The 144,179-nt window shown below is 32.2% G+C and overlaps 3 protein-coding genes and 1 long non-coding RNA gene across 11 annotated transcripts; 2 read left to right on the top strand and 2 right to left on the bottom strand.

Moving 5' to 3' along the window:
- Positions 1-8,235: 8,235 nt before the first annotated feature.
- LOC143082149 (SPRY domain-containing protein 3-like) lies at positions 8,236-26,419 on the top strand. The gene is made up of 11 exons (XM_076257707.1): positions 8,236-8,339; positions 11,079-11,272; positions 14,002-14,117; positions 15,349-15,436; positions 16,511-16,658; positions 18,353-18,538; positions 20,106-20,255; positions 21,421-21,478; positions 23,830-23,892; positions 24,953-25,155; positions 26,235-26,419. The coding sequence occupies exons 1-11, from the start codon at positions 8,307-8,309 to the stop codon at positions 26,367-26,369; spliced, it is 1,374 nt and encodes a 457-aa protein (XP_076113822.1). The 5' UTR covers positions 8,236-8,306; the 3' UTR covers positions 26,370-26,419.
- A 14,898-nt stretch (positions 26,420-41,317) lies between these two features.
- Positions 41,318-85,103, bottom strand: LOC143082151 (syndetin-like). Of its 6 annotated transcripts, none has more exons than XM_076257713.1 (28): positions 84,947-85,103; positions 78,951-79,031; positions 77,783-77,881; positions 77,218-77,289; positions 75,665-75,789; positions 74,989-75,106; positions 73,787-73,822; positions 73,260-73,342; positions 70,751-70,892; positions 69,812-69,856; positions 64,309-64,449; positions 63,631-63,760; positions 62,667-62,847; positions 61,764-61,862; positions 60,913-61,003; positions 59,920-60,093; positions 59,149-59,246; positions 58,688-58,776; positions 56,932-57,023; positions 56,164-56,313; positions 53,702-53,799; positions 52,735-52,831; positions 51,324-51,482; positions 50,145-50,266; positions 49,414-49,512; positions 48,970-48,998; positions 44,359-44,420; positions 41,318-42,863 (listed from the first exon to the last, which is right to left on the bottom strand). In XM_076257713.1, the coding sequence occupies exons 1-28, from the start codon at positions 85,001-85,003 to the stop codon at positions 42,750-42,752; spliced, it is 2,883 nt and encodes a 960-aa protein (XP_076113828.1). In that variant the 5' UTR covers positions 85,004-85,103; the 3' UTR covers positions 41,318-42,749. The 6 variants fall into 6 exon arrangements, with proteins under 6 accessions (XP_076113828.1, XP_076113829.1, XP_076113830.1 ...); XM_076257714.1 differs by lacking the exon at positions 44,359-44,420 and adding an exon at positions 45,638-45,699; XM_076257715.1 differs by lacking the exon at positions 44,359-44,420 and adding an exon at positions 46,236-46,297.
- Positions 80,807-83,356, bottom strand: LOC143082148 (uncharacterized). Its single transcript, XR_012980296.1, has 2 exons — positions 81,974-83,356; positions 80,807-81,533 (listed from the first exon to the last, which is right to left on the bottom strand). It is a non-coding gene; the product is annotated as an uncharacterized LOC143082148 (long non-coding RNA).
- Positions 85,104-85,108: 5 nt separating the features above from the next.
- On the top strand, positions 85,109-113,768 carry LOC143082150 (chromodomain-helicase-DNA-binding protein 1-like). 3 transcript variants are annotated; one of them, XM_076257710.1, is made up of 25 exons: positions 85,109-85,284; positions 89,834-89,949; positions 90,221-90,327; positions 90,850-90,967; positions 91,450-91,563; positions 92,047-92,200; positions 92,833-92,991; positions 93,574-93,678; positions 93,910-94,080; positions 94,909-95,022; positions 96,605-96,719; positions 97,135-97,294; positions 100,064-100,231; positions 101,237-101,342; positions 101,739-101,881; positions 103,228-103,307; positions 103,544-103,755; positions 104,315-104,366; positions 105,104-105,150; positions 106,341-106,411; positions 108,544-108,658; positions 109,208-109,316; positions 109,528-109,598; positions 111,053-111,279; positions 111,635-113,768. In XM_076257710.1, exons 1-25 carry the CDS (start codon positions 85,200-85,202, stop codon positions 111,740-111,742), a joined length of 3,027 nt encoding a protein of 1,008 aa, XP_076113825.1. In that variant the 5' UTR covers positions 85,109-85,199; the 3' UTR covers positions 111,743-113,768. The 3 variants fall into 3 exon arrangements, with proteins under 3 accessions (XP_076113825.1, XP_076113824.1, XP_076113823.1); XM_076257709.1 differs by lacking the exon at positions 105,104-105,150 and adding an exon at positions 105,289-105,335; XM_076257708.1 differs by lacking the exon at positions 105,104-105,150 and having other exon boundaries at positions 104,315-104,413.
- The last annotated feature ends 30,411 nt before the right edge of the window (positions 113,769-144,179 follow it).

Genomic DNA, 144,179 nt, shown 5'->3' on the forward strand with positions numbered 1-144,179 from the left:
TTGTTGTGTTCTTTAAATTGTCCTCGTGTTTTTAAATAAATAAGAACCAACATGCTGAACTTGGTCATAAAAGCGGTAGTTCACAGAGAGGCATGTAATCTTATGTACTGATTTTTACGACTTGCGGCAACCAAATCTTCATACTTAGCGAAAAAAACAAAAAAACACCAATACCAATTTTTCATTTGTTTTTATTTTATTTTTTTTTTTTAACCGGACAGGGTTGATACACGTATACATGATTCGTGTATAATGTAAAGATACTTATATCTCCCGTTCGTATCCCTCTAAATTTCAAAATCCAGCTTTTTGTTATTGATTTTCGTGACACAAATTATGTTTTGTCTCTACTGTTACCACTTTGTCCTTCCTGTTGCTGCCTTTGTTCGTTCCTGTTACCCCCAAAAATGTGTAAAATAATTTTTACAATCAACATAACTGATCTATTGACTAAGTTTCCAGTTAGTATAATTGAAAAGGGACAAAATAGTAAATTTTCAATGCCACTGTCTCCTCAATAATTTTTTAAGAGTGTTTAAAAAATAAGAAATGTGATGATTTTCCTGAACGTACCGACTATCTGCAGATATTTTTTGGGTAATCTATATAAATGATGAATGTAAATGTGAGTTCAAATGAACACTGCTATGCAAATGTGAGCCACACTTTTCATTGGATATTTTCTTTTCTATTGTTACTTTTGCTATCAGTTAAAAAAAGTAACAGGATGGACAAAATCTGACACAAGCTGTCACACAATTTTAAAATAAAATTTTCTCAAGTGTTGGTAAGATTGCATATTTTGAAAAAATATTAACAAATCAATAAGCTATTGGTTTTTTAAATTAATTTGCATTTATTATACCTTTTTTTTTGAAAAAGTTCAGATTCCGAATTTGTACTTTATTTTGAAATGACTGATATATGTTACATCAATGAACGAAATATATATGTATTAAAGTTTAAATATATCTATTAAAAGTTAAATACAGAATATCTGCCAAATTTATATTAATCAAATAAAATTCTTGGCTCAGTGCATTGTTACACTTTATTTTATAATTACTTTTAATTACTGTTGATTGAATTTTGATTGCTGATTAGGTGTCATTTGATACCTTTGATATCACTGATTGTTATATAAATTGTCTTTGGTGGATTAATAATGAGAATACATCATAAATAAATATTCGGTGAATGTAAACTTCAACATATTCAATTACATACAAATAATTTAGTCTTCAGTTGTTTTACATTTAAAAATACAATGTAGTGCTGAAATTCACAGAAACTTATATTTCCTAGTAACGTAATTACATACAGATACAAACTTAGTCCTCAATACCTTGAAGTCACATTATCTTGTAGTCCAGAAATGTACTGAAACTTATAACCTAGTATAGCAGCTAGCTTTAGACAAGTTAACATGATACATCGTAAATATTCGGCGAAATTGTAGACTGACTTCAACACATTCAATTATATACACACAACGCAACACTATACTAAAAATAAAATCAGGGCGAACGGACTCGGGGCAAACAGGTATTAGGGCGAACAGAAACTAGGGCGAACCAGAATCCGGGCGGACGGACCCGGATTCTAAAAAAAGGGGGGTGCACGGACAAAGACGAAATTAAATCGTCATTTCAGAAACAAGAAAAATAAATTCGCGTAGCTCTTTATCAATTCCAGAAAACTTGGTGAATAATGATCTTCAAGCACGAAAACTGATAAAGAAAAAAATGTAAAAACGTCGTACGAAAATAAGTTTCAACACACGTGTTAAAAACCTAATAGACTCGTCCACTGGAAAACGAGATTATCGGGTTAATCTGTTGTCTCGCATTCCCGTTTTTTATCCAAATGGACGATAATTTTTTTATTATCTATGAAACAAGAAAATTCCAAATGATTTGTTAATATTCAGTACTTCAACTTGATGCCTTTACCCTGTCCACATTTGGACAAGTCGAATTCTATGAGATGATGCATCTTACGGACTGGTGACAAATAAGGGAAACGAACTTAATGTGTAATTGGTTTTAAACACAAGTTTCGTTCCGCAATATTATTTGCGCAAACGACATTTCAAGGTCAGTTATAATTGATTTGTCTATTTTTAGAAATGTAAACTGGAAGTTTTATTTTTTCACAACAGAAAGTGTTATCAATTTTGTTAGTGATTAATGCATTTCATTTCATAAAAAAAAATTATTTAATTATTTTTCAGGGATAATGCATTTGTTAGGGTCGGCGGGAATAAAAAAGCATGAAAAGTCAATTTTATTTTTATTCTGGAAATCGGAAAAATCGGGTCGGCGGATCCGTAAACCAACAAATTAAAAAATCCTGGCCCTACTAAAATTGTTGTCAAAAAGATGTTTTTTAAAAGAATATAGACCATAAAAAAAGTCTAGGGTACGGCAACTTGCTCGTGTTGACTAATTTACTGTATGTCAACTTTTAAAATTGTTTCAACTGTATGGCAACATGCTAATTTTAAAATATTTATTTGCCGTCCTTTTACAGAAAACATATTAGCAAAACGTCCAAAATATGCGTGTCAGACGTAACAGACTATACGAATAATTATACTTTAGCAGGGGTGTTTGTGTTCTTCAAAACACTGTTATATCCACGAAAATTTCAATGAATGATATATATTGATAATATAATACTTCCATCGTTTGACAAATAGCTGATGCATTTATGACTGGTTTAACCGCATCACACATAAATACGGACATCTGATTAGTTTCAGATACTTATGATATAATCAAGCAAGTGAAAATATTTAATCTGAATTTCTCACCTTTTGCATATATCATGGAGCATGAAATAGTGACCAATTCCAGCGGCTCATCCCTACCACTCATTACATAGTATTAAAGTGCCCCCCCCCTCCCGAGAGGATAGGATACTAATTTTCGCGTTGATAGAGACTCTCTATATATAATATTATAGCAGTGATCGCCGTGGAGAAGAGACTTGGAATTGATAGTTAATAGCAAATACACTTCATTTATAATATACCTTATGTTTATAGTATACAGAAACGCAAAAATAATGGAATTTAACAGAGAAAAAAAAACGGACTTTGGAAAAAAGGGAGAGGGCTTTAAAAATTTGTCCTGTCTCCAAGTATCTATGAACTTTGATACCTTTTCTGAAATCCTCCAGACATAAAATCTTTTACAAAAATTCTCCCTACAACAGTTTACATATATACTTTCAACTAAGCTCTAAATGTGGTGTGTTCTAGTATAATATAACTCTGATTGATGGCATTCGTCTCAACTCGGCCGATTCCATACCCTCATCTAAGGATAGAAGGAGAGTAGGGATTCTACCAAGGATTGCAGAATGTGATTGATGGTTGTCTTATTGGCATCTTACACTATCTCCTGATTAATATTTTGAATAAGTGGTCACTGCCAGTGGTCATGCATATAATACATAATGATATTGATGAACTAATGATTCTATTTACGTAAAAAAAATTATCAAAGAGTAACTGATTCACAATAATACCAAACTCTGAGGAAAATTCAAAGCTAAAAAAGTCCCTAATCCAATGGCAAAATCAGAAACTCAAACACATCAAACAAATGGATAACAACTGACTAGGTACAGGCATTTTCACATATAGAAAATGGTGGATGTACTCCTCTGATAAGTAGTCTGAAATATAATATAATTATATAATAAAATGGAGAATGGAAATGGAGAATGTGTCAAAGTGACTACAATAAAATTGAGAATGGAAATGGGGAATGTGTCAAAGAGACAACAATAAAATTGAGAATGGTCAAAGCATTTTATTTATAAGAAAATGTTTAAATCGTCAACTGAAATATATTTCACGTTGACTTCCATATACCGAATTCATAGATAAAACCTATGTCCAGTGACGCATGCGCATGCGCATTACGGACCGGACTGATTCTTGACAATGATATATTTGATCAAATGAATAATATTAAGCATGAAAAGAAATTTTATATTAAAAACAGATGCTCCGCAGGGCGCAGCTTTATAGGACCGCAGAGGTTGAACCCTGAACGGTTGGGGCAAGTATGGACACAACATTCAAGCTGGATTCAGCTCTAAATTTGGATTGTGATTAAATAGTTGACACAGCATAGGTTTCTGACACAGAATGAATGTGGTCTAATGAACTTAAAACTTTTGTTTTGCCTTTGAGCAATTCACTATGCTGTTGAATATTAATCCTCTCAAAAAAATGTTTGAAGAAATTTTCTTTCTATTTTTGAAATCTGAAATGAGAAAAATTGAACCCCCCCCCCCCCATTTTTTTTCACATCCCCCTTTCCTTTATTCCAAAACCAATCTCAATTCAAATTTCTAATGGAGTTTGCAACTATAACTACTCATTTAAATACATCATAAAATATTAAAATATAAAAAAGTGCTTGTTATCACTGAATGGTAAAGATTGTTTTAATTTATCAGTTGGTAGTAAAAGTGAATATACATTGTATATTGTATAAAACAATGATTTAAGTTGATTTAACTACTATTCTGGACAAAGAAAGATAACTCCAATTGAAATTTCTTGCTATTGCACAATATTGTGCAATTAGATATTTCTTGCTATTGCGCAATACTGTGCAATTGAAAATACTTGCTATTGCACAATACTGTGCAATTGAAGATTTCTTGCTATTGCGCAATACTGTGCAATTGAAAATTTCTTGCTATTGCACAATACTGTGCAATTGAAGATTTCTTGCTATTGCTGAGTACTGTGCAATTGCAAATTTCTTGCTATTGCACAATACTTAATATAATAATTTTGGATTCTGATTTGGACCAACTTGAAAACTGGGCCCATAATCAAAAATATAAGTACCTGTTTAGATTCAGCATATCAAAGAAGCCCAAGAATTCAATTTTTGTTAAAAATTGCCGAAAATCATATTCACATTTTACGAAGTATAGAAAATATCTTCCATTTCTGCACGTCGGAGCCATTAAAAATATGCCTTTTTTCATAAAAAGTAGACGATCTTTTTCAACTGCTTTTTAAGTCAATTTGAGCCGCATGCCCCTATATATTTTTTTGGTTTTAATGCAACACTGGCATTTCTAGTAACGGGAACTGCTACCCGTTTTTCCCTAGTTTGTGTAGTCTTCGAGAAAAAAAATACGGAACACTAGTGGTTCCCTATGGAAAATGCATTACGAATAATTGCGCTCTTGTAACCTGTTTTTCTGTTTTTTTGGCGGCCGTTGGCTTGGCGGCTAGCTCGTATGTTTATTCGATCTGTTTGGATGATTATATTTAATATTTATAATGGCTAGACGCTATATTTGCTCATTAACATTAACTTTACATGTTAAATGTAACTGTCAGTGGTATAGTCGAGTGTTTATCCTGTTCTATGAAATATTTTGTTTGTCTTGTGTATATATTGTGCCGTAATAAAATTGAGTAACTTTGATTTCTTTTGTGAGAAGCCTGGTAACTACACAAACAGACATGATAGTCCTGGACTTTGCAAAGGCATTTGATAAAGTCAGCCATCCACGCCTGCTACACAAGCTCAGACACTATGGGATAAGAGGGGAAAATCACAAATGGATCACATCATTTTTAGATAACAGAACACAGGCAATTGTACTGGAACATAAGTATTCAGACAAAGTGGGAGTAACATCTGGAGTACCCCAAGGCAGTGTACTTGGACCTGTCCTTTTCCTTATCTTCATCAATGACATCACTGATGATATACAGTCAACAATCCGTCTGTTTGCTGATGATTGCACCATCTACCGGCCAATTAGAACAACCAAAGATCAAACCATTCTTCAAAAAGATCTGACTACACTGACGAAATGGGAACAGAAATGGAAAATGGAATTAAGTATCAGCAAATGCAACGTGATGCATCTAACAAGATCTAAACCCCCCATAAAAGAACCTTATTACATGAATGGGAAACAACTAGAAGCAGTCACAGACACGAAATACTTGGGAATTACCATCAAAGATTACCTTAGCTGGAACCTACACATAAACAACATTGTAGCCAGTGCAAACCAAGCACAAGGGATGCTCAGCGGAAACATAAAAAAGCTCCACAACAAACAAAAACCAATGCTGTCAACGCACTTATAAGACCAAGAGTGTAATATAGCGCAGCCATATGGGATCCCTATACGCAAAAAAATATTGACAAAATAGAGCGGGTACAAAGAAGAGCTCGCTATATTTTCAACGACTACAGTAACGATTCGAGTGTCACAAGCATGATAAGCAAGCTTAACTGCATACCTTTCTACCAACGAGGAGTGAACATCAGATTTTGCCTATTTTACAAAATTGTAAATGGACTAGTAGCAATTCCAACAGATACTTACCTCATTCCACTAAATAGAACATCAAGACACTACAATACCATGGCATACGCCATCTTCAGCCCAAGACATGATTACTACAAATTCTCATTCTTTCCAAGAACAGTAATAGCCTGGAATAAATTACCGGAATCGACAGTGAAAGCTCTCACTATCGAAGCTTTCATGACACTGGTTTCCTAGATGATGGAATGTTTTTATCCTGCACCAACTGTACAGCATGCACCGTATTTTCTTTTTTGATCATTGATCTTTTATTGTAAACATACATTACCAACACCTACGTAACGCACAAGTATTGAGTACTCATTATTGAGTTTAACTACTATATCTAAGAAGAAGAAGAACGCTTCAAAGCTAAACATGTTTACAGCCTCTAAACTCTTTTAGCTAAACATGTTTCTAGTCTAAACGCTTTAGTTACAGATACTCATGTTTACAGTCTAAGCACTTTATAGCTTGGCATGTTTAGCCTGTACGCACATTAACTATTAAACATGTTTAGATTTAAAACGTCAAAAATCGGTTTCATAAATGTGTTTAGGCAAGTGTTTAGGCTCTAAACACAATTTCAGTTAGAGTGTTATTTTGTCGGCTTGAATTAAAATATTACGATCAGAGCAACTTTGCCCGTGTGCCGGTGCCCGCAAAATAGCCACTGTCTTTGAAAAAAATATATATAGATCTATGACATACTGACTGAGCAAAGTATGCGAACCTAAGGACTTTCTATACTTAATAGCATAGAAAGTCCGCCGCGGCAAACCCAAATAAAAAATCGACATCTTGATTAAAACTTTAAATATAAATAGCCTATAAGTTTTGAAATTAAAAAAAAATGACATTCAACAACCCTCAAACTGCTTTACAAGCGTTTACTGACAAGCCTGACTGCCAATTTGTTACCGTTTCTGTCCCACGTGTTCTGTCCGTTTACCGGAGTTCAGTAAGCTGTTGAGTTATGGGTTAGCCATACACAAATTATATAGCGATGTTCTACCACTTTGATTTTTTTTAAATGTGAAGATGTTAATGTGTGTAATCATGGTAATCATGTATGCTAGATACCCTGTATATTATGAACTAAATACAGGGGGATCCCGCTTACTCAGTGTTTTGTCAGATTCCCGTATCCCGCTTACACTATGTACGTAAGCAATTCTCTCATTTTTTTGTCATTTCCCGGGTACCGCAAGACCTCATTTCCCGTTTTCACGCCACCATAATTTGACTTTCACGTGTCTCGCTTACAAAAAAATCGGCAATCCCGCGTCACGCTTAGACCCATGAGATCCACAATGGGCCATTCCAGTTAATATCTGCTAAAGGGGATGGATGGTCTTTTCTGAGGGGTGTAAAATTTATACATCTTAGTGGTTAAATTTTGGGTTTTTTCATCTGACACGTACACTTATACGCAAAAATTTCTGAGGGTCTTGCAGCAGTAAATAATTAAAAATAATTACATCTTAGAGGTTACAAAAAATACCTATTTCAGATCTTAGGGGTGCTTTGGAATGTAGACAGTTTCGTATCATGCATTATCAAGAAACTGAACTGAACTGGTATTGTATTTTTAATTCTGATGGGTACAATCCTAGCAGTAAAAAATTCTGATAGGTCATTTTTCCCATGAAAGCCCATCCACCCAATATGAACAGAAACTCTACATCTGACAGGTCTTAATTTATAGTTCTGATAGTTAGTTTTTCATGATGTTTTTTCTGATAGGTATGAAAAAAAATCTTCCATCCATCCCCACCTGTCAGAAATTAACTGGAATGGCCCAATACACATGTGAATATGATAAAAAAACGGAACTGATCTCTACATTACCGTGTCCGATCAGAATTTTATTGTGCTTCCTGTTTTCACAAGCGCCACCTAACAAAAATTAAGTATGGAAAGTGTGAAGAAAAGAAATGAACTTTGAAAATGATGTAGGGTCACTACAGGTAATACTGACAGTCATGTTACAAAATAGGGTATAAAAGCTACAACACATGTCACAAAGACAAATGAGAATTCATCAAAAATGGAAAAATATGTCCTTGTTCCAGGTTTAGTAACAACATAATAATTTTTCCTATCATCTCATCTGATCATTGTATCAAATATTTGAGGTGTGGTAACACATTTTGTAAGAATCTATATTAAAAAAAATGCTATTTTATGTTATACATACGATGAAAGTTAATACTAAATGAGTTAGGGAAATGCTTTGTATATCCCATATATACATACATGTATATGCAGGTGGACTGGTATATGTAACAGCTACTATGTCAGTTATTTTGTTCCGGTGGAACTTTTCAACTAGTTATTACGTTCCGATGGAACTTTCCAACTAGTTGTTTTCCGATTGCAGTCGAAAAGTTCCGTTAAACAGTCAGGGGACTTACTGAAATAAGTGATTTTTAAATCACTTATTTGAGTAGCAAAATTGAAGTTTTGTCACAAAATGTGATTTTGTAGTTTTACCAAAATTTTAAACACATAGGTTGTAATAATATCTTTTCATTAATAAAATTGGAAAAAATGAACTTTTTGCTTCTTTTATGTAGCATGTGTAGCAAGGTTTATGCCTTTGATGCTATCATTTATCTGCAAATTCTATTTTAGTTGAAAATATGCTATAATATTGGCTTTACATAATAAACTCATACTTTCTTTACAGATTTTTCCCAGCAGTGGGAGTATTTTTTCTGTAAAGTTCAAGGTTTCATCTTTCAGACTATGTAATAAAATTCTACTGTTCGCGATAAAAATTTCACTGTTCGGGGGTGTTGAAATTAATGGGGGTTATTAACCCTTTCAACGCTATACACGGCATATGCCGCGATGACGTACGCCGTTCGCCACTGCTATTCGCGGCATATGCCGCGATGAAAAAGGATTTTTCATAAGGACTCTTAAACCATTCGGTTTTCATTCGGGTTCTTTCTAATTTTTCCTCGTTTGAATCTAGGATATGCAAGGTCTCATTTGCGCTTGAAATCCCGACAATTTTTATAGTAAAATCATGCAGTAGAAGAAAAATAGAAGGAAAATAAAAACAAATATTTTGACAAATGCAAATGGCGGAAATCGGAAACGAAGCTGTAAATATGGAAAAATTTCAGCATTTCCTTGGCGAAACTAACAACGAGGATTAGTTAAAAGATTTCTTGTTATCTCAATGTGTTTATTACATTAAATTCGTGTGGGAAATATGATTTGATCGATCATTACGAGACGTAGAAAAAGGGGGGAAAACGGAGGTTGACTGAAATTTTTTAGGACGGAGCTATTTATTTGTGCCACGATTACATAAAACGTTATATATGGTACAATACGCTACGGAATCGGGCAACTGGTGTCTTCTTTACAATATGGCAGATAAAACAACAAAATAAATGAAGACTAAAAGTAGTTTTTATTCAAAATTCAACACAAATGTAATAAATTACACCTTTTACCTGTTAATTACCTGAAAACGCAGGTAACCTGATAAAAATTTCAGTAAAATAATTGCCTAACATTACAGTTCATGCTCTCCTGAGCATTTTTCATGCAATCACTTTCTCTGTATCTCATATAATAAAAAAGATACAGCAGTCTGAAAAGGAAAATACTGTTCTAATGAATGAACTAAAAAAAAATGCAGCAGCAGCAGCCATTTTTCTATTTTTTTGTGTAGCGTTGAAGGGTTAAAATAATGATACTTAAATAAGTGATTTTAGGGAAGGAAATTGAAGTATGATACTGTAACAAGTGATTTTTATGTCATTATCCTAGATTCAGTACAAGGTCATCACCTGAAATGACCTGGTCATCCTAGACTACACAGATGTTGGTTCTGATAAGTTTAGAAACATAATTAGTCCCTGGATCATTAGTATTCTATATTTAAAGCTGTAATAAAATTCATTCACTTTTTCAAGTGATTAATTTGTACTACTTAAATAGGTGATTATTAAAGAAAGACAACTCTTACTTCCAATCTATATGGAAATAATGTTACTTAAATCAGTGATTTAGAAAATCACTCATTTAAGTAAGTCCCCTGACTGTTAAAAAGACGCTAGTTGAAAAGTCCGGGAACAATGTAGCTAGTTCAGTAGTTGAAAAGTTCTGGCGGAACTTTTATTTTTAATGTTCTAACATTGTTCAAGGTTTTTTTTTATCAAAATTGTGGGGAACTTTCTGACTACTTGAAAAATTCCATTTTATAAACTACTATCTAAAAATGAGATTCTGATTCAACATTATTATAAAACATACAGTTTGTAAGTTATGAAAATCAGGTTATGGTATTTTAGTTTTGTTATTACTTGGAACAACAACTATATATTGTGACTATAGGATTAAGCCATGAGATTATAAAGAATACTTTGTTTTTATTTACAGCATATTGTGGCTATGGAATGAAGTTATCAGAACCTAATGAATACTTTGTTTTTATTCACAGCATATTGAGGCTATGGAATTACCCTATCAGAATAAAATGAATTCTTTGTTCTTATTCACAGCATATTGCTGCTATGGAATTACGCTATCAGAATAAAATGAATTCTTTGTTCCTATTCACAGCATATTGAGGCTATGGGATTTAGCGATGAGATTATAAGGCATACTTTGTTTTTATTCACAGCATATTGCTGCTATGGAATAAAGTTATCAGAATCTAATGAATACTTTGTTCTTATTTACAGCATATTGCGGCTATGGAATTACGCTATCAGAATATAATGAATTTTATAAGAAGACCAGGTGCTTTAGGAAACCAAGATTTCAGGAATTTTCAAGATTTGAGAAGACTACGAGAATTAATAAATCGACAAGAGGTCGGCCAACAGGTCAATCAACCTCGGAATGAGAGGATTAATATTGATAGTGATATTTTAAGGTATATAATAAATATAAGGCTAAAAAAAATATGTGTTTCCTAACTAATTTTTTGGCTTAAAAAATAGGGAGGGTAGGGTAGTTTTATTTGGCCTAGCAATGTGTTTGTGGTAGGAGTTCAAGTACATGTAGTTATATCAACCCCACTATTTGTAAAAAATGAAATAAAAATAAAGTTACAGCTGATTTTGTGTCAAAATTAGGTTCTCTTGTCCTCATTCAAAACATGTACATGTGCCATGACACAGGTTATGTTCTCATATATTTTATGATAGTATGATACTTAACCCCTAACGGGAGGGATTGTGCCTCGGATATTCATATTATGAAGACATAATCTTTCAATCAGTTTAATTGAGGTCTTGAGCTGGCATGTCAGTTAACTGCTAGTAGTCTGTTGTTACAATGTATTTATGTATTATTGTCATTTTATTTATTTTCTTTTGTCATGTTTGTTACATCTTCTGACATCGGACTGGGACTTCTCTTGAACTGAATTTTAATGTGTGTATTGTTATGCGTTTACTTTTCTATATTGGCTAGAGGTATAGGGGGAGGGTTGAGATCTCATAAACATGTTTAACCCAGCTGCAATTTTGCGTCTGTCCCAAGTCAGGAGCCTCTGGCCTTTGTTAGTCTTGTATGATTATTAATTTTAGTTTCTTGTGTATAATTTGGAGTTTAGTATGATGTCCATTATCACTGTACTAGTATACATATTTTTTAAGGGGCCAGCTGAAGGACGCCTACGGTGCGGGAGTTTCTCGCTACATTGAAGCCCATTGATGGCCTTCGGCTGTTGTCTGCTCTATGGTCGGGTTGTTGTCGCTTTCACACATTCCCCATTTCCTTTCTCAATTTTATATACATGATATAGTAATAAAAAAAGTGGTACGATTGCCAATGAGACATCTTTATTAACGGTTTAAATTTATCCCTGTCCCAAATCAGGAAACATGGGCCATTGTTAGTCGAAATAGCAAACATTTTTTTGCCAGTTTGTTGCCTGTTTGACACAATCCCTATTTGCATTCTCAATTGTATGACTGAAATCATCAGTAAGCTTTAATATTGTTATTCCCCTTTAGTTTAATGACAATTGTATGACTGAAATCATCAGTAAGCTTTAATATTGTTATTCCCCTTTAGTTTAATGACAATTGTATGACTGAAATCATCAGTAAGCTTTAATATTGTTATTCCCCTTTAGTTTAATGACAATTGTATGACTGAAATCATCAGTAAGCTTTAATATTGTTATTCCGCTTTAGTTTAATGACAATTGTATGACTGAAATCATCAGTAAGCTTTAATATTGTTATTCCCCTTTAGTTTAATGACAATTTTTACCAAAAAATGTTAGTTGTTGAACATACATGTACAGGTAAGGGACATGGCCTTCTACAGCTCTAGTGATACATTGTAAACTGAAATTATCAGAACTGGCCTGGTATGTTGCAAAGATTAAACAAGAGAATGTACTACATGTACTTAAGGTAGTTCGAGGGTATACATCGATTTTGAATAGTATAATCACAGTTAATAATTGGTCTAAGTTCTTTGCCCAAATCTGCAAAGGAGTATGTCCGGTAAGACCCCTTTTTGGCCCCAAAATATAACAGTTTTACAAAATTGTTAAAATGTAAACTTTTAGTTATTTATTGGACAGTTGAAAGCTTCTGCTACATTAATATGGGCTGTTTTTGACAATACAATGCACATATATCGGGTTGTGGCACCATTAAGTCATGCTAAATTACTGAAATCATCAAAATTCTATCATTTTAGTTAAATTTTAGACGGTTTCCTTGTAAAACGAAAGTGGCCGCATTCGTGTTCATCCTTAATATTGAAATGTAAGTTGTATTTTATGATAATACATAACATATATAAAGGTTGTGGCTGAACACGGATGCGGCCACTTTCATTTTTGACAAAAACCATCTGAAAAGTGACGTTTTTTGGCATATTTGAGAGATTTTTCATATTTGAGCTCGAATCGGATCATTTTTAATGACTAAATCAGTTAAAATCTTTCACTTATACTAATTAAATCAAGTGAAATAGACACTTAAGTCTTTAAAAAGTGGTCAAAATCTTTCGTCAGATGAAACTGAAATTTGAGGCCAAAATGAGTCCTTACCGGACCTACTCCTTTGGAGACAGATTTGCAATTTGTTGGTTACCAAATATTTGTGCTTTTAGAATGTTTTTTTTTTATTTTAAATAAGCCACCTAAAGCCATTTAAGTGGAGATAACTCTTTTAGTACAAAATTTATAATGAACGTATATTTAAGGAAATTTCACTTGTAGCAAGAAAACAAGGCTTTTTAAAAAAAAAAAAAGCATGGTAAAATCTTCATTTTGGCAAAGAGTAAGAAAATTCTGTCATTTTTTTTCTATAACCCTGAACTATCTTAAATGATAAAGCAATGTTTTTCGTTATTTGATTATTGAAAATAGTTCCAATCCTTCCAAAGAAACATAAAACCTTTTGTTGTTTATTGATACACTTTAAACGGAATATTTCTTTTTATTTCACAATCACATGAAAAAGTGGCAAGTACTCTGTTTAACTCGGTGTACAAATTATTAATATTAATGGGTATGATTTTATAACACAAATTGTATGCAAACAAAAATGTGAAAATTAAATAACCTGGTGAATGATCTTCTTTTACATTTTATCACATGACCGTCACATGTTAAGAGTTTCTTTTCTTTTTCAGTTACCAAGTAAATGAACACAACAAAGTGGGCCTCTATGTGACTGCTGATCCTCTTACATCCGATAATTATTATTTTGAAATAGAAATATTAGATTTAGGTCAAATTGGTGCAATAGGTAAGATTAATCAGATGCTGTTGCTGTTTGTATATCATTTTCAACCTTCTATATAAGTGTACTTAGTTACTAAATCAGTCTTTATGCTTCTACAAGTCCTACAGCCGTTGCTGTTTGTATATCATTTTCAACATTCTATATTAGTGTACTAAGTGACTAACCCAGTCGTCATGCTTCTTCAAGTCCTACAGCCATGGCTTATAAAATTGCTGTCTAGCTTGTGAAATTCTTCTCTACAAGCCAACAGAATCCAACTACATGTATAAAATTTGTAAAATTAAGCTTTGGGGTAGTGAAGTCAAATGTGTAGGGTGAAGACTGCTAACCTGCTATTAACCAGGTTTATAGAGAAAAAGAGAAATATATTTTGAAACCGTAACACGCAAAGACTGTGTTGTGACCTATAGCAAACATTTAGGTCATTTGGTCTCTGATAGATTGGCAGTCATACCACATCTCAGTGATCATGGTAATTGTATTCATTGACAAAATTCAACAAATTGTAAATAAAAAATGATTCAACATGAAATGTAGTTTTATCCAAAATGTTCATTTTTAAGCCCCATTTATGGGCATTATGTTTTCTGGTCTGTCCGTCCGTCTGTTGTACTGTCCATTCGTTATTCCGACTATCTGTCCCACTTCAGGTTAAAGTTTTTGGTTGAGGTAGTTTTTGATGAAGTTGAAGTCCAATCTACTTGAAACTTAGTACACATGTTCCCAGTGATATGATCTTTCTAAAAAAAAGAGTGACTAATTTTAATGCCAAATTAAAGATTTTTCCACATTTTCACGGTCCATTGAACATATAGAAAATGATAGTGCGGATGGGGCATCTGTGTACTTTGGACACATTCTTGTTTTAAAATTCAGATACATAGCTTAAATAATCATGATAATAAAGCTATTGATTTTGTTTCATTGAAAGAAAGGAATGTAGTATTATTGTGATTTATTAAAAGTAGTGTAACACTGCATCTGAACATCATGAACATGTGGTCCCATCAAAAAGAATTTTTGAAAACCATACAAAAGACCAGTCAAACTATATATTAGACAGTGTTATCTTTTAAAACAAGGTGACAATTTACAAAATTATATCTTGGCAGAAAATCTATTAATATGGAAAATATTTTTGATTTAAAAACATTTGTTTTACTATTTTAACAGTTTTCTTTATTTTTGTATGTTTGATCAGGAATATATATAATTTTTTTGTTGTACCTTTCAGGTGTTGGACTTGTTCCCAGAGGTTATCATTTAGATGCTCAGCCAGGATGGAGAGCAATGTCAGTAGGCTATCATGCTGATGATGGAAAGTAAGTAGTCATGGATTATCTACCCTTGAAAAATACCTTTAGATGTTTCTGAGGCTTGGTCGCTTTTTTAAATTGCTAACAGCAGTAGTTTGTATAATAAAAACAAGATATGTCAGACTAGATTAAAATAAATTCAGGTCTTCTTTAAGAGTGACATTTCAATCTCAGTATTACAAAATGAAGAGCAGTTGATATATACAATATATTAAAATAAGAAAATGTGGTTTGCTAATTGGACAACTATACAAAACTATGTTAATAAATAATAATAATAATGAAAATTTATAAAGCACCCTATATAAAAAAAAATAAAAGTTACTCTACATGCTCTAAGCGCTGTACATTCAACATGGTAATTAAAACAAATCAATGACAAAAACATACATCGTAACAGATTCAAATACTGAAATAAAAAAATACAACAAAAATGCCTACCATAAAACAAAAGTTGAACATGTTGAAACAAAAATTAAAAAAAATTGTTAATACATGCTAAAAGCATGCAAAACAAGCAAAAACTCTAAAAAGGAATGCAAAAAGTTGCATTAAAAGTTGTTACAAAAAATTTACTTAATTGTTGATGAGGCTTATTTAAGTTTAAGTTTTGCTGGAAACATTGCTTCAAATGCTATATACAATGTAGTATCCTTGATTGTTTAGTCAGATGTTTATAGCAATAATAATATTTATCAGAATAAGAAGATGGGGTACAATTCATGATTGCCAATGAGACAACTTTCCACTAGACACCACATTACATAGAAGCTAGTCACTATATGTCTCTGAATGGCTTTCAACAATGAGTAAAACCCATTTGACCTAGCAAGTTAAAAAAGGGCAGACACAACAAATATGAAACAATTTGGAATGAGAAAACTAAAAGCTTGATTTGTGTAAAAAACAAACTAGAAAAACAAATATAATAAACAAAGTTACTTTACCTTTTATTTATACATACGCACCCATGATTTCATTTGAAATATTTTATAAATGTTTAAGCTAGTCTTGTCGTTAAGACACAGTGTATATATTTCAGAAAAGAGAGGTCCCTCAATGTTATGAAACTTTTTTCAGATTATTTAAATCAGAGGGATTTGGCAAACCATTTGGTCCCGTCTCACAAGTTGGAGATAAGTTAGGTTGTGGTATCAAGTTCACTAAAGATGACGACGGAGAAACACCACAGCAAGTCAAAGTTTTCTTCACACACAATAGGAAAGAGGTAGACCATATCATCAATTAGTCACTCTATAAATTTGGGATGAGGCAAACTTTGTAATTGTAAATAACCTATGTTTGATTTTGTGGAAAGACAGTTAAATAAAACTTAACGATGTTATTGTGCTTGATTAGTTTTTTGTCGAGCCTGCAACTTTTGTTGCAGAAAGCTCGACATAGGGATAGTGATCCGGCGGCGGCGGCAGCATTAGCTAACTTAAAAGCTTTATATTTTAGAAGGTAGAAGACCTGGATGCTTCATACTTTGTATATAGATGCATCATGTTACGAACTTTCCATCAGTCACATGTCCAATGTCCTTGACCTCATCTTCATGGTTCAGATACTACTTGAAAAAAAAGTTAATATCTTTTGTAATGTTAAATTCTCTCTTATTATAAGTAATTGGATAACTATATTTGGTATGTTTGTACCTTGCAAGGTCCTCATGCCCGTCAGACAGTTTTCACTTGACCTCGACCTCATTTCATGGATCAGTGAACAAGGTTAAGTTTTGGTGGTCAAGTCCATATCTCAGATACTATAAGCAATAGGTCTAGTATATTCGGTGTATGGAAGGACTGTAAGGTGTACATGTTCAACTGACAGGTGTCATCTGACCTTGACCTCATTTTCATGTTTCAGTGGTTATAGTTAAGTTTTTATGTTTTGGTCTGTTTTTCTTATACTATATGCAATAGGTCTACTATATTTGGTGTATGGAATGATTGTAAGGTGTACATGTCTAGCTGACAGGTGTCATCTGACCTTGACCTCATTTTCATGGTTCAGTGGTCAAAGTTAAGTTTTTGAGTTTTGGTCTATTTTTCTAATACGTTATGCATTAGGTGAACTATATTTGGTGCATGGAAATATTTTATGATCTATATGTCTGTTACACAGGTTTTATTTGACCTTGACCTCATTTTCACGGTCCATTGCTAAGTGTTAAGTGTTTGTGTTTTGGTCTGTTTTTCTTTAATTTATAAGCAATAAGTCAACTATATTTGTTGTATTGAAGAATTGTTAGCTGTACATGTCTGCGTGGCATGGTTCATCTGACCTTGACCTCATTTTCATTGTTCATTGATCCATGTTTCATTTTCTTGGTTAATGTTGAGTTTATGTGACAGTTGTAATAAAGCTTTATATTTAGGACTATCAACATAATATCAATGATTAGTAAAGAAGGCGAGACATTTCAGCGTGTGCACTCTTGTTTAATGAAAATATGGTTCTTGTACATGTACAATGTAATTTTTAATTCTTTTCATTTCAACATAGTATCCTCATTGTACATATCAAAATATATGCTGAATAGTTAGTAAATGAAGGAAATATGATTTTAATTAAGGAATGACTGTAATATTTTTTCTGTCTTTGAAGAAATACCATAAAAATGAGGTGCACACTGAATAACCTGTTTCGCGTGTTATTTAAAAGTGTGCACCATTTATGTTATTTCGAATAGACAGAAAAAATATCAAAGTCATTCCTTATAACCTAATTCTATAAAGGAGTAAATAATGATGAAAATGTTGAGCATATAGTGTTCACATGTTAAATTATGTCTATAAACTGATAGACAAAATTCTTTCAGCCAATCAGAAGACAAGTTAAATCCAAAATTAAATTATTAGAACATATTTGAAATGATTCACTGACAGAATTTTAACCAATGAATTTCGTTGATTTTAGGTTGGTATAGTGATGGTACAATATCCTCCAGGTGGATTATTTCCTGCTGTGGGGATGCATTCAGAAGGTGAAGAGGTCAAACTGAACTTAGATGCCGAATGGCATTACAACGAATTAGTTTTAATGGCAGTTGATAGTGGTGAAGATGAGTGGTCACGGTTACACGATGTCAAATTAAATGGATCAGTGAGTTTAAATGTTTACTGTTTTTCACAGAGTTATTCTAAAACTAATTGATTTTTATGCCCCATTTATGGGCATTATGTGTTCTGGTGTGTGCGTCCGTCTGTTCGTCCATCTGTCCCGTTTCAGGTTTAGTTTTTGGTTGAGGTAGTTTTTGATGAAGTTGAAGTCCAATCAATTTGAAACTTAGTATACATGTTCCCTATGATATGATCTTTTTTAATGCCAATTTAGAGATTTCCCCCCATTTTCACGGTCCACTGAACATAGAAAATGATAGTGCAGATGGGGCAGCCGTGTACTGGGGACACATTCTTTTTGTTGTTCTTTTTTCAAACGCTGATTAAAATACTCCCCTCAATCACACAATCATTTTCATGTGCATATTTAACAGATACTGTTTATTATTGAAAATATCTTCTTATATCTACTTCTTTGGTCTTATGAAAGAACAGAAAGTAATAGATGCACTGAAAGGGTATGCAATTATTTTGTTAGAGCAACAAGTGAAAAAGCTGTGTAAAATAAGCATATATATTTATGCATAGAATTGATTATAGTGCATACATGATATAACACAATATATGAAACTCGAGCAGAATTTCATTTATACTGAAGTGAAAAATGCTGAATCAAAGATTATTTTTATGCCCCATTTATTGGCATTATGTTTTCTGGTCAGTGCGTCTGTCCGTCCATCCGTCCTGCTTCAGGTTAAAGTTTTGGTTAAAGTTTTTGGACGAGGTAGTTTTTGGTGAAGTTGACGTCCAATCAACTTGAAACATAGTACACATGTTCCCTATGATATGATCTTTCTAATTTTAATGCCAAATTAGAGATTTTCCCCCATTTTCACGGTCCACTTTACATAGAAAATGATAGTGCGGATGGGGCATCCCATCCGTGTACTGGGGACACAATCTTGTTATACCTAAATTTCTGAAATTGTATATAGAAAAAGCTACAAAAAATTAAGATTTTGTCAAGCTTAGATTATTCTCTGTAGTTATATATATGGGAAACTACAAACATTGAACAGTTTGCTTTAATTAGATCTATTTTATTTCAGTTGTTGGAATATAATGGTCAATATTATAAAAAAGAAGATGTGGTATGATTGCCAATGAGACAACTGTCCACAAGAGACCAAAATGTTACAGACATTAACAACTATAGGTCACTGTACGGCCTTCAACAATGAGCAAAGCCCATACCGCATAGTCAGGTATAGAAGGCCCCAATAAGACAATGTAAAACAATTCAAACGAGAAAACTAACGACCTTATTTATATAAAAAAATGAACGAAAAACAAATATGTAACACATTTAAACAAACGACAACCAGTGAATGACAGGCTCCTGACTTGGGACAGGCACATACATAAATAATGTGGCAGGTTAAACATGTTAGTGGGATCCCAACCCTCCCCCTAACCTGGGACAGTGGTATAATAGTACAACATAAGAACAAACGATGATTGCATTATAAAGATCTATTTTATTTTAGTTATTGGAATATAATGGTTGAGGATTACTTTATAAACGATGATAAAGATCTATTTTATTTCAGTTGTTGGAGTATAATGGTCGTGGAAAGAGTATACACGATGTTGGTCTTGCTCAAGCTAGATTTCCACTAGATACAACAAATCATTACTTTGAAATAGAAATTGTAGACCCAGGAGAAAACTGTTATATAGCAATAGGTGTAGCTAAGAAGGTAAAATTGTATTAAGAAATAAGAAGATGTGGTATGAGTGCCAATGAAACAACTCTCCATTTAAGTCACAATTTATAAAAAGTTAACAATTATAGGTCAAAGTATGGCCTTCAACACAGAGCTTTGGCCCACAATGAACAGCAAGCTTAAAAGGGCCCTGAAATGACAATTCAAACTGGAAAACCAACTGTCTAATCTATGTAAAAACAAGAAACAATAAACACATATGAACCACATCAACAAACAACAACCACTGAAGAACAGTGTCCTGACTTTGGACAAGGGCAAATAAATGCAGCAGGTTTAAACTTTTAACAGGTGCCAACCTTCACCCTAACCTGAAACAGTAGTGTAACATTACAACATAGAAAGACACACTATAAATTATCAGTTGAGGTGTCTTAAATCGATCAAAAAGACATATTAACAAAGCAAGAAAACTTAGACTGAACAAACAAATTTGATATATGACACAATATAAATACGATATTAATAATACCTTTGCATACAATTAGATAGATCCTTGATTGAAACAATTAGATAGATCCTTGATTGAAATAAGTCGGGATATAAGATCACAAACCTTTACTAACATGACTAAAAGTGAGAAAGAATTGTAGTGGTTTTTAGGGGAAAGATAATAATGATTGCATTCAATTGTAGTTGAACCAATTCATAGTATTACTTTACAATACAGATGTTGAATTTTAGCTCTACTACAAAATGAATGCAAGCTTTCCCCGCAGTGTTGACAAGCACTTTGATTTTATATTGGCTGTGGTCAAGGGTTTCTATTAGTGTTTCAAATTTTGCAAAGCTTGAAACAAATATTTGTGACTTTAAAATCTCAGATCGATGTCTGCCTGTATTAAAAAATATATTTACATGGCTTTTCCTTTTTAAATGCATCTACTAAATCTGACTTTAATATAAACAAATAAAAGTAACCTGCAATTGTACACAACACACTTAAAACCATTCTGTGATATTGACTTAGAAAAGAAATTTGACTATAAAATATAAATTTTAGAAAAATAAAGTTAACTTGTCAAAAGTATGGCTAATAAGTATTGCTTTGAGTGTTAAGAGTTTTATGGGCAAGCAGGCTGAACATTCATTGGTTTGTACAACTGAAGGGCTTAAATCAATTTATCATATTTTGTAGACATATCCAAAGAATCGCCATCCAGGTTGGAATAAAGGCTCAATAGCATATCATGCAGGTGATATAGATTTGTGAATTATGAAAGAATTTACTAAAAAATTACCATATTTATTACATGGCCACCTTATTGTTGTTTGAAGACTTATCAATGTATAATAAATTAACAAAGATATAACAAAACAGTATTTGAAAGTTGATAAAATACAATTCACTCAAAATGTTAAGCAAAGAAATATGATTGACTTCATGCAGATATTAGAAATGATTTTGTTGCAGTTTGATATCTATTTATAGATTTTACTGTAGTTTGATATCTATTTATAGATTTTACTGTAGTTTGATATCTATTTATAGATTTTACTGCAGTTTGATATCTATTTATAAATTTTACTGTTTAATATCTATTTTAAATTTTAGCATACATTGATATATAATACATGCTTCGTACACCTGTAAACATTTGATGTGCAGAAATATTGTATCACTGTAAGATGCAGATGTAGAATTGTTTATCCATGAGTTGTTTCATTTTGTAAGGGCTATTCCATTAATTGAATGAGGGAGGATAGGTAGGAACCTAAAAAAATCCCACTATACAACAAAATTATTTGAGAAATTGTGTATATTGTATGAACATTCAGCCATAATTTACTCATGACTAAGAAACTTTTTCTTTTTCTACATTGAACTCAATGTAACATGATGGAATAACCCTAACAATTCTTTGATGAAAGTAGACAAAACAATGAGATATTATACATTTATTTCCCATGCCTGAGGGAGATATGAAGATTTGTTCACCCAAGAATATTCATATTTTACAAGGGCTCTGCTCGAGGGAAATAGGATTTATTCGAGGATGATCAAATCTTCATATTTCCCAAGGTCAAGGGAAATAAAAGTTTTATTCCACTGCCTATGCTTTGTTTTCTATCTGAACATAAAATGTTAGTTTGCATATATTTCTTTTCTTATCCTCTATTTTTTTGTCGAGCCTTCAACTTTTGTTGCAGAAAGCTAGACATAGGGATAGTGATCCGGCAGCGGTGGCGGGCGTTAGCTTACTTCTTAAAAGCTTTATATTTAAGAAGGTGGAAGACCTGGATGCTTCATACTTTGTATATGGATGCCTCATGTTACTAAGTTTCCGTCAGTCACATGTCCAATGTCCTTGACCTCATTTTCATGGTTCAGTGACTACTTGAAAAAAAAGTTAAGATTTTTTGTAATTTTAAATTCTCTCTTATTATAAGTAAAATGATAACTATATTTGGTATGTGCGTACCTTGCAAGGTCCTCATGCCCGTCAGATAGTTTTCACTTGACCTTGACCTCATTTTATGGATCAGTGAACAAGGTTAAGTTTTGGTGGTCAAGTCCATATCTCAGATACTATAAGCAATAGGTCTAATATATTCGGTGTATGGAAGGACTGTAAGGTGTACATGTCCAACTGGCAGGTGTCATCTGACCTTGACCTCATTTTCATGGTTCAGTGGTTATAGTTAAGATTTTGTGTTTTGGTCTGTTTTTCTTATACTGTTTGCAATAGTTCTACTATATTTGGTGTATGGAATGATTGTAAGGTGTACATGTCTAGCTGGCAGGTGTAATCTTGACTTGACCTCATTTTCATGGTTCAGTGGTCAAAGTTAAGTTTTTGAGTTTTGGTCTTTTTTTCTAATACTAAATGCAATAGGTCAACTATATTTGGTGTATAGAAATATTTTATGATCTATATGTCAGTCACTCAGATTTTATTTGACCCTGACCTCATTTTCATGGTTCATTGCTCAGAGTGAAGTTTTTGTGTTTTGGTCTGTTTTTCTTAAACTATAAGCAATAGGTCAACTATATATATTTGTTGTATGGAAGAATTATTAGTTGTACATGTCTGCCTGGCATGGTTCATCTGACCTTGACCTCATTTTCATCGTTCATTGGTCAATGTTTAGTTTTCTTTGTTAAGATTATGTGACAGTTGTAATAAAGCTTTATATTTAGGACTATCAACATAATATCAATGATTAGTAAAGAAGGCGAGAAATTTCATTCTCATTGATAAGCAGTATGGATGAAAATAGTTAATTATTAGTCTATCTGCTTAAATGTCCGAAATAAATTTGAACATGATAATAATTTTTTGCTATCGCTAATTTTTATAAAAGATAAGAAGGCCATAATGTCACATTAAACGTGAGTAACATCACATGATGTAGTCCCAACATTTCAGAGGGGAATATGTCACATTAAACGTGAGTAACATCGCATGATGTAGTCCCAACATTTCAGAGGGGAATATGTAGATTTGTTCAATGACACATTGGATTGTCTCAACTCATCAAATGTTGTTCAAACTATCAATATGTATAAACAGTTGAATAATAATAGAATATCATTGTATCATAGATGATGGGAAGATTTTCAATGGTTCAGGAATAGGTGATCACTTTGGTCCAAGATGTAATAAAGGTAATTATTATATAATTAGAAGTAAATACAGGTAAATTGTATGTGTAATACAATAGACGTATTTACACTGGTATGCAAATTTGTATGCATTACATAAATCACACAGACTCCTGTAAACTCTGACATTATAATTCACAAATATTTGATGCCACTATTAAAAAGTGATTGTTGCTTGATGTCAGAAGGTTATTTGGAGACGATCTAATGTCGTTCAGAGACAAAATACAGCTAAATTCCATAAGTGTAAATATGTTTATTGATGACAATCCTTATCATGTCGTATCAGCCAGATGAATTGATAAAAGTCACAATTTCAAAGGCTTTATCAAACCTGCTATATGTATTACGTCATATATCGTGAAAAATATGTAACAGAGATTAGTGGTGTTTGAGGATTATGTAAATAATAAAGTGTATATAATTATGGCTTTTTTAATATAACACATCATATCAACCCTCAATTAACATAAACCTCTAGAGCAGAGCTCTTGTGATTATATTACTGTCTCTGGTTGATAAAGGTGGGATAATGAAAAAGCCATATGATATTTTTCTATTTATAAAAAAAAAACTAATAACTTAGAGACAATTGTTTAGAAAACAAATCAAACACACAATACTGATTACTGTTCACATGACTAATTCCTCTTGGAAAGTCTTTACTGTGGAATCATTATTAGTCATTAGATACCAATATTCTTGGATTTCATAAGTACAGGTTAACCAAGAAATAAAAAGTTTCACAAATGGCAAATTTTCTTTATGCTTTTATGCAGACTGTTGCAAAACTATGAAATCAATGGACCTACACTCTTGTCATAACCCATGAAAATTTGTCATTCTTGTCTCAACCCATGAAAATTTGTCATTCTTTTCTCAAACCATGAAAATTTGTCTTTTCTCAAACCATGAAAATTTGTCATTTCTCAACCCATGAAAATTTGTCATTTCTCAACCCATGAAAATTTGTCATTTCTCAACCCATGAAAATTGGACATTCTTGTCTCAACCCAATTCCTACCTTTTACACATAAAAACATAAAGTAATTGTTGCTTTCAGGAGATATTATGGGCTGTGGAATCCTATTTCCCCCCGACTACGATAGTGAGGCTGACAGTGACCTCTCACCTGATGACCCAGATGTATATAATGATGTCCTAGCAGATGAGAATTATTCTGATGATGACGATGATGACCTCTATGATGAAGTTGAAGGTCGTCCTGTCAATGGACAAGCACCTGAGGATGGGACACTTGTTTGTGTAAGTTACCATTATGCAGCTTTCTGAAAATGTGATGTAATTGACATGTCTTATCAATGCTTTAAAATGAAAAGAATTTTTCTAGAATGCTTTTGTTTTTTTAATGAAACCTTAAAGCTTATTTTCGAATGATTGCTTTTGGCTAAAATTTTATAGTAATGACTTTCATATTATAGATAATTATTACTTTGGTGGCAATACATTTCTGTAATTTCCCAGTGAAATAAACACCCATATTTTTACATATATGCAATAAACTTGATATTTTCATAATTTCTTGCCACTGACATCTTACAATAATAGTTTTTCTCAATTATGGTGCTTCAAAACAGATTGTGAATGTGTGGAAAATGACAAAGTTCCTTGTATTTTTATGCCCCACCTACGATAGTAGAGGGGCATTATGTTTTCTGGTCTGTGGCTCCGTTCGTCCATCCGTCTGTTCGTCCGTCCGTCTGTGCTTCCGTTCGTCCGTCCGTTCAGGTTAAAGTTTTTGGTCAAGGTAGTTTTCGATGAAGCTGAAGTCCAATCAACTTGAAACTTAGTACACTTGTTGCTTATGATATGATCTTTTTAATTTTAAAGCCAAATTAGACTTTTGACCCCAATTTCACGGTCCACTAAACATAGAAAATGAAAGTGGGAGTTTCAGGTTAAAGTTTTTGGTCAAGGTAGTTTTTGATAAAATTGAAGTCCAATCAACTTGAAACTTAGTACATATAATTGCATATGTTCCCTATAGTATAATCTTTCTAATTTTAATACCAAATTAGATTATTACCCAATTTCACGGTCCATGGAACATGGTAAAGGATAGTGCGAGTGGGGCATCTGTGTTCTTTGGACACATTCTTGTTTACTTTATTTTTACTAAAAATCCCAAAACCAATGTAAAAAAAGAATAGCTAACCAAATAAGTTGAATATAAAAAATATTGATCTGGTGACTGAACAATTATGATTAACTCATGCACTACACCCATTTGCGAATTAATTGTTCGGTCACTCCTTAAAGATTTTTTTATATCTAAATTCTCAATTTGTAACTAATTATTATGATGTTTTATTTGTTTTTTACAGGTTTTCTTTACATGTAATGGAAAAATAATTGGCAAGAAACCAGTTTGTATACCAAAGGGAGGATTTTATCCAACTGTAGGAATGTTGAGTAACTGTGAAAAGGTGGCAGTAGATTTTAGACCACTTACTGGTTGATATCTTGTATATTTTTATTAGGATTTAAAAAAAGAATTGAAGTGACTCCTGTAAAATTTTGAAATCTACATTTTGTTGATCATGGAATGTGATTTAACACAAATTCGTTACATTGTGTAAATGTTACTAGTATGAAAGTGTTTTTGATAATGAATCAATGATTTGTAAAGTGTAATGAGAGAGATTTATTCGTGTGTTAAGATTATTTTATGTGTATTTGTATTAGTGTGCATTGATTATCTAATTGACAATACACATTGTATTTAAAAGAAAGTCCCACCACCCATTTACCATTGTTTAGAAATTAATTAGTAGATTTCCTCAATTTTGGTACTGCTTTCCTGCTCTAAATCTTTTATCATTTATCGTTTAATTGTCAATTTTTTAGCATTGATTTATATATATTAATGAATTTCAATGGCTATCAATTTGGAAACAATTTTCTCAGTACCCAATATTTTTGTGTGTTTTGAAAGTTATTATTTCCTTTTCAATATTTCTACATTTTAGATTTTATCAGTTTTAATCTAAAAATAATTTTCAAGTGTATAGTCTTTTCAATCGAACTAAATTATTGTTTGTTTTTTTTTGCTTCAGATTCTTTTTTATATTTGTAAAAAGAATCTGAAGGGAAAAAACACAAATATATGTGTATATTTATAACTTTGTTTATTAATACACAATCATTTTACCACTTCATATTACAAAGAACAAAACTTAATTCCATATCCATTAAAAAAACATCTCAGATAAAGCTCACACATCTTACTCATAGATCAATATAACTTCTAAGTAAATTAGACGACTTTTTATGCCCCACCTACGATAGTAGAGGGGCATTATGTTTTCTGGTCTGTGCGTCCGTTCGTTCGTTCGTCCGTCCGTCTGTTCGTTCGTTCGTTCGTTCGTCTGTTCGTTCGTCCGTCTGTCCCGCTTCAGGTTAAAGTTTTTGGTCAAGGTAGTTTTTGATGAAGTTGAAGTCCAATCAACTTGAAACTTAGTACATATGTTCCTTATGATATGATCTTTCTAATTTTAAAGCCAAATTAAACTTTTGACCCCAATTTCACGGTCCACTGAACATAGAAAATGAAAGTGCATGTTTCAGGTTAAAGTTTTTCAGGTTAAAGTTTTTGGTCAAGGTAGTTTTTGATGAAGTTGAAGTCCAATCAACTTGAAACTTAGTACACATGTTCCTTATGATATGATCTTTCTAATTTTAAAGCCAAATTAAACTTTTGACCCCAATTTCACGGTCCACTGAACATAGAAAATGAAAGTGCATGTTTCAGGTTAAAGTTTTTGGTCAAGGTAGTTTTTGATGAAGTTGAAGTCCAATCAACTTGAAACTTAGTACACATGTTCCTTATGATATGATCTTTCTAATTTTAAAGCCAAATTAAACTTTTGACCCCAATTTCAGGGTCCACTGAACATAGAAAATGAAAGTGCATGTTTCAGGTTAAAGTTTTTGGTCAAGGTAGTTTTTGATGAAGTTGAAGTCCAATCAACTTGATACTTAGTACACATGTTCCCTATGATATTATCTTTCTAATTTTAATGCCTAATTATATTTTTTATCCAATTTCATGGTCCATTGAACATGGAAAATGATAGTGTGAGTGGGGCATCCGTGTACTTTGGACACATTCTAGTTTTAATGAGAACTTGTTTTTGGTATTGAACAATAAAAATATGAATAAACTGTATACATACCATTAATAGATTTGAAACAAAAATGTGAAAGCCAAGAATTATACTATTATCTTTAATTGTAAATCTTTTTTTTATTCCCCTACTGACTAAGTTGAAGGGGACTTAAGGTTTGCACTCTGTCCGTCTGTCTGTCCATCTGTCAGCCTGGCAAATCAGTTTTCCACACTTTTTCGTCATGCTTGAAGATATTGTCTTAATATTTGTTATATAGTTTAATACCATGACAAGCTATGGATAATGTTAGCATTTTTATGCCCCATCTACGATAGTAGAGGGGCATTATGTTTTCTGGTCTGTGCGTCCGTTCGTCCGTGCGTCCGTTCGTCTGTCCGTCTGTCCCGCTCCAGGTTAAGTTTTTGGTCAAGGTAGTTTTTGATGAAGTTGAAGTCCAATCCACTTCAAACTTTGTACACATGTTCCCTATGATATGATCTTTCTAATTTTAATGCCAAATTAGAGTTTTTACCCCAATTTCACGGTCCACTGAACATCGAAAATGATAGTGCGAGTGGGGCATTCGTGTACTGAGGACACATTCTTGTTGGATAATGTTAGCATTTTGTTCCAGTATATTGAATTTTTAACCAGTTTGTAACTATGTATTACCATGCAATACTCTTATAATGCTTGTTAATTTATTTTTTTTCAGAATTTTTGAATAATACCTAGTATACAATAAGCATACTTGACTTAATTGTTCATGTTGAACAGGCAGTGAATTATATTGGTAAATGTACTGTCTTATTGTAATGACTAGTAGAAAGACCTGTTTTAATTGTTACTTATTAGTGCTTTATATAAATGTATATAAATGTATGCTGTTTATATACCTGTATATAAGATATTTACACCCCCTTGCAATGTCTTCATGTCAAATTGTAACAGGTAATGTACGTCTGAATGATTCATCTCAAACTTGAAATAAAATATCTCTAACATTGGAGATATTATAACATTACTATTGATATCAACCATAACATAATTTATGTAACATCTAATGGTATCATATCCTCATCATTATAATTGACAATAATCACATGTAACATCCTTTTTACAAAGGTAGAACATGTCCAATGTTACACCTTCCCCCTTATAAAATTACTATGCCCTCATTAGAAGTTTATATCAATCTTATTACCCCCCTATAATGGTAGAATTAAATAAAATGTATATGCCCAATGCTGTAATTTGAATAAATCTCTCCCTCCTTTATAATGGTAGACTGTATTAAAGTACACAATGTATATACCTAATGTTTCAGTTGATATATATCTCATGTTATATCCCCCCACCCTTATATTGTATATGACCTTGTTGATAAAGTTTCAAAAATTCTTATGTAGCAGCTCCCTTTTACGTATATACATTGAATTGATGGTATAAGACCTATGTAACAGTTGATATAAATCTTGTGTTACATTTCCCCCCTTCTAATGTTATTATGACCTCGTTGTTATAGTTGACATACATCATATGTAACATTCCCTTGTAATGGTAGCATGTTCCCAATGTTACAGTTAACATCTTATGTAACATCTCCCCCTCGTAATATGATTATGACCTTGTTGTTACAGTTTGAATAAATCTTGTGTAGCCACCCTTTTACAATGATGGTATATGACCAATGTAACAGTTGATATAAATCTTGTGTTACATTTCCCCCCTTCTAATGTGATTATGACCTTGTTGTTACAGTTTACATACATCTCCTTGTAATGGTAGCATGTTCCCATTGTTGAATTTATTATATATCTCTATTTTGTATGGTTGATTTATGTTAATGTTTATGTTATAAAAGTTTAAAATTAAATGTTTTTTGACTTGTTAGGTTTTTCTTATTACCAAAATATTTAAACAGTGCAGTTTCCTATTTGTTTGGATATTTTGCTGCACACACACTTACTGCATACAAAATTAAATAACAGCAATGAAAAAATGCAAATTTTTCATATTTAATAAAATTTTGGTATTGTTTTCTAATGTTAATTTTATAATCATGCAGTAAATTAGATACTTTTTCAAATACCATGTTTAAAAGCAACAATATTTTGTCGGTAAGTTCAAAAGAACTCAACTTATTGTTTTGGGACAAAATAACTTTGAATAAACCTTTTAATTTGAAAACTTATCAAAGTGTTTAGGTATTGAATAAGAGTGAAGATATGCTCAACAAAAAATACTTTTGTATCAGAGTGCAAAACTTTGTAAAAACCTTGATTGGGTTTTAAGCGGCAGCTGAGAGGTCTAAGACTCTTCTTTAGTGAGAAATTTATACTCTGCATGGCTTTTATTAACATAGTGTAATCCAATTGGACAATAATATTTGTTTGAAGTATCATTGTTTATGTTTTTTTAGAACTGGAAATAAACTAGTGCTATTCTGTTTGAGAGCCATTGTGTTGCTCTAAATGTAATTTCAATGTTTTTGCAGTAGAAAATTGTCGAATTTTATTTGGAAGTGTAAATTGAACGTCTTTGTGTAACGTCACAACATATCAATCAAATATTGCATGGTATTTTCTGACTATTTGTAACTATAATGCTATTTTTCATCTGCTTGTATTTATACAGCATATTTATTTTAGTTATAATGGTATTAATGTAATACACAACTGTTTATTGTTTTATGCTTTTTTCATTAAATGATTTTAAATAAACTAAGTATTATAGTTTGCCTTACTTGTGACATACAGAAGTTTGGGGAAGTACATAGCCAAACATGCATTATATGTCTGAAAAAATTGAGGTACATCTATGTTAGAACTATTAATTGGTTTTAATGTTTATTTTATTTAGATAAGTGAATGAAGGGAGGTGTGGTATATCGGTCAATGAGACTACAACCCAATTATACAAAAATCATTTTTATACGACCGCAAAATTTGAAAAATTTTTCGTCGTATATTGCTATCACGTTGGCGTCGTCGTACTTTTAGTTTTCGCACTCTAACTTAAGTAAAAGTGAATAGAAATCTATGAAATTTTAACACAAGGTTTATGACCACAAAAGGAAGGTTGGGATTGATTTTGGGAGTTTTAGTCCCAACATTTTAGGAATTAGGGGCCAAAAAGGGCCCAAATAAGCATTTTCTTGGTTTTCGCACTATAACTTTAGTTTAAGTAAATAGAAATCTATGAAATTTTGACATAAGGTTTATGACCACAAAAGAAAGGTTGGGATTGATTTTGGGAGTTTTGGTTCCAACAGTTTAGGAATTAGGGGCCAAAAAAGGGCCCAAATAAGCATTATTCTTGGTTTTCGCACAATAACTTTAGTTTAAGTAAATAGAAATCAATGAAATTTAAACACAATGTTTATGACCACAAAAGGAAGGTTGGTATTGATTTTGGGAGTTTAGGTCCCAACAGTTTAGGAATTAGGGGCCAAAAAGGGACCCAAATAAGCATTTTTTTTTGTTTTCGCACAATAACTTTAGTATAAGTAAATAGAAATCTATGAAATTTAAACACACGGTTTATGACCATAAAAGGAAGGTTGGTATTGATTTTGGGAGTTTTGGTCCCAACAGTTTAGGAATAAAGGGCCCAAAGGGTCCAGATTTAAACTTTGTTTGATTTTATCAAAAATTGAAAAATTAGGGTTCTTTGATATGCCGAATCTAACTGTGTATGTAGATTCTTAATTTTTGGTCCCGTTTTCAAATTGGTCTACATTAAGGTCCAAAGGGTCCAAAATTAAACTTAGTTTGATTTTAACAAAAATTGAATCCTTGGGGTTCTTTGATATGCTGAATCTAAAAATGTACTTAGATTTTTTATTATTGGCCCAGTTTTCAAGTTGGTCCAAATCGGGGTCCAAAATTAAACTTTGTTTGATTTCATCAAAAATTGAATAATTGGGGTTCTTTGATATGCCAAATCTAACTGTGTATGTAGATTCTTAATTTTTGGTCCCGTTTTAAAATTGGTTTACATTAACGTCCAAAGGGTCCAAAATTAAACTAAGTTTGATTTTAACAAAAATTGAGTTATTGGGCCTCTGAATCTAAACATGTACTTAGATTTTTGATTATGGGCCCAGTTTTCAAGTTGGTCCAAATCAGGATCCAAAATTATTGTATTAAGTATTGTGCAATAGCAAGAAATTTTCAATTGCACAGTATTCAGCAATAGCAAGAAATCTTCAATTGCACAGTATTGTGCAATAGCAAGAAATCTTCAATTGCACAGTATTGTGCAATAGCAAATATTTTCAATTGCACAGTATTCCACAATAGCAAGAAATATCTAATTGCACAATATTGTGCAATAGCAAGAAATTCCAATTGGATTTCAATTGGAGTTATCTTTCTTTGTCCAGAATAGTAGTTGAATCAACTTAAATCATTGTTTTATACAATATACAATGTATATTCACTTTTACTACCAACTGATAGATTAAAACAATCTTTACCATTCAGTGATAACAAGCACTTTTTTTACATTTTAATATTTTATGATGTATTTAAATGAGTAGTTATTGTTGCAAACTTCATTAGAAATTTGAATTGAGATCAGTTTTGAAATAAGGGAAAGGGGGATGTGAAAAAAAAAATTGGAGGGTCAATTTTTTTCATTTCAGATTTCATAAATAAAAAGAAAATTTCTTCAAACATTTTTTTGAGAGGATTAATATTCAACAGCATAGTGAATTGCTCAAAGGCAAACATTTTTTTTTAAGTTCATTAGACCACATTCATTCTGTGTCAGAAACCTATGCTGTGTCAACTATTTAATCACAATCCAAATTTAGAGCTGAATCCAGCTTGAATGTTGTGTCCATACTTGCCCCAACCGTTCAGGGTTCAACCTCTGCGGTCGTATAAAGCTGCGCCCTGCGGAGCATCTGGTTAGAGAGTTAAACCCCAGTACTGTCCCCTTCATGCACAGGACATATTGCTTAGCATGGTGTAACTGCATTTGTTTGCAGTTTAAGCTCATCTGACTACAGCTCAAGGAAACTCTTGCTATATTGTGTCAAGCAGCTGTCTGAGCTTTTCACATTTCTATCTTAGTGTTCCAAATGGCAACATCCATTTCCATTTTAAATTTGATTGGCTGAATTTCAAGTATAGAAAAACTATACAGGGTATCACTTTATGACACAAAATAAGAACATGCACATCAATAAAAACATCAAAAGCCAAGAAATAGCACTTTTATTGCTGTTCTTCATCTCAAAGTTACAGTGATACCTACAACACTGAGCAACAGAACTTAAACCTCTTCAAGATGGCTGAACCAACTGAAACCACACTGACAGGTAAATTCATGTGAGGGTCCTTTAAAAGTGTTGTTACATTAATTTTAATATGAAATTGAAAAATGCCTCCACAGTAAATATGAGTGAACACATAAAGAAAATATTTTAAAAGACAAAATCAGTCTTCTAATATAAACACAGAATGAAATGTAATAGGTTAACTTTATTTAGAATATCGAATCATTGCAAATTCTAAGGTTGGTATGAGAACAAGTATATAGTTTAGGCAAGAACAAGTATATAGTTTAGGCAATTGAGATTTATTCAATTTTATTTCAGATTTCACTTGATATAACAATATCTATTATGGGCATACTTTAAGAATGCCTGAAACCAGTCAATTCTCAATTAGTTCGGGAAACGTACATGAGTGCATGTGCTCATTGTACATCTGTTGACTTATTGGATGATTTGCGGATCCTCATTTTAGCCCCAATTCATATTTAAATATAGTGTTTTTCAAGTGTGAATCTGGAATAGAAAATGAAATTTATCTGGATTGGAATAAATATTGATCGAAAATGTCAATTTATATATCTCCAAATGATGATAGTTTTGGCATTTACTATATGTGTTATAAACATTGATAAGTTTAGATTAAAGTTGAAGCATATCCAAATTACTCAAAAACTTATTTGTATGTAAAATAAAAAACAAATATTAAATCATTGTACCAGAGACATATACAATATAATAGATCTATCATTTGTCTCTGATTGTACGAATATATCAGGTGAATGTATGCAATATCAAAATTCATTTTTACGTGTATTCCAAGAAATAAAAACGGTACAATATGTGTCATATTCAATTCAAAGTAATTATAGATTTTCAATAGTAAGAAATTGAATATCTTTATAGTTATATATAAATAAACATATTTTAAGGATAAGTATTGTACATAGTGGTTTGGAGAATCTTGCATGCAAGGTACTGTAATTTGTTTCATTAAGTGTATAATTCTATCTGATATATGAATTTCATTTTGAGCATGTTATATGCATTTTAATTTGAGCAAGTTAAATACATATCATTTTGAGCATATATGGCTATATGTATTTCATTTTGAGCATGTTATACCCTGCCGTTCTTTTTTGAGCAAGTTATATGCATTTCATTTTAAGCATGTTATATGCATTTTATTTTGAGCATATATATGCACTTCGTTTTGAGCATGATATATGCATTTCATTTTGAGCAAATGACTGTCATCTTGGGGTTGTGATGATGTACACTCTATACAATGTAATATATATTTAAACACAATTCACAAATATTTAGAAACATTCATTGATACTCCTTTTATCAATTCACTTGTATTTGATGCAAAAACAAAATAATTGTCACTTCAGGGCAATAAACCAAAAAGGTCGGCCAATAGATATTGTCAGTCAAGTCTCTTTTAAAAAGATCTTGCTGATAATTTTCTATCCATCGATCTATATGTCAAATCAGGTAACTAATCAGGTTCAAACGTAGAACTGACAGTCTGTTCTGAAATTGATATGGTATTTTTAGGTCAGACTTGCTAGGACTGTTCAGATGGTTCATGTTTTTATAATCTGTGTGGTTATCAATTTTATACAAAGTGGGTTCAGAGCTTGTCTTATGACACTTTTCTATCATTGATGACTGTACATAGCATTTTTAGACCGATAGTTTTCTAGTTGGGATTGTGGACATTTGTCATATCAGGGCCTTTTATAGCTGACTATGCAGTATGGGTTTTTCTCATTGTTGATGGCCTTACTGTGACCTGTAGTTGTTAATTTCAGGTCATTTGATCTCACATGAAATATTGTCTCATTGGCAATCATATCATATCTTCTTTTTATATTTTGAACCAGTTACCACAGGCACTATAGTTGTTTCTTTCAAAGAAATATATATCAATAGGAAAATTTTGCTTTCATTCAAGTTTAAAAAAAAAAAATAATATAAGTAAAGCATAATGATTTAGATTGCATTTTGATTTATAGATTATAGTGGTACACATTTTACCCCAAATTTAAATATTTCAGAATGAATATCCACTGGTTTTGTTCCTTCTTCCTTATATTGGCATTGACTGATGTACTTGCTGCTGATAACAAATGTTCAGAAGCAGAGTATGATCTTGTGAGATATATAAAATGGCAGATGGAGATTTCTAAAGGTGGACCCGACGGTCCCACACCACAAGAATGTCATTGTAAAACAAAAGGTATGGTCATCTTTATGCCATGTGGATGTTTTATTCTTGTTTAATCAGAAATAAATGTGCACCAGCTGTTGATAATTTGGAGATAAAACACCTGGTTCCAGACTAGTAAAATTGAGAAAGGAAATGGGTAATGTGTCAAAGCGACAACAACCCGACCATAGAGCAGACAACAGCAGAAGGCCACCAATGGGTCTTCAATGTAGCGAGAAACTAGTAAATTTGTTTACATCATTTCAAATTGGTTCCAATAGAAAGGACATTTATTGTGGATTCATATATTGTTGTGGGTTGACAAATAATTGCATATTCATGGATATTTGATTCGGTAGTTTTGCCGATTTCTGCATACAAAGCATATAGAAAATATACAATTCCTTGAACATTTTATTTCATGTTAAACCTATACCAACGAAATCAACAAAAATTGGTATCCAACGAATATTAATGAATCCGCGGTATTCAAAGTATCTGGACATTGAAAAAAACACAAATGTTGTATTTCTATACAGAAGGATCTATGTGGAAATTCTAAATCTAAATTGTTCTATAATTGAAAAAAAAACTCATTTTTGAGAATTTGCTGTTTTTCACCTTGACTAAAATTAATTTGGCTCGTTTAAGTTGCATAAAAATATTCACTTTGACCCTTTGTAAAAAATACAAAAATTTCAAAAAACTTGAACCAATCACTTTCTCGGAAAAATTGGTTGGATATATAGCAGTTTGACAAACACTAATTTTGATCATTGAGAAGCTTAATATTTACTTAACAATACAATGTGATTAAATCTTTTAGCTGATTTTACAGAGTTATCTCCCTGTAGTGTTAGGTACCACCTTAAGAAGCATATAACTTACACAATTGCTTACTTTATTTGGTTTTTGATGGGGAGATACCTCACTAGCAATCATACCACACTGTTATTGTTATATACATCTATTCTAATTACAATATTATAAAAAACATTAAAAGAATGACTGTAATATTTTTTCTGTCTATGAAGAAATAACATAAAAAATGTGGTGCACACTAAATAACCCGCTTTTTATGTTATTTCGAATAGACAGAAAAAATATTACAGTCATTTCTTATAATTTAATTCTAAATTCCATTTTAAACCATAGAAAACCATGAAAAAACGTTGATGACGTCACGGTCACATGACTAAAATATGTCTATGGGCTCATAACAAAATAATGTCAGCCAATCAGAAGATGCGTTACATCCAAAATTAAATTATTCATTTTTATTTGTATACTCTCATTCCATTGCATATTTTATTTGCAGAGAGAAGAACTATAGCTTTCCAAATTATGTCTAGTACAGGTTTGAAAAACCTTCCAAAGCATGCTGTAGTAAAGTTTGACAAAGTGGTTACTAACATAGGTGGCGCTTACAGTCCTTCTACTGGTATATTTACATGCCCAGAAGATGGAGTCTACAGTTTTGCCTGGACAACTCAGACAACATCTGGAAGCCGATTCAATTCTGAATTTGTAGTTGATAGTTCCATAATAGCCTACAACTATAATATGCCTGGAAGCAATAGCCAGTCTTCATCACAAACAGCTGTTGTGGATCTAAAGAAAGGCAATAAAGCATGGATACGAACATATTCCAATCACGGTTACTTTTTAAATAATGCCTGGTCATCGTTTACAGGATTTAAGATTTGAGAAATAATTAATCAAATACTCATATAAGTTTATGATTCAAATAAATATGCTTACTTTATAGTATTTGTTTTGGTGACCACTGGCCAATACACCCACTGCCTTAGATCTTTAGTGGATAGTTGTCTCATTGGCAATTATACCTCATTTTTACAACCGTCAAACAACTGAGAGGTTTACCTAACTAGCTATAAAACCAGGTTTATATGCCTGGAATATGACAGTTGTTGTCTATTCGTTTGAAGAGTTTGAGCTTTTGATTTTGCCATTTGATTAGGATCTTTCCATTTTTAATCTTCCTCGGAGTTCAGTATTTTTGTGATTTTACTCCATATATATTCTTATTCATTTACAACATATACAAGAAACAAAAAGATATATAATATTTTTATTAATTTTTGGCTCAACAGTATAAATAAAACAGTGGTACAGATTACAACCATTTTACATTTACAATTCAATACATTGTTTGAACAAATCTGATCATGACTTCTACACTAATGTATGATCATACTAAAGATATTATGCCATACTAATGAGTATAGTTTACATTACAAATGCATATACTTTCATAGCTTGTGTAAACTGAAGGCTTGTTATAATATCTTGAAACTTGTTTCAGGGGTCTTGACAATATGTTTTTGGAAAATGACGCAGTCATTGTTCCATAACTGCCGACCTGATTTCTCTGCCTACCGCGCTTGGTTTCGTATTTACTAATTTCAATACAAACTGGAATGTGCTTGTGTTTTTTTCATTATGCATGAGCATTGTGTAGTAATCAGCCAGGAACCAGTTTACAAACTAACTGGTTTCTGTTTGTATTCCACTACATTCGAACAAAGTGTTGTAGTTTGACAGGAACCAGTCCAGAATTTTGTAAACTACAAAACGTAATCGGTTATTATCATTCCGTTTTGGTGTTTCATACCGACTTATATGGTTTGAATAAGCTTAAGACCCTTCAAACATTAATGTGATAGGTATATTAAAGACTGTTTTACAAAAGGATGAAACTGTTTTGCTTTAAAAGTCGTACTATAGTGATATATGTTATGTACGGATTTCCACTCTCACCGGTTAATTTCTTCTTTTACACGTGCTTTTGAAACTTCCTGTTTAAACATCGCAAGTTTTAAAATTGTTTTTTGAGTGAATTAAACTTATTTTAACAATCACGAAGCGTTCGGGAATCATTTCAAGCAGTTTCTTCTTCTCTTTGATGATGGAAAATAGGTTTTCTCAAGAAAATACCGCAAACGATCGCAGAGGAATTGAAACGTACAAGTCAAGTCGGCACCTGGTTAAATTGGCATCTAGTCAAATCGGCACCTATTTGACGTCAATTCGGCTTCAAATAATATTTATTATAATATTTTCTATTCAATTAATTAATAACTGTTACCAAGTACATAGTGAATATTAGGTAAACAACGAAACCAAAGTGAATATGTTGTTGTGTATAAAAGTAAACAACGAAGCTATTGTTTTAACCATTAGACAATTATTAAAATTAAATGGAAAACTATGAGTCCCTTTCAATAAATCAAACTTTCATGCCAAATAATTAGCAAATTTAAGGTGGTTTTTTTTTCAGTAATGTTTAAACAGCATTAAACAAACAATCCTGTAAAAGACTCAACTGGTTAAATAATGCATAAAAATATCCAATATCTCATGTATTAGTCCAAATAATAATGACGTCTGACAAGGCTATTTTATTTTTTTCTGGGACGCCTTCCTAAGACGTTCGTAGGAAGGCCTCCTAAGAAGGCGTCCCAGAAAAAAATTAACATAGCCTTGTGGTCATAGGAAGGTGTCCCAGAATAAATTTTAAAAAGCCTTGCCAGACGTAATAATTATTTGGACTACTCATATATATCATTAAAAATACACCAAAAAATTCATGTAGTTGAGAAAAATAAATACATACAAAATGTACATGAACATCCAAAAAAGTGAAAGTTAGTATTAACTCTTTTTGCTTTAAAAATTTACAACTGCATTTAAGTATTGAATGCTGTTTTTTTTGTAAATTCATTGAGGTGTAAAAGCGTTGACCGAAGTCCTTTTTGTATGAAGCGCATAAGCGCTTCATTCTAAAAATGTGCACACGGTCAACGCTTTTGCAAGCCTATGAGGTTACAAAAAGAAACATTCAATACTTATAATTACTTTTTTTAGCTAGGATCATGAAAACACGAATTTTATAACTTTTTTATTCAATTCATCTGTGCACTTTATGTGGGACCACGTGTTATCATGAATGAAAAGTTTTATTGAGTGATGCAATTGCTTGAGGAATAACATGTGATGTGCAGTTAGCCAATCAGAATAAAGTATTATAATGAAACATATATAACAAAATACATTACGTTGTAAGAGTTATCTCCCCAAACACTGTTTTTCTTGTGGCCACCTCTCCTTCGTAACCGTAAAAGATTTTATTTTACCAAATTGCTCGTTACATATTTAGGATAAGAATATTCGTTTGAACCATAGCTCTATGGGGACTCCATATGAGAGTTATTCCCCCTTTTTCATTTGATTCAAGCGATGTGCATTTTCAACTGGTAAACCATAACTGATAGAGACCTAGGGTCTTCATGAGGTCATTGGCACTAAAAATGAAAATGAGGTCAATGTCAAAGGTCAAGGTCATATTATAAATTTTGATTTTGGCTTATTTTCACTTCTTTTCAAATACTGTATGACATTTTGACAAATAATTTTTCATAAATTATTAGTTGCGACATGTCCTTACTTGTATATTTTGGTTGAAAGGCTGCGCATACAATAAAAGGGAGTTTTTGTCCATCTTACATTTAAAATTACGCGTCAAGTGGTAGTACTCATTAACCAAACATATTAAAGACCTAGGATATTTTGATTCAAGGTCCATGGTTTGTGACCTTGAAATTGAGGTCAAGGTCATAGGTTAATAGGACGTCATAAAGCCATAGGAACTAACATTTTAAACTGATTTTTCATATTTCAATATAAAAATAGATCTTTTCTAGTGGAAAGACTTCAATTGTTCTCTGAACAATTTGTTTTTGATTTACTTCATATTTTGTGGGAGAAGGGGGTTCAGACTATGTGGTATCAGGTCTGTTTGCGCCCAATACACTTTCGCACCTCGCACGTTCACACCCAAGGTCCGTTGCACTCTACTCATTCGCGCCCAATTTTAATTCAAATTCAAGTTGAATAATTGGAAAATCATGATTGTTGTTTTAAATTGCTTTGGTGTAAATACTGAATGTATTTATAGCTTGGTATGAGTAAAACATTGAAGATTTTAAAGGAAAAACACAAAAGATAATTGTTTTTAAGCCCTTTGATCTGAAACAACGAAACAATAAAATATAGGAACCAAAATATAGCAATCCACTATTATAACCAAAACATGATAAAATTTATTCAACACACAGAAAAAAAAATAGTCAGAATCTCACTTCATTATGAAAGAGGTCAATGAAACAAAGTATAGCAATACACTAACCAAAACATGATTAAGAGTTATTCAACGCTAAATAAAACGTTGACAAAATACCACTTTATTTAGAAAGGATTATTATTATCTTTAACAATACGCTATCCAAAACATGATTAAGATTTATTCAACACAAAAAAAAAATGCTGTCTCACTTTATTTTGAGACAATGACAACAATTATACTTATAAGAAAACACTTGCTTACAGAGTTATTAAACACAAAACCAATTAAGATTAGTTGCGAACATGTAGGGTGTGAAAGTGAAAGGGGGCGAACATGAGTTGGCGCAAACGTGAATGGGCGCGAATGGACCCGGATTCAGCCTATGTACCAGTGAGAAATATAGAAGCCTTTCCACGGGATTTATTTGTACAATTCAGGTAGTCTTGACCTATTCATTTGTCTTAAAAAAAAAACCAGCCAGTTGGCACCTTCACTTCACACACACACATATACGAATATCAATTATATGCTTACGAGACATGTTGCATTGTTAAACTAATTACGGTATGTGAAAATCAAGACTTGCATAAAAACTATCCCAATATTAGAGACAGTGGCGTCATTTTTCTTCAGAGCTTTCAGCTCTTTGATTTTTCCAAACTTTTTAGGTGATTCTATGGCAATTTAAGAAAGAACATTCATACTCATCATATGGTTATACAACTAATTCATTTTATTGCACTTTAGATTTTTCTATCCTATTTATCTATAGTTGCCATTGTGGATATAAATCAATATATTCCATACTACACTACATTACATCTGTCAGGTGCTAATAACTACATACTTTGACAATTCTACATGATTTTTATATAAATAATAATTTTAACAAAATGAGTTACTTCCCTTAATAGAGAAATAGTTCTCTGTTTATCAAAGAGATTACGATACTGAACGAATTTAGCATATCATTTCCTCAGTAAAGTTGGGAAAAAAATGTAAAGAGAACTGTATGTTAAATAGATTGAAATGTATTTTCTTGATAGTTCCCTGGTCTTAATGTTAAAAAAGAAAAAGGATCTTCGCTGAGATAGTTTATCCAGTGATATAGCAATCTTATCAGCATGTACCATATTGTTGTACGGTGATAAAAAATATATTCAAATATAAGAGCAGAGAAAAATTAAAAGCTGAAAAGACATTCAAGAATTACAATAGACAGAACAAAAGTATCCAAAACAAATCTGAGTTTGCTCTTTTAAGCAAAGAGCCTGTTGGTCACTTAAAATAAATATTGTACATCAATATCATGACTAACACATACCTGCTAACCCTCTCAAATAGACAGGAGATTCCAACTCTGGCACTGACCCTCCCCATAAATCTATCAAGGGAGGAAAATGTATCAAACATTAACACCCATATTATCTCCCCTCTATACCAATAGTTTTGGCATTACTGTCTATTCAATTATTTTACCAATTTTTGTGGAAGAAGAAACATTGTATTTTTGTTAAAATTAGTTTGGTGGTTAACAAAAGTCTGTAGAAAAAGTGCATATGGTTGAATTATGAATAGTTGAATAAGTGCTTCACCTGTAATGTCAACAGTCATGTAAATGGGTATGCCACTACTCATGAAACCAGCATAATAAGTTCCTGAAATATAATACGTTCAATGCTATGTATATTTGATAAAAATGCTGTTGATATGGAAATATCATCTAAAGCCATGGTAAATAAAATTGTTGCTAATTTTACATATGTCTAATGATATTTATAAATGTCTTATACACAATTTTAACAAATATAATATAATAAAGATATGTAGCAGGTCCTGACACTAATCTACTTCAGATAAGAGTTATTTAGGAGAGTGTGTGAGTGGTGGGGGTGGGTCAGAATGAGAGGGTCAGTACAGGTATTTTCCACCTAGTAGTCACATCCAGGATGTTAACAGGTCTATTGGTGAAATTGTTTAAATTCTAATGTTAAAAAAAAAAAATCAGATATAAAGAAGAAATTTGTTTGTACAGTCATGTATAAGAAATTAAACAGTATATCCTAAATGACTAGTTATGTGCTATCTTCTTGTCCTCTCCATATCTTCTATAACAGTTATTAGTCTCTGTCTGGCTTTCTTGTTTAAATGGTCTACAGAGTTAATTAGAGCTATCAGCTGTTTAGGAGAATATTCCTGGAAAGAGATAAACAAAATATATCATTATAATTAACTGCCATGGTGTTGTCAGTTTATCTTACACTTCTCATTATGTTTTTGATGTATAACTTTATAAAATTTATGATAGTATTGAAATTTTATCACAAAAAAATCTCATAACTATCTATACATGACAGCTGCCACACGTGGAGTAGGATCTGCTTACCCTTCCAGAGCACCTGAGATCACGTCCTGTTTTTGGTGGGGTTTGTGTTGTTGAGTCTGTAGTTTTCTATCTTGTTTTTGGTGTACTATTTTTTGTTAGTTTGTCTTTTTAATTTTTACTCTATAGCGTTGTCAGTTTATTTTGGACTTGTAAGTTTGAATGACCCTTTGGTATCCTTAGTCTCTTTTTTATGATGCTCTGCTGAAAAACTAGGCTTGGAAAACAAGCATCTACAGAATAAATGTAGAATATTGTATGAAGCATGTGATCAAACAAATGTCAAACTGATTCTGAAGACAGTTAAATGATGTGATCTTAAAACAAGGAGTCATATGGACTATTAGAACAAAAGCATACCTAAATGAATCTTTTTACAGAATAAAAAGGGTGGGTTGGGAGAGTGTAGTACAAACCTTGTGATCTAACAACCAGGAATCAAACTGACTCTCATGAAGATAGTATGCCTTTATATATCCTTCTACAGAATAAAAAGGGGGGAGTGTAGTACAAACCTTGTGATCTAACAACCAGGAATCAAACTGACTCTCATGAAGATAGTATGCCTTAAGATAACCTTCTACAGAATAAAGAGGGGAGTGTAGTACAAACCTTGTGATCTAACAACCAGGAATCAAACTGACTCTCAGGAAGTTAGTATGCCTTAAGATAACCTTCTACAGAATAAAGGGGGGAGTGTAGTACAAACCTTGTGATCTAACAACCAGGAATCAAACTGACTCTCATGAAGATAGTATGCCTTTATATAACCTTCTACAGAATAAAAGGGGGGAGTGTAGTACAAACCTTGTGATCTAACAACCAGGAATCAAACTGACTCTCAGGAAGTTAGTATGCCTTTATATAACCTTCTACAGAATAAAGGGGGAGGTGGGTAGTACAAACCTTGTGATCTAACAACCAGGAATCAAACTGACTCTCATGAAGATAGTATGCCTTTATATAACCTTCTACAGAATAAAAGGGGGGAGTGTAGTACAAACCTTGTGATCTAATAACCAGGAATCAAACTGACTCTCATGAAGATAGTATGCCTTTATATAACCTTCTACAGAATAAAGGGGGAGGTGGGTAGTACAAACCTTGTGATCTAATAACCAGGAATCAAACTGACTCTCATGAAGATAGTATGCCTTTATATAACCTTCTACAGAATAAAGGGGGGGGGGGGGGGGAGTGTAGGACAAACCTTGTGATCTAACAACCAGGAATCAAACTGACTCTCATGAAGATAGTATGCCTTTATATAACCTTCTACAGAATAAAAGGGGGGAGTGTAGTACAAACCTTGTGATCTAATAACCAGGAATCAAACTGACTCTCATGAAGATAGTATGCCTTTATATAACCTTCTACAGAATAAAAGGGGGGGAAGTGTAGTACAAACCTTGTGATCTAACAACCAGGAATCAAACTGACTCTCATGAAGATAGTATGCCTTTATATAACCTTCTACAGAATAAAAGGGGGGTGTGTAGTACAAACCTTGTGATCTAACAACCAGGAATCAAACTGACTCTCATGAAGATAGTATGCCTTTATATAACCTTCTACAGAATAAAGCGGGGTGTGTAGTACAAACCTTGTGATCTAATAACCAGGAATCAAACTGACTCTCATGAAGATAGTATGCCTTAAGATAACCTTCTACAGAATAAAAGGGGGGGGAGTGAAGTACAAACCTTGTGATCTAACAACCAGGAATCAAACTGACTTTCATGAAGATAGTATGCCTTTATATAACCTTCTACAGAATAAAGGGGGGGAGGGTGTAGTACAAACCTTGTGATCTAACAACCAGGAATCAAACTGACTCTCAGGAAGATAGTATGCCTTTATATAACCTTCTACAGAATAAAGGGGGGAGTGTAGTACAAACCTTGTGATCTAATAACCAGGAATCAAACTGACTCTCATGAAGATAGTATGCCTTAAGATAACCTTCTACAGAATAAAAGGGGGGGGAGTGAAGTACAAACCTTGTGATCTAACAACCAGGAATCAAACTGACTCTCATGAAGATAGTATGCCTTTATATATCCTTCTACAGAATAAAAAGGGGGGAGTGTAGTACAAACCTTGTGATCTAACAACCAGGAATCAAACTGACTCTCATGAAGATAGTATGCCTTAAGATAACCTTCTACAGAATAAAGGGGGGAGTGTAGTACAAACCTTGTGATCTAACAACCAGGAATCAAACTGACTCTCAGGAAGTTAGTATGCCTTAAGATAACCTTCTACAGAATAAAGGGGGGAGTGTAGTACAAACCTTGTGATCTAACAACCAGGAATCAAACTGACTCTCATGAAGATAGTATGCCTTTATATAACCTTCTACAGAATAAAAGGGGGGAGTGTAGTACAAACCTTGTGATCTAACAACCAGGAATCAAACTGACTCTCAGGAAGTTAGTATGCCTTTATATAACCTTCTACAGAATAAAGGGGGAGGTGGGTAGTACAAACCTTGTGATCTAACAACCAGGAATCAAACTGACTCTCATGAAGATAGTATGCCTTTATATAACCTTCTACAGAATAAAGGGGGGAGTGTAGTACAAACCTTGTGATCTAATAACCAGGAATCAAACTGACTCTCATGAAGATAGTATGCCTTTATATAACCTTCTACAGAATAAAGGGGGAGGTGGGTAGTACAAACCTTGTGATCTAATAACCAGGAATCAAACTGACTCTCATGAAGATAGTATGCCTTTATATAACCTTCTACAGAATAAAGGGGGGGGGGGGAGTGTAGTACAAACCTTGTGATCTAACAACCAGGAATCAAACTGACTCTCATGAAGATAGTATGCCTTTATATAACCTTCTACAGAATAAAAGGGGGGGAAGTGTAGTACAAACCTTGTGATCTAACAACCAGGAATCAAACTGACTCTCATGAAGATAGTATGCCTTTATATAACCTTCTACAGAATAAAAGGGGGGAGTGTAGTACAAACCTTGTGATCTAACAACCAGGAATCAAACTGACTCTCATGAAGATAGTATGCCTTTATATAACCTTCTACAGAATAAAGGGGGGGGGAGTGTAGTACAAACCTTGTGATCTAACAACCAGGAATCAAACTGACTCTCATGAAGATAGTATGCCTTAAGATAACCTTCTACAGAATAAAAGGGGGGTGTGTAGTACAAACCTTGTGATCTAACAACCAGGAATCAAACTGACTCTCAGGAAGATAGTATGCCTTTATATAACCTTCTACAGAATAAAGGGGGGGGGGAGTGTAGTACAAACCTTGTGATCTAACAACCAGGAATCAAACTGACTCTCATGAAGATAGTATGCCTTTATATAACCTTCTACAGAATAAAAGGGGGGAGTGTAGTACAAACCTTGTGATCTAACAACCAGGAATCAAACTGACTCTCAGGAAGTTAGTATGCCTTTATATAACCTTCTACAGAATAAAGGGGGAGGTGGGTAGTACAAACCTTGTGATCTAACAACCAGGAATCAAACTGACTCTCATGAAGATAGTATGCCTTTATATAACCTTCTACAGAATAAAAGGGGGGTGTGTAGTACAAACCTTGTGATCTAATAACCAGGAATCAAACTGACTCTCATGAAGATAGTATGCCTTAAGATAACCTTCTACAGAATAAAAGGGGGGGGAGTGAAGTACAAACCTTGTGATCTAACAACCAGGAATCAAACTGACTTTCATGAAGATAGTATGCCTTTATATAACCTTCTACAGAATAAAGGGGGGGAGGGTGTAGTACAAACCTTGTGATCTAACAACCAGGAATCAAACTGACTCTCAGGAAGATAGTATGCCTTTATATAACCTTCTACAGAATAAAGGGGGGAGTGTAGTACAAACCTTGTGATCTAATAACCAGGAATCAAACTGACTCTCATGAAGATAGTATGCCTTAAGATAACCTTCTACAGAATAAAAGGGGGGGGGAGTGAAGTACAAACCTTGTGATCTAACAACCAGGAATCAAACTGACTCTCATGAAGATAGTATGCCTTTATATATCCTTCTACAGAATAAAAAGGGGGGAGTGTAGTACAAACCTTGTGATCTAACAACCAGGAATCAAACTGACTCTCATGAAGATAGTATGCCTTAAGATAACCTTCTACAGAATAAAGGGGGGAGTGTAGTACAAACCTTGTGATCTAACAACCAGGAATCAAACTGACTCTCAGGAAGTTAGTATGCCTTAAGATAACCTTCTACAGAATAAAGGGGGGAGTGTAGTACAAACCTTGTGATCTAACAACCAGGAATCAAACTGACTCTCATGAAGATAGTATGCCTTTATATAACCTTCTACAGAATAAAAGGGGGGAGTGTAGTACAAACCTTGTGATCTAACAACCAGGAATCAAACTGACTCTCAGGAAGTTAGTATGCCTTTATATAACCTTCTACAGAATAAAGGGGGAGGTGGGTAGTACAAACCTTGTGATCTAACAACCAGGAATCAAACTGACTCTCATGAAGATAGTATGCCTTTATATAACCTTCTACAGAATAAAAGGGGGGAGTGTAGTACAAACCTTGTGATCTAATAACCAGGAATCAAACTGACTCTCATGAAGATAGTATGCCTTTATATAACCTTCTACAGAATAAAGGGGGAGGTGGGTAGTACAAACCTTGTGATCTAATAACCAGGAATCAAACTGACTCTCATGAAGATAGTATGCCTTTATATAACCTTCTACAGAATAAAGGGGGGGGAGTGTAGTACAAACCTTGTGATCTAACAACCAGGAATCAAACTGACTCTCATGAAGATAGTATGCCTTTATATAACCTTCTACAGAATAAAAGGGGGGGAAGTGTAGTACAAACCTTGTGATCTAACAACCAGGAATCAAACTGACTCTCATGAAGATAGTATGCCTTTATATAACCTTCTACAGAATAAAAGGGGGGTGTGTAGTACAAACCTTGTGATCTAACAACCAGGAATCAAACTGACTCTCATGAAGATAGTATGCCTTTATATAACCTTCTACAGAATAAAGCGGGGTGTGTAGTACAAACCTTGTGATCTAATAACCAGGAATCAAACTGACTCTCATGAAGATAGTATGCCTTAAGATAACCTTCTACAGAATAAAAGGGGGGGGAGTGAAGTACAAACCTTGTGATCTAACAACCAGGAATCAAACTGACTTTCATGAAGATAGTATGCCTTTATATAACCTTCTACAGAATAAAGGGGGGGAGGGTGTAGTACAAACCTTGTGATCTAACAACCAGGAATCAAACTGACTCTCAGGAAGATAGTATGCCTTTATATAACCTTCTACAGAATAAAGGGGGGAGTGTAGTACAAACCTTGTGATCTAATAACCAGGAATCAAACTGACTCTCATGAAGATAGTATGCCTTAAGATAACCTTCTACAGAATAAAAGGGGGGGGGAGTGAAGTACAAACCTTGTGATCTAACAACCAGGAATCAAACTGACTTTCATGAAGATAGTATGCCTTTATATAACCTTCTACAGAATAAAGGGGGGGAGGGTGTAGTACAAACCTTGTGATCTAACAACCAGGAATCAAACTGACTCTCAGGAAGATAGTATGCCTTTATATAACCTTCTACAAAATAAAAGGGGGGGGGGAGTGAAGTACAAACCTTGTGATCTAACAACCAGGAATCAAACTGACTTTCATGAAGATAGTATGCCTTTATATAACCTTCTACAGAATAAAGGGGGGGGGAGTGTAGTACAAACCTTGTGATCTAACAACCAGGAATCAAACTGACTCTCATGAAGATAGTATGCCTTTATATAACCTTCTACAGAATAAAGGGGGGAGTGTAGTACAAACCTTGTGATCTAACAACCAGGAATCAAACTGACTCTCAGGAAGGTAGTATGCCTTTATATAACCTTCTACAAACTCCTTCTCTGGTATTGGTCTGTAAATATAAATAAAATATGGATTAACAAATGCAGAAATCTTCACTTAGCAGCAGATTTTGTTCCTTTAAAAATTTGACTTTGACCAATGTATTAAAAAACAGAAGAACAAATCATAGAAATGAGCTATTCCCTTCCAAAGTTTGCTGTGCTAAGGGGATAATTATAGAAATGAGCTACCCCCTTCCAAAGTTTGCTGTGCTAAGGGGATAATTATAATTGCAAAATTAAAGACAATGTTTTAATATGTCAGTATAAAGATAACAGAAAATCTATACATTTGAGAATGACAAGAAATACTTTGATAATCATATATGCTATGGAAGTCCATAGAGGAATTACTTTTCAATAAATTTCAAAATATATGTCATTTTACAGAAATCTTACGAAAAAGATTCCTAAAGAGGTACTAACCTTAAATCTATCATTTTCTCTAAATTTGACAATAATTGTTGAAAATCTAACTGCATGAATGCTCTCCCTTCATTACTACATTTCTTGGCATTAGAGTATCTGTAAGCAAAATCAAATAAATTTATTAGCAACCTGTGAGATTGCAATTCTGTAAATATAGATCATAAAAATTCCCATAGGAACACCTTTTACAGCTTTAACTATACCACTTTGACTATAAGTTTCGTAAAAAATTATATCCTAGAATGGAAAGCTCATATGACCTTATATTGTTTTCGGTGGGCAACATATAGGGCTGTGTGGCATATTTTCAATATTTACATGCCCCGAACATCAAAGAATTAAAACTTATACTAAAATTGTGCCCTTCTAAAAGAGCATATTAGAGTCACAACTCAATCATTCTGCTCAAACCAGTGCTAGGGACAGTCTTAAACTTGCAGTAAGGTGAGAGCTTTTAGCTGTATGTTGAAGACCTCACTGTGACTTTAAGATCTAGGGACAGTCTTAAACTTGCAGTCAGGTGAGAGCTTTTAGCTGCATGTTGAAGACCTCACTGTGACTTTGAGATAAAGAACAGCACTGTTCCTCTGCTTTTTGAGTTTTTTACTGTGAAAATAACCAAAAATAGAGCCAAACCAGCTCCTATGTAGGGGAGATAATTCAATAATTAGGACTTCCTTGGAAATATCTTAACCTTTTATTCTTAAAAGATTTGTCTTTAAGCTTACCCTTCTACAAGTATTCTATTAGTTAATCTGACACAATGTTCCCAAACACTTGTATAAACAACTCTAGGAATAGGTAATCGCCTGCTAATATCACTTAGCTTTCTGTTTAAATTCTCAAATTTCTGGAAAAAAATAATTATAACAATTTTATAAACATGAAGCTTTGTTGTGTTAGTTTTAAAATACATCTTATACAACAAATATCAGAAGTTTTAAGCAAAGGCAAAAAACAATTTGAAGATTATACATGAACACTACTTTTAAGTGTTGTCCTTTTTTTCTTAAAAAAAAACCAAAACAGTCCAGATAACCACTTGCCAAGGAGATTGAGGACTTTTACTGTCGTGTACCTGCATACGGGGTATATATCTCCCAATTGATACGATATTCCCGTGCTTGCATTTCCTATCATGATTTTCTTGATAGAGGGTTGCTGCTCACAAGGAAGCTATTAAACCAAGAGTTCCAAATGGTGAAGTTGAAATCATCCCTTCGTAAATTTTACGGACGCCATCACGAGTTGGTTGACCGTTATGGAATAACCGTATCACAAATGATATCGGATATGTTCCTTACGTCGTAACTACAATCCCCTTCCCTTTCCTGAATGTGACCTACCGAATTAGACTATTTACCGGATTTGTTATCACATAAGCAACACGACGGGTGCCGCATGCGGAGCAGGATCTGCTTACCCTACCGGAGCACCTGAGATCACCCCTAGTTTTTGGTGGGGTTTGTGTTGTTTATTCTTTAGTTTTCTATGTTGTGTCGTGTGTGCTGTTGTTTGTTTGTCTTTTTCATTTTTAGCCATGGCGTTGTCAGTTTGTTTTAGATTTATGAGTTTGACTGTCCCTTTGGTATCTTTCGTCCCTCTTTTACCAAAATCGTTAAATTGTTGTAGTTAAAATAACATTATAGATTGTCTATAGTTTTTCAAAGAAGGTGTATCTCAGCCACAATATCATCCTATGGCAATAGCCCTGGTATAAAAAGCATCCCAAAAACATCCTTGGATCTATATATCTAAAATGTTTTGTTATGCAACGTCAATGACACAGGTTTAGATGTTTTATGTTCTCTTTCCTCTCGACTGAAAAAAAACCCATATCACCAGAGTACCGGTATGATATGAAAAAATAGTATATTAGACATCTTAGATATCTGACAACTACTTACTTTCAGGATATCATCAACGTAAGCATTATGTTGTGACATGATATCTTTGATATCCCATCGGACATTAGCCATTAGGTTTATAACACCATTATAATCTATAGCATGGACTGACACGGCCCAGTACACAGGTTTTCGTAATTCAGCAGCTATTGATATTGTCTAAAATGTAAGAAAATATGTATCAGGACAAAGTTTTATACTTTGGATTTATTATTATTTGTTGGAAACCAATTTTTCATGGACTTTGTGGGTGCAGATGAACCACAAAATTAAATGTTCAAACAATGACAATTTTCTGTAGGTGTGTAAAGACTATCATAGGTGGGGCATAAAAATAGCAAGGTGTAATAATGAACTTCAAAGTCTTCATTTATCTTCAGTGTACATTAATGTACATATATCTGACTACCAAACAGTACAGTTGTTTAATAAACTGTTGTTTAATACTTAGAGTATAGAGTATACATGTACATTTACAAAGATCTGACTATCAAACAGTTGTTTAACTGTTGTTCTTACATTATATAGTATATACATTTAAACGTCAATATAACTAGAATAGGTTTAATTGGACTATAATCAATGAGGAAGTACCCTCTAACCTGTACTATACTCAGGGATCTCTAGAACCGGTTTTCTGATGGTGTACATGACCTCTGTCGTAGTAAAATTATGTTCCGCCATTGTCAAATGATCCCAGCTATTGTCAAAATTTATTTTGGGTTTTTCTAACTGCCGCCATTTTTCTTAGCAACTATAATCAATAGCATGTAATTGCAGAATACTTAGGCCTTTTGTTTTATAATCTAAAGGGTCCTCCTTGTTACAGTTTTAAAAACCTCGGGGATATCCAGCTATAGATGGCTAATCACTTGTACAAGTAGATCAACACAACTGACAGGAGTACACTTAATCAAGATAGACGATTGACTGTATTATTTAATTAAGTTTCAAAAAATGCTTATAGAAATTTAGATTAAAAAAATGTTTAATCAACTTATAAAGAAAAAAGTTTAAAAAGTCGAATACATGCTTTCATATTGACTTACGCAATCTGCATCCCCTTTTTTTACGACGACAAAATAATACATAAAACAGAACATAATCAATTATTGATTAAAATGAATCACTTTACAGTTCTCAAAGTAAAAAGTTTGGGGCCATGCAGGCATAGTATTGGAATTGTTACTAATGACAATTAATGAAAATACTGGTTATTTTATAAGGAAATAAATGTTATAAGCTAAATATATCAGCCTCTTCACCATTCCTTACAAGGAAATGAAGGAATGAAAGACTTTCGAACACGCCACTGGGTTTTGTCATGGTGACAGTTCCTCCATTGTTCAATTTTCATCCATGGAGATCCCTGAGTACACTAATTATATATTTGTAGAACTGACATATTTACCTGACTATAAAACTGCTGTAGGAATGCTTTTTTATTAGTTGGAATCATAGTTTCAAAGTGAGGCTGTAACTGCTCAAACTGGTTGGCAAGAAAAACACTGAAAATTACAAACAAAGGTATAATAGTCTATGATAAAACTCAGACTTATTGAAAAAAAATTAAATAAATGTATCGCAAAAATAGCTTTTTTTAAACTATCAAAAAGTAAAACAATAAATTTTCATTGTCTTCCACAGTAAAATATGTGAAAAGGAACCAAATGTGATGAGCAAGTATCTGAGAAATAAACATTAAGTTCTTGACCAATCTACTACTTGTGTAATATGGGGACGAAGTCCCTATTACAGTAGAAAATTCAATAAAAAAAAAAAAAAAAAAATCGGGAAAATTTCCTGATTTTTTCATAGGAATAATGAACTCAAAATCGTTCAATTTTTTTTTTTGTCGCGTTTTTGAATTTCCGGATCTGCGCAGAAATCTACTTCCGTTTCCGGTCTTGCTTGCATGAGACCTTGAATAAAATATATATTTATCAGTCTAAGAAAGGAACTTAATACTAATTCATTTTTAAAAATTGTTTGTTATAAAAAAAAAACTTTACCTGACGACAGCGTTTCTTTGTTTACATTGAATATGACGTCATATTGCTAAAAATCTGTCCTAGTGACCTAACTTTTACAGGAGGCTTTTATACTCTCTAATTCATGACTTTATTATTGTAACTCATAAAATATCTAGAAAGAGCATTGCTTAGACGTTCAAGATTTTTTAAAGTCATTCAATAAAAAAATTAATCCTTTAACCATTCTATCATATTAGTATACAATCATTCTCAAAGATATATATATGCATACAATATAATATGGCCATAATACCTTATGAGTTTTTGGATGTGCCTTTACATGTTAGAAGTTTTCATCCAAATTCAGTTTAGTACTATATTAAGTTACATAACATATCTACTTACAGTGATTCTGCTGCTACAACTCTCTCTGACAACCCAAACAATTTATCTGCTGCAGTGAGGTCCACCACAGGGGAAAGATGGGGCTGAGGAACTCTATCCTAAATACAGTTCAATGTTTCAATGAATTTAACACAGTATCATTATGTGATGTAGTTTTATAATTAGTATTAATGTTATGTATCTTAAATGTAACAATGGTGCCAAATTTAAATGTGGACTCATTAATTTTTGTGAGAACCAATTTCCTACACTGAAGGAAACGTTCATATTTTGTAGATGTAGATATTTGATTTCATGGTTTTTCATTAACATGTTATCACCCTTAATAAGCATGTAATATGTTTCCATTTATCAATCAATAAATCAAGAATTGCTTCTTATATTATTATATTGCAAGTAGCCATAGAACTTCACCAAATTTACTTCAACGTTATTAGATGGCAATCCAAATATGCATTCTTCTCCAATACCTTCAGTGTTCTCCCCAGGATTTTTGGATAGCGCTGTGGTAAGCGCGTGATTTTCGACAATTCTCAGTAACTTTGTCGCGGCGCGCGGTTGGTTTGTAATTGATTTGTTATGTGTTTTTCTTATATAATGCTATTGATGTTTTCTCTTGTAATGATGTCCTCATCATGCTCATGGAAGTTACCCCTTTGTTTGCTAATGTTATTGTCTGGATATAGACATGATAGAAGAAAAGTCTTTTTGTCTCCATTGTAAATACATATAATCCTCATATCATCTGTCTATAAAACCCAAGGAGAAGTCTTTTCCATGGTGGGTCTATACCAGACTGCCTAGATGTGAAGATTTCTTATCACTAACAGGTGATGTTGCAGAACATGTAGGACCAACAATAAAGTCATTGTCAGCTTCTGTGAGAAAGTTTTCAATGACAAGATTGGTATTTTTTACATTTACTTTTATTAACATTTCTAGCAAAGTACAACTTTTCAATAAAAATGAGTATAGTATTTCAAAGGAAGAAATGAAATTGCCCTTTTAATAATATTCAAATCTTATCAAAGACTTGCTTAAAAAAAAGGCTAAAATATTCCAATTATGAATATGAAAGAAATCCTTTAAAAATATTTTAAAGAGATTTTTTTATTTCAAAGGTGAATTACCAATCAAATACATTATGTATGCCAATTGAAACAACTACCACCTTTAACGGTTTTGTTTGATAATTTTATAAACATTTGAATACATGCCACCAGATAAGTTTGTCAAGATTTGACAATACTTCTTTTAGGTCTTTCCCTCCCAAATTATCTCCCTTACTGGCTGACATAACTTCCTGTTTGCACCTGTGTCTTTTATTAGCATTAAATACTATTCCTTATCCAAGCCATCCTCTGTTTACATTAAATTTAAAGCAATATTAAATTAAGATATATTGATGATTGGTTGACAAATATCGATATTTTATATATATTTACACAAAATTTTCGTTTTGTTTTATTCCCTTATCCATTTGAAAAAGAGCCATGTATGGTCAAGTAATCGTAAAATACGGGCTTATAATGAATCCCTTGATAACAGGGATGCTTCTTTCAAGCAATACAGGTTCGACAGTTCGGTTGTAAACGCAAAAAAAGTAATGATATAATCGTAGATGGTTCAAAAAATGGTCGAGACAAAGTTGTCAGAGAAGGGGGTAAAACTTCCCTTATATAATTTAGAAATGAACTTTTCAGCACCCGAGACATGTATTATATGTCTCTGTTAGCACTGTCCATTCCTTTCATACGTTTCGGCATCTTTATAAAGCAAAAAAATGTAGCAGTGTTCTGTTAACCTTACGACGTTTAACTTGGCTTCACCCAAGCTGGACATCGAGAAAGTGAATTTCTCAAGTCTAGTATCAGCTTGGGGTTTGCTTTTCTAATCATATCCTCTTAATTGTTTTCAAAGGGTAAAATTCATTACTGTAGAATTGCTGATTAAACAGGTATTAGTTCGATTGGGTGATAATTAATACTTCAAAGACTAGCTCATTGAAGCCAATTTGATCGTTGTTAAAATCAGTGTTTGTTCAAAGTTCGTTAAACAAGTTTGTGAATGTCGTTGGGAAATGCGGTCAATTTATTTCTTCTCATTTCATTCATATATGCCTCTATATATTCATTAAATAGATGTCAATGTTGAAATCTTTGTTTATTTTGATCCCTCAACGACGCCATTTTGTAAAATTTATTAGACTGGTCCCGCGGAGTTACTTTAATACAAAGGAAATAATTCTTTCAAAAATCGTTAACCAGTCAATCACGTGATCCGAAAAGAAAAATAAGCGGGAAATTTTAAAAAATACGAAAAAAAATATAGCGACGCGGTTGAACGGGATAGCGACGCGGTCAGTGCAATAGGACAGCGGGAAATTGAAATAGCGCTGAAAATCGCGGCGCTAAAACGGCCTGGGGAGAACACTGACCTTAGTTTTATTCACAACAGTTTACCTGATTCTCTTCACTGTCAACAGGTGGCGCTCCAGGCGTTACTTCCTCTGCTATCACATTACTATGTATCCTCTGTAAGGTGAGGTGAAGTCGTTGATTTATGGCTCGCTCATTTCTTACAGAATCGTGAGAACCAAAGAAACTATAAACCTGAAAGTTTTCATCAAAACAAATAAATATGTGTTTATATCTAAACTTTTTAATGCAGCTGATTTCACAATTCAATTTTAGTTAGGGTCACTTTTTTTGGGGTAAGATTTTATGATTTACTGTTTCAATATTCTCTATTGTTCATAGTCTTGTTAGTTCTATGCACATCAATAAAGTTCTGGATATAGGGAACAAACATATGAAATTCAAAGTGGTTGTGAGAGCTGCAGAGTAAAGATTGCTTTTATTTTGCTGTGTTTTGTTCAGTCTTTGGTTTTCTATGTGGTGTTTTGTGTACTGTTGTTTTGTCTGTTTGTTTTTTTCGTTTTGAAACAAGGCGTTGTCAGTTTATTTAAACTGATGAGTTTAAATGTTCTTTTGGTATCTTTCGCCTCTCATTTAAATAAACATTGAATTGCAATGGGCTATTTTAAGACAATATTTTGAATTTGAGTTATATATCGTCTATAACTGTAGTTTAACTTGAACAATTTAAAAATTTGTAACACAATGATAAGACATTGTTTTTTCATGAACCTGATAAAACAATTCAAAACGAATGAAAAAGAAAACAATCGGTGAAACACAAAACATAACACTGAAGACTTAAGTACTTACTGTATAAAGATAATAGTCAAAGAGTTGTGATATACAATATATAACATCAAAGGCTATCGGCTTTAATACTGTTATCATCTTCATATATTTACCTATAAAATAAATAATACAAAAGTATAAACAAAAGTATAAACAAAAATATCAAATTCCAAGGAAATTTAAAAAAGTGGAAAGTTCATAAAAACTGACAAATTCAACCATAGTTAGACTACATCAAACAATAGAAGGAAAAGAGAACAGGATTTCAATGTATTTACCTATGAAATAAAATCATACTATCATATGGCAACTCTAGGGGAAATGATGGTGTTGTCTCCCTTGATGTCAGTAGTTTGTCAAAAAATAATTATTCTCTACAGATTGCACTTTGTGAATACAGCTGTTTCACAAGCCACACCTCTTTTGGGGAGATATATAATATTCATAAATATTTTGTTTTGTTTACGTACTGGTTCCTAGATATAATCTCTATGTTCATCTCATATAGACATACCTTAAGAAATATTACCATTATAAAAACACATGGCAGTGGCAAATATTGAATTATGAAATAGGCCCAAAGTGAAGGTAGGGATAGTACAGAATTCAAGCATATGTTTACACAAACTTCAGGGAATATAAATGTTGAAAATAATAGTATGTTGCACAGCCCTATGTTTTGACCTTAGAATAAAATATAAGTACATATTAACTTTCCATTAGGATATAATTCTTTATGAATCGGCATGGTAAAAGTGGCAGTTTTATACACAAAGGGAGTTCCTAAGGGAAATTGCATGGTCTATATTAACATAAGTGCAACCAACTTACTTATAACTCATAATTTATTGTGGTATTAGTCACTATTGAAATTATTTGATCTTGCTTAAAAACAAATTTCAAATAAATTCAGTTATTCATTACAATATGAATTATGAGGTCTAACCTTAATTAACTAATTATGGTCTTTAAAGGGGCACTAGCTACGAGATATATAAAAAATCTAAAGTTTGATTTTTTTCTGTTCAATCAATAATGAAAGTGAAATAGTGAAATAACAATTCGCTTTTTGCAGCCAAAAAGGTTCAATTTTGTCAAATTACACTAAGAAACATTGATAATTAGTAATTCACTTGCAAGTGAATGAGTCGACCTCTTTAAATCCGTATTTATGTGAACTTCAATTCAACCCCTAGCTAGAGATTGACAACGCATGCATTGTACGTGTACTGGTTATTTAAAGAAAAAGAATGTCAACAATGAAAGTGAAACTACACAAATCATTTGATTACCAATTCGATGCACATAAAATCATTCTTATATGGTTAAAAACAATGAGAAACATCTATTTTTAATCTATGAAATAAAATCAAACAGACCTATAAAAATCCAATGGCACATGTTGGTTTAATCTATTCATATCTTTATTTATGTTTACATCGCTTATATGGTCATCTGAGGTCAAATCGGTAGTTAATTAGATGGCGTCTGGACTAAAATACACACGAAACGAACCTATATATTATCTATCCATGCTCTGTAAACTGTTTATTTTAGACTTTTGATAGTTTTGATAAATGTTTTACATTGTTATAAATCAAATATGAGAATTTGAGTCAAATCGGTGACCATGAATTTGACAGCTAGTGCCCCTTTAAGAGAATATCTAAATGATTGAGATCTTACCTTTATTGTCACTATGGGAATTTTAAATTCTTAACCAGAATTCATATTAATTGTGGACCTGGTCACTGTTGGAATTTTTATAAGATCTTACCTATAACTCTTAATAAATTAATTGTTGTATTGGTTACTATGGGAACATTTTTTCTGCTTCTGTTATGAGATATCCTTCTCTTGTATTGTCTGAAAAATATAATGTGTGGTATAAGCAAAACAATCTTAAAGAATTTACATTTTTGAATGTTTCCTAGTTATAAAAGATTTTCTTTTTTGTACAGAATTATTTTTCCAAAACAAATATGATCTTTCTAAAGAAGATAACTATGTATACATGATGATGCATGGATGTCATGAACTTATAAATGATTGATTTTTGTGTTTATGCTACATGCAGCACTATCAGCTATTTCATGGCATGTTATGTTTTGGTGTTTTTCATTTTTATTGTTTGTACATTACATTTGTATATTTGTAAGCTCACAACATGTCAATGCATATTATAAAGCCAACAATCCATGAATTATAGCATATCCTATATGATTTATTGTGACTAACCTATGAGAGCGAGCCTCCCCCGTTATTTCATCAATATAATCTTGTTTTAATTCATCTGGAATGTCTGAGTCACTGTCACTATCATTACCTTCACTATCCTGATAAAACATAAAACATAAAACATTTCAAAGATTATGATCAGTTATACATCTTAATACCTTATTCTGTGTCTCTGTATATCTTGAAGCGTCACTGACACTGTTGCATTTCCATGTTGAGTGAACCATGAAATCTAGATTCAAACCGTAATTCAAGGAAAGCATGTTCTCCCAAACCTTCCAGAGCACTTGAGATCACCTCCAGATTTTTGGTGGGGTGCATGTTGCTCAGTCTGTATGTTGTGTTTTGTGGGTTTTTGTTTGTTACTTCACCATTTTTATTTTTTCCCATGGTGTTGTCAGTTTGTCTTTCACATATAAGTTTGATTGTCCCTTTTGGGATCTCCCACCTCTCTTGAGCATACATTTTAAAAATCGCACATCATAATCATATACTAACTTTAGTGTTGATGTGCCCATAACTTCATGGTCAACTCCATTAAACTCTAAACTGATATGGGGTAAAGAAAAGATCATACACATGGCAACTAATAAATTTCTCAACAATTTCTCCTTATCAATAGACATATTTGATTTGATATATTGTATACCGGTACTTGTTCTTGTTTTATATATGTATTAAATATTTGCTGCAGGACACAAATTAAACAATAACTTATAGTACTACTCCAGCAGTAACAAGCATTTATCTTATTATAAGTCTTTTACTTACAAAACTGTATGAGAATACATCTTCATTTTCATCATCCTCAGGATGAACGTCAAATGGAGTGGCGCCATCTGTAAAGTCTTTGAAGTAAACAACTTTATTATCTGTTGTCAGGGAAGAATCACCTCTAGGAGAGAGTTCTGGTGATTTGTTCCAATGTTTCATAAACTTAAATTCCTAAAATACGTGAAAGTTTAAATATATCTATTCATCTATGGTATAGACACCTATTTGATATTGTTTATTTTTATAAACAAATACGGATTCATGTAATTCATTTTTCATTGGTTCTATTCAAAAGTCTTGCTTTTACTGTCTTTTTTATCCAGGATATGAATTTTTGCAAATTTTAGTTATAATCTTAAATTGAAATTATATCATAAAAATTTAAGAGTAGACAGCTATGAAAAGTTCCACTCCCCTGCTCGTCTTCAAAGGATAGACATTTATAAACTTATATACATAGTATTTTGATTCATGTTGTTTGCAAATCTTTTCTTACAATTCTAAGAATTCATCTTTGTAAATAGGTTGTGTGTCTGTTTTAAGTGATATGAGACTGAAATTTTGACTATTTTGTTTTGCAGTGATAAGACTGTGTGTGAACTGATGCTTTATGAGGTGAAGAGACATGTGTGAGGTCAAGTTATCTTAGGTTTTGTTTGATTAAAATAAAATTGCATGACTTTTTAATATCACTTTTCATAGATGTACAGAGGTTAACCACTATATTTCAAGAGCAGGGGTGTTACTATCTTCAATATCCTACAAGGCAATGAGAATTTTAATTCAACTATTGCTTTTATAGACAGTTTTTTTAACTTATTTGAGAAATATTTTTTTTACACAATGATTTTCTGATTAAGTACATATACTTACCAACAGACGCGAGTTATTGAGTACATGTACTTACCAACAGACGTGAGTTATTGAGTACATATACTTACCAACAGACTTGAGTATGTAAAATTAGTTTTATTGAGTACATGTACTTACCAACAGACGTGAGTATGTAAAATTAGTTTTCACTGGACAAAGCTCCCAACCTTCATTCTCCAAGAACATTCTTAGTTCATCCATTCTGTATCTGAACAAAAGATTACCAATATTAAAATAGACTCAAACTAAAAAAAACAATGAGAAAAGAAAAGGAAAATCCATGCTGACTAAATGATACTTTACAAAAAAATCCTGTTTGTGTAGTCTTTGTGTATAGTAATCTAGAATGTATTCATGCATTATACACAAACTCCTTTATGGTGCCATAAATTCAAATTTGAATTTCTTGTGAAATGATGAATTTAAAAATAAATGAGAAACGTGTCCATCAAACACAGATAATGCTTATGTCCTTCTATAATATAACGTTTCAAAGTGACACTGCCCTTTGTACTCTGCATTTTATGGTTATAAGCACTGTCTATAAATTTTGGTTGAGTTAGAGAACAGAAATGAAAAATTCAGTAATTTTTTTCCATTTGTAAAGGGACATAACTCTAGAACAGTTAATCTTGGATTTCAAATGTTTGGCTTTGAGTGTTCCTGATGAAGGTAAATCTAGAAAAGCGCTTCGGACGCATTGAAATTATTAAACGTGTTGTTCTCAATTTTTAAAAGTGATGCCACCAAAAATTAAACTTTGAACTGTATTTTGTGGTAATAAGTATATTGTATAGGTTTCCTTAACATTTAGTTGATGCAAACTTAAGTCAAAACCAGAAAACAACTTATCCAGACATATGTACTCACAAAGGGACGGACAGGCGTACAAGGGTAGAATTTCATACCCCTAGGCTAAGGTGGGGGCATAAAAAATCCTTACCTAGAAACATTGATAAGTTTATTACCTATGATGATTTTTAAAATAATTAAGACTTTGCTGTTTGAGAGAATCTTGTAAGCCATCGGATTTGCTCCCACAGAATTCTTCACCAATCTCAATCATTCTGAAAATACATAATAAAATTGAGAATAGAAATGGGGAATGCGTCAAAGAGACAACAACCCGTCCAAACAACAGAAAACTTGTTAGCTTTGTCTTCCATTATATCATCCAAACAAATATTTTTTTCATTATCAGGCTAATTTATATAGCTTACTATGTGGTATCAGTTTTGCTCATTGTTGAAGGCTATAAGTTGATCTATAGTTCTAAGTCATTTGTTCTCTAGTGTACAATTGTCACATTGTCAATCATACCACATCTGTTTATCTTTATATTCTGAGCAAGTTTTTCAAGTAGCTGATATTAAAGAAAGGATAGAGTTAATTTGCTTCCATAAAGTTTTTTTCTTTTAGTGAAAACTTCCAACCAAAGAAATTCCAACAGTATTTCCCCAATCCCAATCGACCCTGCAAAAATTGTCCTACTCATAAAATTTATTGTCAAAACTAAGTCAAATATAATTTCATTCATTTCAAATTTTCTGGCTTGCCAGATTGACCGATATTGTTCAAGATTTTTGGAAAAATAAAATTATTTCCCTACCTACCTACCTACCTAAATGTACCTACCTACACCTGGCTTGGCAGGGTCAGGATTGGGGAAACAAACAATATATTAATTTAGGCCTTAGTGACTCTGTTGTCAAAGTTTACAAATGGTTCAAATCACTTTTCCTCTACCTGTATTAACAAAACGACATTATGATCACATATATACAATACTATACAGGGGGAAATGAAATATAAGTTTAACACACAATTTCATATTAGGTAAAAACTACATTACAAATCTTTTTTTAGCTTACCTATGAATGATATCTAAAACTCTAATGAACTCTTCTAACTTAAAATGTGAGAGATCAGTGCCAAGGACAAATAGTTTGACCTTCTGTTGGACGTCCATCCATATTCTGGTCAGCCCATGGTCCAGTTTCTGTTTGATGTATTTCTTATTGAATGCTATTTCTTCTGTTCCTTCCTCCGTTTCTACATAATGTAAATTCAAAGATTGAAGGAAACTTTAGAAAAGAGTTTTAAACAAACCAAATTTACAAGTGTGATTTTCATTTCAAAATCAGTTTTGAGCTTAGAAAGCAATTTTCTTCATAGCTGTCTGAGTTTAAAATATCCTATTTCAACCAAATTCTTTCTTTCTTATTTAACATTAAATTTAGAAAAGAAATATGTAGTGATAAATTTTTCCAGTAAGACTGGTTTCGGCTTTTTCCCATGAATATCAAGACATGCTCATTGTTGAAGGTGACTTATAGTTTTTCTGTGTCATTTGGTCTCTTGTGAAGAGTTATCTCATTTGCAATCATACCACATCTTCTTTTTTTATATAAGAGAACACAGACTTTTCTACATTGAACTGAATTTCAGTGGATGTTGTCCTCCTTCACATGAAACAAAACATCTATGGATTCATTTAAAAATATTATGAGTAAAAAAATTTATGAACCTTACTTATGAAATCACTACCCACCTATTGATATTGAATCCAGAGTATCTATGTTGAAAATATTTTGTCCTCCTTCACAGAAAACAAATATAAATCTATATGGATTCATTGAAAATATTTGTGGATCATATTTCCGTGCTTTGCCGGACTAATTTTTTAGTGGCTAGTTGATTTCATTATTTTGACAAATTGCATATAGCAGAATATAGAAATTTATAGTACACCAATACCCCATAGAATCCATCAATATCACTACATAATTAATCATAAAATCCACAGTATTATTTTAGAGAAGCTATTAAACCTACCATCTTTATCTTGTACATTGATATCATTCTGTTCATGCCACTGCATTGTCTTAAAATAACTTTTCATCACTTCCCATAATGCTTTGCATAAGTCAATCAAACATGGCGTAAAACTGTCCTGAGTTACATTCTGTGGAGGAAAAAAAGGCATTTTCACACTGTTTCCTTGAATGATCTTTGGGGACACATACATACTTGTAACCAAAAGAAAAGATTGGTCAAAAGCTTTTAACATTGTAAAGATCAAGTTTCTGAGACTAAACTAATTAATAAAGTAAGAAAATATTTCATTTTGAACTTTATACCCTATAAATAGTCTTAAGAGTAAAATATATACTGGTACTTTACCTTACATAAATCTGTATACTGCCTCTTATGGAAGTTAGAATTAGTGGTCCCAGAACACAGTTCTGATATAACATACTGATACTTTACCTTACATAAATCTGTATACTGCCTCTTATGGAAGTTAGAATTAGTGGTCCCAGAACACAGTTCTACATACTGGTACTTTACCTTACATAAATCTGTATACTGTCTCTTATGGAAGTTAGAATTAGTGGTCCCAGAACACAGTTCTACATACTGATACTTTACCTTACATAAATCTGTATACTGCCTCTTATGGAAGTTAGAATTAGTGGTCCCAGAACACAGTTCTACATACTGGTACTTTACCTTACATAAATCTGTATACTGTCTCTTATGGAAGTTAGAATTAGTGGTCCCAGAACACAGTTCTACATAGCCTAACACTATAGTAAAGGCTGTATTATGTATAGCACTGGTAAAGTGCATATGAAGTTGGTCCATGGCTGTCTGTAAAAGAAATTCAGAGTTGAATTTTATACCAGATCATGTTTACAACACTTATTCCTTTTTTTAATCTGACATGTAATTTTTAAATGTTAGCTGTAGATTTAAAATGACTTTGAAGCTAATTAAATAGCTTTATTTTTTGTTTATTTTATTTGATGCATATATTTTTTATTGTGCAAACTTTATTGTGAGATACTTGAAGATCTTTTCTGAAAAAATATTCCTTCTTCACACATACAATATATTATTCTTCTAGTCAAATATAGAAAATATGAGTTCCAAGATATATATATAATAAAGAAAGCATTTTAATTGGCAACTAATTCAGATCATCATTAGAATGTAAATTTAACATTACTAATTATGTAAATATAGTAAATATTTTCTGTTTTTTTTTTTTTTAATGTCCACTTGTTTGTAAAATCAAAAGTTACTTATTGTAATACCATAGTTTCAAAATCATATGCAAATATCCTTCACAAAATACAAATAAGAACCAGACAGGTTCACCAGCACAGTTTCAGGAAAAGCATACTACATTTTTTCTATTTCTTAATTGACTTTCTAAACAGAATTTAAATAGAGCACATTTTCTTGAATAGTTATGCCTTATATTCAAATATTCATTGGTGGATATGGGAGGGGGGCAAACAGTAGAAAGGAAATGCAGAATATTATAAACCATTCTAATACAAATAAATGGAAATAGATATATAAAAGATACCATGATGGTCAGTTTCTAATAGATTATAGTAAGGCTTCTGGTTTAAGATTGAACAAATTCAAAAATACATGTATGTCTTTCTGTTTAACTTTTGCAGAATGTAAACTCTAAACAGAGTATATATAGGAAGTATATCCAGAATAACAGCATATGTAAACTCTAAACAGAGTATATATAGGAAATATATCCAGAATAACAGCAATCAATTCAACCTGAGATTAGATCAAAGTCGTTTTAATCCTTTGTCAACAGCTATACTTTGAATGTCAATCTTGATATGTCTAGAATGAAGGCATGCCTACATAATAATGAACATTATCTTAAAAGTCATCACCAGATCAAAGAATTTCAAGTTATATTGATAAAACATGGCTGAGACACATGCCATAACAACTTACTTACTTTGCCAGATAATTTTTTACACTGGAAAATTTATAATCATATCAATTATTTACAACATTAGACAGCATACTGATCACCCTTGCCACATCTCATCAATAAATATACATGTGATAATAAATGTCAAGATACACACTATATTTCTTTTCCTTGATAGTGAATAAGTGAGTTAAAATATATATAAATTCATAGTAGAATAGTAAAGCTATGTCATTTTTGAGCTAGATGTTGTCAGGAAAATATTTGTATTTGTTCAGATTATTAAACTGTAAATAAAAGTTTGGTTGTTTATAGATCAAAGATGATTATAAAGACTTCTATTTCTACTCAGAAAAAAAACCCATATCACTCCTAAATTTCTAATCAAAGTACTTCCAAGTTCGTATTGGGTGCTAGTCACCTATATACAACACGAGACATCTGTTGGAATGGAGGCAACTTAATTTATATAAGAATACTGAATTATGTAAATAAAAAGTCATTTTATTTAACTGAAAAAATTCAACATATGTTAGTATGCTCTTATCATTCAATGGTAAAACTCAAAATATACCAGTAGAATCTATTAATCATTGAAAAGGAGAGTAGCTTTTGTCATCCAACTAGAAAACTCAAAATATACCAGTAGAATCTATTAATCATTGAAAAGGAGAGTAGCTTTTGTCATCCAACTAGAAAACTCAAAATATACCAGTAGAATCTATTAATCATTGAAAAGAAAAGTAGCTTTTGTCATCCAACTAGAAAACTCAAAATATACCAGTAGAATCTATTAATCATTGAAAAGGAGAGTAGCTTTTGTCATCCAACTAGAAAACTCAAAATATACCAGTAGAATCTATTAATCATTGAAAAGGAAAGTAGCTTTTGTCATCCAACTAGAAAACTCAAAATATACCAGTAGAATCTATTAATCATTGAAAAGGAGAGTAGCTTTTGTCATCCAACTAGAAATCTCAAAATATACCAGTAGAATCTATTAATCATTGAAAAGGAGAGTAGCTTTTGTCATCCAACTAGAAAACTCAAAATATACCAGTAGAATCTATTAATCATTGAAAAGGAGAGTAGCTTTTGTCATCCAACTAGAAAACTCAAAATATACCAGTAGAATCTATTAATCATTGAAAAGGAAAGTAGCTTTTGTCATCCAACTAGAAAACTCAAAATATACCAGTAGAATCTATTAATCATTGAAAAGGAGAGTAGCTTTTGTCATCCAACTAGAAAACTCAAAATATACCAGTAGAATCTATTAATCATTGAAAAGGAAAGTAGCTTTTGTCATCCAACTAGAAAACTCAAAATATACCAGTAGAATCTATTAATCATTGAAAAGGAGAGTAGCTTTTGTCATCCAACTAGAAAACTCAAAATATACCAGTAGAATCTATTAATCATTGAAAAGGAGATTAGCTTTTGTCATCCAACTAGAAAACTCAAAATATACCAGTAGAATCTATTAATCATTGAAAAGGAGAGTAGCTTTTGTCATCCAACTAGAAAACTCAAAATATACCAGTAGAATCTATTAATCATTGAAAAGGAGAGTAGCTTTTGTCATCCAACTAGAAAACTCAAAATATACCAGTAGAATCTATTAATCATTGAAAAGGAGAGTAGCTTTTGTCATCCAACTAGAAAACTCAAAATATACCAGTAGAATCTATTAATCATTGAAAAGGAGAGTAGCTTTTGTCATCCAACTAGAAAACTCAAAATATACCAGTAGAATCTATTAATCAATGAAAAGGAGAGTAGCTTTTGTCATCCAACTAGAAAACTCAAAATATACCAGTAGAATCTATTAATCATTGAAAAGGAGAGTAGCTTTTGTCATCCAACTAGAAAACTCAAAATATACCAGTAGAATCTATTAATCATTGAAAAGAAAAGTAGCTTTTGTCATCCAACTAGAAAACTCAAAATATACCAGTAGAATCTATTAATCATTGAAAAGGAGAGTAGCTTTTGTCATCCAACTAGAAAACTCAAAATATACCAGTAGAATCTATTAATCATTGAAAAGGAAAGTAGCTTTTGTCATCCAACTAGAAAACTCAAAATATACCAGTAGAATCTATCAATCATTGAAAAGGAGAGTAGCTTTTGTCATCCAACTAGAAAACTCAAAATATACCAGTAGAATCTATTAATCATTGAAAAGGAGAGTAGCTTTTGTCATCCAACTAGAAAACTCAAAATATACCAGTAGAATCTATTAATCATTGAAAAGGAGAGTAGCTTTTGTCATCCAACTAGAAAACTCAAAATATATCAGTAGAATCTATTAATCATTGAAAAGGAAAGTAGCTTTTGTCATCCAACTAGAAAACTCAAAATATACCAATAGAATCTATTAATCCTTGAAAAGGAGAGTAGCTTTTGTCATCCAACTAGAAAACTCAAAATATACCAGTAGAATCTATTAATCATTGAAAAGGAAAGTAGCTTTTGTCATCCAACTAGAAAACTCAAAATATACCAGTAGAATCTATTAATCATTGAAAAGGAGAGTAGCTTTTGTCATCCAACTAGAAAACTCAAAATATACCAGTAGAATCTATTAATCATTGAAAAGGAGATTAGCTTTTGTCATCCAACTAGAAAACTCAAAATATACCAGTAGAATCTATTAATCATTGAAAAGGAGAGTAGCTTTTGTCATCCAACTAGAAAACTCAAAATATACCAGTAGAATCTATTAATCATTGAAAAGGAGAGTAGCTTTTGTCATCCAACTAGAAAACTCAAAATATACCAGTAGAATCTATTTATCATTGAAAAGGAGAGTAGCTTTTGTCATCCAACTAGAAAACTCAAAATATACCAGTAGAATCTATTAATCATTGAAAAGGAGAGTAGCTTTTGTCATCCAACTAGAAAACTCAAAATATACCAGTAGAATCTATTAATCATTGAAAAGGAGAGTAGCTTTTGTCATCCAACTAGAAAACTCAAAATATACCAGTAGAATCTATTAATCATTGAAAAGGAGAGTAGCTTTTGTCATCCAACTAGAAAACTCAAAATATACCAGTAGAATCTATTAATCATTGAAAAGGAGAGTAGCTTTTGTCATCCAACTAGAAAACTCAAAATATACCAGTAGAATCTATTAATCATTGAAAAGGAGAGTAGCTTTTGTCATCCAACTAGAAAACTCAAAATATACCAGTAGAATCTATTAATCATTGAAAAGGAGAGTAGCTTTTGTCATCCAACTAGAAAACTCAAAATATACCAGTAGAATCTATTAATCATTGAAAAGGAGAGTAGCTTTTGTCATCCAACTAGAAAACTCAAAATATACCAGTAGAATCTATTAATCATTGAAAAGGAGAGTAGCTTTTGTCATCCAACTAGAAAACTCAAAATATACCAGTAGAATCTATTAATCATTGAAAAGGAGAGTAGCTTTTGTCATCCAACTAGAAAACTCAAAATATACCAGTAGAATCTATTAATCATTGAAAAGGAGAGTAGCTTTTGTCATCCAACTAGAAAACTCAAAATATACCAGTAGAATCTATTAATCATTGAAAAGGAGAGTAGCTTTTGTCATCCAACTAGAAAACTCAAAATATACCAGTAGAATATATTAATCAATGAAAAGGAGAGTAGCTTTTGTCATCCAACTAGAAAACTCAAAATATACCAGTAGAATCTATTAATCAATGAAAAGGAGAGTAGCTTTTGTCATCCAACTAGAAAACTCAAAATATATGAGAAGACTCTACAAGTATAGGTAGAAAAATAAAAAATATGCCAGTAAACTATACCACATAACAAGAAAAGTCAAATAAGGATAGCACTCTAACATGAAAACTCAAAGTATGCGAATACACTGACTATACCATAGGAAAACTCATATCATGTGAGTACAGGAAAATGTATAGTATGTGAGTACACTGTACTATATAACATGAAAGTATGTCAGTACACTATACCATTAAACAAGAAAACTCAAAGGAGGTTAGAACTCTGTACTATATCACACTAAAACTCAAAGTATGTGAGTAAACTGTGCCATACCATAGGAAAATTCAAAGTATGTGAGTATAGAAAAAACGTATAATATGTGAGTACACTGTATTATACCATAGGAAAACTCAAAGTATGTGAGTACATAGTGTTATGTAACAGAATAGATATTTCTGATTAGTTAATATCAGTTATGTGAGTGAAAGCAACTCAGATTAATTATGTAACACATGTTTATAAATACAGAGGTCATACTTGCAAACTGACTTGAGTTACTCGGATATAAGTATACTCATAGAGCTGAAGGAAGAAATTAACATGTGCATGCAGCAAACATTCAATAAGTTCACAAAGACTGATGTCTTATGCAATATATCAAAAACACATTTATAAATATATATATCACTACAAAAACATTTATTATATCCCATGTCTTGAACATTTTAATATATGAGCTTCGTCGATTTTAAATAGTCTGTATGCAAATAAATATCAATTTATCTATTAACCTATTTTGGGTTCAGAAAATCTCTATGAAGTCTGTAACTGTTTGAAAATGAGTTGTTAAAAGGGACCTTCAAAAAAGTGTCAAATTAGTCTTTCGTTTCGTGCTTGAATGTTCCATAATTAATCCCAGTCTTATACATACATTGTACATACTCTTGTATAAGGTAGATTTATATCAAACACAGCTCATATGTATTATTTTCATGCAGACATATGTAGGCTTTTCACAGATCATATGGCCTTAGACTAATGTGCTTGTTTTGGTCATGAATTTGCATGCTATATTTACAGCTGGACATTACACACCTATCAATCAACCATTCATTTTAAAATATCAAATGCAAATTAATTTTCAACCATGCCTTCACATTTATTTTCCTTTTCATGTTGATCCTATTCTTTAGTGATGTTCTTAACTTATGCATCCTTAAACTTGGGAGTCCACTATGCCATGTTTGATGTAGACAAATTATAAGATTCCTAATTAACTACAACTGTAAAGAAGTTTAAGAATTACAGACCCTTTATCATGTTTATATTAACCTCCTATCTATTTATAAAAAGACATCACACTTTTCTTAGCAGATAAACCAAACATTTATTTACCGGCAGTTTCCAGATCAGACCCTGAAGGTCATTGTACAAACAAGGTAATTGTAAGAAACCTCTGTAGTATCAGTAAGTTACCTGAGTTTTATTAAGAAGTCTGTAAGCTTTCTGTACTTTCTCATAATGTACGACATCAAAGTTACTACATGTTTTAGACAGAGCTACATCTAACTGTTCCTCTATCATAACTAAGGTATCCTGTAACTTGGAATTTAGTTCACTGAAATAATTCATACATTTTTATGCTGTTTTCATTTGCATTGCCTGTAGCAACAATTATTTGAAAATTAAAAATTCAATGATTTTTAACCCCCTTTGAATTTCCTAATCTACAAAAAACAACAGTGAATTTACAAAATTCATCTGTTTTTAACTTGCTCTTTTAAAACTTTCTTTTTATCGTGTTCATGATACCACTTTGTTTAGAAAAAAAACAAGTACCAAATCAGCTGATAATATTTCATTTCAAATACTGGTCTTTATTATCTCATCAATATTTACACTGAAGGTGTAATACCACGAAATCATGGTATGTCACACCTGGTTGTTTACGAAAATAGGTTGAAAAAATATACCTTTGAATTAGACAGTTGTAGGTAATTAATCCTACATTTTATTGCAGTTAAAACATTTCTGGGTCATAAACACATGTCTTGGGTATTTCAAGGCACCATTATTTTTTTATTTGGGGTTTCTATAGAATGTTTTGGAAACTTGAGGTTACATGGTTACTAAATCTTATACACAGGTTAAATAAGGGGGGACATTTGATTGGTTAACTCCCAGTGATGGTTATTGTCTTATAAGCAATGAAATGTTATGTGAATTTTTTTCTAAAGTTCTGGACAGGATAAAACTTTACTCATGCCAAGTATTTCTTTATTTGAAACAAAGATAAATTCTGCACAATTTTTTGAAACTTGCAAATTTAACAGACTAATCTATATATAGGGGAAAACCAATGGTGGTATTACACCTGAAGTGACAGAGGGAAGTGAACACAAAAGCCTGCATCTAACTTTAAACTGCCCATGAGATAAAATTTGTTTTCAAAGATAAAAACAACATACTGGGAGATAACACCTGAATATCTGAAGCTATTCATTTGACACAACTTTTGACATCAATTCAAGGGGCCTCAAGTGTACAAACCCATTTATTTTTCAAATATAGGATTTTGCTAAAAACATTTCTATAAATGAGCCTTATCATATACTTCTTAGAAAAAAAAAATTAAAAAAAATGGGGTCACCGTTCATTTAAGCTCACAATCTGCCTTAGAAAGAAGCATGCATTTTTGTTAAGGTACTTTTTTCTGTTGAACTAATAGGAGAAATAGAGGTAATATCCAAATAAAAAGAGAACTAAACAAGTGAAACTGCGAGCTACTGCTCACTGATGATACCCCCGCCGCAAGTGGATAATATTAATAGTGTAAAAATATGCAAGTGTTCGGTAAACAGGAAGTTGTCGAGTGATGAATCTGAAAACGCATCACACGGTATAGCTGACTTATATAAATCCTGAAACCAAATTTCAGAAATCATTGTATTGTAGTTCCTGAGAAAAATGTGACGAAAATTTTCAACTTGGCTATCATGTGTAAAATCATACAAGTGTTCGGTAAACAGGAAGTTGTCGAGTGATGAATCTGAAAACCCATCACACGGTATAGCTGACTTATATAAATCCTGAAACCAAATTTCAGAAATCCTTGTATTGTAGTTCCTGAGAAAAATGTGACGAAAATTTTCAACTTGGCTATCATGTGTAAAATCATACAAGTGTTCGGTAAACAGGAAGTTGTCGAGTGATGAATCTGAAAACGCATCACACGGTAAAGCTGACTTATATAAATCCTGAAACCAAATTTCAGAAATCCTTGTATTGTAGTTCCTGAGAAAAATGTGACGAAAATTTTCAACTTGGCTATCATGTGTAAAATCAGACAAGTGTTCGGTAAACAGGAAGTTGTCAAGTGATGAATCTGAAAACGCATCACACGGTATGGCTGACATATATAAATGTTGATACCAAATTACAGAAAGGGTGGATGTGTAGTTCCTGAGAAAAATGTGACGAAAGTTTCATGGGACGGACTGACTGATGGACGGACTGATGGACGGACTGACGGACTGACGGACTGATGGACGGACAGACAGAGGTAAAACAGTATACCCCCCTTTTTTAAAGCGGGGGTATAATTAAAGAAATCGCTTAAATTTTACAATTCTTTAGTTTAAGTAGAGCTTATTTGAAAAAAATAATAAAAAATAAAGGTCACCGATGAGTTAAAAAAAGATATTTCAATTTAAATGCAAAATAATTGCATTTTTGCAATAAAGGGAGATAATTTGGAGCTTTTTCAATGATATAAACATTTTAATAGTCATCTGGGGCCAAAACAAATTCATTGTTTTGCTTGATTTTGTATCAAAAAATTTGTAATAACTGATGTGTAATAAATAAAATTTGTATTGAAAAAAAAAATGTTTAATTTTTGCTTAAATTTTTGTACCCTCAAGCCTCCTTAACAGCCATTACACAACTGAGCACCTCACATAACAGACTCATCTGAGCTTCTCACCTAATACATTTAAAATGTCTGTAAGTACTAGCTGCTTGCTGACATTCCAAACACAGCTGGATGGCACCACAGTAATCTTCTTCCTTAAACATAATAACAGATTAATTTAACTGGAAATTCTGATAATAGAACAATTTTACTCATTTAATTGTTTACCCAAGAATATATCAAAACACACAAGATTCATCACGATCTACCAGTTTTCATGGATTTTGTGGGTAAAGATGAACCATGAATTTTTAAAATATTTAAAAAGTAAAAAAATTCTTAAGGCTTGTATGTAGACACCATCAAATCATATTTCAATGAAAATACCACTTTTCTTCTATCCAACAAAATTTCACAATCAGTTTGGAAATTATATTGATATTCTACAGTAATACATCAGTTAATTATATGCAACCTGTTTTTCTAAATTTTATCATGTTAACATTGTACTTCACATTCACTTTTATTCATATGTTATCAAGCACCTGCACAATAAATAATATTTTTTTCAAGGGGATTTTGTTTTTCTGATTACTTACCTCTAACATTTCCCTCAATCTCAGATCTGTTCTTTGCTAAAAAAACAAATTGATGAATCATTAATAAATAATACCCACAAATACAAGTTTTTTTTCACTTGATTTATTTATTTGTCCACTTTCTTTATACAACTGGTCAAACCTGTGCTGTTTTAAGTGTGTTTAATACTGAAATCTGAAGTTGGCTTCTTCCTCTAACAGAAAATAGGTTACAAATGTAATCCAAAAAAAATCTGTGCACATAAAAAACCTTAAACATATGAGCTAAGTATCATTGTTTAAAAACTGTTAAACATTTCAACAAGGGTTCATTAAAAACTATATTGATTCATTGAATTGGAAAAAATACTAAACCAACAAAGCATTGTAAAATGTCACCTTTCAAACTTAAGAAATAATTTATACATAATGCACTAAAACGAAAATAAGGGGAGATAACTGATTGATTTCTAAACAAACTTCTTTTAGGTACATCTGATCTAAGAATGTATTTATGTAAATTCCGTTGCCTTAGTAATAAATTGCCCATTGAAACGGGCAAATTTTTTAATATTGATAGAACTGAAAGACATTGTAATCTTTGTAATGCTAATGAACTTGGTGATGAGTTTCATTACTTATTCAAATATACCTTTTTCAACAATGTAAGAGCTAAATTTTTACCTTTAAATATATGTAATAACCCAAATGTTTTAAAATTTAAAGAATTGATGAATACATCAGATTTATTTATACTTACTGGAATAGCAAAATTTTGCAAAAGTGTTATTAAAACCTTTTAATACATGTGCTTAATCATGTTACTATAATTTGTACTTCCTGTCAAATATCTGCATTAATTATATATACTATTATTGCACCTTTGTTAACCATGTTGTTCTAATGTAAATATGTTCACACTTTTATTGTTTGTTAAAAAAATGTTGTACTAACATACCCCATGTTGGGGCTTTAGTGAAATAAAATGTCTTATGTCCTATGTCTTATGTTAAAATAAACCATTTAGCGTCCTGTGACATATAAAACAAATAAACAACATGCAATCATAATCTTAAATTAGACGTCTAACCAAATAACAGGAGATCAAATATCTGTATTTAAAGTAACTTCTAACTTGTTGCCTTTTTTTATATTGGCTAGTATAAGTATATTAATATATGTGTGCATTTGTATGTATACAGATTTTTATTTAATATAATTACCAGAGTTTTAATTGTCCTGAGTGACTTCAGAAGACCTGTTAGTTGTTGCCTTTTTCTAACGTTGGCCAACATCTTCAGACTGGCAGAAGTAAAGGTTTGTCTGGCATCTGACAGATTTCTATAAATAAACAAAGAAGCTAAATAAACAAAAATATAATCAACCTTTCTCTAAAGAAAACTCCTAAATATTTTTTCTTTTAAATCTTTATTATGAATCATTTCTGGTTAAATCTCTTTTCATTTCATAATAAATAAAATAAAATCTGAATCAAGTTAATTAAATCTAGTGTCTTACATTCTTTAATATTCTGTGGATTCTATTATTTTTGTGGGTTCTAATTTATAAGAATTAAAGAAGAACTAAATTTTTCACATACTTTTGGATAAAAATCCATAAGAAACTTGTAATTTTTTGAAAACTAAGTCAATTAGTACCACATGAGTAATAATGATTCCTTGGTAATTTTGCAACTTTCCAAACTGTCACATCTCGAATATCCTCGGTATGGTTCTTTTTTTCAAAACTAGCAAATACTTTAACTGTATTCTAATGTAATGTCTTACCAAATTCTAGCATTTCTAAAGGAGTTTTTACTTTCATTATTGTTAACTATTTCCCCTGATTTAGTTACTACTAAGGGGAGACCATCAGTCACATTATATATATATGTTTTACCTTCTGCCATTGGCACAAATAACACTAGCTAGCTGAAGAGTCTTTTCAAGTTCCATAACTCTTTGTAATTCCCTAGCATAAGCAGGGTGGTTCTGTAGGACAAGGTCTGAAACTTTCTTTGACACCTAAAAGAAAAAATCCAAATGATGCACTCTTATATTATCTAAGAGGAAATCCTTCTGTTACTGTAAGCATTACTAAACTCTAAATAAGATGTTACATTGTATATATGTAGGACTCAAATCTATGGCAGATTCTTAATCTATATCAAATGTGATGCTACAAACACCAAACAACTCAAATCTATGTTATATTTTTGTTTTCTTCAAATCTACGGTAGATCTTAAATTGTGTCACAATGGAATAACGCAATATTACATGGTAGCTGCCACAAACGATTGAGAAGCACATAGATTTGAACACGATTCCAGATGAAGGTATAATCCGGGACAATTTGCGGATGGTTTAAAGGAAGATGTAACCTATAATTCGGAAGATGGGCAAAATGTGCTGTATTGGCTGAAACCCGTGATGAACAAGCTAGGCCACCACTTGTTTCAGTACCAGATTATCAAAAAAGGAGTTATAGTAAATATTTAACCATCTACAGCTGGCAAAGTTTATTAAGTGAAAGATAAAATTAACGGATATCTATTTGATTTAAATTGTCAACAAATAAAAAAGATGTATTAACAATGAAATAAATATTATTTGAAAATTCAAACTGTTTATCTTTATGTTTTTTAACTTTTTTTTGTTAAGGGACTTACTAGTTGGTCTTAGGAATGGGTTAAATATAGGTACCATGATAATATATATATATATATTTTAATTTTTACGGGGCACAACATTTCAAGACTGGAGTCTGTATTGAGGATTTCATCATTTACAAAAAATTTTGGTTACCATCACGATTTGGTTACCATTATTTAACAAATGTTTATAGACATGTTGTACATTTCCACTGGTTTCAGACAAGTTATTGATCATATATGTACTGCATTGTTTTCCATTTGCTCAAAAATTTGTCATAGATTTGGAAACAACAAAAATCTGCAATAGATTAGGAAATTACAAAACTTGCAATACATTTGGGATGGCATGACGTCACATTTGCCATAGATTATGAATCTGCCATAGATTTGGAACCCACCATAGATTTGAGTCCTTCATATATTTTTAAGATTTAATGTTTTAACATGTCAAGGAAAATTTTAAAATATGAAAAACTTGAACAAAAATCTCAAATACTTTACATATCCCATTTAATTGATATTGAATAATCTTACACATATACTCCACCCCTTCAAAATGAATAGTATCCCATTCAAAATAATCATCTCCCCTTAAGGTCACAATATCTTCCGTACAATTCTTTTTTCACATCCAGTAAATACTCTAGTTTTATTCAAATGTAAAATCTTAACTAAATTGCAGCACATACTGCAGGAGTGCTCACTAACATTACTGCAAACTATTTTATCAATTTAGTAACTAACAAGGGGAGATAATATACAAGGGGAGACCATATACATTTTAATGAGTTTACATACCACATTGAGCTGTTTTCTAAGTCTGTTTCTGTCTGCATCTATATCTTGTAAATCTAATACTTCTGGAAGTTTCTAAATAGAAAAAAAACCCACACATTTCTTTTACTTGACCTGTGGTATTTGACATATTTCTATCATATAACGGTCTCTTTGACCTTGGAGCCTATGGTATAGTTCATTCAATCATAACGCATGTTATTGATAAAATAACTTTTAAAAAACACTACTTTAGTCAAAACATGTGGCCTGCAGAAAATGCTTGGCATATTATTTAAACACTTGTCTATTGTTGAAGTTTGTTTGTTTATTGTTTTGATGTTGTAAATTCAGAAATTATTGCAAGGTTTTTTTTAACGTGAAAATTGTGAACTCCCATTCTAATATCTGATCCCTTTATTTTGAAGCAGGTATTCCTGAAATTGCAATAATAAATCTGTAATTTTTTTTCCATTTTAAAAAAAAAAAAAACCAATAATAAATGCATGTAATTAGGTTATCACTATGCATATCCCAGATCTATTTTTTTTTTTATCTTACTACATGTAGTTTTGTGTTTTTATCTTACCTCTAGCTCATATAAGCTAGTATCTGTATGACTGTAGTATATATTTTCTATGCCTTCTAAAACTTCTTGCTCTTCATGAGGATTAGCAAGTACAGTGTGCTGTAATAAAATAAAACTGACAATAAATTCAAATTCAAATGATTTATTTCTTACTAATCACAGGGCCCTTTTGAGCATTACAAAATTAAAACATATGAAGACTTTAGTGCATTACTGAATTGATAAGAATGGACTTGAGTATTCCAAACAGTATGGACAAACAAACAAACAAACAAACAAACAAACAAACAAACAAATAATTTATTAAGAGTCTGATGGAATTGGTTCAATAAATGTGTTTACTGTTTACTGTTAATTACTATCAAGTAAGTCCTGTCATAAACCTATTCCATCAACAAATGGAAATTTAAATTATAGATCATGAGATTGTTACCACAGGCATACTATATAAACTCTACTATTCACCAAAGCCAACAAGTAAAATAGGTTTACACATACAGTTTAATAGACAAGTATTGATTTGGGGAAAAGTTAAGAGAATGTTTTACTTTTCATTAAACATAACATACTGATTTGGGTTAGAGTAACCATCCCTAAATACTTAAACAACTTACCTTGTATTTAGTAACTGCTGGGTTAGAGTAACCATCCCTAAATACTTAAACAACTTACCTTGTATTTAGTAACCATCCCTAAATACTTAAACAACTTACCTTGTATTTAGTAACTGCTGGGTTAGAGTAACCATCCCTAAATACTTAAACAACTTACCTTGTATTTATACTTAAACAACTTACCTTGTATTTAGTAACCATCCCTAAATACTTAAACAACTTACCTTGTATTTAGTAACTGCTGGGTTAGAGTAACCATCCCTAAATACTTAAACAACTTACCTTGTATTTATACTTAAACAACTTACCTTGTATTTAGTAACCATCCCTAAATACTTAAACAACTTACCTTGTATTTAGTAACCATCCCTAAATACTTAAACAACTTACCTTGTATTTAGTAACCATCCCTAAATACTTAAACAACTTACCTTGTATTTAGTAACCATCCCTAAATACTTAAACAACTTACCTTGTATTTAGTAACCATCCCTAAATACTTAAACAACTTACCTTGTATTTAGTAACCATCCCTAAATACTTAAACAACTTACCTTGTATTTAGTAACTGCCGGCAAATCTCCAGGGAAAGAATCACGATCTATTTGTTCTTCAACTGGAGATGTAAATGAATCCTGAAACAAATAAATCTATCAGGAAAAAGTCTACAATTGTCAAGGAATTTGTATGTAGTGCCATGTGATCCTTGTATGATAAATAGGCAAATAAGTAAAGATAATTATACTTTTAGCTGATACAATTAGTCATCAGAATTTAAAATCAAAGCGCGAAAGCGCTGTAAAGGCAGTTAATTACAGGTTGTGTGTATTTCTAGTCCAGTTATATCATTATCTTCCATAGAACAGAGGTGGTTTGTAGTATTTAAGATTTAGAGTTCTCTTGTACCTAGTTCACCTATATCTATAGTCTACTGTTTACAGTATATTTTCTGTACCTCGCCATGAAATGCATTTTTAAGACATAAGAACTTTTCCTTTTTAATGTAAATAAAACTATTTTTAATTATTGATTATATACACATATTCAATTACTCCTATCCTATGAAAAATAATTCACAAAGATTCACTAGTCTCCGTTCTGTGTGTATTGCTAGAACATCAAGTAACATAATGGTTAATGTACATAGTAACATGGCAACTCTTTTGAAGACAGAACTTTTTTAAAATTCTCCCTCCAAGCAAAATTATTTTTCAGTATAAACATGATAAAGTTATCTACCTGTATTAATGACCTAGAGACTCTCAAGAGCCTGTGTCGCTCACCTTGGACGGTCTATGTGCATATTAAACAACGGACACATATAAAATGACAAAATTGTGTTTTTGATGATGGGGATGTGTTTGTAGATCTTTCTTTACTGAACATTCTTGGTGCTACAATTATCTCTATCTATAATAAACATGGCCCAGTATTGAGTTGAAAATATTTTTTAAATATTAACAAAAAATACAAAAATTTATGAAAATTGTTAAAAATTGACTATAAAGGGCAATAACTTTTTAAGGGGTCAACTTAAGATTTTGGTCATATTGACTTATTTGTAGATCTTACTTTGCAGAACATTATTGCTGTTTACAGTTTATCTCTATCTATAATAATATTTAAGATAACCAATCTCTGCAAAATTTCCTTCAAATTACTAATTTGGGGGCAGCAATCCATCAACGGGTTGTCAGATTTGTCTGAAAATTCCTGGGCAGATAGATCTTCACTGAAGAGACAATTTCACCCTATGTCAGATTTGCTCTAAATGCTTTGGTTTCAGAGTTATAAGCCAAAATCTACATTTTACCTGTATGTTCTATTTTTGGCCATAGTGGCCATCTCGGTTGGTTGACCGGGTCTAACCACACATTTTTTAAATTAGATACCGCAATGATGATTTTGGCTAAGTTTGGTTAAATTTGGCACAGTAGTTTCAGAGAAGATTTTTTGTAAAAGTTTATGGACGACGAAACCAAGTGATGAGTCAGGTCAGGTGAGCTAAAAAGGAGTTTTTAATCAAGGTAACTATGACATCTGGTGGCCATAAAAGCTGTCTCATTAGCATTTTAACCACTTCCCATATTTGCTTTTAAGACAATAGAAGAAAATTATTCAATGCAAAAACAAAACTTACTTGTAAATATGAAATTCTCTTTACAGTATGAGTTTTTCTCATTGTTGGAGATTGTACAGTAGTACAGTCCTGTAACTGCTTATACCCTTTTCTTATCCCCTTTAGTTTGATAAACTCACAGAATATCATATATTTACATTGTGCCACATCTCCTTATTTTTATATGCATTACAATAACATGAACAATTGTAATTCAAATCTATATATCAAAGCAAAATGAATTTCACTACTTTCATTCATGCATCCTTTGGAAAAATATAAGTTCTAAAATGACACAATATATGTTTATTTATATAAAAATAATATTTAGTTTTCGACTCTTAACAGGTATAAACAAGAATGTGTCCCCAGTACACGAATGCCCCACTCGCACTATCATTTTCCATGTTCAGTGGACTGTGACATTGGGGTAAAAACTCTAATTTGGCATTAAAATTAAAAAGATCATATCATAGGGAACATGTGTACCAAGTTTGAAGTCGATTGGACTTCAACTTCATCAAAAACTACCTTGACAAAAAACTTTAACCTGAAGAGGGACAGACGGACGGACGAACGGACGAACGTACGAACAGACGAACGGACGCACAGACCAGAAAACATAATGCCCCCCTACTATCGTAGGTGGGGCATAAAAATGCACAGCTGTGTCATGATTTGTGAAATCTGTGCTGAAAACATAGGCATTTATGGTGTTTGAGTAATTCCATCTGTGAAGCTCAACATTAGCTCGTCAGTTGGTGGTGGACAGTTATAAATCTTTCCTGCAGGATGAATGTACATCTGTTCAGGAAAACCAATTTCACAAATCAAAACTTTCCTCTAGATTTCTCCTACAATATTCATCCAGTTTAGTTATTTTGGTTTAACGGGACACCGTCCTGATTTTTAATTTTGTAAACCATTCAGTCTCTTGCTTACAAATGGTGCATGAAAATAGGATGGGAATGCATGGCAGTAGACAAGTCTCTATAACTGTATAAAGTGGGTATGTGCCCTGAAAAAAGTTTTATAACATTAGCTTTTTTGAAACTTGTGAAAGACTTGTGCAACACACATACCTAAATAACTATAACATAGGTGGAGAGCATCATTCATGTCAATGTTTTGTTCCTGTTTACATTGTCATTGATATTTTTCAAGAAAGCCCGAGGCATAGCTCATGAATTCTTGTCATTACAACCGAAATTTACATAATTACTGCTAAAATAATTATCAGTATAATAAATCTCTTGCAGAAAAACCATACAATTGTAGTATTAACCAAAAAATGTCAAACAGATGATATTGAATCGTAATCCCAAAAGTTATGACGTCTTGAATTCACCCCCCTTTTTATTCTAAAACGATAATTGCGGTTGCAAACAGACTTTGGTTTACTTGCATGGCGATTATATAAATAACAGTATATATTTCTTAAAGAAAATAAAGTTTTACCATGAATAGTTTCCTGAACGTAGTCGTTTTCAGTAAAATGTGCCTTGCAAACAACAGCTGATTGATATGGGTTCTACGATTGCATCGCACATGACAATCTACGTTTGAGCCATGGCGTTGATCCAACTTTTCCTTCTTATTAAGTCATTTAGAAATGCAAGTCCTCCTCTTAAATGACACTCAGGTACACACCAACAAGGACTAGGCATCGTTAATTGTGTGATTGTTTTGCAGTGCAAAAACGGAAGTTAAGGACGGAACTGACTGGTCTCACTAATAAGAGACAAGAAGAATTTTAGAGACAAACAGCGACAAGAAGTTTAATTTAGTGACGAAGCGACAATAACTAACAAGGGACAAGCGAATCGTAATTCTCTCACGAGGCTATTCTCATTTGATGTGATAGGGTGACGCTACACCTATCAAATATGTCCCTATGAAAAAGAAGAATTTCACTGTTAGAAAGGAAATGATATTGCATGGTTTTGATTCAATAAATTCTTTAAAAGGAAATTGAAATTTTTTTGTTTTGATGGCCAATTTTTAGCGTGTGCATAAAATATATTTTTTTAATATCTAATAAAAACTAATCCCTTTCTTCTTAATAAAAACATATTTTTATCTATCAATGTACAGTAATATAAAAAATGTTTTATAACCGCCCCTATAATAAAAAATAATGCATGTTTTTTTTAATATCTATGGGGAATAAGTTGTTGCAATGACATTTATTTTATTTATGTATAGTCGCTATATAGTCTTCTTGACGCTTCTTCTCGCTAAATTAATTATATTGTCGCTTCTTATCGCTATTTTAATTTTATTGTCGCTTCTTATCACTTTTTGACGCTTCTTGTCTTTAATTAGTGGAACCCTATTCAGGAACGATAATTTCATATTTTACATAACTGAGACCGAAATAACTATAACGTCATACGGCTTCACGTACAGAAATACTTTAAATTGTATATTATGCAATATAATTCACGGTCAGTCGACTTTTAATTATAATATCATGTTATATCAACGAGTGAAATGATTTTAAAATATCTTTAGATCGCAAATAGTACTCGAAATTGAACGGACCTCTTTCCACACGGAATTCGAATAATGATAGTTTGTAATCAGATTGACTGCTTATAATGCAAAAGACACATTAATAAACAGATTTTTAAAATGAACAATACACACTGATCGTTTCTTTATTTCCCAATGTAAATGAAAGGAACAAAAACCAATACATACCACAAAAAGTAGAGGAGAAATTTAAACATTTCCGGATCTATTTCTTGCAAAATGACCCCCAGCAAAGATTTGCGTAAGGAAAGATGAACCTCATGACTTGAAAGTCAGGCCTTAAAGCACTGCCTTTAAAAAACAATGTACACCAGTCCAATTACCAATTGTTGACTTCTATATTTTTATTTATAACAATGTGTAATGTCTTCATTTCATGAAATAAAAAAAAATCAGACAGAGTAGCATCACTTCCATGTCATGATTCTCAATGTTCGAAGGCTAATTTAAGGGCATATGATCATGATGATACAGTTTTGATCCCAAAGTGTTTTTCGCAAAATATTTACATGCTAGCTTTTATGACATATTTTTTTATCTTTTCAGTATTGAGTTTCATCTCATAAAGAGCAATCATTTCTGACATAAGCAGTCAAATCGCCCCACTGGAAAAAGCCTCACACCAAATCGCCCCACTTTTTCACCAACTTGCCCATGTTGCCCCACTTTTAAAAAAAATGCCTAATTTGTGAAAAGGGTTAAATCCCGTTAATGTTTCCCCTGTCAACTCGTCCCACTTATTGATTAAAGGTAAAATCTACTTCAATATATATAGTTTTCAATATTACCAACTCACCCCACTTAAACAATGTTAAATGAAAACTCATCTACACTGTCACAGAATACCCCAAAAAATTGAAATTTGTTAAACCATTATTTTTAAAACTAAACATGCTAAATGATGTTTAACATTCTTAGAATATAATTGCAAATACATTTTCGTATAATAATGGGAAAATAAATTTATACTTGTACATGCTGTAAGCTTAGTTATTTGTAATTGTATAACAATTAAGAATTGAATGCTTCTTTTTGTAAATTTATTGGGGTGTAAAAGCGTTGACCGAAGTACTAATGTGCACACGGTCAACGCTTTTTCAACCCTATAAAGTTACTTCTAATTACATTTTTTAGCTATGATCTTGAAAACACGAATTTTATATATTTTTTTAATTTAATTCACCTGTGCACTTTATTGTTGGACCACGTGTTATCATGAATGAAAAGTTGTATTGAGCAATGCAACTGCTTACGGAATAACATGTGATGTGCAGTTAGCCAATCAGAATAAAGTATTATAATGAAACATACATCTAATGTAATTATTTGAAAATAAACCTGTTAATTGAATCATAATCATATAATTGAAGGGTTTCAATTAACAGCAATTTGATTTCTTGGACTTCACTAAGGTTTTCATGGGTATTGAAGTGGGGCAGGGACATAGATATACAATGGAATGCATCTTTTTCATAAGTGGGTCGAGTTGACACTAATAAAATCATTGTGGTTTATCTATTTGTCAAGAGTGGGTCAGTTTGGCGGACCTTGTGTCAGCGGGATTTTAACCCTTTTCATAAGTGGGTATCCAACTTATTTGTAATGAGAGTTTAGCCTTTTTCATAAGTGGGCTGAGTTGGTAACCAAGAGTGGGGCGAGTTTGTGAAAAAGTGCGGCTATTAGGTGTGGGGCGATTTGCCAGTGGGGCGATTTGTTATGGATTCATTTCTGACCATAACCCTACATGTAACTCAAACCAGAGACATATATTGTATTGTATGCCTCTGCTAAAACCAAAACCAATAATTTTACAGGCTTGACTAAAAGGCCCATAGGCATAGATGAGGGCTAGAAGGACTATTGATCTGTGCAAAACGAGAATGACACACAATGTACCTGTTTTCCAATCAGAGATTTAAACTTCTTCTTGATGTCTAAACCTAATCCAGACATTATGAAGGCTTTCTTTAAATGATATCTAAAATTTTGTAAATAAACATTTTGATGTCATCCAACCGGAAATGAAGAAGGGGCGTAACCGAATATCCATGAAGAGTTTTCTCCCTTTTGTTTATATTAGTACCGGGAAAATGCAAGCTCAACAAAATATATTATTCTGAACGCTAAGAAATATTTAAACGAAATCCAGATGGACATAAGCGACAGCGAGGATAAAAATGTCACAGAGAAATATATTAAATCTAATAAAGATTTGAATGCGATAGGATGGGCAGGTAAGATACAAGACGTTTCGCCCTGGTCTGGAGACAGTTCGTCATTTGTTGATTTGGACTTGGTCGTTTCGGCCGTGTACCACTTTTTAATTCAGGTCAAATATTTCTTGCTTAACACTTATAGGGCTCTTCACGGTTAGTTCGGCCATTTTGGATAGGGGGCAGATTTTTTTGAAAGAGGTGGAAATAGTATGAAAGTATGGGTATTCTAGTCCGAGATTACTCTGACGTCCAACGGCTGTTTTGCCAGACAAGCTGGGGCCGTGGGAGCCGTTGGACCTCAGAGTAATCTCGGACTAGGGAATCCCGATGCATATTTCTAAGCAACTGCTCTGTTTTAATGTTGTGTTCCCATATTTTTCACACCATTTTTACCGACATTATGAAAATCTGCCCCTATCCAATATGGCAGAAGTAACCGTGAAGAGCCCTATTGACTTATTGAAGTCATAAATTATTTGTCTTAAATAAAAGGGAGACAAATTTTGAAACCTACAAGTTTAATGAATTTACAATACAATACAATATTTTTATTTTCCAAATTAAAGGGCCCATTAAGAACATAACATTAATTACAACATGACATAAACATTACAGAGAGATTAAAGAAACATAAAATAATAAAATAATAATTCAAATGCATGAGGAAAGAATCAGTGGTCAAGGGGAGATAATTTTGATATGTTTTAGAGTATTTAAGTTAACTAATTTTCTGATTTTCTAAGTTGCAGGCCTTTATTGAGGTATGCACATAAAATTGATAAAAATCTGCTATCTTTATTAATCATGATCCATGAAAAAAGATCTTTTCTGTTTGAATTATCTAAACTGGGGTATTTTTTGATATAATAAGTCACATCTCTTGTGAAGTTATTGTAAAGAGGGCATTCCAGAAGAAAGGGCATTTCATTTTCAATACAATTTGAATTACAATATAAACATATCCTCTCATGTCGAGGTAATATTTCATATTTACCACATACATTGGTAATTCGTTCATGTCTGCCAGTTTCTATTCTTAAACAGTGATTGCTGAGTCTGTATTTTGTTAACAAATGTTTTTGTGGGTGTTTTAAATCTAAATAATTTTCGTAGTCAAATGACCTTTTGAATGAAAAATAAGTGTCCAATATTTGCCTTGATTCTGTAAAATAAAAATCTCGCATTTTCTCCCAATCATTTTGAAAATTTAATTTGAGCTGTTTTTAAGTAAACTTTTAAATTTATTTTTGCCTAAATTTTTACATATATTTAGGTCAATACCCAATTTTTCACTGTAGAAAATGATATGAGAGAGCCAAGAATTATTAGAGCTAGTTTGAGCTTTACTCCCAATCATTTTTAACTCAGCATAAGCACTTTTCAATAAATCAGATGGAGAATTCTCTAGTCTATGCCAATACATAAACATATGTGTTAGCAAATTTATGTAAATGGATATCTACCCAATTCAGACAGGACTGCTACATTTGTGCACATCTTTGTAACACCAATAATATACTTACAAAATTTTAAATTTAGCTTCTCAAACTCCCAACATGCCCAATCTTTAAATATGTCATAAAGGGATAAAATTTTTCTTTTAGGAGTAATGTTAATAACACCCCAATTTTCACAACCATAAGTTACAATTGGCTGTATACAGTGATCAAATAAATGCAAAAGAGTTTTAATAGGAGGATTTGATGATTTCAAATCTTTATAAAGTTTAAAACTGGCCTTTTGACCTTTTTGGAATAACTGTTTTCTGGCTTCATTAAAGTTTCCAGTATTTTGGATGACTATGCCAAGATATTTGTATTTTTTAACACATTCAATAGAATTATTTCCTACATTAAAATCTTCATTAAGAAGTCTACCACTCCTATTGAATATAATGATCTTGGTTTTCTTCACATTTATTTCCATACACAAATCTTTGCAGAATGTGCACAAAGTATCAAGTCTCTTCTGAAGCCCTTCTTTTGAGTCAGATATTAATACAAGATCATCAGCATAAAGTAGACATGGTATCTTTTCATTATTTAAATTGACATCATCATAATTTTTTGATAATATATCTGGCAAATCATTAATAAACAGTTTAAACAATGTGGGACTCAAAATGTCACCTTGTCGTACACCAACATTATATCTAAAAAAATCAGTTATTTTGTCTTCTACTTTAACACACACTTTGTCATTACTATACATAGATTTCAGTATGTTATAAAAAAATACCATTATTTGTATGTTGTAATAATTTGTATAATATACCAATATGAATAACCTTGTCAAAGGCCTTGCGAAAATCTACAAAGCATATATATAATTTACCTTTGCCTCTTTTAACATATTTTTCTATGAGACATTTTAGTACAAAAATGTGACCCGAAGTGCGAGCTTTCTTAGAAAAACCAATTTGAGTTTCATTTATGATATTATTATCAGATAAAAATTTACCAAGTCTGTTATACAGAATGGTATTGAAAAGTTTGCCAAGACTATTATTGATGGCAATACCTCTGTAATTTTCAGAGTTCTGTGGGTTATCAGAGTTGAATATAGGAGTAATGTAGCTCTCAGACCATTTACTTGGATAAATGCCAGATAGAAGAATGGCATTAAAAAGTTTTAGTAAACAATCTTGCATATATAACTCTGTGAAACTTTTAACATTTCATTAGTAATAGTGTCTAGACCTGGACTTTTCCCAGATTTTAATTGCCTCAGGGCTTTTTGGAGTTCACCAGGGGTAATTTTAAAGTCAATCTCACTGAAACCAAAGTTTTTATTTTCTAATAGTTCAAGTTTACTCTTTATCTCTTTTATCTTAGACTTTATATGTTCATTTTCAGGAATTGATGATAAGTCAGAGAAATATTTGTACCAAATGTCACCATCTATGTTGTTTTTAGTTTCTGAATTATTTTCATGGCGGAGTTCATTGACAAGGTTCCAATAATCTTTTGGATTTTCTGATTCTAGATTGCTTAAACGGTCCAAAATATTTTCTCTAAATTCTCTTTTCTTTTTCCTCCTTAGTTTGGCAAATTGTTTATTAAGTTTAAAAAAAGAGCCACGCACTATCGGATCTTTCGGAAATTTTGATATTAATACAGCTTTATCATTAACATGTTTTTTCATACTTTTTAAATCTTGGTCAAACCATTTTTTATGATTACATGTTTTTACCCTTTTCTTCTTCTTTTTTAGTGATACCTTGCATACTTTTTCATATATTGAATGAATACTATATGTGGCATCATTCACATTCTTTTCGTCTAAGATAATTTCGTTATTCAAAAAATATTTCAGCTCATTTTGAATGACAGGATGTGTAAATGATTCCTGGAAATTTTGGATACTTTCTGTGTCCCATTTATACCTCAAAGGAAAGTCTTTCATATGACTTTTATTTTTTTCCAATTGGAAAGATGCTAAAATCTTAAAAGTGATTTTGCAATGGCAATCTGAGAAATTTGCCTTAAAATCAGATACATTAAAATATAAAATTTGCTGAAGAAGGCTTTGAGAACCTAAAGCATAATCAACTACACTGCATCCGTTGGGTTTGAAACATGTAAATTTACCAGTGCTATCACCACACATATGCCCATTCAAAATACGTAACTGATTACCTATACAAAAGTTTAGCAAGTTTTTCCCTCTGGAATCAGTTATTAAATCTTTACTGAACCTTTCCTCTGTAAAACAGTCTACATCATAATTTTCATCAAATAAAGGAACATGGGAGGTGCTGTCACCATTAATATAGTCTTTTTCTGACCCAGTTCTGGCATTAATTCAGACCTTTATGAGTAAAAAGCAAATTTAGACTTTAATAAAAATAAAAGACCACTTTCGAGTTTGTCCGTCACTGGAAAACAATCGTCAATTATGCGCATCTTTATGATGTCATTTACCAGATAGAGGGGATTACCTGTATCCCTGCACTATAAACGTTCATCAAGAGTCTGGGTGATTATCACTGTGCAGGATGAACTAGAAATAATATTTGTCTTGTAGGTACTTAACACAGGCACTCGTCTCTGAAAAAAAATCCTATTTTGTGAGACGAGTGTCTGTGGCACTTAATCACAATTCCCTAATGACAGCAGTCCTGAATGATAATTATGAGAACAGAACTTAATTTGCCGAATAATTCGTGCAATATAGTTTTATAGTTTTCCAACCACTCGCTCAACATTGAAATGGAAGTGACAACATGTTACCCCCTAAACGCACAAATGATGTTCACTAAAACCAAAGGTTTTTGACAGAAATGCATTGAACTTGAATTTTGAAAGTTGTCTATTTATGTCTGAACTCTGCATGTACAGCAATAAGCAAATTCAAGTTATAAACGGCTCTTACATGATGAATATAAAACAATCAAATGAGAAAACTATATATATATATATATATATATATATATATGAGATTTATTTACCAAAAAATAAAGAATTTACTGAAAGCAATAGCTGCTAAAATCATGTATCAAAGACTCAAATATCAACCAGTACAAGTGTAAAGACGCAATAAACTATATGCTACTATTAATTTGCAGATAGTATTCCTCTGAGAATTTACCAGTTATCCGGAGTGAACTGGTTGATTGACTGTTATAAAAAGGAACATGGAGCCATCCTAGGAGATGAAATGGGTCTTGGTAAAACTTGTCAGGTATTGCAAACACATAAGATCTGATAAATTTATTTATGGTAATTTTAACTAAATCTATTTTAAATGCAAGACATATGGTTATAGTAATTACAAAATATTTAAGAAATAAATTGAAATACAATAAAAGCATATGCTGGTAATTTCAGAAGCTACAATTTAAAGCTCTATGGGACGAACATTAAATTCTAGGGTTGTGGGTTATGCATATCACGTTTATTGAGTATTTTACTAAACATGGTGTACTATTCACAGGAGATTTCTTTTCTTTTAGACCATAGCTTTTATTCTGTATAATCAGAGGTCAAAGAAGAAAGCTCAACCAAGTCTAGTTGTATGTCCACGATCTGTGTTAGAAAACTGGGAGGCAGAAATTAAGAGGTAAATTAAAAATTGAAAAATCCAGACAATAAGTCAGAGTAGATATGCATATGACACGAACCAATGAAAGTAGAAGTTGACAAGTGGTGACCTAGCTGTTATCCCCTAACATCCATCCATTTATATATATAATTATAAAATGGATGTCAGAAGATCCATATCATGCATACATGTATATGTATTGTTTACCATTTTGACTTTTGTTGTTCATGTTGTTGTTCACATGGTTCAATGATATAAGTAGGACTTTCTTCAATTACAGTAGACATACTATATAGTTGCTTAAATAGATCTATAGTCGCTTGACTGGGAACCCACCTTTTGTTTTGGCGATCTATGCTTTTGAATGATGACATATTGTTGGAATCCCCCTTTTAAAACAGCTATATCAGACCTGCTTGTCTGAACACTAGTACCAAATCTCAACAGTTGATTGATTAATATTTTCAGGCATAAAAAACTATGAATAAATACTATTTAAGGGTTATTATAAGCATCTCAGTTGTTCTATTTATATTGTAGGTTTGCACCAACTTTGAAGGTTCTATGTTATACAGGAGATAAAGAAAAAAGGAATGAGTTGGCTCAGAATATGAAGAATAAATCCCATAATATCAATATACTGGTCACAACGTATGAGGTATATATGACTGTTTAATGTGTTCAAATGGCTTACATTTATAAAGATCATGACTTATTGCCATGTATTTACCATTTTCAAACTGTACAAATCAGGACTGTACAAAGACCATACAACATTTAGAGCAACTGAAAAACAGAGTTTGGATACATGTACAAATTATGACTGGTCATTATCAAAACAAAAATGCACATGGCAGAGGGGAACACATAAAAGACAGGAGAGTTGTGACCCTCTATTTTTGGGCTAGCTTAGACAATGCCATACATAGGCTTACCTTCTGCGAAAATGTAAACAGAGTCAAAAATAAAGAAATTTAAGATATAACATACAGAAGCTATAGTAAGTTTTATGTCCCCATTTTTCTATACATTACACATGTACAAATTGATTTAATGAAAAACTAAAATTGAAAATTATCCAACAACAAAATGTATTTAACATGTTTAAACTCTTTGATATTTTATTTATACATTTTACAGTTATGTCTGAAAGACAGTGGATTTTTATCTTCTATTCCATGGACCTGTTTAGTAGTGGATGAAGCTCACAGACTAAAGAACAATGAATCACAACTTCATCTGACACTTAAAGAGGTTTGTAAATGGGTTTAAATTGGAAATTCATTTCAGGTAGACACAAAGGATAGCCTTTTTATGAATTCCTCTGCCCATATCTTAAACTTGTATATCTTGGGTTGCTTGTTGCAAAGCTGAGACATTTCCAAAAAAAATTGCTGAGTCGATAAGTATTATCTAAATACAAATAATGAAAAGTAAGACATGTTTTCGGAGGTTTTCCTCCTTTTTGTACTAAAACATGCTCTTCAACACTTGTGTTGTGCAGGGAGTAAATTTGTGGAAATTCCAATACTAAAAAGAAATTAAGCTAAATTAATGCCTTTTTGAAAAAGTAAAAGTTCAATTTGCTATCAAAAAAAGAAAAAAAAAACAAGATGCAATTATTTCACATAAAACCATTATAATAAAATAAAATGTCATGTATTTTAAGACACATTTTAATACTTGTTGGGTTTATAAATTACATGTATATTACCTTAAAACATTATGTATTTACAGTGGGACATACCACATAGTGTGCTGTTAACAGGTACACCTGTGCAGAACAACCTCCAGGAACTGTATTCACTACTCAGTTTTATAGCTCCAAGAAAATTCAGAAAATCTGGTCAAGAAAAATTTGTTAATAAATTCAGTGATATGGATAAGAGTGGTAAGTTTGGTGATACTTGTTTATAGAGTGAAAATGTTTAAGATTTATCCATTGATGAAACATGATTATCTAAATTAAAGTGAATGAATGTTAAACATGTAATTTTGAATTAGAATACCCTCTGCATTTAAGTTTATATTTACAAAATAACTTGTATGCATTTTACAAGGGTAGGTGTGTTTAAGCTGACACATACATTTCATCATACATGTAAGTCAGTCTCTAATGTACAGTCCGTACTTATTTTAAAAAATAATTACGAACCAAATTGAGATGAATTTGTGGAAAGTTTCATTGGGTTTGCAATAAATGCACAAGGGATTAGTATCAAAAAGATTTTAATATTGAAAATAGATATATGCTGTGTTGATAATTTTCTTCATGGAAAATAACTTTTTTTATATTAAATTAAACTCTGTATGGTGAACCAACGTCTGTGTGAATCAGATAGATAAAGTCCCTGAAGTGGTATGCAGGGTTGTCAAATTATGCAAATGAATGCAACATTAAAATGATACTCCAAATTGACAACAACACTTCAAATGGTTTGCAATTTTATTTGCTATGGTCTACATGTTTCGCCTGCAAGTCAGGCTTCATCAGTAATTTTTTTAATTAATTTACTTATACAGGTATGAAGGAACTTCACAGTTTGTTAAAACCTTACCTGTTAAGGAGAACAAAAGATGAAGTGTTGAAGGATCTCCCTAAAAAGTCAGAGATTGTTATGTTCCATGGGATATCGAAATTACAGAAAAAATTATACAAGGCAATACTTACCAAAGACATCAGTAAGTCATAAAAATTATACAAGGCAATACTTACCAAAGATATCAGTAAGTCTTTTATTGGCCTTTAGCAAATGTCCTTATATTGTGTTAAGGATGTATTCTTCTGAAGTTTCAGTCTCGTTGAAATCTCGTTCCAAAACGTGTATAATGGGTGGAAAATATTAATAAATTTAAAATATATTATAATCAAACCAAACTCTTGTGAAAAAATTGTGTACTTAAAAGATGTAGTTGTTGAGTGATAAAATTAGTAATAAAATTTTCTAATTTTATACCTTATCTTGTCAAGGTCATCAGCCAAAATGTTGGGAAAATGATTGAAGTCTGCAAGAAATTATTTTACCAAAAATATGTATAAGAAGTTGTGAAATATTATGCTTTACTTCTAAAAAAGTGAAAATTCAAAATTAACATAATTTTTACTTGGAGAAATCAATATTTTCCGTTGCCAGTAATTGATTAGCTACAATATGCTAACTCATAAATTTGTTAAAGTATATAAAGTCATCTTTTAAAAAAGAGAAGTATAGAAAAGTTATTTAAACCATAAGTCATTAACAAGATGTTTATCTTTCTCTATAGGTGCGTTTGAAACAGTAAATTACCGTGGAGAAATGAGTTCACCCAGTTTGATGAACATTTTAATGCAGCTAAGAAAATGTGTCAACCATCCTTATCTATTTGATGGTAAGTTTCAAATTTATGAATAAAAGGTGATGTCAGGTAGAAATTCAATGAAACAGCAACTAACTACAATAAATTTCAATGACATCATGTTTTTATTCAATATATAAACAGACAGACTGTTTTCTTCAGTTTTAAGAAGCCTCATTTAGAGCCAGCATTCAGAATGCTCCATATATATTTTTTTTATATTTTCAAGGTTTTTAATATAGCATTTACTTATTTTCATCTTAGGAGTTGAACCAGAACCTTTTATGATTGGAGACCATTTAATAGATGTGAGTGGTAAACTTGCATTGATGGATAAAATGTTGACTTATCTAAAGTCAGCTGGACATAAAGTATTACTGTTCTCACAGATGACCCACATGCTGGACATTCTACAAGATTATCTTGGTTATAGGGGTCAGTATATACATAGAACCATATACAAACATTTCAAGGTCAACGCCTAGTATATACTTGTAATGCAGTTGGAGACAAATCTCATTTCCACCTTTGTTGTCATTTCAATAAACAACGAAGAGAACTTGAAAAACAATAATAAATTTTGTCACTATTTCCTTATTTTTCAAACACAAGAATTTTTTGTTGCAACATTTGTGTGTCTGTGATTTAAAAAAAAGAAGTTGTTAGCATTGTTAAAATAGGGTCCTAATTTTTCTAAGTATTTTAATTTTGAAATTATTTTTTACCCATTGTGGTGTATTTGCATTTAAATAAATACAAAAATATGTATTTAGCAGACTGGAGCAAGGGAAGTAATTTATATTTTCTTGAAGAATGAGGTCATGGTATTTTTTGGACTACAAGAACATAATGAATTCATTTTCCTGCTACTTCTTGCTTCAATATTTGTTTTGTTGATGACATTTAAAATTTTAAGTCAAAATCTGGGATGAAGAATCCTGAGGAAATTCTAACTTCTTTTAAAATTTTATATTTCACTTATTTCGATGTAACAAAAAATCCTTTACCTGTTAATTTAAGAATTAATTTGTCCATTTCATTATGAGAATAGAGGAATAGTTTCAAAGACACTGCAATGTCAAACAAAGGTTATGTAAGAATTTATATCAACTCATTTAGATTCTTAAAGATCAATTTGAATGGTGAGGGATAGGGGAAATAAAAAAAATTGAATGTAAAACAGAGAAATAGTGAAACATCCAATAAAACAAAAAATATATCATTATTTAAAAGTAGTTTGTAGAGTTTTCCTGTATATTTTAGGTTATACATATGAAAGGTTAGATGGATCTGTGAGGGGAGAAGAAAGATTTATTGCTGTTCAAAACTTCAACAAAAATGAAGATACTTTTGTATTTCTGCTTAGTACAAGAGCAGGTAAATAGAGAAATGGAGAGTTGTCTCATTGGCACTCAAACCACATCTTCTTATATCTATAATCTTTCATTTAGCCAGTTGCAGCAAGAAAGCTTGTCACTTTGAAAAAGATATATATGCATTAATTTTCTGGATAAACAAAAAAAGAAATTTAATAAATGGTAATTTATGAAGGGTTTTGTGTTTTACAATGAAAAACTGATTGCTTTATTTTCATTCACAGAATTGAAAATGACTTTCTAGTGAATATGTATTATACATTGCAACATAATTTAAAAAAAAATGATATATTCTAATATGACGTGCTTCTTTAGCTTTGTAAAGAAACCATACTTTATTATCCAATAAAATTAATTTGCACATGCGTATATTGACTACGGCAGAAAAATGAATTTCGTCAAATTGGTATGCATTTTGATGTATTTCCTTAAATTAAAACACTTTCAAACACTAAAATGATACACATTTTGTTACTAATACTTTTACAATGGCAACAATGTGTTACAATTCGTAATTGATATATTTGACCTAGATACCACAACGTTCATGTTGGCTGTTCTAATTTCAAAACCCCTCCCTCTGAAAAACACTTTTCATCTCTCCCGTTAAAAAGGCATGTCATTGTATATAATAATTTCATTGAAACATATTTTCCAACGATAAAATATAAAATAAAGTATAGGTTATTATTACTGTTGTACTGAAATGACAAAATTGTTTCATATTTCTGATAAAATGGATTGACCCTAGCAGGGAATCGAACCCCATTCTCCTATAAAAAAAAAATAGGCGTAATTACCAATATACCACCAAGGTTTCCAATCCATTTTACAAATGCAACAAGATTGTCACCCAGTATTAATTTTAATCATCATGTAATACAGCATTTGAAATCGTCAGATCTTTGGCTTTGATCAACTTTACAAGGTGTAGCCACCGCAAGTATAAATGGATCTCTGTCAAAGGGCCCCTCCTGTCATGTCTCGAATGTCAGCACAACTTTATCAAGGAATCCTCTATCAGATATGAACATATTTACCAATGCTACAATATTAACCGGTGGAATATTTAGGATTAATTTAGTAAAAAACAGACCTACCCGATTCTCCTTGTGCGTCCACCGCCATTGACAACTGACTTGAAAATGTGTGAGTCAGAAATTGACCTCAAAGGAAAAGACTGTTGTAATATAACTTTTCTGTTATATTGTGACACAAATATTGTTATAAATTAATTTGTTAATTTCTGTTTCAATTTTGAATTTTTAGAAATACAACTTTGCGAAATTAAACTGGTTTGAACTAGTTGGATAAAAATCGACAGGAAGGTTGATGGAAGAGCCTACACAAATACGACACTTATGTACAGCGAACATAGAAATTACCGTAATTGTCCTAATCAGAATCGAAATAATTGATACCAGCTATACTTTATTGTAGTTTTAACATGGGTAGGCATTATATTCGTGTTATTTTAGCCCTCGCTATCGCTCTGGCAAAAATAATCACGAATATAATGCCTACCCATGTTAAAACTACAATAAAGTATAGCTGGCATCAATTATTTCTTAATTTGTCTTTAGGAGGTCAAGGGTTAAATTTGGTGGCAGCAGACACTGTGATATTTGTGGACAGTGATTTTAACCCACAGAACGATCTACAAGCTGCAGCAAGGGCTCATAGGATTGGTCAAACAAGGTAAGACCCACACATTGAAGCAAGGGCTCATAGGATTGGTCAAACAAGGTAAGGCCCATATACTAAAGCAAGGGTTCATTCAATTGGTCAAACGATTTGAGGTTGCAGCTACATACATACTGATTCAAAGGCTCATAAAATTGGTCAAGCAAGATAAAGTCCAAAGATTAATGAAAATAGTCCATTGAATTGATTAACACAGGGATTAAGGTCTATATGCTGACACTAGTCCCTTGAAAACAAGTGATCTGAAAGACAATGTGAATCATGATCTATACAGCAATAACATATGGATATAAATTTTGTAAGCAGTTTGTAAATAATCTATTTTTAAGGTATCCATATATGTAGATTTTTTGCTCTATGTGTCATCTATATGGCAACTTTTAATTTGGCACTTTTTTTTCCGTTTTAGACCTGTGAAGATAGTTCGACTTATTGGTAAAAACACAGTAGAGGAAATAATATTGAAGAGGGCTGAGGACAAACTTAAACTGACAGAGAAAGTTATAGAGGAAGGAGAATTTTCTCTGGGATTGTCTAAACAGAAATTGTTCACTGATGATAAAGTTAAGGTATGTGTGGGGCTATTAAATAAAAATCACAATGTTACAAGTGTCCATAGTAAAATAATAGCAAGAAAACATATAAATTAAAGGTGCAATGCTCTTAGGTATGACTAGCCACTTTTTTCATCTGTTCTGTATAATTATACCCCACGCAACGGGTTGCGGAGGGTATAATGTTTTTGACCCGTCCGTCCGTCCGTCAGTCCGTCAGTCCTGTTTCTTGTCATCGCAACTCCTCTCAAACCACACAATAGAATTTCACGAAACCTTTTCAGATAATAAGGACATACTATGTAGTTGTGCATATCGACGGGAAATTGTGATTCAATTTTTTTTCTAGGAGTTACGCCCCTTTGAACTTATTTACTTTAATTTACTACTGCAACAGTTTGTCATCGCAACTCCTCTCAAACCACGCAACAGAATTTCAAGAAACCTTTTCAGATAATAAGGACATACTATGTAGTTGTGCATATCGACGGGAAATTGCGATTCAATTTTTTTTCTAGGAGTTACGCCCCTTTGAACTTATTTACTTTAATGTACTACTGCAACAGTTTGTCATCGCAACTCCTCTCAAACCACACAACAGAATTTCACGAAACCTTTTCAGATAATAAGGACATACTATGTAGTTGTGCATATCGACGGGAAATTGCGATTCAATTTTTTTTCTAGGAGTTACGCCCCTTTGAACTTATTTACTTTAATGTACTACTGCAACAGTTTGTCATTGCAACTCCTCTCAAACCACACAACAGAATTTCACGAAACCTTTTCAGATAATAAGGACATACTATGTAGTTGTGCATATCGACGGGAAATTGCGATTCAATTTTTTTTCTAGGAGTTACGCCCCTTTGAACTTATTTACTTTAATGTACTACTGCAACAGTTTGTCATCGCAACTCCTCTCAAACCACACAACAGAATTTCAAGAAACCTTTTCAGATAATAAGGACATACTATGTAGTTGTGCATATCGACGGGAAATTGCAATTCAATTTATTTTCTAGGAGTTACGCCCCTTTGAACTTATTTACTTTAATTTACTACTGCAACAGTTTGTCATCGCAACTCCTCTCAAACCACGCAACAGAATTTCAAGAAACCTTTTCAGATAATAAGGACATACTATGTAGTTGTGCATATCGACGGGAAATTGCGATTCAATTTTTTTTCTAGGAGTTACGCCCCTTTGAACTTATTTACTTTAATGTACTACTGCAACAGTTTGTCATCGCAACTCCTCTCAAACCACACAACAGAATTTCACGAAACCTTTTCAGATAATAAGGACATACTATGTAGTTGTGCATATCGACGGGAAATTGCGATTCAATTTTTTTTCTAGGAGTTACGCCCCTTTGAACTTATTTACTTTAATGTACTACTGCAACAGTTTGTCATTGCAACTCCTCTCAAACCACGCAACAGAATTTCACGAAACCTTTTCAGATAATAAGGACATACTATGTAGTTGTGCATATCGACGGGAAATTGCGATTCAATTTTTTTTCTAGGAGTTACGCCCCTTTGAACTTATTTACTTTAATGTACTACTGCAACAGTTTGTCATCGCAACTCCTCTCAAACCACACAACAGAATTTCAAGAAACCTTTTCAGATAATAAGGACATACTATGTAGTTGTGCATATCGACGGGAAATTGCAATTCAATTTATTTTCTAGGAGTTACGCCCCTTTGAACTTATTTACTTTAATGTACTACTGCAACAGTTTGTCATCGCAACTTCTCTCAAACCACACAACAGAATTTCACGAAACCTTTTCAGATAATAAGGACATACTATGTAGTTGTGCATATCGACGGGAAATTGCGATTCAATTTTTTTCTAGGAGTTACGCCCCTTTGAACTTATTTACTTTAATGTACTACTGCAACAGTTTGTCATCGTAACTCCTCTCAAACCACACAACAGAATTTCACGAAACCTTTTCAGATTATAAGGACATACTACGTAGATGTGCATATCAACAGGAAATTACGATTCAATTTTTTTTGTAGGAGTTATGCCCCTTTGAACTTATTTGCTTCAATGTACTTCTGCAACAGTTTGTCATCTCAACTCCTCTGAAAACACAACAGAATTTCATGAAATTTTGTAGATAATAAGGACATACTATGTAGATGTGTATATTAACAGGAAATTATTATTCAGTATTTTTTCTTATACAATTTTTTTTTCTTATACTTATTTAATTTCTCCAATGACAATGTCGGGACGTGGGGTATGTGAGCGTGCTCACTAAGGTTCTTTAATTTTGTTTGCCTTTAATTTTTGTATTTTAGTATTTATTTTAATATTAAGGTAGTCTTTTAACATTTGAAAATTTCTTCTGAAGTTTTCCAGTTACCAGGGAAACTAAAAAAAGTTCAGTTCAGATACATTTTTAACATATGAAGAGATAACAAACACAAGACAGCTAAAGATCAAGCACCTAGAACCCCACAAAAAACTTAAGTCAAATTTAATTTCTCAAAAAGGGAGCTTAAATAAAATGTATATTATTACTTGACATGGAAAAAGTTAATCTGTTTTGGACATAATGAATAGAAAAACAAGCTAGTTAGTTCATTATGAAAATGGCTAAAATTTCAATATTTCAATATTTAATACATTTTGTAATTTCAGCTGACAATCATACTGAAATTACAAGTAGATATTGTGTTTACTTCATTGTAAAAAAACTAAAACTGAAGTTTAGGGTAGATAGCGTTAAGAGCTATTTTAATTCTCTTGTTGTTTCCAGCTGACAGACATACTGAAGTTTGGAGTAGAAGATCTGTTGAAAGATGATGACAGTTCTGAGTTAGATCTGGACTTCACAGAACTGTTAGGTCCTACAGTGGGAGGTGAATGGCAAGTCAAGGAAGAAGATATTGAGGATAAGAAGGAGGCAGACCAAAGTGATGAAGAGGTAGGTTATGGTTGTAGGTCTTTTTTTAAAATGATGAATAGCAATTTGGGGACAATAGTTTTGTAAGAGAAGACAGGATAAATGTTGAAACATACTTGTTTGTAAGATGTATGGGTAACTTAGTTCAATAATAGTTTTGTTGGAAATTGTCGTTGAATAATTGTTATGGGACATACATGTAATGAAGTTTGCTATAGTTTTTAACAAAAATTTTAAGTAAATAAAATATTTTCATATTTAGTACATGTATACCATATAGACATTATGTCATTTAAGAATGAACAAATAATGATATGATGATTCTGATTGGACAACAGTGAAACATGTCATTATATCAAATACATCATAGATTCTGATTGGACAACAGTATAACATGTCATTATATCAAATACATCATAGATTCTGATTGGACAACAGTATAACATGTCATTATATCAAATACATCATAGATTCTGATTGGACAACAGTGAAACATGTCATTATATCAAATACATCATAGATTCTGATTGGACAACAGTGAAACATGTCATTATATCAAATGCATCATAGATTCTGATTGGACAACAGTGAAACATGTCATTATATCAAATGCATCATAGATTCTGATTGGACAACAGTGAAACATGTCATTATATCAAATACATTACTGACACCATTGAGTTATTATATAACTTATTGGCATCTTTTCCAATTATGAATGAAGCAGATTTCAACTGCTGCATTAGAAATGGATTATTTTTGTAACTTTTGTATAGGTTTAGTACCAGTATTTCAAATTATTGCACATTACCAAAATAAAACTAGTCTATGATGTTTCTACAACCATAGATATGATTGATACAAAAAAAATGAAATAATAGACTTATCTTACTCTTATAATTGTAATTGTAATAAGTTTATTGCAAATCAGCATATAATATAATGCTATAGCATCAACAACATATATAATATAGTAAGCGACATAATATAAATGCAAAAGAAAATATTGTTATATATTTGTAACAGATGCATGATGACCAGGGACCTCAGAGTATGTATGTATTTGAAGGAACAGATTACTCAAAAGAACCTTCCACTGCTGATCAAAAGGCTTTTGAGGAATTAATTGAAGGTATTTTTTCAGATATCATAAAACAATTTTGAATTTAATTAATTTAATTCAATTTGCCTAATTGGGAAAAAAAAATTATACCATTTTAGGGATGTTTTTGGGTTGTACTTTGGGAATGTTTCAAATTACATGAAGGGTTTGTTTTGGAAATTATAAAAACTTTCTCTTCTGAATAAATTTGTCCTCAACTCTATGCAGCCGTGATATAATATACCATTGACTAGAAAATTCATACACATTATCTGCTTTTCCAAGAATTGTTTCAGTATTGTTTAAGAAAAAATTTAAGGATGTTATCATGCATTAAAATACCTCCTACTGGTAGAGTGTAAACATTTAACAATTAGGAAATGAAGGATATACGGAATAACAAGTTATATTTGTTGCTTTTTGCAGCTTCTAGAGTTGTATTAGAAGAAGGTTTAGGAGAGAGATCATTGCGGAGAACAACATCACTCTTAATGGGACCTCTAGCTGAAGGTGGCAGAAAGCCAAGAAAACAAATAACACCAGAAGAAATGGAGGAGAGAAAGAGAAAAGTGGGTTTTCATTTTTTTTTTTATTATTTATAAAATTACTAAGTTAATTGAATATTCTAATGCAATTTGTTTGTAATGACAATTTTTATTTGATGTCATATATTTTGAGAGGAAAAAAAAGAGATTTTCAAAAAATTTATATTTTAGTTTGTGTAAATCTTAATAAAACAATAGTCTTTTGTTGTTATATATTTGAAACCCTGTAACACCTTAGTCAGGTGGTGCTGTAAAGGTGATGTAAAATCCTGACTATTGAAAAAATAAATAAGAAAAAAAAAAAAAATATTTTCAGAGGGTAAAGTCTGTGCAGTCACTGGTTATGTTTTCACCTATCTTAAAGTTCATCTGATAGATTCAAATTGGCAATTACCATAGAATATGATCTAGAATAACTGTAATGTATGCTTAAATAGACTAATGTCAAGCTTATATTGTACAGGCACCAATATCTGTTTGCCTGCTTCAGTAAACATCAGTGGAAAACTTGTCAGTGTAATTGGCAATTACCTTACTGCTCTTCTGTTATACCAACACCTTCTTAAGGATGTTCGCTACTCTGTTAAAAAATAACAAGCTTTTTAAAAGATTATTATGAATTGATAGTATATTAATAAAAAAACTCAAAAAGTAGAAAAAAATGGAGGGACCATGTGTTCATTTTCGAGATATAAGCCATTCAAAATTTGGCGGGAAATAATTCTCTCTAGATTTTTCATATATTTAACATTGGTACCTTATTTGTTTAAAAAACTATGAAAAAATAACAAGAATTTTATAAAATTTTGAAATATGGCTTTTTAAACTTTATGTAATAAAATTATGAAAAGAAAAGTAGGGGTTAGTGGGCAAAATTATATAATGACAATACATGGATAAAACCAGAGGATTCTGAAAATCTGGCAAAAAATCAAAAAATGGAGGAGCCAACATCCTTAAGTGTCTTTCAAAATGATATTTTCTCACTCTTAATTTAATTTTGGATATTCAGAAAGATCTGACAGGTATTTTTTTAAATTTTTAAAATTGTAAATACTGTTGGGAGAGAAGTTATAAAATTGATGCTGAATGCATTGATAAAATTATAGAAGATATGGTACTATAGACAATAACAATCAAAACCAAGCAGTAAACAAAGACTCACAAAACCAAAGGACATTTAAATCAACAGTTATAAATAATAAATAAGAAACAAAACGAGCTCCACTAAAAAGCAGGAGTGAAATCAGGTGCTCCGGAAGGGTAGATAATAATAATAAAATAATCCTATAAAATAATCCTATTCTAAAGATCAGTTTGACAGCAAAAGAACAACACTAACAACCAAATAAAATATGTTTCCTTTATAGAAGAAAGAAGCAGCAGAGAAGAAAGCCAAGTTAGCAGAAGAACAAGAAATCAGAAGAGCACAGGAAAGAAGGAAGAAAATGTAGGGGATTTTTATATCATTCTACCATTGCAGCTTAAATGACTGACTTTTCATGTGCATTTTTTAATTGTTTTCAATTCTTTGGAGATTAATGATTCTCTTTATTTAAAAATCCTTTTCACTCTTTTTCAGAAAAAAAATAATTTTGGATGCAAAACTGTGTTCCTCAGACCTTAACAGTACACATCAATCTTTGTAAAAGTTGTTTATTATATAAAGTTATCTGTTCTTTTCAGGGAGGACCTGTGGAAGGCCAACAGTTACACATCAGCCCGTGTAGAGGTCCCTAGTGATGAGGAGGATGAGGAAGAGAATCTCTCTCAAATTGACTTTGACCAAGAGGATGACGAAAACAAACCAAGGTCAAGGGCAATCCATTACATTAGTGGCGATGTCATGAAACCAGTAGATACTGGGTCATCAGTAAACTTGATAGTACATTGTGCAGGTCAGTTTTATTTGAATTTTTAAGGATATATTATTGATAAGGGGAAGTCAGGTCAAAGTGACATTATAATAATTGGACCATTGTGAGAATACGGTATTTAGAATTTTCAATAGAACATCAAAAATTGATATAAAATGTTCATGTTGTACAGAATATATGTACATGTATGCTGTTTCAAAAGTTTATACAAAATTGTGCTACAGTTTTCAACAAACAGCTTAGTCCAGTAGTTATATTCTAGTCAGATATTTGACATATTCCTAATTTAAATAGAAAAAGCTTTCATTATATTTCATCCAATATAACATGTATAAAGGGAACCACTAATATTTTGTAATCTTTGCCTTATTATTAAATACCCCTGAACATGTAGCTGAAAATACATTTCTAATGTAATGGATTATTCAAAATATTATCATAATTGCTAAATTTGGAAGGGGGAGGGAGGCTATGCAAAAGATTTTTTACTTTGCAGTATATTTTTCTCCAATCAGCAGATAAAAGGAAAAATCAAAATGGAATCGACTCATAATTTATATTAAATAAAATCTATTTCTAGATGATTCTGGAGGCTGGGGTAAAGGAGGTGTGTTTACAGCAATATCTAAAAGGTCTGACGTTCCAGAAAAGCAGTATGAACTGGCTGGTAACTTATTTGGTAGGTTTAGAAAGATCTGAAGTTCCAGAAAAATAGTATGAACTGGCTGGTAACTTATTTGGTAGGTTTAGAAAGATCTGACGTTCCAGAAAAATCAGTATGAACTGGCTGGTAACTTATTTGGTAGGCTTAGAAAGATCTGAAGTTCGTGAAAAACAGTATGAACTGGCTGGTAACTTATTTGGTAGGTTTAGAAAGATCTGAAGTTCTAGAAAAAAACAGTATGAACTGGCTGGTAACTTATTTGGTAGGTTTAGAAAGATCTGAAGTTCCAGAAAAACAGTATGAACTGGCTGGTAACTTATTTGGTAGGTTTAGAAAGATCTGAAGTTCGTGAAAAACAGTATGAACTGGCTGGTAACTTATTAGGTAGGTTTAGAATGGTCTGAAGTTCGTGAAAAACAGTATGAACTGGCTGGTAACTTACTTGGTAGGTTTAGAAAGGTCTGAAGTTCCAGAAAAACAGTATGAACTGGCTGGTAACTTATTTGGTAGGTTTAGAAAGATCTGAAGTTCCAGAAAAACAGTATGAACTGGCTGGTAACTTATTTGGTAGGTTTAGAAAGATCTGAAGTTCTAGAAAAAAACAGTATGAACTGGCTGGTAACTTATTTGGTAGGTTTAGAAAGATCTGAAGTTCCAGAAAAACAGTATGAACTGGCTGGTAACTTATTTGGTAGGTTTAGAAAGATCTGAAGTTCCAGAAAAACAGTATGAACTGGCTGGTAACTTATTTGGTAGGTTAAGAAAGATCTGAAGTTCCAGAAAAAAACAGTATAAACTGGCTGGTAACTTATTTGGTAGGTTTAGAAAGATCAAAAGTTCTAGAAAAACAGTATGAACTGGCTGGTAACTTATTTGGTAGGTTTAGAAAGATCTGAAGTTCCAGAAAAACAGTATGAACTGGCTGGTAACTTATTTGGTAGGTTTAGAAAGATCTGAAGTTCGTGAAAAACAGTATGAACTGGCTGGTAACTTATTTGGTAGGTTTAGAAAGATCTGACGTTCCAGAAAAACAGTATGAACTGGCTGGTAACTTATTTGGTAGGTTTAGAAAGATCTGAAGTTCCAGAAAAACAGTATGAACTGGCTGGTAACTTATTTGGTAGGTTTAGAAAGATCTGAAGTTCCAGAAAAACAGTATGAACTGGCTGGTAACTTATTTGGTAGGTTTAGAAAGATCTGAAGTTCCAGAAAAACAGTATGAACTGGCTGGTAACTTATTTGGTAGGTTTAGAAAGATCTGAAGTTCCAGAAAAACAGTATGAACTGGCTGGTAACTTATTTGGTAGGTTAAGAAAGATCTGAAGTTCCAGAAAAACAGTATGAACTGGCTGGTAACTTATTTGGTAGGTTTAGAAAGATCTGAAGTTCCAGAAAAACAGTATGAACTGGCTGGTAACTTATTTGGTAGGTTTAGAAAGATGGTTCAAAAAGCATAACCAGAAATATTAGAGACAAGTACTAAAATGGAGAACAGGATAAAAACAATGGGAAAGAAAACAAGCTCACATTAGGTTTACATAAACATGATAAAACATTATCGCTGTTTTCAAAATTTTCCTTTGATCTTGCTGACTGATAATTCCCTTTCTCAGTGGAAGAAGTAAACATTCCTAAATGAATAATAAAACTGATTCTGCTTTTCTCCAAAATTAACAATTACATAATTATCATTGATAAAACTACCAAATTGAAGTACCAATAGTCAGGAATTTATTTTATACTTTGCATCTGGATTTTAGAAATATAAGTCTAATATAGGTTGATCTGGAGTAGAAGATTAGCATATCATATTAATATAAAACACCACTTAATTTACTAGTAGTCTGAAATTTATGATTTGTTTAAACATAAGACCTTAGTCTTTAGAGTTTTTTATGTTGTTGATCTGACATTCAGGTATTCATTACAATTTTCTTTTTAGATTTAGCGCTAGGAGACTGTCACTTAATACCATTAGATGAGGATATGGATGAAGTTGATACTGAAAACTGGGTAAGAATTATTTCTTTATAATTTAATTTTAGATGTAACAAGTCTTCTGATTGGCTGACAGTGTTTTGACTATCATCTCATAGACATAATTTTGTCATGTGACCGTGATGTCATCAGCGATTTTTCTTTATTTACTCCTGCATAAAATGGAATTTAGAATTAATTTATAAGGAATAACTGCAATATTTTTTCAGTCTTTTTTGAAATAACATAAAAAATGTGGTGCACACTTAAAAATAACCTTCTACACAGCTTATTCAGTGTGCACCATATTTTTTATGTTATTTCTTCATAGACAGAAAAAAATATTAGTCATTCCTTAAGTATAAAACATATAATTGGAACTATTGTTCCAATTTGTTCATAAGTCACCAGCCTCCCAAAACAAAAGTAGCTAGACTAGCTTATTAATCTATACACATTGAAATAAAGTAATGATTTTAATTGTTCACATCTCTGTGAACATATAAACATCTGAACTGTGAAACATTTGGTTATGTTTTCAGAGCAGTTCATTCAAGTATTTATGTCTTTATTTTTGTCAATGTTCTGGCCAGTTTAGTCATTTTTATAAGGTAAAAGTACTGATACAATACCAGAATGATTAAAAAATGACATGGTTAACAAAAATCAGAAAGGGTTGAACTTTAAAATTGGAATGTCTCACCCTTTTAAATGTCAATCATTATAGACCGAATTACTTCAATCTTAGATAATTATGCAGAAACTTAACTGCAAAACTTGATACACAATTCAACATCTCAATAATGAATAAACAAGTGTATAATGTTGTAATGATAGATGAAGTAATTAAACTGTCATTTTTTGTCTCGCTTGACGGAGTCATAAAGGGAGACATAGGTATGCTGTTTCCGGCAACGGCTGTGTCAACAATGTATTTTTGATTAGGTCTAGTTTATGGTAAACCACTAGTGGTAAGTCAAATATATTTGGTATGCAGTTGTGTATCGGTAAGTATTGGCACATCTCATTACCATGGAGATTATTTGACCCCACCCCCTCACTTATGGTCTATTGACTTTGAAACTTTTGCTTAGTTTTCATGTATTAGTTTGTGATTAGGTCAGTTTATGGGGAACCACTAGTGGTAAAGTAATGATAATTGGTATGCAGTTGTATAAGCATTGGCATACCTCATTTCCATGGAGATTATTTTGCCCCGCCCCCACAGTCATGGTCTATTGACTTTGAAACTTTTGCATAGTTTTCATAAGTTAGTTTGTGATTAGGTTAGTTTATGGGGAACCAGTAGTGGTAGTTCAATGATACTTGGTATGGAGTTGTATTAACATTGGCACATCTCATTACCAAGGAAATTTTTTTACCCTCCCCCTCAGTTATGGTTTTATTGACTTTGAAATATTTCTTAGTTTACATGTATTAGTTTGTGTTTAGGTTTATTTAAACAGAACTACTTATGATAAGTCAATGATATTTGGTGTGCGGTTGTATTAGCATTGGCATACCTAATTTCCATGGAGATTGTTTAGCTATGTACTTCAGTCATAGTTCATTGACTTTGAATATTTGCTAAACTTACATGTTAAATTGTTGCTATTTTTTATTTCAACATTTGCATTATAGAAATTACAAAAAAGCGAGACATATTTCTGTATTAACAGTTTATTATTTTATTTTATGAAAAATAAAAGATTTTAAAGATTTATGAGATCTGGGTTTTTGTATCAAAAGTGAAGGTAAAAAATAAATTCATCTTACTAAGTATTTGACTCTATTACACACCTAACCTATTGCATTATTTGTTTCTTTTCCACTTTGAACATTCTGGCAATATTTTCTACTTGACATTAAGAAAACAACAATCATTCTCTTTAAGGCCAGCAGTATGGGAGACAACTCTTGTACATGCTTTGTTATCAATAAAAAATTGTTTCCTACAATATGTAGTTTCAGCCAAGTTTGTAGACTGGGAAGAAGGGAAAAAAATGTGAGCTGCCACTGCACTTTAGAATAAGGATATTTATGATTACAATCCTTCATAGCATTGTTGCATAGGTTATTTATCATACAGAAACTGGGCAATCTCCCTGTAAGGGGCATTTGATTTAGATAATTGATGACAAATTAATTTCTGTATATATATTTTACAGCTAGCTTTATTAATAGCTCAGCATAGAGATAAAAGGAACAACTTATCTGGTATCAAGCTGCCTGCCTTGAGAGAAGGACTACAGGCGGTTTACTATGCTGCTAAAACTAGATCAGGTAGGAATATTATTGTGATTCTATATATTATATGGGAAAACATTTATTTATTGTAAAGGAGTATAAGAATTCTATTGTTATGAGTTCTTTCACTATAATCCTTAAAACTCAGAAAAAATGTCTACAATTTTTTACAAGCACTTTTTATCCAACAGTACATATACTTTAAAAAATGCATTGAAATTTGATAAATTATAAACTCTTCTACTGTTTCTGACGCTCAATTTTGTTTTACCAATTGACTTCCACATAACCTTTATAATTAGTTTAACCTCGAAGATGTTACTGGTATATAATTTAATTTTGTGTTTTATTGTAATTTTCCAGCAAATGCTCCAAAATGTATAGTGCAACATTTGTATATTTTGTTTATTTTCCGAACTAGTGTATATGGTATGACATGCACCAGGATTTAACTGGTACACACAATGTAACTTTTTTAAGTATATTTTATTTTTCCAGCAAGTGTCCATTTGCCATGTATAGGATATGATACTCCCGGATTTAATTGGTTAATAATGTAACTTTGTGTATTTTTTATATTTCCAGCTAGTGTCCATTTACCACGTATAGGATATGACACTCCAGGATTTAACTGGTATGGTACAGAAAGGCTGATAAAGAAACATCTAGCATCTAAAGGGATTCCTACATATATGTATCCTTGATAGCTTTTGATAACAGACTTTCCGGCTTGAATTATCCTCTGAGTTCAGTAATTTGGTTATTTTACTTTTTTCAAGTAATGTAATTATTATATTTTATTATTTTTTCTGATTTAACAGTCATACCACATGTCCTTATTTTTATATGACTGCTTAATTACACAGAAATAAAAAATCTCCAAATAGTTTCCTGAACTAGAGTAGATATTATTACCCAAGAAGACAGACATTATTGAAAAGAAAAACATCACTAGGAACAGACAGTAAGAAAGAAGGTAAATGTAGAAACTAGTTTGTGTTAAAATAGTAGAGGAATGTGACTGCATTTTTATACTTTTATAACCCTTTAAATATCTCTAGATATTGTCCTAAATACAATGTTTTACTTTAAAACTTTCACAATTGGTAGAGTTTTAGGGTTAGAGAAATTAAAAATACTGATGTTTTTTCATAGGTTGGACATGTCTACAATCTACTACTGATAATGGTTTATTCTAAATAATCTTATTGACATGTTGTTACGGGAGTAACACACCAGATGTCAGTATTGATGCAAGTACTGTTGACCTTTCAAGAACACCAGAATTCAAACAACATTTAAGTAGGTCTCAAGATAGTTTTCTGTTTGCTGAAATTTATGGTATCTTATATTGATTTTTATGCCCTATCTAGGGGCATTAGGTTTTTTTGTCTGTGCATCCATTCGTCCTTCTGTTCTGTTTCAGTTTAAAGTTCATGATCAAGGTACTCTTTTCAACTTGAAACTTAGTACACATGTTCCCTCTGGTAAGATCTTTCTAATGTTTATGCAAAATTTCTGAGTTTTGACCCCAAATCCACAGTCCACTCAACATAGAAAATATTAGTACAAGTGGGAATCTGTGTAGTATGGACACATTCTTGTTTTATTTATGGTATTTGGTGGGCCTCTTGATATATTCCCCTGTAAATGTAAATGAGACATCAACTCAACAATAACAAGAATGTGTCCAAAGTACACGGATGCCCCACTCGCACTATCCTTTTCCATGTTCCATGGACTGTGAAATTGGGTAATAATCTAAGTTGGTAATAAAATTAGAAAGATTATACTATAGGGATCATATGTACTAAGTTTCAAGTTGATTGGACTTCAATTTTATCAAAAACTATCTTGACCAAAAACTTTAACCTGAAACTCCCACTTTCATTTTCTATGTTTAGTGGACCGTGAAATTGGGGTCAAAAGTCTAATTTGGCTTCAAAATTAAAAAGATTATATCATAAGCAACAAGTTTACTAAGTTTCAAGTTGATTGGACTTCAGCTTCACCAAAAACTACCTTGACCAAAAACTTTAACCTGAAACTCCCACTTTCATTTTCTCTGTTCAGTATACCGTGAAATTGGGGTCAAAAGTCTAATTTGGCTTTAAAATTAGAAAGATCATATCATAAGCAACAAGTCTACTAAGTTTCAAGTTGATTGGACTTCAGCTTCATCAAAAACTACCTTGACCAAAAACTTATACCTGAACGGACAAACAGACACACAGACGGACGGACGAACGGAGCCACAGACCAGAAAACATAATGCCCCTCTACTATCGTAGGTGGGGCATAAAAATGTTTTTTTCTAGATTTGTTTATTGATAGCTTAATGTATTGTAAAGACGCTTGACCTGGTTGCCTTGCCATCTCATTAAGGAATATTTTAAACAGCTCTTTTTATTACCATTGATATTTTTTCAGCCAAGAAACCCAGACAATCTGATCAAACAACCAATTCCTCAGTGAAATCCAGCCCAGGACTGTTAGACTTATTTTCTAATCTGTCTATGTATATTCATCCTGACAAGTTTACAGCAGACCAGTTGAAGACTTACAGAAGATATTTTATAGCGTACGATGGTGATATACACCCTGTGATGACTGAAACCACAAAACTTGTACTTGTTCATCCTGGTGCTGATACAAAAGTGAGCTCTCCATAATTCTAAATGCATACATTGAACAACAAAATATTTTAAGAAATCATTAAGTGAAAAATATATAATACTGAAATTTTCCTGGCTAGTTCTCCTTCATTATAGACACATGTTCTGAGCAACAATTATTTTCACCAAAAAATTATTAAATAAAAAATAAATAATACTGAAATTTTCCTGGCTTATGATTGTTTCTTTGAATTTTATAAGGTTTATTTCTGGGTAGTTATTGTCTTCAGCCTATTTATATAGTTGCGTTTAAATGTATATTTTTTATATTTTACACTTTTAGTTTTGCATCATTTATTTAAATTTTATACATCAAAATTTGTGTAATTTCTTATAGGCTATCAAACTAGAGAATTATTTTACCCAGATAATTACAGAGAAGTGGTTAGAGCAGTGTTTACAACAGAGAACGTGTTTATCTACAGACAAATACAAAGCTGCGTGAAGATACTGTTGTCATGTTGTAGTGATATAGAATATAGAAACATTTTAATTTTATTGTAGTTGGTCTCATCAGGGTCTAAGCGTCACACAGGATTGGCTGATTTTAGTTTAGCCTGACACATGAAAGTCTAATAATTAAGCTTAAAACAGGAAACGAAGTCCAACGGGACATGGGAAATTACATACGCTATTATGGCAACGAGAAGCGGGATACAGGATTCTCACTAAACAATAAGCAGGATTCGGGATCAGACCTCCCACAATGAGACCCCCATTGTAGTTAACATAGCTAAATTCTAATAATATTGTGATTTAACTAACACAATCATGTTATTAACAATATGTGACATCTACTGGGCGCATTATATTGTTTGGTCTGTTCGTCCAACCATTTATCTGTTTTGTTTAGCAATAAAGCACCGTTAATAACATTTGTTTAAAAAAAGGTCCATATTATATAACCTTTATATAAATGGCAGGAAAATCATTTTGTATACCCCTAACCTGATTGAGTGGGTATACTGTTTTATACCTGCAGTGGTGGATCCAAAACGTTTCATCAGGGAGGGGCTGACTGACCTAAGGGGGGCCAGCTCTAGTCCTGCTTCAGTAATTCCCTATATAATCAACCAAATTTTTCCCATGAAAAAGGAGGGGGCCCGGGCCCCCTGGATCCGCCTATGGCCTTCTCTCTCATCAGTCTGTATGTCAAATCAAATATCAGTCACATTTTTCTCCGGTTCCTGAATTTGTTGTTGCTCTACCATGTGGTGCCATTTCAGATTCATTGCTGGTCATCTTTCTGTGTATCAAACACTTAACGTCGAGATACTATTACTGGTATTAGTAAGCAAGTTCTACTTATATTCACAAAAGGTTGAACATTTTAATTATGCTCTTATAAGTCTTTGAATTTTTGTTTTGTTATATATATTTGTTGATAATTGTGTTGTTTTCATGTTTTCATGAAGATCATGAGTTGTATGAATTGAATGTTAGGTGTAAATGTCTATATACCAGGGTTCATCTGACCATGACATCATTTTCGTAGAACATTGATCAGGTTAAGGTTATGTGATACACTTAGTAAAACCTTCATACTATAGACTTTCAACATAAATTCCATCATTCAGTGTGTGCATTCTTGTCTAAGAATGGTATAGATATGGTAGTATTAAGCTACAGTATCATTAGAAAATTGTGTTAATGTTAATGATAATGACTATTCTCAATTTTATCTTAGTATATATTACACTAGTAAGCAGTATGAATTTTCTGTTGAGAATTAATCGTCCTGTTTAATATCTCTGAACACAACACCTTTTGTCTTTGTTAAGAATAAATGAGCTTGTTTTTACTGTAATTAATTTACATCCTTCAAAGAATGTTATAGGAAAACAATGTTAATACAGACAGGTACATTTATCATTGTTGAAGATGACATTTGTTTAAATTGAAATTATAACTGAATATATTCTATTGTATGAATAATTATCTTTATCAAGTTTGTATTTTAAATAGTGTATTTTAAGAAAACCAATTACTGTATTATTGTATTTCAAAATGATCAAAATTGAGAGTAACAAATTAAGCCTTGAGGTGGTTCTATTAAGGTTCTCGTATACAATCGATCCTATTCTCTAAGCTCCTCTCAATTAAAAGTAAGTCTTCATTTTATTTTTCATACATGTGAGTATTGTCCATTATATTTATATCTCGTAATATCATGATATTTTATAAAAAGTAGGGCAGCTATTTTTTGTAGTGATTTTTTCAAATAAATTTAAGCCAGAAAGAGTAAAAAAAACATGAATGGGAAAGTTAGTTGTACAATGACACAAATAAAATATTGCAGGAGAATGTTATATAAACTATTCAACCAAAAGGTTTTCTAAAGGATGTTAATATTTAAAATAGAAACATAATGTGATTTTCTTCATGAGGAACAAACTTGGTATTGACATTCAATATCTTATCAGGGAACATAAGTGATAATAAGAATTAGAATTATTTATAGTATAACTAATCGCCGTATTGATTAAACGAGTGCGCAGCACGAGTTTAATCCAAAGCGGCGTTCGGTCACAAGTTGTCTTATTTTTGATATTCAAATACGGCGATTAGTTATTCTTTTTATTACATTGGCAAATAGCTTTTTTTTTATGAAATTAATGTAGAAAATGTAAGGAACTATATATCTTTTTCCTACGCATTGACAATTTGTTTTGATCCGACGTTATCGACGTCTTGACAACGCCTATTGTTGTATGACGTCAGAGAGTGAAATAACCACGTTTATTTCACATGTGAAATTATCGGTTTTTATCTAACTGGGAAATCAATGTAATTCATTGCAACCAATGTAATAAGAAGTAGTTATCTATAATGACAAGTATTGTAGAATGCTTACATATTAACTAGAAGTGTTTGTAACTAAGTAGTAGAAAATTTGTTTGAACTGTTAATGTTAGTGAAATGTGTAAGTCTGTGATAATAATAAAAATGTTTTAGTTTGATTTAGCACTTTAATGATTAGATAGATGTGCATTGTAACCTATTTCACAACACTACTACATCAAAACATCAGAAGTAGACATGTCTAATGTCCTATACAATGAGCAATGACCTGCATTACATATTACCTGTGCTCCCCAAAACTCCTATTACATTTTAGGGTACTACTTCTAAGTTCAAAGTCAAAGAAAATAAATATAGACTTAAAAAAGAGGGACGAAAGATACCAGAGGGACAGTCAAACTCATAAATCGAAAATAAACTGATAATGCCATGGCTAAAAATAAAAAAGACAAACAATAATACAAATGACACAACATATAAAACTAAAGAATAAGTTAAATTGTGGTTTCTGGATGCTATTAAAAATCAAATATTGATTATGGGGTTTCAAGCTGACTTGGATATATGGTCACATATAATGAGATGAAAATCAAGGTCATACTAAATATTTCATCACATTTGTGCAGACAATTGGTGTCCAGATGGTAGATTGAATATAATAAGAGGAAGATCCATATTTATTTTTGAGTCACTCCATCTATGGTCACAAAAATGCTACAAACACAAATTAGTATCCAATTCTATGTTGCTTAAAATAACCCTCTTCAAATTGAAATAAGTTTCAGTGTCCTCAAGCAAATACTGTTCTGGCCTTAAAATAGCTAATTTTTTCATTTTGAAAATCTGACTGGGTTATTTTCATTTTGAAATTCTGTCGATTAAGGTCAAGCTACAGTTTGAGTTCACTTAACCCTCTTGCTGTTTATGGGACACATGTGTCCCCACTGATTATGCCTGAGGGACACATATGTCCATAATATTGATTTATGCAAGCACCTGTGGAATACTGTATCTCTTACAATACAATACAATACAATACAATACAATACAATACAATAAAATACAATACAATATACAACACAATACAATACAAAACAAACAATACAATACAATACAATAATACAATGCAATACAATACAATACAATACAATTCAATACAATACAATTAGAGTGGGTACATATAAAAACTCAAATGTAAGCTTTTAGAGGTTATCAAACAGACAATAACATAGCAATCATAGAATACCCAATGAAACCCCTAGAATCCGTCCAAGTAACATAATGTGTCAATGTCAGACCCCCTCCCCCGGTCCTGCATATGCTTAAGTCATGATAGATTAAACTCAAATCTGTATTTCTTTTTTCTGCAGTTCACTTAACCCTCTTGCTGTTCATGGGACACATTTGCACACTGATTATGCCTGAGGGACACATATGTCCATAATATTGATTTATGCAAGCACCTGTGGAATACTGTATCTCTTGCAATACAATACAATGCAATATAATACAATACAATACAATTCAGAAATACAATTCACAACACAATACAATACAACACAAACAATACAATACAATAATGCAATACAATACAATTCACAATACAATACAACACAATACAATACAATACAATATAATACAATATAATACAATACAATACAATACAATACAATACAATACAATACAATACAATACAATACAATACAATTAAGAGTGGGTACATATCTAAACACAACTGTAAGCTTTTAGAGGTTATCAAACAGACAAGAACATAGAATACCCGATGCCATCCCCTGAAGCCGTCCCAGTAACGTAATGATGCGATGTCAGACTCCTCCCCGGTCCTGCATATGCTTAAGTCATGATAGATTAAACTCAAATCTGTATTTCTTTTTTCTGCAGAAGCGTTAGGATGATGAATTTGTAGAGATAATATTAGAAGACACATTGATATGACTTGCAGTATACTTTACATGCCTTCTATGATTACTTCTATCAAGGCTACATGTAACAGTTTTATTTTTCTAATAAACACGTGCATGTCTGAAAAAGAACAGTTTGTTATATATTTACTACTAATTTAGTGAAAAGTTTTGAGTTGGGCTTAGAAATTTGTTTGGGCAATTCCGTCTCTACCTATTATGTTAAAATGTTATAATAATGCTATTGCATCCTAATATTTTTTTTAACTTACGTCACGTGATCATTACCGGAAGAGTACTGTCAACAACTGTAGATATATTTGTACATATTGCCGGGAGCAATCTATTAATTATGACTCTATATTTAAACTTTTCAACTATACACATAAATACCTCACATTCGCAACGCAACGAATAATTAAAAAAAAAAAAAAAAGATACCATAGGGACATTCAAACTCATAGATAGAAAACAAACTTGACAACGTCATAACTAAAAAAGACAAATAACAGTACAAGACACAACAGAGAAAACTGAAGACTAAACAACACGAACCCAACCAAAGACTGGGGGTGATCTCAGGTGCTCGATGTATGCAAGGGTTCTATGTCGCTTTTTCTTGTGTACCAGTAAACGGACGATTTAATACATGGTATTACGGAAAACGTGTCTAATGAAAATTCCTCCAATTAAGAAAAATCTATCACTGTCATTTACGCTTAAAGATAACAACAAGGGTTTGTTACACGTGGTTTATTTATTAGTATTGTTCTTTGGTCAGGCATAGGTGGTTTATGTATTGGTTATGTCCAAGGTCATATCTGATTGTTTTTTTTTTTAATGTAAAATACACAATGATGTTACACTTTCAAAATTCTCATTTATTTAATGTCTAATTGAAAATAGCAAAAAATAAAAAATGTTAACAATATTTAAATGGAAAAATGATATTAGTTTTTTTTAAAGTGTATTTTAGTATCTAGTGTTTCGAGAAAGAATAAAACGTATACTGATTTTCATTGCGTTATGAAAATTCATATTATATGCCTTGAAATATTGATGTAAAGAAACTATAATCATCGTGTAATTACATTTTAATACATCCATAAATTTGTCAATTGTTAAAATTGTATATTAAGTGACAAGTTTTACATTTTAAGAATCTTAACTTAGAAAAGCTATAAGCTTCAGATAAATCCGGTTGATCAAATTAAATTAAAACAATGTAAATGCAATACACAATTTGACAATTAGTAGACATACAATGACAATGATTACATAGAATGACAATGTATTGATATAATGCCCTGTAGGTATATTATACTGTACATACTAATGTCAGTCCCATGTCACATGTATTCTCAAGCTGTCGTCCCCGTTATTAATTCATCATGCACCTTAACATACATTGTAAAACTAATAACACGGATTATAACATTGTAATATAGATGTAATGTTTTATTCACATATGGTTGTGAATTAACTCTTTCTGGAGTATCGTGAAATTACGAGTGGACTTCTTCCAATATTCATACTTTGGTAATGCATCAACATATAACAGAGCCTAAAAGATGACTTTTGAACTCGACCATATGTTTTGAAATGGACCCCCTCAATCCGCTGGAGTTATGTGCTTTTACAATAGTATAGCTTGATATTTGGATGATTTAGTTTGGCTTGGATAAATTCGTAAAATTTAGTGCCATACTTTCAAAGGATTACTATATTATAGACCTCAAACCAGCAGTAAAAACCACTCAAATGACTCTTATAGTCTAGAAGCTTCATGAGGTAAACTAAATAAAAAGGACACACACTTATGGCCCTTTAGTCTGTAAGCAGTAAACTCATATCAACGGATATACTCTGATAGCGAGGAGTTTGGAAGCAGTAAAATCATTTTTACAAAGGACATATCACTTATAGCCAGAAGTTTGAAACTAGCAAGCTTCATACCATATAAGGTATTTGTATGTTTTTAACCGAATTAAAAATGATAAAATACGAAGATATAAAATATCATGTACCCAATAAAGTCATGTTTAAATCATGCAGAAGACTTCCAAAAGGACTAGTCTTACTGTTAATTGCAGGATGCATAGCCATGGTCATAGTGTTTCTAAAATCTCATGGTGGATTGACAAAACAGTCCTTGATTAAAACAATTCCTTTAAAAAATGTCCGGTCTTTCACTGGACGGAAGCCTAAAGTTTATAGAACATCTGATGTTGACATGGATCCACTAAGGATAGCATCTCCATATTACAAGATGAAAATCCCGAAGAATAGTACATGTAAGGAAAGACGACCAGTGTTACACAAGCATGATCTTCCATTGACAGCTTTAATTAGTTACCCAGGATCAGGGAGTACCTGGGTCAGACATTTAATCCAACAACTGACAGGTAGGTAGATAGGTGAACATTCACATAAACAGTCAATAACTGACATGGAGACAGGCAAGTAAACATGCACACACACAGTCAACAACTTGCATTGAGATAGACAAGTAAACATTCACACACACAGCCAACAACTTATAGGTAGATAGACAAGTAAACATGCACACAAACAATCAACAACTTACATTGAGATAGACAAGTAAACATTCACACACACAGCCAACAACTTATAGGTAGATAGACAAGTAAACATGCACACACACACAGTCAACAACTTACATTGAGATAGACAAGTAAACATTCAAACACACAGCCATCAACTTACAGGTAGATAGACAAGTAAACATGCACACAAACAATCAACAACTTACAGGTAGATAGACAGGTAAACATGCACTCAAACAATTAACAACTTACAGGTAGATAGAAATGTAGACATGCATACAAACAGTTGACAACTTACAGGTAGATAGACAAGTAAACATGCACACAAACAGTCAACAAGTTATTACAGATAGATAGGCAAATAGACATGCAAACAGACAGTCGACAACTTACAGGTAGATAGACAAGTTTACATGCACACAAACATTCAACAAATTATTATAGGTAGATAGGCAAGTAGACAAGCATACAAACAGTCGACAACTTACAGGTAGATAGACAAGTTAACATGGCCACAAACAGTCAACAAATTATCACAGGTAGATAGGCATTAGGCAAGTTAACATACACACATACAGCAACTTATAAGTAGATAAATAAGTAAGCATGCACATAAACAGTTCTACAATATAGTGGAAAAATTTAGTAACTCAGAGCAATCTATCTCAATATGATATTGTGCATTATGATTGCAAGTTTAAAGGTTTTATTTCAAAACAAAAATATAAATGAAACTAATAGATATTACCTAGCTCTACCACCATTTAATGAAAAATATAATTAAGAAAGCTGATGAAATTTCAGGCAAGCTGTTCTCCTCAAAACTATGCTTAAATCATTTTTAGAAAATTTACACACTGAGAATTAAAAAAATTACACACTGAGATTATATAACCTAAAAACACAAACTCTGATAATTAACAAAATACACACTGAAATTTCCTAAGAACACACACACAAACAGTCAACAACTTATATGCAGATAGACAAGTAAACATAAACAGAATCAACAATTTATAGATAGTTAGACAGGTAAACATTCACACAAACAGTCAACCACTTACAGGTAAAAAGACAAGTGAACATGCACACAGACAGTCAACAACTTACAGGTAGAAAGACAAGTAAACATGCACACCATCAACAACTTACATGTAGGTAGACAAGTTAACACAAACACAGTCAACAACTTACAGGTAGATAGACAGGTAAACATTCACACAGTCAACAGCTTATAGTTAGATAGACAAGTAAACATGCACATAAACAGTCAATAACTTTCAGGTAGATAGACAGGTAAACATGCACACAAACGGTCAACAACTTACATGTGGATAGACAAGTAAACATGCACACACACAGTCAACAACTTACTGGTGGATAGACAAATAAACATGCACACAAACAGTCACCAACTTACATGTGGATAGACAAATAAACATGCACACAAACAGTCAACAACTTACAGGTGGATAAACAAGTAAACATGCTCACACACAGTCAACAACTTATAGGTAGATAGACAAGTAAACACACACACAAACAGTCAACATTTTATATGTAGATAGACAAGTAAACATAAACAGAATCAACAACTTATAGATAGTTAGACACACAAACAGTCAACCACTTAGAGGTAAAAAGACAAGTGAAAATGCACACAGACAGTCAACAACTTACAGGTAGGTAGACAGGTAAACATGCACTCCATCAACAACTTACATGTAGGTAGACAGGTAAACACACACACACACATTCAACAACTTATATGTAGTTAGACAAGTTAACATAAACACAGTCAACAACTTACAGGTCGATAGATAGGTAAATATACACACAGTCAACAAATTACAGGTAGATAGACAAGTAAACATAAACACAGTTTACAGCTTATAGGTAGATAGACAAGTAAACATGTACATAAACAGTCAATAACTTACAGGTAGATAGACAGGTAAACATGCACACAAACGATCAACAACTTATATGTAGATAGACAAGTAAACATAAACACAGTCAACAACCTACATGTAGATAGATAGGTAAACATGCCCTCAGTCAACAACTTTCAGGTAGATAGACCATTCATGCACACAAACAGTCAACAACTCGCAGGTAGATAGACAGGTGAACATGCACACAAACAGTCACAACTTACAGGTAGATAGACAAGTAAACATGCACACAGCGTCAAAAACTTATGGGTAGGTTGACAGGTAAACATGTACACAAACAGTCAACAACTTACAGGTAGATAGACAGGTGAACATGCACACAGTCAACAACTTACATGTAGATAGACAGGTCAACATGCACACACACAGTCACAACTTACATGTAGATAGACAAGTAAATATGCACACAAACAATCACAACTTATAGGTATATAGACAAGCAAACATGCACACAAACAGTCAACAACTCACAGGTAGATAGACAGGTAAACATACACACAAACAGTGAACAACTTACAGGTAAATAGACAAGTAAACATTCACACACATAGTCAACAACTTACAGGTAGGTATACAAGAAATCATGCACACAGCCAACGAGGCCGTATGGTGACCTATAGTTGTTAATTTCTGTCATTTGGTCTCTTGGCAATTATACCACTTCTTCTTTTTTATATGCATTTTGTACACACAAACAGTAACAACTTACTGGCAGATAGAAATGTAAACATACACACAGTCAACAACTTATGGATAGGTAGACAAGTGCAATTGCACACGAACAGTAGCAACTTATGGGTAGACAAACAAGTAATAAAATTGAGAAAGGAAATGAGGAATGTGTCAAAGCGACAACAACCCGACCATAGAGCAGACAACAGCAGAAGGCCACCAATGGGTCTTCAATGTAGCGAGAAACTCCCGCACCCGTAGGCGTCCTTCAGCTGGCCCTTTAAAAAATGTATACTAGTACAGTGATAATGGACGTCATACAAAACTCCGAATTATACACAAGAAACTAAAATTAAAAATCACACAAGACTAACAAAGGCCAGAGGCTCCTGACTTGGGACAGGCGCAAAATTACGGCGAGGTTAAACATATTTATGAGATCTCAACCATCTCCCTATACCTCTAGCCAATGTAGAAAAGTAAACGCATAACAATACGCACATTAAAATTCAGTTCAAGAGAAGTCCGAGTCCGATGTCAGAAGATGTAACAAAAGAAAATAAATAAAATGACAATAATACATAAATAACAACAGACTACTAGCAGTTAACTGACATGCCAGCTCCAGACCTCAATTAAACTGATTGAAAGATTATGTTTTCATCATATGAAGCATACACACAAAGCAGTCAGCAGCTCACAGAAAAGTAGACATGTAAACATACTTTAGTTTTCTCGTTCGAATTATTTTACATTGTCATTTTGGGGCCTTTTATAGCTGAGTTTGCGGTATTGGCTTTGCACATTGTTGAAAGCCGTACGGTGACCTATAGTTGGTAATTTCTGTATCATTTTGGTCTCTTGTGGAGAGTTGTCTCATTGGCAATCATACCACATCTTCTTTTTTATATACACACAAACAGTCAACAACTTACAGGTAGATAAACAAATAAACATGCACACAAACAGTTACAGAATTTTAGGTAGATATACAAGTTAACATACACACAGTCAACAACTTATATAAGTAGATAAATAAGTGATAAAATTGAGAATGGAAATGGGGAATGTGCCAAAGAGACAACAACCCGACCATAAAGCAGACAAAAGCCGAAGGCCATCAATGGGTCTTCAATGCAGCGAGAAACTTGCACACAAGCAGTTCTACAAAATGATGGAAATATTTAGAAAGATTACCAATCGAAATCAGGTTAACAGTTGAAAGACTTTTGCTTAAACAGTTTTAAGCAAAAAAATCCCGATATACATTCATTTGGGCCTTTGCATCGAAAATAAGCGCAATTAATCGATCTGAAACCAGTCAGTTGTTACATGTAGCATGATACGACATGATACTGAACCCTGACGGGAAGGGTTGTGCTTGATTTTGATATGACGAAAACACAATCTATCGATCAGTTCAAATTATGTCTGAAACTGGCTTGTCAGTAACTGCTAGTAGTCCTTTGTTAATGTGTGTTGATCATGTGTGTTGATTCTTCTGTTACCTATTCTGACATTACTCGGACTTTGAGTATCCTATTGTTTTTGCTTAAAAAAAAATTGGTTAATTTTTCTAAATGTCTTATTCTTTTTATCAACTCTCTATCAATTCAATTCCTATCCACAGCCTGACGCAGGAGCTATTACAAAATTGTCCCTTCTAATCTCCATTATTTCTACTTACAGGTATAGCTACCGGATCTCCATCCTGTAGAAGGAAGTTGAAAAAATCCAAATCATTCTCAGTAGGGGAGTGTGTTAACAATGGCAAGGTCATTGTCATTAACTCAAACGATAGATACAGACACAAAAAGTTTGAGAAAAGATTTGACAAACTTATTATTTTGTACAGAGACCCATTTGACACTCTCAGATCAGGTTATAGTTCGAAACATCCGGGACATTCAGAATCTGTTGACTCAGAAATTTTTAATGTCAGAGGTACGTGTATATATATATATATATATAGGAGGGACGGGGACGAAAGATACCAGAGGGACAGTCAAAGTCATAGATCGAATATAAACTGACAACGCCATGGTAAAAAAAAGATAAAGGCAAACATACAAATAATAGTGCAGAAGACACAACACTGAAAACTAAAGAATAAGCAACACGAACCCCACCAAAAACTGGGGGTGATCTCAAGGGCTCCGGAAGGGTAAGCAGATCCTGCTCCACATTTGGCACCCGTCGTGCTGCTCATGTTATTACAAAACCGATAAATAGTCTAATTCGATAGGTCACATTCATGAAAAGGTGGATCAGTTATCGGATATCATAGCAACCAGTGTTCTAACCACATAAAATATTATATGTAACTGACATACGAAATCTAAATGCTTTCACAAGAAGAAAAATGGTAACACTGGTCTTTATTCAGATTTGGTGTGGGGTTAGGAATTGTTCTGTATTATCCGAAAACGGAAATATGTCGGTTTGGACTAAAAAGAGAGAAGGGGACTTCTTAAAGTGATAAACAACCTACTTCCCCCGTTTGGAAAAACAACGATAAAAAAAACCTTTATATTCTACTAGTAAGTCAGTACACCTCCTGCCCGTCTTCGACAGTGTCATGTTCATATTTTTTTATATAAACATGTAAATAGGGTAATATGGTATACATAGTTTTGTCCACCTATATACTAACAATATTTGTAGCTAAATTTGTTTATTGTAGTACGTAAACTTGACAGCATTTATTTCATACAATTACCATTTCGTCTATAAGATTTATTCGATCATATTTGCATTTAATATTTTGTACAGCGTTAGTTATCTGAATATCATTTTAAACATATATATAAAAAGTATTTATCAAAATATGAAACTCGAAGTTAAATTCAAACAAGGGAAAGTTGAACACCTGACAAAATTAAATGTTAGACTATATCTATCAATGGAACGTATAGAGAAACAACTGGTTCCGAAGAAAATGGTTTTGTTAAAAACTTTTTTATAAGTAGCTTATTTTTTTTTAGGATGGTATGAATTTGTGCGCGACCATACAACACTGTGGGAGCGTTATTACACCGAATGGTTAGAAGCGGAGAGACCCGTATTTTTACTTTACTATGAAGATTTAAAAACTAATTTACCTGCTACGCTTAAAAAGCTAGCACATTTTCTAGAATGGAGGGTCCACAAAAAGGACATAGACTGCACTTTGGTGACGTCAGAAGGTCATTTTCATCGAAGACATGTGCATAATATTACAAACTCAGAAATATTTGTTGGGAAATTATGGCATAAATTAGAAGATGCCGAACTGAATCTGGCTGAAATAGCAAGCGAGCGGCGCAAAGCCGGGAACTATGTAGAATCGGGAACCAGATTAAAAAACATTTTAGAGAAAGCTGACGAAGAAGACAAAGAGGATACGTCGCTGTAACGTCATATAAATTATAAATACAAATGCGACAAGTCTGGAATATACGTCGCTGAAACATGATTTTAACCAACATGTCTGGAATATAAAAGTTCCGGATTAAGTCATGTTTGTGAAGTATCGGTTAAACTGCTGTGCAACATTTACGATCAAATGTTAGTTAAATACTCTACAAAAATTTAGGTTTAGATTAGTATATAATTCTATGATGGTATTTTACCTACTACTATTGCATCTACATGTATATGTGTAAATTTCAATGTCTGGTGTACGATAAGTCATGGAATACGACATTGAAGGTTATACCCGGGAGGAAGGGGGGGGGGAGGGATACTTCCTTTATTTTTAGTGGTACGAGTGTGCCGCAATACAGGGTCGTTTTTTCATGCCCTGCTGAGCGTGTTTAGAACAGGGTATGTTTTTTTAATAATTCTGTTTAGAACAGGGTATGATTTTTAATGTTTTCTGGTTAGAACAGCGTATGATTTGGCAAGTGCTGTCGGCACAGTTATACCCAAAAGGATAGTCAGTAACCCCCACCCCCACGGGGGGTTTATACATCACAATCACTTATCTCTGCGATTCAAACATGTTATACAGTTAGTGTTAGCATTCTATATAAGTCATACATGGAAAGAATAAAGTAATTAGATGAATTCTCATAGTCTGTATCAGATACATATCTTGTTTTTGTTTGTGTTTAAAAAAAATTAAGTTGCTATACAAATACTGTTTTATTGTGATAATAATGAAATCATATTGCAAACAGGAAGTTAAATAATAATTGTAAAACAATTGAAATATCAATAAAAAATTGTCCTATAGCCAAAAGATACGACAGAAAATACCGAAGAGGTTCTCAAGAACCTGAATCGCTCACCTGATATTTTTTTTTGCTTAAATCTTTCATCAATGATTATTTTTGCATTTTACCCATATGTTTCATTTTAGTCAAAGTGTCTATGTTTCTTGACGTACAAGGAAAAACAACACACAATTTATACCAGCAACATTTGAGAAGATTTTTAAAGTTAAAAAAAACATAAAACAACTTGTGTAAAATTGTCCGTAAAGGGCAATAACTCCTTAAGGGGTCAATTGACAATTTTGGTCATATAAAACGTTTTTGTAGATCTTACTTTGCTGAACATTTTTGCTGTTTACAGTTTATCTTGATTCTTAATAATATTCAAGATAATAACAAAAACAGCAGAATGTCCTTAAAACAACCGATTTAGTGGCAGCAATTCAACAACGGGTTGTTCGGTTTGTCTGAAAATTTTAGGTCTGATAGATCTTGACCTTTTGAACATTTATACCCTTGTCAAATTTGCTCTAAATGCTTAAGTTTCTGAGATATAAGCCAAAACTGCATTTGCCCCCTATGTTCTATTTTTAGCCATGGCGACCATGTTTGTTGATGGATAAAAAATTCGGATACAATTCATAAACTAGATTCCTAAAGGAACATTCATACAAAGTTAAGAAGTATTAGCCTAGGCACAATTGTTTCAGTGGATAAGATTTTTAAATGTTAGCAAACTTGATGAACAAATTGTGTAAAATTGTCTTTTAAGGGCAAGAACTCCTTGAGAGGTGAATTGACAATTTTGGTGATTAAATTTTTTTGTAGATCTTATTTTGCTGAACATTATTGCTGTTTAGAGTTTATTTCTATCTATAATAATATTCAAGATAATAACAAAAAAACTGAAAAATTTCCTTAAAACCACCAATTTAGTGGCAGCAACCAAAAAATGAGTGGTTCGATTCATCTGAAAATTTCAGGGCAGATAGATGTTGACAATTTCAACTGTTTGATGGTGTCAACCTTGCTCTAAAAGCTTAAGTTTTTGAGGTTTAAGCCAAAAACAGATTTGATCCCTATGTTCTAGTTTTAGACATGGGATACATGTTTGTCTATGGATCAAAATTTCAGATACAATTTATAAAGTAGATACTCTAAGAAACATTAAGTTAAAGTTTAAAGGGATTTGTAAATAGTAACGACGACATACGACTACGACGGACGCCAAGTGATGGTATAGGCTCACCCGGTGAGCTAAAAAGGGAACACGTGTTGATTCGTTACAGTGTTACACGTGTGTGAAGTTGGCGGGAAGTTCTTTATTCGGTATAAACGAACATCAATACGTGAATGACTCAAACATGTGTTCCTATAATAAGCTGTAAACATTTGGTACATAAAGAAGTGGATTTCAGCAGCGTTCTAAAAAAACTTAACACAATAATATTTACTATTTTAAAATCATGAGAAAGGAAACAGGGAACGTGTCAAAGAGACAACAGCATTACTATATAGAACAATCAAAACAGAAGGACCACAAACTGATGATCAAGAACCTAGTAGATTGGAAAAGAAATGAGGTATGCGATTTAACGCTAAAAATTCTACATTCTAAGCATCAAAAACAAAAGTCAATTCGTAGTTGCTTTCCGTTTGTATTAAGATAGATTCCAGATCATGTGATAATAATATTTCTACTAACACACACAATTGTGGGAGTTGTAGGTTATTGAAATGGTTGGCACGTCTCAAAAGGTTATAATAGTGTAGCGGATCCTGCTCCAATGTGGCACCATTCGTGTTGCTTATGTAAGTACAAAACACGATAATAAGTCTATATCGGTAGGATACATTCTTGGGAAAAGGGACGGGATTATAGTTTTGACAATTGGGACATTTCCGCTGCCATCACTGCCCATCACTCACAGGGTCAAAAGTTACATAGTTTAATAATGTACATATGTCCATTAAAATCAATATGTTATTAAGCGCTTCATGTTGCTGTTGAAGGCATATTTTTCAAATTTTACATGAAATTGTAATATGAATTAATGTCTATCAAAAAGCTTCACTGCCAACTGCATGTTGGTCTATAAAACGATGTATTTTTAGACATGTTGGGGATAAACACACAATCGCAACAAAAACAAACAAATATTTAACAAAGAAGCACAAAAAGGCATATATAAAATTTAACCTCATTCATTGCTTTCTTATTTTTGTATTTTATCTATTATTTTAAACCCACCAGGGATCGTAAGATTTTAAGTACTGGGACTGAATGGTTAGATTAACAGTAACTCTGACGTAGAATCGCGCGTTTGACGTCAAAATGTAAACGTGACATAGGTAGAGATAGGCAATAATTTTGTCGTTCAAAGCATGAAAAGAATATAGTCTATAGTTTATAGAAATATCAGTTACTCCGACTACTCGGAACACTATTCACAAATTACGTTGCACTAGAGAATTATTCACAATTCATTCCATGACAGGCGGACGAGAGAAAAAACCCAAAAAGAAATTCAACTGCATGTTGTGAGTAATTGTCTGTGTTTTGAGTGACTCAACGAGTCTTTTACCGAACATGCTGCTTTAATCAATAATATTCAATTGAAACAAATTCTCGTCTATTTCAAGGCAAGTTATTCCCCGCCAAATATGTTTTAATGAATCGGGCATTCTCTGGTATGGGATATCTTCTAGCATTATCAGAATAACCATGTTTTTATTTCTTTGGTGCATTTGCATGCGTGACATATCGGTTTCAAAATTTCCCCACTGACTGTCTAAATAGTCTTGAGTTATTTCAATAACAACTTTTGGACTTTTACATATAGCATCTATAATATTATCGACAATATATTCTCCAGGACGGAAATCTCTCTGGTGAAGGCAGAGTTTGTAATCATTATCTTTCTCAAGGAAATGTACAAGAGTATCTTTCACCCATGTTTTATCGTAACTGCTATACACCACAAATGCATCGAATTCATAAGGAGTTGTCTCACTCTGCAACTTCCGGTAATGGCGATACATCCGTCTCACAACCAATCAAAAATAATGCACCGAGAGACTATACTTGTACATGATACTGGAAATCAAAATTATTACGATTAGAATAACAGAGAAAGACACTGACAGTTTGAGCCATAATTTCGATAAACAGTAGAACTTTAGTTGACTGATATGGTGGTAAACAAACAGTGTATCGCGGACTGTACCATCTATATATAAACACGAATAGTTTGATGCCTTATCGAGTACGACATTTGTTATAAATAACCATTCGATAAATTCTATCGCTTCACAGTTACATAACAGTGGGTTGTCTTCAAAGATTATTTTTAACTTTTTTAATCTCTTTTGTGCAGCATTAAAACGGTCGGTAACAGTTTTACTAAGATATCGAATTTGTTGCTTTTGACATTAATTTCACACAAATTAGAAAGAGAATCAATATCTACTGGAAAGTCAATAAAGTTGTTCTTCTCAAAATTGATTGTCTTTAAAGATTCTCTTTGTGAATTAAAGAGTTTCGTAAGTCCATTATCTGATATATCTAATTGTTCTAGTTCCTTTTACTCCGTCAAAAAACGCCCCTCTGTATCTGAAGCTAAGCCTTTGTTTAATTCAGAATGACTTATAAATAGAGTTTGGAGGTTTTTTTAATCGTGCTAACAGACCTATGATTAAATCTGAACATGGAAGCCAAACCATACTAAGAGTACTTAAATTGTCCAGTCCTATCATTGCACCAACACATCTTTTAAATGTTGTGTGAGGAATGTTTAAAACTGTCGAAGGGTCTGCATGTTTCAGGTTTTTAAAAAGCACAGATACAATATGTATAGATTCAAACGAAATATCCAAATACTTCTAGAGTTATTGGGACGGTAACACTAATTATGATTTCCTCTGGTAATTGTAATTCCTTCCTCTGATTCATCAAATATGATCCGTTGAAAACCTTTAAATTATGAAACAGGTTGGACAATGCAGTATCAATTTCTATATCTAACGTATAAGCCTGGTTGTATGAGAAATCTATGAACTGAACACAGTTACCGTATTTATAATTTTTCTATGTATATTGTAAAGTTTTTTGCAAGACTTATATTCTTTACACAAATATTTCCCAGGTGCCTGAACTCAACCGACAATTCGTTTGGTCCTGTTTTAACGAAAGCACCAGACAAATCTATCAATTTCATTACCCTATTTGCAAAGCAATCAAGTGCAAACAAATTAGACGTATTTAGATATTTTGCGTTGTCAAAAGTTAACACTGAAAGGTTCATTAGCGGCATGAAAGTATTGGCTTCAATACGTTTTACTGAGTCTGAACATCCAAAAGCAAAACGTTTTAATGGGATATCTCTAAAATAATTGAATGTTTAGTTGTCAAGAACGTCATAGTCGCACCGGCTAACCAGCTCCTCTCGCAGTGTAAATGTTGTCAACTTCTTCAACGATGAAAATCCATCTCGAAATGTATCATTTACAATAATAGTCATTGTAAGATCTTCCAAGATGATTAGACCTTGCAAAGTTTTGTCCGGATACCGTTGCATTCTGTTGGCCATGATATTAAGATATAATACTCCGTTGATTGTTTTGAATACTCCGCTGGGTAAATTCATGATCAAGTTATAAAAATCCAACTTTGTTAGCCTTTTCAAACCATTAACTGCAAAAGTATCAATCTGCCGAATATTACAATAGGTCAAATATAGTTCAAGTAACTCCCTTGTGTAGCGGAAAGCATTGTGTCTAAGTGTCTGGAAATTGTTATGACTATAAAATGCAACACTTGTGTTTTGCGAACACGATTGTTTAATGTGCAATAAACCTTGAGACTCACATTCACAGTATATTACTGCATTTTTGCTACGAACACTACAATGTTCTGATTTACCATTTAAAGCAAATGTACCAGAGAAAATTAAAAGCCACACACCAACATTCTTACTTCATCTGTATTTCCTGCTGTTTTGTTGTACATTATGTTTAAGTTAGTATGACAGTATCTGTTGAATTTATTACAACATATATGGCCCACATTTTATGACTTACTCAGATCTTCATTGGTTTAAAATACTAAATAAATGCAATAAAAAGACAATTTGAAACAAAGCAGCCATACTTACAGTTGAAACGCTAATAGCTGTGTCATAAAAACAGGTGCAAGATATTTCAAATTTCCTTCCCATTAACATTTTTTATCCTTTTTTGTGGGGATTTTACCTTTCTTTTATCTGACTAACTTGATTGTTTTTTTTTTATACTGTCTAATTTAATAATCGAGTTTAATGTCAAACAGGAAATTAATGAATTGAATATTCGTGAAAGTCTTTTGTCTTTTAAACGTTTTTATTAGCCACATTAATGTAGGGCCTCGACTAGTTTCCCCAGTGTAACATTTTAGGGGTTTGTATAAGGGAGGCATTTACAAGAAAAAGAACCTTCTCTAAACATAAATATAGCAACTTGTTTTGCCAAAAGTAAAGATCCCCTTTGGGCAAACACAAACAACAAAATACATATCTGTAGATTCACATTAGGAACCCTGCTCCAAAGTATCCAGGATTTCCATGGCAGGATCTATCTTTAAACGATATTGCATGCTCTTCTTTGAGTCTTATATTTAATCCTTTGTGATCTCCTCACGCAGTTGATAATGTTATATTATTATATTATCTCGGTATCAAAAAGCGTATTCACCTAACATTAGATTCGTTTATCGAAACGTGAAGACCTTTAACTAATAACAAAGAGCCTGCTAAAAATATTCGCCTTTAAATCATTATATTTCATAAAAAAAATATCTTTTTATTTAATATTGTATCTGAAATTAAATCGAACATTGAAACTGAACTATAAAAACATCATTGAGGCATTAAGGCAAATTGAAATCTGTAAAATGAAAATGTACAACTCACAAACAATCTAAACATGAACTAGAAAGATGAATGAATTGGTTTAAAAATCCAGCGCACGACTTCTTTGGTATTTCAACAAACTGTATTTGTAAAATTAACAGCAGTTAACGACAAAGCATTCCAGATCACATGATAACCAATTGTAACAAATATGAAACCTCATAATGTGTATATGTGTTACCATGGATAGATGAAAAGGAAAATATTCCGAAATTGACCGACACTAGAAGCCTCATGTCTTTAGAGATCATAAGAGACAAACGTATTTTAATCTCTTCAACCTGTTAGATTGATTCTAGTCAAGGTAAACACAAAACCTAAAACTGAAAGTTGCGAAACAGGGTCCATTGACAGGTAAGTTGTCTCTTGTTACACATCTATCAGAGCCATGCAAATCCACAACCAGATAAAAAGAGGCGAAAATAAACAGACAACGCCATGACAAAAAAGAAAAAGACAAAATGATAAGCAATAGTACACAAAATACAATATAGAAAACAAAAGACAAGATTTCACAACAATGAAAAGGAAATAATCACAACAGATCAGGAGAAGGTTGTTGTGTCTTAAAATCTGATAAGCCGCCAAAACGTGTACCTATAGTATTAAAGTTGAGACAAAGACAGACCGAATCGGACAATAGATTGGTTATGGTCACTGTTGAACTATTGTTTATTTTAGTTTCTCTTCCTCATATCCTAATTCAAATCAGACAAAAGTGTTTTATTATGCGTACACAATTGGTTTTGTTTAAATGTGTAACATGAAACGTATTTATGTAGGATTATATACAACACATACTTTAGTTGACTAACGTAAAATCAAAAACTGTATTTCAAATATTGATATGACAAAATGGAGTGGATTATAGTTTATTCAGTATTTTGTGTTATAATTTTCTGTAATGAATTTGTACATGCATTAGACTGCGATATCAGATATGATATTAGAGAAAAAGAGAGGGGAGTAAAAATAGCCGATTGTAAAAACAGAGGACTTACTGTTATACCTCAACATTTACCGGGAGATATCAATGTGCTAGATATGAGTTTAAATCGGTTAAAAACAATTGGGAACAATTCTTTCGTTAATTATAGAGATCTACAAGAACTTTACCTGAGTCAAAATCAACTTCGTTATTTATCTGATCAATCATTTCAAGGATTATATAAACTAACAATACTTGACATGTCTGAAAATATCCTTAATCTATCTAAAGCGTATTCAGCAGAACTATTTCATCCAATTAAAAACTTAACGAAATTGGATATCAGAAGAAATATGCCTCAACCAATAGATTTTGTTACGGATTATGATTATCCCGATCAAGCATTCGGTATTTTGATGGAGTTGTCTTACTTAGCTATTGATATGATGCCTTTGCCACACTTTGGAAGTGGATTCGGTCACATGACCACTCTTAAAGAATTACACTTTGAATCATGTTATCTTATACGTTTGTCAAATAAAACCTTTCAAAGATTTCCATCCTCTGTAGAACAGCTGACTATCAGAAATTGTCGGTTACACTTTGTTGTCACAGAATATAACGCATTGCTGCCGTTTCCAAATCTTCACGTGATAGATTTTTCTGGAACGTTCATGCATTTGAAGTACGCATTGCAGCTGTTACACCCATACCGTAATGCCAATATATCGACAATAAACTTTGGTCATGTAAGTGATTTAAGTATTGATAGCAAAGTTCTCCCGTATGTTCTTACAATAACATCAGACATAGTGAAGTACCTGAAAACAATATGCGTAGAAAATCTAGATTTATCAGAAAATGGAATTGTAGATAACGAGCCTGGATCTTTGTTCTCCTTTGATCACCCTGAATGTTTACAACATCTATCTTTTAAAGGAAACAGGTTTTTGCTTCTAACTGAGAAAAATCGGAATGATCTTAATCTGTTTTTCCATGGAACGGTTAGATTGAAATCATTGGACTATTCATATAATACTGTCAACTATGTTATAAAAAATGCAGTTACTTCCTATTCTGGATATAATTGCTCATTTCACAGTTGCGTGGCTTTACCGACGTCACTCGAGAAAATAGATATCAGTTACACAATAGCAAATAGTGGCCCAAAAATATTTTTAGTAGTTCCTAAAAACAATAGTTTTACATACCTAGATGCATCTTATACAAAGGTAACCACGTTCATACTTTTTCGTGAATTTCGACTGGAAACGTTTAGCTGTACTGGTGGAGGTTATGAATATAGTTATAATCTAATGAAATATTTTCCTAATAACACCCTGAAAACGATTGTATGGAAAAACGGCAACATAGGTGGCGGAATACGACTACACGGAAATCGCTTATTTATATATTTATCATCTATCGAATCAATGGATATATCTGAAAATGATATTTGGTATTTTCCGGTTGGCATATTCAAGCCAATGCCCAACTTGACATATCTTTCTTTAAGACGGAATTTACTTCAGTCTATTCCACTACAACTCAGCGATCAAACCAAGATAAAGATGCTTGATATTAGTAAGAATCTTCTAACAAGTGTTAGTTCAACCATCAGAGGCTGGGCAGATAAAATGCAATACTTGCATGGAATGACGTTAATTCTCACTGATAATGCATTTGAATGCACTTGTGACAATATAGACTTTATAAGATGGATTCAGACTACAAAGGTTAATCTCGACAGCCGATCGTATAAATGTAAATTGTCCAACGGAACAGTTATTGATACATTTATTGCATACAACAACTTATATGAATTGTTTGCGGACTGTAAGAATAAAATGTTGTTAACTTTGGCATCAACATTGTTATCGACCTGTGTCGCATTCTTATTACTACTTGTAGCCTATAGTAGAAGATGGCAAATTATATTCTCTATCTATGGAGTTATTCGCCGTGTTGTTGAACGTAAAGTCCGGAAATACTACCAATACGACGTGTATATATCATATGAAGGGGATATTGTCATTTGGATAAAAGATGTATTAATACCAAAACTTGAGAAGGAGTGGGGGCTGACGATGTGTATTAAAGATCGAGATTTTTTAGTTGGAACGAGTCTGGCGGATACAGAGGTAGAGAGCATCCAAAACAGCAGGTCCATTATATTTCTCATCACGCCCGAATTCTTATCGTCACGTGACTGCTTGTTTGAACTCGATAGAGCAAAATATGAGAAAAGAAATCTAGAGCGTATCATTGTAATTACGAAAGATATTACAATAACTGATATTCCAATCGAGTTTTTCTACATTTGGAATTATGCTTATCTCGTTCAATGGCCAGAGGATCAATACGATTTAAATGATATTTGGAGAAAGCTGAGGATGCTGCTCACGGATGGCTTCGTTGTTAAAAATTGAACAGAGTTATGTGATATTTGGAGGACACAAAATGTTGATTTTAGATTATATACTTGGCGTCAAAGAACCCCTCTTATACAATGTCGCTTAGATTTTTGGTTGATATCGAATTTTTTGTCTAGCAGTGTTACCAAAACATCCATTGTCCCGTTTATAAAAACTGATCATAGTCTTATCAAATTGACACTGTCCGGCGAAAACTTTAGTAAGAGAGGTCCCGGTTTCTGGAAATTCAACTCGGGTTTACTGACAGATAAAAATTATGTGGATATAGTAAAAAATACTTTATCAGAATGTAATAATAAATATCACAATTTAGAAAATAAAAATTTGAAATGGGATACCATAAAAAGTGAAATAAGAGGCGCAACCGTCAAGTATTCGAAATATAAAAACATGAAATTACGAGAAAGAGAGTCCAATTTAAAAAAACGACAAGACGAAATTCAGAAAACTCTCTCTTGTACATATTTAGATAAAGATATAAATAATCTTTTGGTTGTATATTAGACACTGTTAAAGAAGATTTAGAGCAAATAGTAAATAATCAAACAAGGGGGGCTATTATACGATCACACGCCGAGCACTGAAGGCAATGATAGAAATTCAAAATATTTTTTATCATTAGAAAAACGCAATTATAAAAACAAATGTATAAACAAATTAGTTGTAAACGACATTGAAATTGTGTCATAAGAAAAAATTCTGAACGAAGAGAGACATTTCTATGAAAATTTGAACGCATCTAAAGAATACCCTGATAAATATTCAGGTGATTCTATTTTTTTGTGACTTAAATTCTATTCCTAAGCTTACAGATCTGGAAAAGGATATATGCGATGCAGATATTTCAGAATCTGAGTGCGTTAAAGTTTAAAAAAAACGTTTAAAAATAAAAAAGCCCTGGTACAGACGGGCTTACTGCTGAATTTTACAAATGTTTTTGGATTGATATAAAAAAAATATGTGTTAGAAAGCTATGAATATTCCTTCGAAACCGGAACCCTCTCCGAGACCAAAGACGGGGTATTCTTACTCTTATTCCAAAGAAAGATAAAGATAGAACACTCTTGTCGAACTGGCGTCCCCTCTCTATCTTAAATTTTGATTATAAATTATTAGCCAAAGTTATTGCGGAAAGAATGAAATTATTTCTTCCAAAGCTTATAGATCCGGACCAAACGGGATATGTGGCTGGTAGATACATTAATGAAAATCTACGACTCATTGCTGATATTATATTGTTAACTACTTTAAAGAATTATCCAGGGCTTATATTACTGGTCGATTGCGAAAAGGCGTTTGATACGCTAGAAGGAAATTTATTCAAAAAGCATTGGTTTGTTTTAATTTTGGTAGCAATTTCCGGAAATGGGTCTTAACTTTATACTCAAATATATCTAGTCTTGTCGTTAATAATGGATTTAGTTCTAGTCCATTCACAATTGAGAGAGGTGTTCGACAAGAGTGTACTTTGTCTCCTTTTTTATTTATTTTTGCCGTTGAACTGCTGGCAATAAGTATTCGTAAGAACAATCAGATATCTGGTATAAAAATTGGGGATACTGAAATCAAATTTCACAGATGGCTGATGATACCACTTGTTTTTTGAAAGATTTATTCTCCGCACAAATCTTATTAGATTCCTTTAACGATTTTGAGGAGTGTTCAGGATTAAAAGTAAATTTTTCTAAAACCGAAGCAACATGGATTGGAAGAAATAAGTTTAACAAAGAAGGTTCCCTTCCTATTAAATGGACAGATGGTTTTAAAACCTTAGGTTTAAAATTTAATGCTTGTGAAGAAATGGTTTGTTCTAATTTAGATACATGCATAGAAAAAATGGAATCAATAATTAAACTATGGAGGATCAGAAACCTTTCCTTGATCGGAAAAATTGTAATTCTTAAATCACTTGCAATATCGAAGCTTATTTATGTCATTTCATCTACACATGTACCAAGATCTTATGTAATTAAAATGCAATGTGATATTAATAGTTTTTTATGGAATGGTAGTACTCCGAAAGTTAAATCGGAAGTTATTCAAAAGTCTCCTAGCGAAGGGGGACTGAAAGCTCCAAATTTTGAAGTACAGCTGTTATCCTTTCGTATTATGTGGGTAAAAAGATTTCTGTCAGAACATGACTCCAAATGGAAACATGTTTCCAAAGCATTTTACTCTCTTTTTGATTTAGAGGACTTGTTTATTTATGAGCAGATGTGAATTTGAGTTTTTGAAATGGAAAGCACCTCTTTTTTATATAGAAGTGCTATCTGCTTGGAAACGTTTCAAGGGTATTTTCATCCCGTTAAATGCATTTCATGTTAGAAAAGAATTTATTTGGTTCAATCCGTTTATCAAAATTGTTCAAAAGAGTATTTTGTACAGATCTTGGTACATGAAAGGCATAAGGTTCATCAATGATATTGTAGATGATAAAGGGGATTTTTTGTCTCATGACGCTATTAACAAAAAATATAACCTGAATGTCACTTTTGTAGACAGTCTATCTACTAAGCTTGCTATACCACGTGACTGGAAAGATTTTTTATTACAACAACACAAGTCACCTAACAGCAAATCATTTGGATTCGTTTTTGAGCATGAGAATAAAAAAATGTCTATTAGTAAATTATTTGCTAAAGATGTATATTCACTTTTTATCGATCGGGGGAGTGTTTATCCTATTTCACAACAAAGATGGGAAGAACAGTTTTAATATAGAAATTAGTGACGAACAATGGAAAAATATTTATTCATTAGCTTTCAAATGTACTATAGAAAGCAAACTACAAGCTTTTCAATATAAATAACTACACAGAATAGTCTCACATAATTATCTTCTTGAAAAATATAGACTTTCCTTAACTGATGAATGTGCCAGTTGTAAAGAAATAAAAAACTATAGAGCATAAATTTTTTGAATGTACAGAAATAAAACAATTTTGGAGAGATTTTTCAAATTGGTGGTATTCAGTTTTTGGAGAAAAAATATTCTTGAATAAAGACAGTGTCATTTTTGGTGTATTGAATTCTGATAACTTAGTTTTAAATTATTGCATTCTACAGGCAAAATATTACATTTATCATGTAAAGAACACACAATTAGACAGACTGTTCATATCTGTGCAAGCTTTTCTTAAATTTTTGAAAAGACGTCTGGAGATATTAGAATATTTATATATTTCTAAAGACAAACACGAGTCATTTGTCAACAGATGGGGGGGGGATTCATGAAAGCTATTTAATTAAAATTAAATTTATTTTTCAATATTTTTATAGTATTATGTAATGGAAAGTATTCTTAAGACGTATCATATACTGAATATTCACACCACTATCTTGTAAATTTTTACTATGTCTTATTTGCATAATGTCAATAATATAACAATGCCATACATGTCATGTCATTCACTATGTCTTGTAAAAATGTATGTGTGCACTGTAGTTTGAACATCAAAAAGATCAATAAAAAAAAAAGAAATTGAACAGCTTACAGAGAGATTATGTAAACCTTCCAAACGGTGTTTAATTTTTGTATAAACTTGTTTTAGATTACTGCTGGTGTTTTAGGATACAATTTCTATAATTTTTATGGTACAAACCTTCAATACGTTATAAATGGGTCTTGCAAATTAACAAAATTGAGAATGGAACCCACTTTAGCCTTGAACAATGATTTCGGAACCGACTCTTTCTTAATGACCACGAGAGTTTAACGAACATTCTTTGATTACTAATCAACTGGATGAGGTGGACCCAACTAATTGACATTTTAGAAAAATTGATGAAACTGAACAGTGAACATACAAGAGACAATCGTCCTGCGATTATGACACACAAATGCTAAATGACATAAAGGTCCAATGGCCGAGTGTACATATTAAATAGCTTTGTACATATTTGTATGATTTATGTAATGATACATATAGCAGGTCCAAAAGGCTCAATAATTACAAATGGACTGTTTAGGGTTCTTAATAGTGATTTTATTAACACTGACTGCATATGATTTAACCCTACAATATATATAACAATAATAAATACACATTACATAGACAACGCATAACAACATAAAACAGACATATAGACAATGGAGAATAAGTAAGATATATCCCAATATTATTACTTCTCTTATATTAAAATGAAATGCACAAATAACGTCTCATAATAATGTGCTCTAAAGTATTATAAATAAGCATAAGCACTAGCAATCTCAATGTATGTGTTCCGACAAGTACATATAAACACTATAACACTATACAGTTATAAAATGGACAAGGCAATCACAAACTAAAACATGTAACACATTCCTTACCATATACGTGGTATATGGGTCATGCGTGGAACCATCTACTTGGTTTCTGTCATAACCAATTCAATATCATAATCTGTAGAAATGAACAATGAATTCCAACAGATGTATAAATTTGTATATAATATCCAATATCAAATGTTGTCAAAATGTCACAAAGGCAAATAAAACAGGTAAGTAACAAAACTGTCACTAGAAAATTAAATAGAACAACGGAATCAATAAAGAATACCTAAACAACTCACAAGTGACCAATAAAATGACCAGTACTTTCCCTCCAACACCGAATGAGGTCCAGGACAAGAAAATGACTGAGGACCAATAAAGGAAAGTGTGAAACTGAATACTAAAGAGTGAAAATCATAGCTGTATCAAATATAATAAGCAAAATAACATATATGACTAAAACTATATTAACTAATACTAATCATATTTGATTACCAATCAAATATGACTCTGGCACCTACACAAATCACTGTAATATATAATTAGTTACTTACTAGTTAGACAATGCGCATGAAAAATAGAAATCCATTGAAATACAATGGTATCATGACACGACATATAAATATATAATACATGTCAATGTTGTATTTCTGTTGTGTCGTAGTTCACCTCTTACATTTTATGCGCTTCCCTCAGTTTTAGCTTGTAACCGGATTTGTGTTTGTGTCAATCAATTTATGAATTTTGAACAGCGGTATGCTACTGTTGCCTTTATTTACAAATCTGACAGATATTGTTCAACATCTAACATCTATTGAGAACGTTAGTTCTACAGGTTATACAATAGTAGCTTATTCTAAAGTCACTTTCTCTTCAGATTGGTTAGTAATGTTTGTGAAGAGCAGGATCATGTCTCCCTGTATCGCTATTCAGTTTCATTTTCTGAAGTATTCATTGTACTAGTTAAACTAGTGAGTCTTTTTTTCGTAAAAAGAGCCTCGAACTAATGTTTCTTAACACAATGAATATTTATCTTAAATTGCCTGATATTGATTTCGAGATTTGCCCTCACGATTTAAGTAGAAATTCGCATTCTATAGACCCAAAAGTAAATCACAGCGGCAGCAACTTAGTAAAAGGATTGAAGTAAAAACCAATAGAAAGTTGTAAATTTAGGGAATGTCAATTAAGTGGCATTGACAGCAACCCAGTTTTAATACTGAAAACCTGGCTACTTAACAGGTGATAGTACGAGGGACTGACGATTTACGAGTTTGATCATCGAGTAGATGGTAGAAGTGGAGTCTTGACTACTAGACTGATGATGTTCTAAGAGACTGTTTGTACGAAAGTAGCGGCAGTGACCCATTGTTAGTATTGAATGAATAACTACTAATAAATATCTCTACGGACAGTCAGTCCACAAGCAGCGTCATCCATCCACCGTTAGTACTGTATAAATTACTACTAGACAACAAAATCTTGTGGCATTGTCAGTCCTCTATTAGCGGTCGCGACCAACTTTTAGGACTGTATGAATTACTAATATTAAAATATCTTAAGGTTTTGTCACTCCTGAAGCAGCAGCTGCACACTACTGTTAGTACTGTATAAATAAATACTAGAAAGATATATTAAGGGACTGTTAGTCCACAAGTATCGACAGGGATTAAATTAGAGGAAACTAAGCACTATAGTATCGTTTTTAATTTATCTAATTTGAATGATATGAAATTGACACAGTGGAAAGGTATTGGCTCGTTGTTATTTATCTAACTAGGGTTAACCCTATTTATAACACCATGTCTGAATAATGTCAAGATATCTGTATTCAGCTGTGAATATAACCAATATTCCCGACACCTAATCCAAAAGTACTGTTGTCCGAACATTTTGAAATAGAACAATTAAAGCATGTTGGAAGATCGTTTTATCATTGTATTTACCAATGTACGACTGATACGATTTCATTGAGGTGTACCATTTGGAATTGTGTTCTGTAAGTAAGAAACAAAATAATTTTTGGAAATAGCTTTCAAGTCTGGTTATTTGTTCCATCGTATTTCTATTTTGATGAAATCCATTCTGATAAGGCATGTTATGTTAGTAAATATTATTTTTCACAAAATTCCATCGTAATCTGTTATTGATAATTTTTTCCAGATAATTTTAACTTTAGATTTTAAAAATATAATCTATTTGCTTGTTGGTCACTTGAGTTTTTCCCATTTTTAAATTTATAATTATTATTCAATTCTTCCTAGGCGGAGAAGCAAATTCTTATATATAGCAAAAGAAGAACACCAAGTGATCTATAACTTTATATGAAAACTTGAGGCTCTTAAGAGCCTGTGTCGCTCACCTTGGTCTATGTACATACATGTATTAAACAAAGGACACAGATGGATTCATGACAAAATTGTGTTTTGATGATGGTGATGTGTTTGTAGATCTTACTTTACTGAATGTTCTTGCTACATTCAATTTCTCTATCTATAATAAACTTGGCCCTTTAGATACACAGAAGAAAAATAATTTACAAACATTTATAAAATTAATGAATATTGTTAAAAATTGACTATAAAGGCAATAACTCTTTGAGGGGGTTAACTGACCATTTAGGTCATGTTGAATTATTTTTAGATCTTACTTTGCTGAGCATTATAGCTGTTGACAGTTTATCTCTATCTATACTAATATTCAAGATAATAACTAAAAACAGCAAAATTTCTTTAAAACTTACCAATTGTGGGGCAGCAACCCAACAACCCATTGTCCAATTCATCTGAAAATTTCAGAGCAGATAAATATTGACTAGATAAACAATTCAACCCCTTTCAGATTAAAGTATTGTATTGTATTGCCGAGTTTTGTTTTCTCTTTATGATATATCGTGATCATAAATGTTTGAGCCAACCTTGATTGATTGTGTTAAAGTGACCTTTAAAGTATTGTACTGTATTGCCGATTTTAGTTTTCTCTTTCTATATATCGTGATCATAAATGTGTGAGCCTTGATTGATTGTGTTATAGTGACCATTAAAGAATGGTACTGCATTGCCGATTTTTGTTTTTTCTTTCTATATATCGTGATTATGAATGTTTGAGCCTTGATTGATTGTGTTATAGTTACCATTAAAGTATCGTACTGTATCGCCAAGTTTAGTTTTCTCTTTCTAAATATCGTCATCATGAATGTTTGAGCAAACCTTGATTGATTGTGTTATAGTGACCATTAAAGTATGGTACTGTATTGCCGATTTTAGATTTCTCTTTCTATATATCGTGATCATGAATGTTTGAGCAAACCTTGATTGATTGTGTTATAGTGACCATTAAAGTATCGTACTGTATTGCCAATTTTAGATTTCTCTTTCTATATATCGTGATCATGAATGTTTGAGCAAACCTTGATTAATTGTGTTATAGTGACCATTAAAGTATGGTACTGTATCGCAAAGTTTTGTTTTCTCTTTATGATATATCGTGATCATGAATGTTTGAGCCTTGATTAATTGTGTTATAGTGACCATTAAAGAATGGTACTGTATTGCCGATTTTAGATTTCTCTTTCTATATATCGTGATCATGAATGTTTGAGTCTTGATTGATTGTGTTATAGTGACCATTAAAGTATGGTACTGTATCGCAAAGTTTTGTTTTCTCTTTATGATATATCGTGATCATGAATGTTTGAGCCTTGATTGATTGTGTTATAGTTACCATTAAAGAATGGTACTGTATTGCCGATTTTAGATTTCTCTTTCTATATATCGTCATCATGAATGTTTGAGCCTTGATTGATTGTGTTATAGTGACCATTAAAGAATGGTACTGTATTGCCGATTTTAGATTTCTCTTTCTATATATCGTCATCATGAATGTTTGAGCCTTGATTGATTGTGTTATAGTTACCATTAAAGTATCGTACTGTATCGCCAAGTTTTGATTTCTCTTTCTATATATCGTGATTATGAATGTTTGAGCCTTGATTAATTGTGTTATAGTGACCATTAAAGAATGATACTGTATTGCCGATTTTTGTTTTCTCTTTCTATATATCGTGATTATGAATGTTTGAGCCTTGATTAATTGTGTTATAGTTACCATTAAAGTATCGTACTGTATTGCCGATTTTAGTTTTCTCTTTCTATATATCGTGATTATGAATGTTTGAGCCTTGATTAATTGTGTTATAGTTACCATTAAAGAATGGTACTGTATTGCCGATTTTTGTTTTCTTTTTCTATATATCGTGATTATGAATGTTTGAGCCTTGATTAATTGTGTTATAGTTACCATTAAAGTATCGTACTGTATCACCAAGTTTTGTTTTCTCTTTCTATATATCGTGATTATGAATGTTTGAGCCTTGATTGATTGTGTTATAGTTACCATTAAAGTATCGTACTGTATTGCCGATTTTAGATTTCTCTTTCTATATATCGTCATCATGAATGTTTGAGCCTTGATTAATTGTGTTATAGTGACCATTAAAGTATCGTACTGTATTGCCGATTTTAGATTTCTCTTTCTATATATCGTGATTATGAATGTTTGAGCAAACCTTGATTGATTGTGTTATAGTTACCATTAAAGTATCGTACTGTATTGCCGATTTTAGATTTCTCTTTATGATATATCGTGATTATGAATGTTTGAGCCTTGATTAATTGTGTTACAGTGACCATTAAAGTATGGTACTGTATTGCCGATTTTAGTTTTCTCTTTCTATATATCGTGATCATGAATGTTTGAGCCTTGATTGATTGTGTTATAGTTACCATTAAAGTATCGTACTGTATCGCCGATTTTAGATTTCTCTTTATGATATATCGTGATTATGAATGTTTGAGCCTTGATTAATTGTGTTACAGTGACCATTAAAGTATCGTACTGTATTGCCGATTTTAGTTTTCTCTTTCTAAATATCGTCATCATGAATGTTTGAGCCTTGATTAATTGTGTTATAGTGACCATTAAAGTATGGTACTGTATTGCCGATTTTAGATTTCTCTTTCTAAATATCGTCATCATGAATGTTTGAGCCTTGATTAATTGTGTTACAGTGACCATTAAAGTATCGTACTGTATTGCCGATTTTAGTTTTCTCTTTCTAAATATCGTCATCATGAATGTTTGAGCCTTGATTAATTGTGTTATAGTGACCATTAAAGTATGGTACTGTATTGCCGATTTTAG

This window comes from Mytilus galloprovincialis, chromosome 7, assembly GCF_965363235.1.
Source record: "Mytilus galloprovincialis chromosome 7, xbMytGall1.hap1.1, whole genome shotgun sequence".
In the NCBI taxonomy this organism is placed as follows: Eukaryota; Metazoa; Mollusca; class Bivalvia; order Mytilida; family Mytilidae; genus Mytilus; species Mytilus galloprovincialis.

What these genes read in the sequence shown, in the direction of transcription:
- LOC143082149 (XM_076257707.1), top strand. Translation starts at nt 8,307, where the DNA reads ATGAACTTTGAAAATGATGTAGGGTCACTACAG. An exon ending in ATTGATAGTGATATTTTAAG is followed by an intron (nt 11,273 to 14,001) that starts GTATATAATAAA and finishes TTTCTTTTTCAG; the next exon opens with TTACCAAGTAAATGAACACA. An exon ending in CTCAATAGCATATCATGCAG is followed by an intron (nt 21,479 to 23,829) that starts GTGATATAGATT and finishes ATTGTATCATAG; the next exon opens with ATGATGGGAAGATTTTCAAT.
- LOC143082151 (XM_076257713.1), bottom strand. Translation starts at nt 85,003, where the DNA reads ATGTCTGGATTAGGTTTAGACATCAAGAAGAAGTTTAAATCTCTGATT. An exon ending in TTAGAAAACAGCTCAATGTG is followed by an intron (nt 75,790 to 77,217) that starts GTATGTAAACTC and finishes TTTTTCTTTTAG; the next exon opens with GTGTCAAAGAAAGTTTCAGA. An exon ending in ATGTATTCTCATACAGTTTT is followed by an intron (nt 59,247 to 59,919) that starts GTAAGTAAAAGA and finishes ATGTTTTATCAG; the next exon opens with GATAGTGAAGGTAATGATAG.
- LOC143082150 (XM_076257708.1), top strand. Translation starts at nt 85,200, where the DNA reads ATGGACATAAGCGACAGCGAGGATAAAAATGTCACAGAGAAATATATT. An exon ending in TCACTGATGATAAAGTTAAG is followed by an intron (nt 97,295 to 100,063) that starts GTATGTGTGGGG and finishes TGTTGTTTCCAG; the next exon opens with CTGACAGACATACTGAAGTT. An exon ending in ACTGGCTGGTAACTTATTTG is followed by an intron (nt 104,414 to 106,340) that starts GTAGGTTTAGAA and finishes TTTTCTTTTTAG; the next exon opens with ATTTAGCGCTAGGAGACTGT.